A 144,179-nucleotide genomic window follows, 5' to 3' on the forward strand; every position below is an offset into this window, starting at 1 on the left:
AGTAGCAGCACCTCTTTCAAAGCACTAAAGAGCATGCTGGGTCATATCATTTCCAACTATAGGGTTATTCTTCATGTGATCCTCCATGTTCTGAATCCATCGGTCTGTCTCCAATTGACTCATCGGTCTAGAAAATATAAGATCATCTTGATTCATCCTCTATTGGGTCCAAGGGTTTTGGGGTGAGATGAGAGAGATAGAGAGGGATGCAAACAATAGTTTTAAAAAAAGACAGATTTTTATTGTGGCTGTCGGAAAAACATCAAACAAATGACAGCTCACAATCGTCGCATCTAACGTAGGTATATAACAGGGGTTTGGTCTTCTAAAGGTCAATAAATCTTCAACTCTCCAAACTCTTCAAGCCTGGTTCATGCCTCCCATGGCTTCTTCCGATCATGCTTGTCTTTTTTTCAAGTTCTTTTGCCAGATCAACTCTGTTGACGCGAAGTCTCTCGTGACGTCCTTTAATATTCTGGAGTTGCATTCCAAACTTCTGGTTTCAACATCCTTCGCATGAACCATGGTCCTACTGTCCTTCAGTTCCTGACGAATCTCCGGTATCTAGAGGTTTTGCTCCTCCAGCTTGGCTACTTCATCTTCTGGTTCCTGAGTTCTTCACGAAATGCTTCCTTGTCTAATACGGCTTCCTGGAGCTCCATCCTAAAATTCTTGATGTACTACTCCAGATTCTGGCGATACACCAGCTGAGGTTAAAACTTCATCTTACTGTTAGGTGCTCCATCAGCCTTCTTCCATCAAATCCATTCTGAAGAAATGCATCCTTAACTCAGCACGGTGACAATAGCATCGGCGGGCGATGACATCACGGATAACCGTGTTTCTGGTCTTGTCTTTCCCATGAGCTATCATTCCATAGTTGATATCTGCTGTCTTAGGGTTTTCTTGGCAAAACTTTGGGTTCTAATGCTCCATGTTCCGGTCTTTCTCCGATACACCTTGATCTCGGGTATTGACAGCTTCCTTAGTTTGCCAAGTTCCATAAGGGTAGCCTTCCTAGGTCATACAAATCTAGGGATTCTTTAGAGCCTTCAAATTCTACTTGTCTTCGGTCTTCAACCGTTGTAGTTTCCATTATTCAGATGCACGGAAAATACTCTTCATTCCGAAGTGGTCTTAGTTGTCCGATATCTTGTACTTCTTGGAGTGGTCTCATCAGTCGAATCTTCGTGTGGTCAAAAGGGGAAAGGGGTATGGTCTCACTAAAGGGAATTTTTGAATAAGCTCAGAAGAGAAGAGAGGTAAAAGTTCTTTTTGAAAGGAAAAGTTGTAGAGAAAAATCTTTTCTATGGGCTTCCCAGTTTCTAGGGTCACGTCCTAGAGTCAACATGTGCTCTGATACCATCTTGTAGCGACCTGACCCGAATGGATCAAGTCTCTGTGCTTAAGTGTCATCCCTGGATCGGTATGCTGACACACACAGTACTCGAGGATTTATAACAGAGGTAAATCACATGTATAAAGTAACGTAAATACTATTACCTCAATCCAAAATAGCGGAAGTAACAAGGTTGTGGATTCCCATCAACACCAACGGCAAAGTTGAGTGTAGAAATCATAACCTAACGTATCACTTACTCGACGTAAGATTCCTGCAACATGAGACGTTGCAGCCAGAAAGGGTCAGTACATTGAATGTACTGGCAAATTCACACCATAGAGATTGATGAATAAAGGCTATCACTACATGCATATTTGGCTGGTGGAAAAGTTCTATGGTTATAAGATTTTTGCGAAAAGCCAATTTTTCCCTACTTCAAAGGAATAAATTTTATTTCACTACCATGGTGGTTGTTAATCACTGAGAATGGTTGACAGCATTCTCAATCCCAATTAAGTATCATCATTAAAACCCAGCAATATTCATTTAAAGTAACGTGATGAGATTCACATGATAATCCAAGTACTAGATACTCATGACGTCCATAACCGGGGACATGGCTAATCATGATTAGTTTATACACTCTGCAGAGGTTTGCGCACTTTTCCCCACAAGACTCGATCTCCTCCGTTGTTTTTCTCGCACTACATGGTGTTTGAGAAACGGATGACCGAGACATAGTCTTTCAGAAGCGTTTGCACCTTACGATGGGTAGACCGTACCACCTACAACCCCTACATCTGCTAGTCTACCACTGTAAGAGTTCACACGACTTAATCAACTATGCTAGAGCCCATAATAGCTTGTGGCTGCACACGGAAGTTTCTAGTATGAATAGTCTCATGATCCCTTTGAGCCTGGGTGGCGAACAATAGGAGGATCGCACGGTAACCCCGGGATCTCCTAGGACAACACTGGTATATCACCAGGTGTCCGGGCAAGTCCACTGGTATATCCCCAGGGTGCCCCAACCAATCCACCCAGATGTGTGTTAAAGTAGCCACCTTAAGTTAAACCTTAGTTAACAATAATCTCTCACATCTGTCATGAAATACTCTCAGAAGCCCAATCCACGTCTATGAGCATAGCATGGCAATGTAAGCATAACGTAAAAGTGACTCCCAAGGGTTTGTTAATAAGCAGGTAATAGGTTCCTACCTCATCAACTACTTCCCAACCCACAATTTATACAGATCCTAACCATGCAATGTTTGGGGATTGGAACTAATGCATAAAAACTGGGTGTTAAAGGAATATGATCAAAGTGTGAACTTTCCTGCAATGTTGATGAAGATGATTCGCACTCATAACTCTTGTTAGTTCTACTCGTCACACTCCGGTCAATCTATCGTAAGCAAGCAATAGTAACCACACATAAGCAATCACTCAAAAGATCAGAAAGAACGAAGAAGACGATCCGGAAAACATCAAAACCAAGCAAATAACTCTTGCAACATAAAACAATTTCTAACAGTACCAAAATTATATGAATTTGGCCTTATCAGAAAGTTTAGGTCAAGTGCTTCGATTTGCAAAAAGAATCAACTCAAACGGAGCTACGAAACTCAAGTTATGATCAAACGAAGTTTGAATTCAAATCTGATCTAATTCAATTTTTAAACTTTTCAAAAACATGTTTGAGTTGTTTTAATGGATAGAGGGGATCATAACGAAGACGTGGGCGTTGGTTTCGTTGAATTTGGGATAACGAGTAAAAAGATGTGGTTGTTTTAAGATTAGGCACTAATCTGTAAAAAAATCACAGACGGGTCCCTCGCAGATATAAAATAAAACGAAAAGGCTATTTAACGAACGTTCGCTAACGAACGAAAAACCGTTCGCTCCAGATCTAATCTGACGAGCGTTCTCTAAATAAGTAAACCCTAACAGAACCGGTTTTATAGGAAAAAACGTTCTAGGGTTTTTGAAAAGAAACCAGAGTGGTTTGTTACCGGTTCGGCTTTTCGACGAAAACCGACTGTGGCGGCTATGAACTCCGGCCGCGCCGTGTGTTGGGTGTGGTCGCCGGCGGTGCTCCGGTGGCGTGGGGCGGCGCAGCGTGGGCAGCGGCGTCGGGAGCGGCGAGCGGCGTGGCAGAAGCGAGCGGCGCGCCAGGTGGAGGGCGGCAGCGGCGGCAAGGTGCGGCCAGGGCGGCGGAGAGGCGAGCGCCGGCAGACGGCGAGATCTGCGGCTGCGGCGCGGCTACGAGGAGCGGCGGCGGCGAAAACGGGACCCAGGGGTCCCTGGGTGGCCTTTTAAAGGGGCAAGGGAGGGCGGTGGCGTGGGGAAGGGGGCACGGAGGCCGGGGCGGTCACGGCGGCGGCGGACTCGGGAGAAGTCCCGGTCGGGGCGGGAGCGAGGCTGGCGCGCTGGGCTGGGCCTTGGCCTGGCAGGAGCTGGGCCGGCCCACTTCGGCGGAGGGAAGTATTTTTTTCTTTTTTTTAAACATTTTCCAGATAAACATAATCATAAAAACAAAAATAAAAGAAAATATTATATAGGCATATAATATATCAAAAATTTCAGAAAAAGATTTCCAATAACATGGACATTTTTCTAGCATTAAATAAAATACAGATAAATTCTAATAATACAAACAGTGCTCCTGCTCTAATAAATCCAATAAAAATCATTTTAAAAATACCAAAATGATTTGAAATTAATTTTTCTCCAATTTTCTATTGTAGGGAATCATGTTACCCTATTTTCCATGTATTTTGTTTTTGGAGAAAAATAATTTGAATAAAACTCAAATAACTCCAAATTGAAAATAAATTCAAAAGAACTTTGAGTTTAATGCTTTGAAGCTGCCAACTCATATTTCATATAATTTGAAGAAGTCATTTTATCTTCTCTCATGAAACTCATTGAGGTGCGTGAAGTTTATGAATTGGAAATATTCTCAAATGAAATTCAAATACTTTCAACACCCCTTGTCATTTAAATAAATGGAAGAAGTCATGTCATCTTCTCTCCAGGGTTTCGTGGTGAAAAGAATTTGAATTCCCGGAGATCTTAAATGCAAAAAGAAAGTTTGGGAAAGTCCTTTTATTCCCTCTCATTTAACTTTCAAAAGTTTCGAATTCACTCACTTTCAGACAATCAATCAAATCTATCTATTTATTATAACATTCCAAAATTTAGAATTTTGGGATGTTACAAGTGTAATAAGTCTTTAGATCACACAGACAGGAAGACTTAAGTGATGCCTAACACTCTTTGGCTCTGGGTGGTTAGGCTTTATCCTCGCAAGGAATTCTCTCTCAAAGGCTTCGAGGTGGGTTGCTCTCAAACGACAAAAGCCATACTATAACTTTGAGCAGCCAACCGTTTATGGTTGTAGGGGGTGGGCTATTTATAGCCACTAGGCAACCCGACCTAATTTGTCCGAAATGACCCTGGGTCACTAAGGAACTGACACGTGTTCCAACGGTCAGATTTCAAACACACACGGAAACTTTACTTGGGCTACAAGCAAAGCTGACTTGTCCGACTCTGGACAAGATTCGCTCTCATAGTCTTCACTCGAAGACATAGGTTTTGGTTAAGCATCACTTCAGTCATTCTGACTGGTTCTCTTGGACCCCACTTAACAGTGCGGTGGTTCCTATGACTCAATAAAGAAGAAAAAGAACTACGAAAGATCTGAGTCTTCGAGCTCCATAGGCTTCATGCGATGTCTTCTCTTGTCATAGTCTTCAATGTGAATATCTTCATATACCACCTTTGACATCAATGTCTTCATACATTTTTAGGGGTCATCTCTGGTAGGAAAACCGAATCAATGAGGGACTTCTACCTGTGTTATCCTGCAATTCTCACAAACACATTAGTCCCTCAACTAGGTTTGTCGTCAATACTCCAAAACCAACTAGGGGTGGCACTAGATGCACTTACAATCTCCCCCTTTTTGGTGATTGATGACAAACTAGTTGAAGTTTTCAACGGGGAATATAATATGTGAAATTGTAAAGGATAAGGAATTGTCTTCATAAGTTGCAAGGGCTCCCCCTGAAGATGTGCATATAAGTAATTTGCTTTTGGAATGCAAATGCACATGGCAGGTTGTACTCGTGGAGATCCTCTTCAACTTATGATGACAATTCATTATGCATGTGAAGGTATGTGAAGATAATGACATGCATAATGGAAAATGGACGTCTGTAAAATGATCTAAGTGCAGAATTTATCACCGCACATGCGGAATTTATCATCGCATCACAAAGTAGCAAATAAGTAGCAGACGCCCATCCAGTTTAGGTGTTACAACTCAAAGAACCAAATGTATCAAAACGAGAGTTGTAAACACTAGGAAAAATATAAAGCAACCGCCCATGTGGACCCGCTTGAAGACTATCAAACTCATATGCTTCTCCCCCTTTTGTCAGTAAGGACCAAAAAGGTTTGAAGACATAGAGCATCTACTCGTTCCCATGATGAGTAGGTGAAGCAGCAGGGTCGTCGGTGGTGTTCGGCAGTGCAGATGAACTTGGAGCAGTGTCGAAGCGCGCTGAAGGAGGGGGCGGTGAAGTAGCATCGTCTTCGTCCTCGATTACTCGGGCAGTCATAGTTGCCGCAGAGGAAGAGAACTCAGAGTCTTCAAGGGATGGAGTTCGTCGCAGCACTGCCCTTCGGGGAGGTGTGGAGTCAAACTTGAAGCGTTCAGAGAAGCCATCCTCTTGAAGATCATCTTCAGAGCACATAAGCGTCAGCCCTTTCCATGTGCGTCGAGAGGTTTCATGGGCAACAAAGGCATTCTTGGTGGCAAGATTGCGAATGCGGTTAACATCCACCAAGAGGCTTTGCATTTGGCGCTTCAGCCAGTCATGATGCCTATCCTGTTTCTGATGAAGAGCCACCAGAAGCTCTCGGTCATTGAGAACACGAGATCGCTACTTGGGTCATTGGGCAATAGTGCTTTCGGTGGCTTCAGTAAGGGCACGATGAGGTGCACGTGTAGTTCCAGCCAGAGGATAAACACGAGTGACTGCTTCAACTCCTTCAATGTTCTAAGAGAAACTTTGATGCTCCGCATTCTGAAGACTAAGAGGCTCCTTGGCAGGCTCGGGATAAATGGCTTCAACAGACATATCCACATCAGGCAGAAAGATCCGATGATTGCGAGCAGACGGCTGATATGAGATAGCGGAGTGGAGTTTAATAAGCCGCATTATCCATGGAGTGTAGAACTTCAAGCCAAAAAGATCAGAGCCTGATGCAGCAAGTTGGCGGATGAAGAAGTCTTGTGCATTGAAGCATTTGCCATGAAGAATATAGAATACCAAAGTCTTCATTGCACCTTCCAGCTTGGCATGTGGAGAATGTCCTTTGATGGGCAAGAGAGTTTGCCTTATGATGTGATAGATAGTCCTTGGCAAATACTCAAGGTCTTCAACAAAGAACTCCTTAGGATATGCAGCATCTTGTGGCAAGGGCTTCATCATACTGAGCATCTGACTCATGTTCGGTTCAGGCTTCTGAAAGATGTTCTCCATAGCTTCACTGTGAAGCTGACAGCCAGGTTCATAGAGATCGCCAGGAGTGGGCAGACCAGTGAGCTCAATGATATCAAAGGCTTTGGCTTCGTGATGAACATTCCCTATCATCCACTCCAGGACCCAAGTCTTTGGATCTCTGTTGTACCCACGGATGTGAAGTGTGGCATAGAATTGGAGCAGCAACTCTTCATTCCAGTGCTCTTGGTCAGTGACAAATGTCAACAATCCAACCTCTTTGAAGCAATCCAGAGCTTCTTCCAGACAGGGAAGACCAGCTATTGCTTCGGTGTCAAGACGCTTATGTGGGAAGATGCGACCTTGATTGTACAGTATGCAGGAGTAATAGCTTCGCTTCGGGTAGCTCTAGAACCAATCAGAAGATATTCTTTCCCTTGAGTAGGGGTTCTTGGAGCTATTGAAGAAAGTGTTGTCTGCTTTGAAGCCGTTGACATTGAAGGATCCAGGTGCTGATGCAGGACCTGGAAACCTGGGCAACCTTGGAATTGGCTTCTGTACCTAAGGCCTATGCCCAACATGATAGTCAAACTGAGGACCAGCAGCAGGCGCAGGAACAGGAGCAGTAGCATCATTTGCTTCACTGACTTCTGGTTCTTGGGTTGGTGGAGGCTCCACATTTGCTTCAGCCATGACAGCGTCACTGGCTTCATTGGTGTTGGTGGTGGCAGCCTCAAGATTTTCTACCTCCACTTGATGAGCTGGAGGGTCGGGCACAGACACGTTCTCCGCGAGAACAGCTTCGTCAGTAGTTGGGGGAGTGGGGACATGTTCTTCTTCTTGGGTGTCATCGGCTGAAGAATGTCTTTAGCAGCTTTAGCTTCAGACTAGGAGACTGGAGGCCTTGGTCCTTTGTGAAGCCTGCGTAACGCTGGCAACGCCTGTGGAGATGGAGTTGGCTGGGCCTCAAAGTCATCTTCTTCTTGTGCTTGTGGGTGATCAGCCCATGTTGTATCCTGAGCAATTGGCGTCAAGGGACGACCAATGCTGATGAGTTCGATGTGCGTAAGCACAGGCGATGATACCTGTTGGTGCTCGATCTGAGGAAGGACTACATTATCTTCAACATTGTCATGGTGACAAATGTCTTCAGCAGCGGTAGGATCAGCTGCTGGAAAGTCTTCAGTTGTGTGAGCCTCTGTGAAAGCAGGCTCATGGACAGTCAGTTGGCGCTCTTGAAGTTCAGTGGCAGGGCGAACCATGGAGATGGGTTAAACAATTAAGGGCTCTGTGGGAGCAGCCCGTTCCTTCTTGGTCTTCCGCTTCTTCTTGGAGGGAGCAGCAGCAGAGGCTTCAGGATGTTTCCTCTTTCTGGCTTCAGCCTCAGCAGTCCTCGTATTCTTCAGCTCTGAAGTGGTAGATCTGGCTTTTGGCCTTGAGCCAGTCATGCTGGTTGGGAAGACAATGGGATCTGCTTCCTGCCTTGGTGCATCGGGTTCGGCCATAGCGGGCTTCTTCTTCTGCTGCTGCTTTGCAGCCATCCTGGGGTCGATGCCCGGACGCCCAAGGGCCTTGCGCTTCTCAGCCTCGTTGTAGCCTTGCACACACTTGTCAGCCAGGCTCTTCATGCGCTCACGAGAACCCTGAGCTTCTGCATGTTTCTTGAGAAAGGCTTCTTTGAGCTCGTGCAGCATAATATTGAAGTTTTTCACCTCTTGCACGCTGAGCTTGGCCATATGCTTCTTGAACTGAGCTTTCTCAAAGTCAATCTTTTGCTTCAGTTCGACGATGCGCTGAGCTAGAGCTAGCTCTGAAGCAATGGCGCCATGGAAGGCGACACTGAGGCCAATTGGAAGTTGCAGATCTTCGAAGCTGAGGTTGGGCGTGTCAAACCACTCATCAATGAAGTTGTGGATAATTGCCACGTCAAAGAGAGGCAGATCACTGAAGATTTCTGCTTCTTCTTTGCTCTTGATCAGTTGCTCAAGAGCGTCATCTGCAAGATCTTCATCACTGGACAGATCGATGGCATCGTTGCGCAGAATAGCAGCAGTTGTTAGTTCTTGGCCGGTGTGTGGCAGAGGCATCTTGACTTTCTGGGGCTTGTAGATGCATGACAAATCTTCAGACTACACACTGTCTTCAGGAGGTGCAGTAGCCAGTGGCTTCGCCCGTGAGATTTTTGGTGCAGAGGCAGGCTTTGAAGCTTTAGGCTGCTTCAACTTCTTTGGCTTCGGCGCTGCAGGCGCTTCATCTGATTCAGCGTCATCTACAGGCACATTCACGGCTGTCCCTTGAACCACGATATGAGTGATGAGACCTTCCAAGTTGTAGAAGGGCCTAAGAAGATTGGGTTCAGCTTCGCGAGTTCCATCGGCACGGGGAGCAGAGGGACCAGGGTTGAAGTCTAATCCCAAAGAATTCTTATTCTGCTTCACTGAGTTCTTGGCAAACTGGAAGTTGCGCTTGAACAGATTGTCGTCACGACACCATAGTAGTGACGATGGGTGTGCATCTATAGGTTGTGGCCCACGGACCATGCAGGGATAGAAGCCTTGTTCAATGGCTTCTTCTCTGGACCTGGGTTGAAGATTCTTGTATAGGATGTCTCCCCACGGTCGCTTGATGGCATTTTTCTCAGCATATTCCTGGGTCACAAACCGGTATTTGAACCATTTTCTGCCCAATATCTTCGAATCCATTGGATTCGGGTCTTGCGCTGATTGTAATCCCCTTCAGGATCTGTCTTGTAAAGCTCTGAGAGGTCATCAGGCAAATCTCTTGATGTCCCCCCACGACGTTGTCTGCCACCCTTCCTTACTGATTTCTCTACATCCATGAACTTCAAACTGAATGGCTTCAACACGTTCAAAGGCTTCAAAGGCTTTCGCTTGCTAGACAAACAGGAACTGGCTTCAGGAGAATTTATGTGATGCTGTAAGAATTCTGCAAATGAATGCAGACTATGAGAACCAAGGGATTCTCCCACGGACATGTACCTGTGACAGCATTAAGGTGCGAGGGAAGGGGAAGAGGTCATATGCATTCTCAGAAGATTTTGAAGATAAATCAGTTTAGAAGACATTGACCTCATCGTGCGAAGACATTCACTCATAGATAAGGAGTTGGTTCCAAATTTGTACGAATCCACGGATCAGTACAAGTGAGGAATCTAACTACTAAGTGAAGCATAAGTGAATATACTAGGCATATTATGAGATGAAGTATGAACTAGATCCAACTTGTGTGAACAGAAACTGCTTGTGGTAGAAAGTGACGAATCTATAGGATCAAAGGGGCCGTAAAAAGGAAGTTTTATTTACCACACGTAGAACTGCTAGACGGAGTGGAAGAGGAGGCCGAGCAGTTCGATCGTCCGTGCCCTAACTTGGCGACGGAGGACACCTACGGCGACGGCGGAGAAGACGATGTCCGCGGTCGGCGTGAAGACAGCGTCGGAGAGGTTGCGGCAGCTAAGCGCTTCGTCGCCGGCGTCGTCGAGGGCTAGCGGTGGCGCTAGGGTTCGTGCGAGAGTGAAAGAAGAGATAATGACTGTGGTGAGGCGTGTATTTATAGGGATAGGGGCGGCTCAGTGTTATTACATAGGTGCCCCTGGCGATTCACATCTGATGAACACGTGGCTATCATGCAGCATTTCGAAGGTTGTTCCACGTCCCACGCACGCCTGGACTGTCGGGTGGTCGTTCCCACTTCTCCGGGTTTCAGGTGAAGGAACTAGCATTGAAAGCGGACTTAATGTTTGTCTCTGTATCTTCTGCTGACAAGGACACAGAGAAGACATTTGACAGTTTCAAGAGAATGCATATGATTTGGAGAGATAGAGTTTGAGATAGAAAGGATAGAGAGGTTAGGGTCCGATCACATTCACTTAGTTCAAAAGATTCAACAAGAAGACATAGCTATAAGTGAATGCTGTAGAGGACAGAGTATATATATAATCAACATAGTGAAGATAATCATGAAGACATGTTGAGATTGAAGCCAAACCAAATGTGACGACATAGAAAATGTAACACCATGAGTGAAACACTTCAAGCAGAACATTTGGTGGTGGCGTTACCCACCGTATAGGAAGTATTAGACCCAGACATGGCGCATAATTATCGTGGCGCTCCGAAGTCAAATTCCTCATTAATGTATTCACACTTAGAATGCATGTCTTCATTGATTGAAGATATACTTTACTTCATGTGTTGCACATCTAAGTCATCAATATGCATAAGTGTTAGGATGTGTGCCTGATCACAGGACATTTGAGGATTCCAAGATATTTAGCTCACACCGTAACTTGCAAAATCTATTCTCATCCAAGGGCTTGGTGAAGATATCTACCAATTGCTCTTCAGTGTTGACGTGTATGATATCAATATCTTCCTTCACAACATGATCTCTGAGAAAGTGATGACGAATCTCAATGTGCTTTGTCTTCGAGTGCTGAACTGGGTTGTTGGCAATCTTGATGGCGCTTTCGTTGTCGCAGTAGAGTGGCACTTGCTTCAGATGAATGCCATAGTCTTTGAGTGTTTGCTTCATCCACAGAAGCTGAGCGCAGCAAGATCCAGCAGCAATGTATTCAGATTCAGCAGTGGAGAGAGATACACAGTTCTGCTTTTTTGAAGACCAACATACAAGTGATCGTCCCAGAAAATGACATGTGCCTGATGTAGACTTGCGATCAACCTTGTCACCAGCATAATCAGCATCCGAGAATCCAACTAGATCAAACTCTGAGCCCTTTGGATACCATAATCCTAGAGTTGGGGTGTAAGCCAAATATCGAAGAATTCGCTTCACAGTTAAGTGATGCGATTCCTTTGGTGCCGCTTGGAATCGAGCACACATGCAAACACTAAGCATAATATCTGGCCTAGATGCACATAGATAAAGTAAAGAACCAATCATGGAGCGGTATACCTTTTGATCGAACTCTTTACCATTGTCGTCGGGACCCAGATGATTTTTGGCTAGCATTGGCATCGTGAAACCTTTGCAGTCTTGCATACCGAACTTCTTCAGGAAATCTTTGAGATACTTCTCTTGAGATATAAAGATGTTGTTGCGTTGCTGTCGTATTTGAAGACCAAGGAAGAACTTCAGCTCTCCCATCATGGACATCTGGTATTGCTCTTGCATCATATATCCAAACTCTTCACTGTATTTCTGATTGGTGCAGCCGAAAATAATGTCATCCACATATATTTGGCACACAAATAGTTCACCATCATATGTCTTCATGAAGAGAGTGGGTTCGAGGGAACCAGGTGTGAAGCCTTTGCTTTTTAGGAAGTATTTGAGTGTGTCATACCAAGCCCGAGGGGCTTGTTTGAGGCCATACAGTGCCTTGTTGAGCTTGTATACCATGTCAGGATGCTTTGGATTTTCAAAGCCAGGCGGTTGTGCAACATACACTTCTTCTTCAATCTTTCCATTGAGAAAAGCGCTCTTCACATCCATTTGATATAGAAGTATGTTATGATGATTTGCATAGGCCAGCAGTATGCGTATGGCTTCAAGTCGAGCCACAGGAGCAAATGTTTCATCGAAGTCAATCCCTTCCACTTGAGCATATCCTTGAGCAACGAGACGAGCTTTCTTTCTGACAACTTGACCATGCTCATCTTGATTGTTGCGGTATATCCATTTGGTGCCTATTATATTGTGCTTCCGAGGATCAGGACGCTTAACCAGTTCCCATACATTATTCAGCTCAAACTGTTGAAGCTCTTCTTGCATAGCTTGAATCCATTCAGGTTCCATGAAGGCTTCTTCAACTTTCTTTGGTTCTGTTATTGAGAAGAATGCGAAGTGCCCATAGAAATTTGCTAGCTGTGTTGCCCTTGAATGAGTGAGCGGACCGGGTGCATTGATGCTATCAATTATTCTCTCAATCTGCACTTCATTGGCAACACGAGGATGTACAGGGCGAAGATTTTGCTCTTGCTGATCATTGTCATTGTTAGAGGGATTGTCTTCAGGCTGAGCATTGTCTTCAGGTTGATCAGGTGCGAAGATGATAAGTTCCTCTTCAGGTTGAGCTTCAGAGGGTATGATTTCTCCAGTTCCCATAAGTTTGATTGATTCGCTGGATGGAACTTCATCTAGCACATTTGGCAGGTGCTCTCTTTGTGAACCGTTAGTCTCATCGAACCGCACATCCACTGTTTCAACCACTTTATAATGAAAGAGACTGAAGACTCTGTAGGCGTGCGAATCCTTTCCATATCCAAGCATAAAACCCTCATGTGCTTTTGGTGCAATTTTGAAGTGTGATGTGGATCCTTGATCCAGCACCTGGCGCCAAATACTCTGAAGTAACTGACATTTGGCTTCTTGCCAGTAAGGAGCTCATAAGATGTCTTGTTCAGAAGTTTGTGAAGATAAACACGGTTGATTGTATGGCATGCAGTATCAATGGCTTCAGGCCAGAATTTTCTTGGAGTCTTGTATTCATCAAGAATCGTTCGGGCCATCTCAATGAGTGTTCTATTCTTGCGTTCGACAACGCCATTCTGCTGTGGCGTGTACGGAGTTGAGAATTCATGTGTGATGCCCAAAGTATCAAGATATGTATCAAGGCCAGTGTTCTTGAATTCAGTGCCATTGTCACTTCTGATGTGCTTTATCTTGGCGCCATAGTTGTTCATTGCTCGATTGGCGAAGCGTCTGAAGACATCCTGCACTTCAGTCTTGTAGATGATTATATGCACCCAAGTATATCTAGAATAATCATCAACAATGACAAAGCCATAGAGACAAGCAGTAGTAGTAAGAGTTGAGTAATGAGTGGGACCGAAAAGATCCATGTGGAGCAGTTCGAAGGGTCGAATCGTTGTCATGATCGTCTTCGAGGGATGCTTGGCCCTCGTCATCTTTCCTGCTTCACAGGCACCGCATAAGTGATCTTTCTTGAACTTGACGCCCTCGATGCCTATGACATGCTTCTTCTTTGCAAGGGTGTGGAGATTCCTCATGCCAGCATGCCCTAGCCTCCGATGCCAGAGCCAGCATTCTGAAGCTTTTGCTAGAAGACATACAGCAAGCTGTGGTCCTGCTGAGAAATCTACCACGTACAAATCATCTTTCCGATACCCTTCAAACACTAGAGACTTGTCAGATTCCATTAGAACAAGGCAACGATATTTTCCAAATATCACAATCATGTTTAAATCGCAAAGCATTGAGACAGAAATTAAGTTGAAGCCAAGGGATTCAACAAGCATGATGTTATCCATGTGTTGATCCTTTGAGATTGAAACTCTACCTAGACCCAATACCTTACTTTTACCAGTGTCAGCAAATGTGATGTGACTCTTGTCGGATGGACGTAAGGTTGAGTCCATAAGAAGGCTTCTTTTCCAGTCATGTGATTGGTACACCCACTATCAATAATCCATTCTGAAGCTGCTGGTGTCGTACCCTACAGTGCAGTTAGGGGGATAGGCTTCACGAAGAGAATTGTGAAGCAAAAAAATTTGACGAACCAGTGGGTTATGAAATCTTAGATCGAGATTTGGACTGATAGGGCGAGTAGCAAGCGGTTCAGGAACGAAGTACATAATAAGACCATTTGGGCATTTGATCTTGCGCCCTACAAGATGTTTAAGGTCCCCAGCAATAGCGGCAGACGATTTTGGTTTTCTGCTGGAGACCCTTCCCTGCAAAAGAGAGTTAAGCTTTCTTAGCCACCCACATCTTCAAGGGTGGCTTAGAAGCAATAAGTCTAAGTGCAGCATCTGAGAACTTTGGCTTTGGAGCCCTAGCAAAGAGTCTTGCAGGTGGACAATAGTACTCATAAGAATAAGCAGAATAGTTCTTGGTTTTATGAACATGGCGGTTTGATGAACCGCGCTCATATTCATGGGCCTGAGTATGGCTTCCCTGCAAAACATTTGCGTTAGTGTGACTCAGGTGAGTCCTCTGTTTGTATGAAGCCTTTGGACCGTATGAAGCCTGTGGTCTGGGGTTTGTCTTCTTCACCTGTGGTGTCATGATGACATTCACAGGAAGATTCTCCAAACACCTTTTCGGCACCCAGATCTTCTTCATAGGCGGTCCATTCCTGCAGTTAGTACCAATATACCTGGCAAACACTTCACCATTCTGATTCTTAAACAGTTTATAGTTTGCATCAAAGGATTCATCAATGACAATGGGGTTAGCACAAGAGAATCCAGATAGAGTGGATGGATCTGCTGAAGGTTCCTTTGCAGCAACCCATGTGGTTTTGGGGTACTGCTCAGGTTTCCAGTAAGAGCCATCAGCATTCATTTTCCTTACGAACCCAACACCCTCTTTCATAGGGTTTCGGTTCAGGATCTGCCTTTTGAGGACATCACATAGTGTCTGATGCCCTTTGAGACTTTTGTACATCCCCGTTTCAAGCAATGTCTTCAACCTAGCATTCTCATCAGCAATAGCAGTGGTATCCTCAGCAGAGGGGTTAGTTCCCACATCAACAGTTGAAGATATTGCAACAGTAGCAGCAGTAGAACATTCAGCAACAGAAGTAGCATTATCACGCTCAATGCATTTAAGACATGGTGGTTCAAATCCTTCCTGAGCTGAACTGATCTGTTCGGCTTCATGAGCCGCTCTCAATTTCTCAAGATCTTGCTTCCTTTGAAGATAATCATAGGAAAGCCTTTCATGAGCTGTTGAGAGCGTTTCATGACGACTTTCAAGTTCCTCATACTTAACGTGAAGATTTTTTATGTCTTCAATTAAGGACTGGGATCGAGTCATTTCAGCATATAAAAGATCATCGCTTTTGTCTAACAGTTTTTGAATGTGTTCCATGGTTTTCTGTTGTTCAGTTGCAATTTTAGCGAGTGTTTTGTAGCTGGGTTTGGAACCACAATCAGAGTCATCGTCACTAGATGTTTGATAGTGGGTAGTGCGTGTGTTTACCTTGGCACCGCGTGCCATGAAGCAGTAGTTAGGAGCGGAGCAGTCCTTGTCATTTGCATCGGTATCGGTGATGGAGTCATTGTCTTCAGTGTTGAAGATGGACTTGGCAACGTATGCTATAGCCAGACTCGCAATGCCAGAATCGGACTCCTCCTCAGACTCCACCTCCGCCTCCTCAGAAGCAGACTCCTCTGAATCCATTTCCTTGCCAACAAACGCATGTGCCTTGCCCGATGAGCTCTTCTTGTGTGATGAAGACTTTGAGGAGGACTTGGAAGAAGACTTTGAGTATTTCTTCTTCTTCTTGTCATCAGAATCATACTCCTTGCTCTTCTTTTTCTTCTTGTTCTCAATGTCCCACTGCGGACACTCAGAGATGTTGTAACGCCCTCGATGCGGCTATAGCTCCCACGTGTCGAGGCACAACTTAGAGACATAACCGCATTGAAAGCAATGTCGCAAGTCAGGCAATCATTACAACATCCCATGTAATTCATAATAAAAGGGGGAGATAACATAGTTGGCTTACACTCGCCACGTCACATCAGAGTACATAAATAACATCCATCATACAAATCACTCATGGCTCGACTACGGTGCCAAAATAGAAAAGACCCCCAACATGCGACAAGGCCCTGAATCGATAACCCCAACTAGGAACCACTACTGATCATCCGGAAAAGACACGTAGTATCGCTGAGAGTCCTCGTCGAACTCCCACTTGAGCTCATAATCGTCAACCGGAGCGGAATCACCTGGACCTGCATCTGGAGTTGTAGTATCGGTGAGCCACAGGGACTCAGCAATCTCACACCCACGCGATCAAGACTATTTAAGCTTATAGGACAGGACAAGGCAAGTATACGTGGAGCTGCAGCAAGCGACTAGCATATATGGTGGCTAACTTATTCGCAAAGGAGAGCGAGAAGAGGAGGCAAAGCGCGAGCGAGAAACTAGAAGGAACAACCTGCGCAAGCATTACTCCAACACCGTGTCCACTTCCCGGACTTCGCCGAGAAGAGGCCATCACGGCAACACACTCAGTTGATTCATTTTAATTAATTAAGGTTCAAGTTATCTACAACCGGACATTAACAAATTCCCATCTGCCCATAACCGCGGGCACGGCTTTCGAAAGTTCAATCCCTGCAGGGGGGTCCCAACTTAGCCCATGACAAGCTCTCACGGTCAACGAAGGAATAGACCTCCACCCGAGACACACCGATCAGACTCGGTAACCCGGTACAACAAGACAGTTCGACAGGTTAAAACAAGACCAGCAACACCGCCCGAATGTGCCGACAAATCCCGATAGGAGCTGCACATATCTCTTTCTCAGGGCACACTCAGATTGTCTTAGGTACGGGTAGGCCAGCCCAGAGTTTCCCCTGGTGGCCACCGGTAGCTGACAGGTGGACCAACACTCAGAGGAGCACTGGCCCGGGGGGTTTAAAATAAGATGACCCTTGAGTCTGCAGAACCCAAGGGAAAGAAAAGGCTAGGTGGCAAATGGTAAAAGCAAGGTTGGGCATTGCTGGAAAAGCTTTAATCAAGGCGAATTATCAAGGGGTTCCCAATATAACCCAACCGCGTAAGGAACGCAAAATCCGGGAACATAACACCGATATGACGGAAACTAGGGCGGCAAGAGTGGAACAAAACACTAGGCGAGAGGCCGAGCCTTCCACCCTTTACCAAGTATATAGATGAGTTAAGATAACATAGCAATATAGTGATATCCCAACAAGTAAATAAATGTTCCAACAAGGAACGGCTCCAATCTTCACCTGCAACTAGCAACGCTATAAGAAGGGGCTGAGCGAAGCGGTAACATAGCCAATCAAAGGTTTGCTAGGACAAGGTGGGTTAGAGGTTCAACATGGAAATTGGGAGGCTGACAAGCAAAAGGTAGGCATCGTAGCATTGGCAAAGCAAAAGAGCGAGCGAACTAGCATAGCAAAGATAGTAGTGATTTCGAGGGTATGATCATCTTGCCTGCACAGTTGTCAGAGTTGACTGGATCCTCACAAGCAAACTCAACGGGCTCCTCGGTAGCGAACTCGTCTCCCGGCTCTACCCAACAAGACAAACAAGCAACAAGGATACAATCAACCACGTGCAAGATCAAGCAATATGATGAAATGATGATATGCTATGCGGGATGCGATGCGGGATGCAAAATGCAAGATATGACAGGAAATGCATGAACCTGGCCTAAACTTGGAATTCCAAGGGTGCCACTGGATAGAGGGGATGAAATCGCTTGAAAACGATATAAAGATCATTGGAATCGGAGTTACGGTTTGGAAATGGCAAGCGTTTTAAGATATGACACCGGTCTGCGATTTACAGCAAGTAGGCATCTAAATGCAATGAAATGAACATGCTACAGCCACCAAACATGAAAACAAAATACATGGCAGTGATGTACACAAGATTATTAACAAAACACTGGCACTGAGACACAGGCAAATTCATCCATTAAGAGGTTCAAACAAGCATGGCAAAAATGAATATGCAAAACAGATTCCAGACTTAGTGAAATTAACACTAGCCTGAAATTTCAGATCACGATGCTCTCTTCGGAGCAGCAAAACAACAAGATAAATGACGTGAGCATGACAAGTAAGAATATGGCATGGAGCTACTCAACAAGCTTAACAAAATACCCAAAGTGACCTGGGGCCAAAAGGGTTCACGAAATATATTAACGGGCACACGAACATAGCATAAAACACAATCAGTTTTCAGACTTAGTGAAAACTGAGACATGCTGAAATAAAACCCACGAAGGCATGTAAACGAGCTCGATGCACTCACCATGGTGCAAGTCATAGCAAGGCAAGCATATAACCAGCAAGAAGGAACAATATGCTAGCTACACATGGCAAGAACAAAGGCATAGCATGCATGGAACACTAACGGTAGCATCGGCAAAATCGCAAACAAGTTAACGATCTGCCCAGATTAACAACGAAGCAAAAGTTGAGCTCGATTGAGTCAACATAGAGCACTCCATATATGCAAACAAAGACATGGATGGATAGAGCATAACATGAATAACAAAAGTCCCTTACTGATCATCCTCAAAAGAGGCACGGATCACTAGGAAACAAGCATAACATATGGCATCATGAACTAAAATATCCCAGACTTAGTGAAAATCACTAAGTCCCTGAAATCAGCAATCTCAGGTACCTCTCTTCGCAAGCTTGCACAAGACAACACACACATCCTAAAAATGCACAGGTGGCACCTCTGGAAAGTAGACAAAATGCTTAACAATTCATCCCAAAGGGGCACAGGCATATCATGCACGAATTAAACATGACAAAAATGACAAAAGTGCATGATGAACTAACGGATCTGCAATTTAACTCACGAAGCCTCCTTCTAAAAGCATTTTGGGCAACAAGATGACCTCAAATGCAAATGATGCAATGGAATGAAATGATGTACATGTCGAGGCGAAGATTTTGATATATCATACGCCCAAAACGGAGCTACGGTTGCGGAGATACAAGCAGTCAAACATCGCATAAAAATTAGGGTTTCGGGAGTGAAAAGTCAACCGAGGAGGAGATATTTCCAGATCCGATCTGCACGCGGTTCGAGGAATCGCCGGGGAGCACTGTAGCTGGCCGGACTTGGCGCCGGAGTTGAAGAAGAAGAAGCCGGGGCGGAGGCGGGCGGCGGCGCCGGCGGCGGGGGCGGCGTCCCACGGCGGCGCGGAGTGGAGGCGGCGGGGCCCGGCGCGGTGGCGCCGGCCGGCGACGGCGGCACGTGGCGGCGGCGATGGCGGCGGGGCTGGAGGCGGAGAGGCGCGCGGGGGCGCTCCGGCCCGGGAGGCGGCGCGCGGGGGCCGGGCGCAGGCCAGGCGGGCCCGGCGGCGACGATGTGGGCGCGGCCCACGTGGCGCGCGCGGACTGGACGGGAGGCGGCGGCGGACGTTGTCCGGTCCGATCCGGACACGTCCGTCGGTGGCGGGGTTGATCTGTTTTTTTTTCAGGAGGAGGACGGTGAGGAAGACGAGATCCGAAATGGGGGTGTTTAAATATGCATAAGTGGAGCTAGGAGAGTCCAAATGAGGTGCGGTTTTCGCCCACTTGATCGTGATCGAACGCTCTAGGACATGGAGCAGAGTTTGGTGGGATTTGGGCCAAATTGGAGGGGTGTTGGGCTGCAACACACAAGAGGCCTTTTCGGTCCCTTGGTTAACCGTTGGAGTATCAAACGAAGTCCAAATGACCCGAAACTTGACAGGCGGTCTACCGGTAGTAAACCAAGGCCGCATGGCAAGTCTCGGTCCAGTCCGGAAATGTTTGAACCCCACACACAAAAGAAAGCTAGAATTGATCACCGGAGGAGAACGAGGCGCCGGAATGCAAAACGGACAACGGGGAAAAAGCTCGGATGCATGAGATGAACATGTATGCAAATGCAATGCACGAGGTGACATGATATGAGATGCACGAAAAAGAAAAACAACACACGGAGACAAAGACCCGAACCCGAGAAATAAATATAACTTAACGCCGGAAACGACAAGAGTTGGAGTACAAATTGGGAAAGTTACATCCGGGGTGTTACAACACTCCACCACTACAAAAAGATCTCGTCCCGAGATCTAGGACTGAAAGAACTCCAGGTACTCAGAACGGAGGTGATCCTCGCGTTCCCAGGTAGCTTCACGGTCGGAATGGTGAGACCACTTGACTTTGAGAAATTTGATTGACTTGTTGCGAGTCTTGCGTTTAGTCTCTTCAAGAATAGCAACTGGGTGCTCACGATAAGAGAGATCTTCTTGGAGCTCAATGTCCTCGAAGTTGATGGTGCGGTCAGGAGTCTTGAAGCACTTTCGAAGCTGAGAGACATGGAACACATCATGAACATTGGCAAAGTTTGAAGGAAGCTCGAGTTGATAGGCGAGGTCGCCTCTCTTGCTGACAATCTTGAAAGGTCCCACGTATCTAGGGGCAAGCTTCCCTTTGATACCGAAGCGACGAGTACCTTTCATAGGAGAGACACGGAGGTAAACATGATCTCCGATCTCGAAAGCCAAATCACAGTGCTTACTATCATAGTAGCTCTTCTGGCGGGATTGGGCTGCTTTGAGGTTATCACGAATGACCTTGCACATTTCTTCTGCTTCTGTGATTAAGTCATTACCAAGCAGCTGACGTTCACCGGTTTCAGACCAGTTGAGAGGGGTACGGCACTTCCTGCCATACAGAATTTCCAATGGGGCCTTGCCTGAACTTGCTTGAAAACTGTTGTTATAGGAGAATTCAGCATAAGGAAGACAGTCCTCCCACTTCATGCCGAAAGAAATCACACAAGCCCTGAGCATGTCTTCGAGAATCTGGTTGACACGCTCGACTTGACCGCTCGTTTGAGGATGGAAAGCAGTGCTGAAGCGGATGTTGGTTCCCATGGCCTTCTGAAAAGAATCCCAAAACTTAGAGGTAAAGATGCTGCCACGGTCTGAAGAGATCACTTGAGGAATACCGTGCAGAGAGACAATGCGAGAGGTATAGAGTTCCGCCAATTGAGCTGCAGTGATCGACTCTTTGATAGGCAGAAAGTGAGCCACTTTGGTGAGCTTGTCGATGACGACGAATATAGCATCATTGCCACGCTTGGACTTTGGAAACCCAGTCACGAAGTCCATTTCAATGTGGTCAAACTTCCATTCTGGAATGGCAAGAGGTTGGAGGAGACCAGCTGGCCTTTGGTGTTCTGCCTTCACTCTTCTGCAGACATCACATTCATTCACGAATTGAGCGATCTCGCGCTTCATTCGAGTCCACCAATAAGCTTGCTTGAGGTCCTGATACATCTTCGTGCTCCCAGGGTGGATGGAGAGGAGAGAATTATGAGCCTCGTTCATGATCACTTTACGAAGTTCACCTTTGGGCACAACAATTCGATCCTCGAAGAAGAGAGTGTCCTTGTCATCAAGGCGGTAGCACTTATACTTGGACTGACTCTTGGCAATCCCAATCTTCACCTTTTTCACCATCGCATCAAGAAGTTGGGCTTGGCGAATCTGGTCTTCTAAGGTAGGAGAGACTTGCAGGTTGGCGAGGAAACCTTGAGGAACAACTTGCAGATTAAGCTTGCGGAACGCTTCACAGAGCTCGGGTTGATAAGGCTTGAGAATCAGACTGTTGCAGTAGGCCTTTCTGCTCAAAGCGTCAGCAATCACATTGGCCTTGCCTGGAGTATACTCAATACTCGGATTATACTCTTGAATCATTTCGACCCATCGAGTTTGCCTTAGGTTGAGATTAGGCTGAGTGAAGATGTACTTGAGACTCTTGTGATCGGTGAAAATGTCCACTTTCCTTCCCAATAGAAGATGTCTCCAAGTCAACAAAGCGTGCACAACTGCCGCCAACTCGAGATCATGAGTGGGGTAGTTCTTCTCATTGGGCTTCAACTGGCGAGAGGTATAAGCAACAACTTTCTTCTCTTGCATCAGTACAGCACCGAGACCTTGGAGAGAGGCATCACAAAAGACCTCGTACGGCTTGGTTTCATCAGGCGGAGTCAGAACTGGAGCAATGATCAATTTCTCTTTCAAAGTGTTGAAAGCAATACCACACTCCGGAGACCAAACGTACTTGACGTGCTTCTGAAGAAGATTTGAGAGAGGCTTCGCGATCTTAGAAAAGTTTTCAACGAATTTTCTGCAATAGCTTGCGAGACCGAGGAAACTGCGGAGTTGCTTCACGTTCTGAGGAGGTTCCCAATTCACAATTGCGGATACCTTCTCGGGATTCACGGAAATGCCCTTGGCAGAGATGATATGGCCAAGATAAAGAACCTCATCGAGCCAAAATTCACACTTGGAGAACTTGGCGTAGAACTGATGTTCCCTGAGCTTGTCAAGAACCAAACGCAAGTGCTTGGCATGATCTTCCTTGTTCTTCGAGAAAACCAGAATGTCATCGAGATAGACCAAAACGAAGTCATTGGTGTAGGCATTGAAGATGAAGTTCATCATGCGAGAGAACGTCGGAGGAGCGTTGGCGAGGCCAAAAGACATGACAGTGTATTCATATGAACCAAAGCTTGTTCTGAATGCTGTCTTGGGAATATCTTCTTCACGAATGCGAATCTGGTGATAACCCATACGGAGATCAAGCTTGGAGAATACTTAAGCACCCTTGAGTTGTTCGAACAGCTCATTGATGTTGGGAAGTGGGTATTTGTTCTTGATGGTCTTCTTATTCACTGGACAGTAATCAACACAAAGTCGACTCGATCCATCCTTCTTCTTCACAAAAAGAACACCACAACCCCACGGAGAAGTACTAGGCCGGATGAGACCCAATCTTTCTTGCTCATCGAGTTGCTTCTTCAGCTCCTTCAACTCTTCGGGGCCGAGCTTGTAGGGACGTTTGCACACAGGTTCCGTGCCAGGCTCAAGTTCAATAACGAATTCAACTGGCCGGTGCGGAGGCATTCCTGGGAGCTCTTCTGGAGAGACGTCTGGATATTCACAAACAACCGGAATCTGCGAAATAGCATCCAATTCACCCTTCTCATTGAGAGAAAACAGACGGATAGTATTATCCCGAGCGGCAAAGATAATTACGTCCTCAGACGAATGAGTCAATTGGATCTGCCTGGCTGCACAATCAAGATGTGCCTTGTGCTTAGAAAGCCAATCCATCCCGAGAATAAGATCAATATCTGAGTCACCAAGAACCGTTGGAGAAGATAGAAACTTGTAATCACCCAAAGTGATAGAAACATCCGGAGCAATGGAGTTAGCCTGCATGCGCTTACCGGGAGAGACAACTGCTAAAGGACTAGGCAAAATTTGCAAAGGCAACCCATGCTTAGATGAAAATGGTCTCGATATGAAACAATGCGATGCACCCGTGTCAAAAAGAACATTTGCAGGAATATCATTAATAGGAAGGCTACCCATGATCACATCTGACGAGTCCTCTGCCTGAGCTGCATTCATCAAATTGACCTTGGCGTGCTTGGGGTTATGATTGACCATAGCTGTACTTGCCGATCTCACAGGAGGAGGAGGATGAAGACGCCTCTGGTTGGTACACTTGTTGGCATAGTGACCCTTCTGTTGGCACTTGTTGCACGTGACCTCTGAGAGCGGACGGTGATACGGAGCACTCGATCTTGGAGGTTGAGACGAAGCCTTGTTCTGAAAGCCTGGGTTGGGTGGGTGGGAAGAACCACTACCACCTTTGCTCTTCTGCTGATACGGCTGACAGAACGGAGGAGGAGGAAGCCAAAACTTCTGCTGCTTGGCCACTTGAGTAGAGGAAGAAGGAGTAACATCTCTGACACGCTTCCTGGAAGCATCACACCTCAACTGAGCAGCCTCTTGCTTCAGTGCCATGTTGTAGAACTCATCGTATCTCAAAGGCTCAAAGAGAACAAGAGCGAGCTGAATATCTTCCCTGAGACCACCCCTGAACTGATATATCATGCTCTTCTCATCAGGAACATCCTTCTTGGCAAAACGGGCGAGCTTCTGGAACAACTTGTTGTAGTCATAGACAGACAAAGAGCCTTGCTTCAGATTGCGGAATTCCTCACGCTTGCTTTCAACCACGCTCTGCGGAATGTGATGAGCTCAGAAATCTCGACGGAAATCATCCCAAGTGATAACACGTTCACCTCTGAAATCCTTGTACTGCTGGAACCACTCTGCAGCCTGATCTTTGAGTTGGAAGGAAGCGAACTTGACAAAGTCCTCAGGCCTGACGTTACTGCACTCGAAATGCTTACACAGATCCACAAGCCAATCGTCAGCATCGGTTGCCTCAACACAATTGCTGAAAGTCTTTGGCCCGTTAGCAAGGAACTAGTTGAGTGTAGCAAAGTGACTCTGATTGCTGCCTTGATTCCCTTGACTGCCTTGATTGCGCTCTTGGATAATTTGCTTGATCAGCTGAGTATTTGCATTGGTTGCGGCCATCACAGCTTGCCATGCCTCTGGAGGAGGTGGAGGCGGTGGCGGATCTTGATTCTGGTTCTGACTGGTGCTCTTAGCGGGAGCCATCCTGAAGAGGTTGACCACCGTTAGCACATAGACAGATAAATATTGAAGCTGAATCCAACGGAATGAAAATTGCAACATAAAGTCTTCACATCCGAACAAAATGAACGAATGCATTTCTCTTGAAGTGGTCACATATTTCTAAATTGCGAAGCCACGAAGAATCAGGTAGAAGGGGTACAACAACGAGGGATGGAATCAACATATGACGTCGAAGCAAAACGAATGCCACAACTCGAAATAAAACCAAGGGTTGGCTTGCGGAATAAGCCGGAACAAATACATGATAGAAATTTCGTCCGAAGTTTTCGTGGTGGGACCTACACGGGCTCGATCGTACGGCACCATCATGTACAAGGCAGTGCACATGACATACGAAGCGTCCCCGAGTCAGCATAGCCAAGGACTCTTTAAGACACAACGAGACCACTGTAAAATCGACCGTGAATAGGCGAACCACTAGACGTCCCAATTTCATATCATACATCTGTGGGAAAGATATCCTAAGAGCTACTTGAATTCCCACCTATGAAATTCCCGAACCTTTCCGGTTATGCAATCAGGTGTTTGGGATACAGGGGAAGCATAATATCTCACCCAAGCTAGCAAATCCTACATCCAGCTATATCCATCCTTCAACACATAACCAAGAAACCTTCGGAAACCATCTATCTCAACCTTCGAAAAGCATCCGTTATACAAGTTATGGCGATACTCCCGAACTCCCGCCCCAGTACTGGGTGGCGTCGAGGTTATCTCACCAATGAACTGCATAAAGGAGATTTTCGATGTCGCGCACAAATCTCAAGTATACCAGAATTGCAACGATAAAATTGTGTCGACAACACCTCGGAGCTCAACTCCCCGGGACACTGCCACAACCCCTAAAGACAGGAGGCACCAAGAACAATGTTCTCATCACAAAACCATCGGAACAAAACCAAGATACTCGCGTGATCCTAAAAAAATTTTTAGTGAAATTTGAGAAGAGAAGAGTCAAAACTCTACGTCAGGATGCCTTACCAGAGCGATGAGGAGACTGGGAAGTAAAAAGAATTCCTAAACTCTCCGATATATAATTCCTAAGTGACTCAAAACATTTTTCTAGACACAACTCGGCTGCTAAAAACAATCAAGCAATGGGGGCTCCTAAGGTCGGGGAAGGCTCTGATTACCAACTTGTAACGCCCTCGATGCGGCTATAGCTCCCACGTGTCGAGGCACGACTTAGAGACATAACCGCATTGAAAGCAATGTCGCAAGTCAGGCAATCATTACAACATCCCATGTAATTCATAATAAAAGGGGGAGATAACATAGTTGGCTTACACTCGCCACGTCACATCAGAGTACATAAATAACATCCATCATACAAATCACTCATGGCCCGACTACGGTGCCAAAATAGAAAAGACCCCCAACATGCGACAAGGCCCTGAATCGATAACCCCAACTAGGCACCACTACTGATCATCCGGAAAAGACACGTAGTATCGCTGAGAGTCCTCGTCGAACTCCCACTTGAGCTCGTAATCGTCAACCGGAGCGGAATCACCTGGACCTGCATCTGGAGTTGTAGTATCGGTGAGCCACAGGGACTCAGCAATCTCACACCCACGCGATCAAGACTATTTAAGCTTATAGGACAGGACAAGGCAAGTATACGTGGAGCTGCAACAAGCGACTAGCATATATGGTGGCTAACTTATTCACAAAGGAGAGCGAGAAGAGGAGGCAAAGCGCGAGCGAGAAACTAGAAGGAACAACCTGCGCAAGCATTACTCCAACACCGTGTCCACTTCCCGGACTTCGCCGAGAAGAGGCCATCACGGCAACACACTCAGTTGATTCATTTTAATTAATTAAGGTTCAAGTTATCTACAACCGGACATTAACAAATTCCCATCTGCCCATAACCGCGGGCACGGCTTTCGAAAGTTCAATCCCTGCAGGGGGGTCCCAACTTAGCCCATGACAAGCTCTCACGGTCAACGAAGGAATAGACCTCCACCCGAGACACACCGATCAGACTCGGTAACCCGGTACAACAAGACAGTTCGACAGGTTAAAACAAGACCAGCAACACCGCCCGAATGTGCCGACAAATCCCGATAGGAGCTGCACATATCTCTTTCTCAGGGCACACTCAGATTGTCTTAGGTACGGGTAGGCCAGCCCAGAGTTTCCCCTGGTGGCCACCGGTAGCTGACAGGTGGACCAACACTCAGAGGAGCACTGGCCCGGGGGGTTTAAAATAAGATGACCCTTGAGTCTGCAGAACCCAAGGGAAAGAAAAGGCTAGGTGGCAAATGGTAAAAGCAAGGTTGGGCATTGCTGGAAAAGCTTTAATCAAGGCGAATTATCAAGGGGTTCCCAATATAACCCAACCGCGTAAGGAACGCAAAATCCGGGAACATAACACCGATATGACGGAAACTAGGGCGGCAAGAGTGGAACAAAACACTAGGCGAGAGGCCGAGCCTTCCACCCTTTACCAAGTATATAGATGAGTTAAGATAACATAGCAATATAGTGATATCCCAACAAGTAAATAAATGTTCCAACAAGGAACGGCTCCAATCTTCACCTGCAACTAGCAACGCTATAAGAAGGGGCTGAGCGAAGCGGTAACATAGCCAATCAAAGGTTTGCTAGGACAAGGTGGGTTAGAGGTTCAACATGGAAATTGGGAGGCTGACAAGCAAAAGGTAGGCATCGTAGCATTGGCAAAGCAAAAGAGCGAGCGAACTAGCATAGCAAAGATAGTAGTGATTTCGAGGGTATGATCATCTTGCCTGCACTGTTGTCAGAGTTGACTGGATCCTCACAAGCAAACTCAACGGGCTCCTCGGTAGCGAACTCGTCTCCCGGCTCCACCCAACAAGACAAACAAGCAACAAGGATACAATCAACCACGTGCAAGATCAAGCAATATGATGAAATGATGATATGCTATGCGGGATGCGATGCGGGATGCAAAATGCAAGATATGACAGGAAATGCATGAACCTGGCCTCAACTTGGAATTCCAAGGGTGCCACTGGATAGAGGGGATGAAATCGCTTGAAAACGATATAAAGATCATTGGAATCGGAGTTACGGTTTGGAAATGGCAAGCGTTTTAAGATATGACACCGGTCTGCGATTTACAGCAAGTAGGCATCTAAATGCAATGAAATGAACATGCTACAGCCACCAAACATGAAAACAAAATACATGGCAGTGATGTACACAAGATTATTAACAAAACACTGGCACTGAGACACAGGCAAATTCATCCATTAAGAGGTTCAAACAAGCATGGCAAAAATGAATATGCAAAACAGATTCCAGACTTAGTGAAATTAACACTAGCCTGAAATTTCAGATCACGATGCTCTCTTCGGAGCAGCAAAACAACAAGATAAATGACGTGAACATGACAAGTAAGAATATGGCATGGAGCTACTCAACAAGCTTAACAAAATACCCAAAGTGACCTGGGGCCAAAAGGTTTCACGAAATATATTAATGGGCACACGAACATAGCATAAAACACAATCAGTTTTCAGACTTAGTGAAAACTGAGACATGCTGAAATAAAACCCACGAAGGCATGTAAACGAGCTCGATGCACTCACCATGGTGCAAGTCATAGCAAGGCAAGCATATAACCAGCAAGAATGCACAATATGCTAGCTACACATGGCAAGAACAAAGGCATAGCATGCATGGAACACTAACGGTAGCATCGGCAAAATCGCAAACAAGTTAACGATCTGCCCAGATTAACAACGAAGCAAAAGTTGAGCTCGATTGAGTCAACATAGAGCACTCCATATATGCAAACAAAGACATGGATGGATAGAGCATAACATGAATAACAAAAGTCCCTTACTGATCATCCTCAAAAGAGGCACGGATCACTAGGAAACAAGCATAACATATGGCATCATGAACTAAAATATCCCAGACTTAGTGAAAATCACTAAGTCCCTGAAATCAGCAATCTCAGGTACCTCTCTTCGCAAGCTTGCACAAGACAACACACACATCCTAAAAATGCACAGGTGGCACCTCTGGAAAGTAGACAAAATTCTTAACAATTCATCCCAAAGGGGCACAGGCATATCATGCACGAATTAAACATGACAAAAATGACAAAAGTGCATGATGAACTAACGGATCTGCAATTTAACTCACGAAGCCTCCTTCTAAAAGCATTTTGGGCAACAAGATGACCTCAAATGCAAATGATGCAATGGAATGAAATGATGTACATGTCGAGGCGAAGATTTTGATATATCATACGCCCAAAACGGAGCTACGGTTGCGGAGATACAAGCAGTCAAACATCGCATAAAAATTAGGGTTTCGGGAGTGAAAAGTCAACCGAGGAGGAGATATTTCCAGATCCGATCTGCACGCGGTTCGAGGAATCGCCGGGGAGCACTGTAGCTGGCCGGACTTGGCGCCGGAGTTGAAGAAGAAGAAGCTGGGGCGGAGGCGGGCGGCGGCGCCGGCGGCGGGGGCGGCGTCCCACGGCGGCGCGGAGTGGAGGCGGCGGGGCCCGGCGCGGTGGCGCCGGCCGGCGACGGCGGCACGTGGCGGCGGCGATGGCGGCGGGGCTGGAGGCGGAGAGGCGCGCGGGGGCGCTCCGGCCCGGGAGGCGGCGCGCGGGGGCCGGGCGCAGGCCAGGCGGGCCCGGCGGCGACGATGTGGGCGCGGCCCACGTGGCGCGCGCGGACTGGACGGGAGGCGGCGGCGGACGTTGTCCGGTCCGATCCGGACACGTCCGTCGGTGGCGGGGTTGATCTGTTTTTTTTTTCAGGAGGAGGACGGTGAGGAAGACGAGATCCGAAATGGGGGTGTTTAAATATGCATAAGTGGAGCTAGGAGAGTCCAAATGAGGTGCGGTTTTCGCCCACTTGATCGTGATCGAACGCTCTAGGACATGGAGCAGAGTTTGGTGGGATTTGGGCCAAATTGGAGGGGTGTTGGGCTGCAACACACAAGAGGCCTTTTCGGTCCCTCGGTTAACCGTTGGAGTATCAAACGAAGTCCAAATGACCCGAAACTTGACAGGCGGTCTACCGGTAGTAAACCAAGGCCGCATGGCAAGTCTCGGTCCAGTCCGGAAATGTTTGAACCCCACACACAAAAGAAAGCTAGAATTGATCACCGGAGGAGAACGAGGCGCCGGAATGCAAAACGGACAACGGGGAAAAAGCTCGGATGCATGAGATGAACATGTATGCAAATGCAATGCACGAGGTGACATGATATGAGATGCACGAAAAAGAAAAACAACACACGGAGACAAAGACCCGAACCCGAGAAATAAATATAACTTAACGCCAGAAACGGCAAGAGTTGGAGTACAAATTGGGAAAGTTACATCCGGGGTGTTACAGATGTAGTGGCCAGGTTTCTTGCACTTGTGGCATGTTTTCTTCTTGTAGTCATGAGCAGAAGCTTCATCATTCCTTGAGCTTGATCGTGAAGACTTTCTGAAGCCTTTCTTCTTGGTGAATTTTTGGAACTTCTTCACAAGCATAGCAAGCTCCTTTCCAATGTCTTCAGGATCATCAGAACTGCTGTCAGATTCTTTTTCAGATGAGGAGACAGCTTTTGCCTTCAAGGCACGAGTTCGCCCATAATTGGGACCGTAGATATCTCTTTTCTCAGAAAGCTGAAACTCGTGTGTGTTGAGCCTCTCAAGTATGTCAGACGGATCGAGTGTCTTGAAATCAGGACGTTCTTGAATCATCAGGGCTAGGGTGTCAAACGAACTGTCAAGTGATCTCAGGAGTGTCTTGACGACTTCATGCTTGGTGATCTCAGTAGCGCCGAGGGCTTGAAGCTCATTTGTGATGTCAGTGAGTCGATCAAACGTGAGCTGGACATTCTCATTGTCATTTCTCTTGAAGCGGTTGAAGAGGTTGCGAAGGACACTGATTCTCTGATCTCTCTGGGTTGAGACGCCTTCGTTGACCTTGGAGAGCCAGTCCCAGACTAACTTAGACGTTTCCAAAGCACTCACGCAGCCATACTATCCTTTGGTCAGATGACCATAGATGATATTCTTGGCAGTAGAGTCCGGTTGAACGAACTTCTTGACATCAGCAGTAGTGACACCTTCTCTAGCCTTGGGAACGCCGTTCTTGACGACATACCATAGGTCGACGTCAATGGCTTCAAGATGCATGGGCATCTTATTCTTCCAGTAGGGATATTCAGTTTCATCGAAGACGGGGCACGCAGTGGAGACTTTAATTATCCCTGCAGTCGACATAGCTAAAACTCCAGGTGGTTAAACCGAATCACACAGAACAAGGGAGTACCTTGCTCTGATACCAATTGAAAGTGCGTTATATCGACTAGAGGGGGTGAATAGGCGATTTTTATGAAAGTCTTCAAAACATAGAAGTTTCGAAGACAAACGATAGAAATAACCCTATTACCATGCAGCGGAAGGTAGACTACACTAGGCAAACCATAGTCAAGTATTTAATGAAGTGAAAGCACAATGACCTATAGCAGCTAGGTAGTATGGATCAGGTAGGAAGATATTATGAAGCCAATCAGAACAAGCAGTCACTCAGTGAAGACAAAAGATAATGCAATCATACAATGACTTCACAAGGACCATCAGTAAGTAAAGGGAAGGGAAGGATGAAACCAGTGACTCGTTGAAGACAATGATTTGTTAGACCAGTTCCAGTTGCTGTGACAACTTTACGTCTGGTTAGGGCGGCTAGGTATTTAAACCTGAGGACACACAGTCCCGGACACCCAGTCCTGAACACACAGCTCAGGACTCCCAGTCCTCATCGTATTCCCCTTGAGCTAAGGTCACACAGACCTCGCCCAATCACTCTGGTAAGTCTTCAAGGTAGACTCCCAAACCTTCACAGACTTCGTTCACCGGCGATCCACAATGACTCTTGGATGCTCAGAATGCGACGCCTAACCGGCTGGAGGATTCACAGTCCTCAAGTGTAATAAGTCTTCAGATCACACAGACAGGAAGACTTAAGTGATGCCTAACACTCTTTGGCTCTGGGTGGTTAGGGCTTTATCCTCGCAAGGAATTCTCTCTCAAAGGCTTCGAGGTGGGTTGCTCTCAAACGACAAAAGCCGTACTATAACTCTGAGCAGCCAACCGTTTATGGTTGTAGGGGTGGGCTATTTATAGCCACTAGGCAACCCGACCTGATTTGTCCGAAATGACCCTGGGTCACTAAGGAACTGACACGTGTTCCAACGGTCAGATTTCAAACACACACGGCAACTTTACTTGGGCTACAAGCAAAGCTGACTTGTCCGACTCTGGACAAGATTCACTCTCATAGTCTTCACTCAAAGACATAGGTTTTGGTTAAGCATCACTTCAGTCATTCTGACTGGTTCTCTTGGACCCCACTTAACAGTGCGGTGGTTCCTATGACTCAATAAAGAAGAAAAAGAACTACGAAAGACCTGAGTCTTCGAGCTCCATAGGCTTCATGTGATGTCTTCTCTTGTCATAGTCTTCAACGTGAATATCTTCATATACCACCTTTGACATCAATGTCTTCATACATTTTTAGGGGTCATCTCTGGTAGGAAAACCGAATCAATGAGGGACTTCTACCTGTGTTATCCTGCAATTCTCACAAACACATTAGTCCCTCAACTAGGTTTGTCGTCAATACTCCAAAACCAACTAGGGGTGGCACTAGATGCACTTACACATAAGTAAAGAGCTCGGGTAAGAGATAACCGAGGCACGCGGAGACGATGATGTATCCCGAAGTTCGCACCCTTGCGGATGCTAAACTCCGTTTAGAGTGGTGTGGAGGCACAATGCTCCCCAAGAAGCCACTAGGGCCACCATAATCTCCTCATGCCCTCGCACAATGCAAGATGCCATGATTCCACTAAGGGACCCTTGTGGGCGGTCACCGAACCCGTACAAATGGCAACCCTTGGGGGAGGTCACCGAACCCGTACACTTTGGCAACCCTTGGGGGCGGTCACCGGTACCCGTCAAATTGCTCGGGGTGATTTCCACAACCTAATTGGAGACCCCGACGCTTGCCCGGAGCTTTACACCACAATGATTGAGCTCCGAACACCACCAACCGTCTAGGGCGCCCAAGCACCCAAGAGGAACAAGCTCAAGTGTACCAAGCACCCACGAGTAATAAGCTTCTCAACTTGTAACTTCCATGTATCACCGTGGAGAACTCAAACCGATGCACCAAATGAAATGGCAAGGGCACACGGAGTGCCCAAGTCCTTCTCTCTCAAATCCCACCAAAGCAACTAATGCTAGGGAGGAAAATGAGAGGAAGAACAAGAAGGAGAACACCAAGAACTCCAAGAACTAGATCCAAGGGGTTCCCCTCACATAGAGGAGAAAGTGATTGGTGGAAATGTGGATCTAGATCTCCTCTCTCTCTTTTCCCTCAAAAAATAGCAAGAATCCATGGAGGGATTGAGAATTAGCAAGCTCGAAGAAGGTCAACAATGGGGTAAGAACACGAGCTCAAAGGATAAGATTTATTGGGGAAGAAGCCCCCCTTTTATAGGTGGGAAAAAATCCAACCGTTATGCTCACAGCCCGCACAGAGCGGTACTACCGCTCCAAGGAGCGGTACTACCGCTAGGGCGGTAGTACCCCTTTGAAAAACAACAGCGAGGAGGCAAAAGGCCAGTAGAACCGCCGGAGCGGTACTATCGCTCGTCCTGACGGTACTGCCGCTCGACCTCACGGTACTACCGCTAGGGATAGCGGTACTAAAAAATACTTCTGTGCCTACCTCCGCTGAGCAAAACACGAGATTTTGGTCCGAAGCGGTACTACCGCTCAGGAGCCGCGGTAGTACGGCTCTGGAGCGGTAGTACAGCTTTGGAGCGGTACTACCGCTCAGGAGCCGCGGTAGTACCGCTCTGGAGCGGTAGTAAAAATTTACATCCGCTCTAGCAGCGGTAGTACTGCTGCAGCCTTTACCAAAACAGCCACAACTTCTGCAAACAGACTCCGAATTCAACGAAACCAAGTTTTTTGGAAAGCTAATGACATGGGCTAACACAATCTTGATAGAAATATCAATAAGAAGCAAATGACAAAATGACCATAATAAAATGGTGAGAATCCTTCCTCGGATAGGACCGGTAAAAACTCTAACACCGAAAACATCATAGAAGATGCATGCGAACTCCGTTTTCGATGAACTCAAGCTTGTCATCAAGATGACCATAAGCTCTAAGACTCACAGAGAGAACCAAACAAGAACCAAGAAAGATGAAGCAAGGATGCAATGGTTTGAGCTCTCTATGAATGATACGATCAAGCTACTCATCGAGAGACCCCCTTGATAGTACAACAATCGATCATATAACCCGGTCTCCCAACTACCATCATGAGACTGGTAAAATAGAAAACCTATCAAGGGCAAACCTTTGCCTTGCACATGGTCCACTTGAAATAGATGATGACGATCTTGACTCCCTCAAGTTGGACCATCTTTCTTGATTGTGTTGGCTCAATGAAGACTAGTTGATTGCTCCCCCATACTCCACTATGGGTGAGCCACTCTTCCGCACATCTTCACAAGTCCATTGTCGCCACAATGGACGGCAAGCTTCAAGCATTTGATCTCTTCATATGCTTCACTTGAATTTTCACACCGCAACCTAACCCCACAAAGAACTCTCACGAAGATCATGGGTTAGTACACAAAGCGTAGTTGACAATGCTTACCATACCATGGGATCGCTTGATCCCTCTCGGTACATCTTCTACGCTTTTTGTGTTGATCAACTTGATTCACTCTTTTACTTAGTCTTGATCAACCTCTCACAAGACCAATCTTTAGGTAATTCCTTGAATAGCACTTTGGTCATCACAAACTCTCCTTGAAACCAACAAATGTACTCCAAGAAAAGCCTATGGACAAAACCTTCAAATATAACTCAAGGAAACCATTAGTCCACAGAGATTGTCATCAATTACCAAAACCAAACATGGGGGCACCGCATGTTCTTTCAGAATACAACCGGAACCAGAATCAACTGGCCCTCCCTGCAGCTGGCCGTGGAAGCAACCAGCCTCGCAACAACAATGCTAGGTCTTATGGTCGTGTTCATGCCAACCACGTTGATCAGACTGAAGTTCTAGACCAGCCTGCTACTGTGATGGGTACACTCCTCGTAAATTCTGTACCAGCATCCATTTTATTTGATACAGAAGCATCGCATTCATTCTTATATACTAAGTTTGCATTCATGCATGGTCTTAAATACGAAGAGATGAACACTATGATAGTGGTACACACTCCTGCGGGACAATGTCAAACCTCTATGGTTAGTCACAACGTTCCCGTTGAAATTGAAGGATTGGAATTCCTTGTCTCTCCCATCATACTGAAGTCCTGTAGCATTGACCTCATTCTGGGAATGGATTGGTTGAAAGCGCATACTGCTTTCATAGTCTGCGCCATTAAGACCGTCCATCTGCTACACCCTTCTGATGAAATAATTACTTACCAAGCTCATCTAGTTCAGAATGCTGAGGCACGACTTTATGCCTTGAATGCATTGAATGTTGCACCACTCGAGGGCATTGAAAACATTCCTGTCATTCATGAATTCCAAGACATCATTTGATACGTCTCCAATGTATCTATAATTTTTGATTGCTCCATGCTATATTATCTACTATTTTGGACATTATTGGGCTTTATTATCCACTTCTATATTATTGTTGGGACTAACCTATTAACCGGAGGCCCAGCCCAGAATTGTTGTTTTTGCCTATTTCAGAGTTTCGCAGAAAAGGAATATCAAACGGAGTCCAAACAGAATGAAACCTTCAGGAACGTGATTTTCAGAACGAACATGATCCAGGAGACTTGGACCCTACGTCAAGAAATAAAGGAGGAAGCCACGACGTAGGGGGCGCGCCTACCCCCCCCCCCCCCCGGCGCGCCCTCCACCCTCGTGGGCCCCCTGTTGCTCCACCGACGTACTCCTTCCTCCTATATATACCTACGTACCGCCAAACGGTCAAGGACGGAGCCAAAAACCTAATTCCACCGCCGCAACCTTATGTATCCACCAGATCCCATCTTGGGGCCTGTTCCGAAGCTCCGCCGGAGGGGGCATCCATCACGGAGGGCTTCTACATCAACACCATAGCCTCTCCGATGAAGTGTGAGTAGTTTACCTCAGACCTTCGGGTCCATAGTTATTAGCTAGATGGCTTCTTCTCTCTTTTTGGATCTCAATACAATGTTCTCCCCCTCTCTTGTGGAGATCTATTCGATGAAATCTTTTTGCGGTGCGTTTGTTGAGACCGATGAATTGTGGGTTTATGATCAAGATTATCTATGAACAATATTTGAATCTTCTCTGAATTCTTTTATGTATGATTGGTTATCTTTGCAAGTCTCTTCGAATTATCAGTTTGGTTTGGCCTACTAGATTGATCTTTCTTGCAATGGGAGAAGTGCTTAGATTTGGGTTCAATCTTGCGGTGTCCTTTCCCAGTGACAGTAGGGGCAGCAAGGCACGTATTGTATTGTTGCATCGAGGATAACAAGATGGGGTTTTTATCATATTGCATGAATTTATCCCTCTACATCATGTCATCTTGCTTAAGGCGTTACTCTGTTTTCATGAACTTAATACTCTAGATGCATGCTGGATAGCGGTCGATGAGTGGACTAATAGTAGTAGATGCAGGCAGGAGTCGGTCTACTTGTCTCGGACGTGATGCCTATATACATGATCATACCTAGATATTCTCATAACTATGCTCATTCTGTCAATTGCTCAACAGTAATTCATTCACCCACCATAAAATACTTATGCTCTTGAAGGAAGCCACTAGTGAAACCTATGGCCCCCGGGTCTATCTTCATCATATTAATCTTCCAATACTTAGTTATTTCCTTTGCTTTTTACTTTGCTTTTATTTTACTTTGCATCTTCTTCACAAAAATACCAAAAATATTATTTTTTCATATCTATCAGATCTCACTCTCGTAAGTGACCGTGAAGGGATTGACAACCCCTTATCGCGTTGGTTGCGAGGAGTTATTTGTTTTGTGCAGGTACGAGGGACTCGCGCATAGCATCCTATTGGATTGATACCTTGGTTCTCAAAAAATGAGGGAAATACTTACGTTACTTTGCTGCATCATCCTTTCCTCTTCAAGGAAATCCAGCGCAATGCTCAAGAGGTAGCATCTTTCTGGAAGAACTTCCAGGGATTCCCCTGCTAGAGCTGTCGAATTCATCATCGACTTGAAACCAGGCACAACCCCTATAGCCAAACGACCCTACAAGATGCCGCCGTATGAACTCATAGAGCTTAAGGAGGGAATCAAAAAATCTCTTAGCAAAGGTTTCATTCGCCCCAGTTGCTCTCCTTGAGGAGCACCTTCTCTCTTTGTTAAGAAGAAGGATGGGATGAACCGATTAGTCCAAGACTATCATCCTATTAACCAAGCCACTATTCAGAACAAATATCCCCTCCCTCAGATCAATGATCTTTATGATCAACTGGATAGTTCATCAGTGTTCTCCAAACTCGATTTGAGGTTGGGTTACCACCAAATCCGTGTTCGTGAAGAGGATATCCCAAAGACCGCCTTCATGACTCGGTATGGATCATACGAGTACACCGTCATGTCATTCGGCTTAATGAATGCTCCCGCCACCTTCTCTTGTCTGATGAACTATATATTCATGGATTACCTCGACAAGTTCGTCGTGGTTTATCTAGATGATATCCTTGTATTTTCCAAGAACAAGGAGGAGCATGTTGAACATCTTCGTCTTGTTCTGGAAAAGCTACGGGAGCATCAACTGTATGCTAAGTATTCCAAGTGTGAATTCTGGCTCCCCGAAGTAACCTATCTTGGGCATGTCATCTCCAAGGATGGTATTGCCGTCAACCCTGAATGAGTCCAGGCTATTCTCGATTGGACTCCTCCAAAGAATGTCAAGCAAGTGAGAAGTTTTCTCGGTCTTGCTAGCTATTGCCGTCGATTCGTCGAGAAATTCTCCAAGATCGCTAGGCCCTAACTAATCTGTTGCATAAGGGTGTCAAGTTCCAATGGACAGACAAGTGTCAGGAAAGTTTCCAGATGCTCAAAGACAAGTTGACTTCTGCCCCAGTGCTTGCTCCACCTGATACTAAGAAGGACTTCGTCATTTACTGCGATGCTTCCCGTCAAGGATTAGGTTGTGTCCTAATGCAAGAGCGCAGAGTGATTGCTTATGACTCTCGTCAACTGCGCCCTCACGAAGAAAACTACCCAGTTCACGACCTCGAGCTTGCTGTTGTCATTCATGCTCTGAAGTAGTGGCGACATTACCTTCTCGGTAATAGTTGCGAGATCTTCACCGACCACCAAAGTCTGAAGTATCTGTTTACTTAGCCAGATCTGAACCTCCATCAGCAGAGATGGATGGAGACTATTGCAGACTTTGACGTGGGTATATCCTATACCCCAAGAAAGGCTAATGTAATGGCTGATGCCTTGAGCTGCAAGTCTTACTGCAACCACCTCCAGGTTCACAAAGTTCAGCCCTCGCTTGTCGAAGAGTTTAGAAAGCTGAACCTTCATATTGTCCCTCTTGGTGCACTCGCTCCCCCTCCCCCAGAGTTCCAAAAGATGAATCTTCGTGTTATTACTAAGGGTTCTCTAAATACCCTGGCTGTCGTACCAGATCTCGTAGATGGTATAAAGACTATTCAAGGTTATGACTCTGAAGTCCAGAAGATTAAACGCCATCTCACAGAAGGAAAGCCCTCATTCTTCCCTATCGCGGATGATGGCGCCTTGTACTTCAAAGGCCGCCTAGTGGTACCATGTTCGAGGAAAAACCTGGATCATACTAAAATGGTTATGAAAGAAGCTCATGATACGCCTCTGTCCATCCATCCTGGTAGTACAAAGATGTATCAGGATATTCGTCAGAGATTCTGGTGGTCTAGTATGAAGCAGGACATTCCTTGTTATGTTGCTGAGTGTGACGTTTGTCGTCGTATCAAAGCTGAACATCAAAGGCCTGCTGGAACTCTGCAACCTATCTCTATTCCTGAATGGAAATGGGACCATGTTGAAATGTATTTCATCACTGGATTTCCCAAATCGCAGAAAGGTAATGATGCTATTCTTGTCATCATTGACCGGCTTTCTAAAGTTGCACATTTTCTGACGGTCAAAGAAACAATCACTGCTAGTCAGCTTGCAACTCTCTACATGTCTAGAATTGTTTCACTTCACGGTATTCCACTTGTTATCAGTTCAGACCGTGGCAGCTTGTTCACTTCAAGATTCTGGGCAAGTTTCCAAGAAGCTATGGAAACTCATTTGTCGTTCAGTACTGCGTTTTATCCTTAGTCGCAAGGACAAGTTGAACGTGTCAACCAAGTTCTCGAGGATATGCTTCGAGCTTGTGTAATTTCCTTCGGCAAGAAATGGGAGAAATCTCTTCCGTATGCTGAGTTCTCTTATAATAATAGCTATCAAGCTAGTCTGAAGATGTCCCCCTTCGAAGTGTTATATGGACGAAAGTGTCAGACCCCTCTGAACTGTTCAGAAACTGGGGAACGTCCACTCTTCAGTCCGGATATTATCCAACAGGCCGAAGAACAAGTCCACATTATTCGCGAGAATCTCAAGACTGCTCAGTCACGTCAGAAAAGTCAGTATGACTGTCATCACAAAGACATGGTCTATAAACCTGGCGAAAAGGCTTATCTTCGAGCTACACCAATGAAGGGTGCTCACTGCTTCGGGATCAAGGGCAAGCTAGCTCCTCTCTATATTGGCCCATTCACTATTCTCGAGAAGCGTGGGAAAGTGGCATATCAACTGGAGCTTCCGCCCAACCTTTCTCGGGTTCACGATGTGTTCCATGTGTCACAGCTCCGCCGTTGCTTCAAGGATCCAATCCGAGCAGTGGATCATGAAGTGCTCGAATTGCAACAGGACCTCTCCTATAAGGAGCACCCGGTCCGCATTCTCGACCAAGCTGAACGCCGTACACGTCAGAAAGCGATCAAATTCCTCAAGGTCCAGTGGTCGCATCACTCTGAAGATGAAGCCACTTGAGAGCGCGAGGACAGCCTGCGTGATGAAACCCCGCACTGTTTCCTTCTACCTCCTAAATCTCGGGATGAGATTTCTTGTAGTGGAGGAGTTTTCTAACGCCCGGATAATCATGCTAGAGTGATACTCTGCTAATGATGCCACGTTACCTCCGTTATTGTTGCTAATCTATCGTTAGATCAAAACCGGTCCAAAATCCAAATTCAAAATTTGGTAAATAATAAAAGTTTTCAAACATTAAAATAAAAATGTTCGGTCTACACTAAATATTACATAAATAATTATGGTGTAGAAGACACGGTTTTATAAAATTCATAAATATTTTAAATTGAATTAAAACAGAATAGGAAAACATTAAAAGAAAAGACTAGACAAGAGAATAAAAACAAAACAAGCCAACTGGGCCAGTCGGCCCAGCTGGCCGACCTACCTAGACCAGGCGGCCAGCCCATCCATCGGCCGGCCCACCACGTCTCCCCCATAACCCTCACCCCACTCCACCGACACCCACTCTCCCCCTCACTCCCCCCTGCAAAATATCCCCCCCCTCTTCCCCCGATCGGGATCGAGGAGGGGAACCATTCGCCGCCTCCGCCCGGAACCTCCACCACCCGACGCGCCCCCGCTGCTCAACGCCGTCGCCGGATCGCCACGTCATTGGAGCTACCTCGCCGGACTGCTCCTCTCCGCCACGCACGTTGTCCCCAACCCCTCCTCGACCACCCGCTGCCCGAACCCCTACCGGCCCCGTGAGCGCGTGCCCCTCCCTCCTCTCTCTTCCTTGCCCCGACGTGCTCCTCCGCGTGCACCCGTGCGTCGCCCCGGCCGCCACCGCACGCGCGCCGCGCGCCGGCCTCGCTGGCCTCGCCCGCTACAACGCTCGCCGTCGCCCATGGCTGCGACCGCGCCGCTCTGGCTACTCGTTGCTTGCCCATGCATGCGCGCTGCCCCGCCTCGTCGGCACTGTTGCGGCCTCGCCGACCCGCGCAGCCGCATCGCCCCGCTCCCGCCCCTCGCGCGCGCGTCCCGCGCTGTTGCCGTGCGGCCTCTGTCGTGGTTTTAACTCTGACAGTGATGTAGGGGGGTATGTATGGAGAGGCTAGATCTTAGCTATTGAGGAGTTGTAAGCACACGAGGATTACGAGTTCAGGCCCTTCTCGGAGGAAGTAACAGCCCTACGTCTCAGTGCCCGGAGGCGGTCGACTGAATTATGTGTGTCTGAATAACAGGGGTGCCAACCCTTGATACTGAGGAGGGGGGTGGCTTATATAGATTTCGCCAGGCCCCTCCAGCCCTTAGTAATGCAAGGTTTAAAGTACATTAAGACTGGGGATTACTGGTAACGCCCCTAATAAAGTGCTATGATGACCATAAAAGCTACTTAATGACCGACCGTTTGCGTGCAGGGTGACTTTAGATCTCCTGGCAGTCGAGTGGTTGGATCTTGGTCGAGTGATTGCTTCGTGGTCGAGTGTCTTGAATCCATCGAGTGGGATACCTCCAAGTCGATTGAAAGGTGACTTCTTCTAGGGATGTCCTTGGGTAGGGTACTTAGGACAGGTCCATGCCCCTACCCTAGGTACATAGCTTCATCATTAGCCCCCGAATGGATCGAGGTTCGAGCGGGGAAGGAGTTGGGGATCTTTCCGACTGGTTCTTCATGTTATATGAACGTCTTGTTTTGATCAATTGTCACGGATGACGTCGTCAACTTCTTTAGGTCGCCTTGATCCATTCTTGGCCTCTTGTCGAGTGAATTTCTTTACTTGTGAAGTTCCGAGTGACGGTGTGAAAGGGATCTTCTATTTGACGAGTTGTTCTGCGGCCCGCGGATTTTGCGGGATTTGAATTTTGGGAAGCGCGCGGGACGGGGGCGGCCGCAGTAATCGGATGGGATAGGAAAGAAGCTCCTCGATCCCCGCGCCACCTTTTTCGCCACGTACCGCGCGCGCGCCCGTTGCGGGATTTGACGGGATTGCCTGGGCCTACCAGTCAGCCACTCGGAAGCGACCTCTTATAAGCTGCCGGCTCGGGACCCCCGAACAGTGCGCCTTCACTTTTCCCCCTTCCTTCACAAGATCCTCCGCCACCTCCGCTCCCACCTTGGTGCCGTAGGTCTGTTCGAGCTTCGCCGGCGACGATGGTGAAGGAGAAGACGTCGGCTCTGGAGCGCGCGAAGAAGGCGGCGGTGCAGCAGAAGGGGAAGTAGTCCGCTCGGGGCGGATCTTCCTCGAGGACTGCTCTTCCCAAGGATTGGATCCAGGGCGACTGGATGCCGTCGGTGATTCGGCAGGATGATCTCGATGATCTGGTCGAGGGGGGATTCATTCCCCATGAATCTGCGCGCCTCCCGGGGAAAGAAGTCGAACCCCAGCCTCTTGATGGTGAGTGCGTCCTCCTTGCCACCCATATCGATCGTGGATTCTCTCTGCCTCCTCATCCTTTTTTCCGGAGCTTCTTGAACTTCTTCGGAGCACAGCTCCATCACTTTACTCCAAATTCTATTGTGTATCTTGCTGCTTTCGTTTTCTTGTGTGAAAACTTCTTGGGTTGCCGTCCCCATTGGGGACTCTTCAAGCACATCTTCACTTGCCGCTCTCAGTCGGTCAAGAAGGCCAAGTCGAGTGACGAACGAACGCAGGTGATCCAGCTGTGCCGGGGTCTGGCGATCCAGATGAGGGGAAAAAGTTCCTTTCCGTCTATCACTTTTCCCGAGTCAGTCCGTGGGTGGCAGTCGACTTGGTTTTACTGTAAAGACCAGGTGACCCCAGGACAGTCAACTGGGCTTCGCCCTTTTTCTCTGAATCGAGCACAAAAACCTGCCTCTCTGAAAGTGACGCCAGAGGAAAAGGCGCAAGTCAAGGTGCTGGTCGGTCGAGTGGTTCAGCTTGTCCGCGAGGGTGTGACTGGCATGGACTTGTTGGAAGTCTTCCTTCGGAGGCGCATCCAACCGCTTCAGGCTCGTGACCACCCGATGTGGATGTACTCGGGTCTCGAAGACACCACTCGGATTCACCCAGAGGAGGTCACTGACAAGATGCTGGAAGGGTGGCTGTCGAGTATCACAGGGAACAAGGACAACCCCCGAGGAGCCAGGAGGATTCCTCCACTCGACCAAACATACGAAGTGGACAAGATCTGACCTTGCGTTTCCGACTGTGATCTTTGCTTTCTTTATTTTTTCTTTTTGGATCAGTCGATTGACTTTTGTCTCGTTTGTTGTCCTCTAGGCCACTACTGAGATGTACTCAACACCCAATGGAGCACAGGAGCAGGCCGAGGAAGGAGAGGAGAGTGGAGGCGAAAGTGGAGACGGGGGAGAAGAGTGGGAATCTGACGGCGAAGGAGAGGGGGATGACGACGACGACTCCAGTGAAGAGGAGGAGGAAGAAGTCGAACCTCCCCGCTCGGAACAGCGATCCAAGCTTACACATGACCCTGCGCGGGAACGTGGTAAGGCGACTGTCCCTGTTGGGCAGTCGTCGAAGCGCCCTCGGACCTCATCTCCAGCGTCGACAGAAAAAGCTCCCAAGCACCCACGCGCGACGCTTTCCAAGCCGCCCAAGGCTCTGCCCAAGATGAGGATGACTGTCCCCACCATTTCTGGGTAATAGTAGAATTTGTTTTCCTTTGTCGAACGTGACGGACTCTTGGTTGACTCATTGAATAAGCTGACTGACTTTCGAAATTTGCAGTGCTGCCACCTCGGAGATCTCCGCCAAGGACGATGATCAAGAGATGGAAGACGCTGTTACATCCAACCCCGGTATGATTACTGATGCTCTGCTTTTAGTCGACTGACGATTTCTTATAATTCCGGTCGATTGGATTTTTCTTGTAGCTCCTCCTCAAGTCATTGACCTCCCTGATGATGACGACGAAGCGCCGCTGATGGCGCAAAGGAACAGGAGGGCGCCGGCAGGCAAGACCCCACAAACTACTCCGGCGCCTGAGGCCACAGTCCGGGAGGGTGGTGATACCACTCGGGTTTCTGTGACCTTCGCTGAACCTCTGACGAGTGTCCGGCCTTCGACGTCGACTGCAAATCCACCTTTGCTTTTTGCCACACACCACGTCCCTGAGGACCAAGTGGGTTCCGCTAAAGAGGCTATACGCCAGGCGGGGATCATGATGGAGCAAGTGAAGGTGGTTCGGGAAGCCAGCCAAGCAGCTTATGACGCGAGCTCAGCTCTTCAGAGCAACGTCCAGGTCAGTCGATTCACCGCTTGTTCTGTTAGGATATGCTATCTGAAGAATCTCTTTTCCGAAGATCTTTATATCTGTACACCCACTAGGTGTGTCTATTAATCTTTTTGACGAGTGGGGGCACGCTAAGTGCACCCACTGGGTGTAGTCCCCGAGACTACGGTGGACTGCTGGCAGTCGACTGTAGTCTTTATATTGTGTTGCTTTAGTTGAACTTCTTCACTCGGTCTGGTCAGGCCACGTCGAATGGAACTGTACACGGTCGACTGCGGGCAGTCGATTTTTTTTTGGTTGAACCAGTGGGGGCACGCTGAGTGCACCCACTGGGTGCAGTCCCCGAGACTACTGTCGAATGTTTTTGATTCGGCTGTAGTCTTAGAAACGCCATCATTGTCTCTTGGTTACTCGGAAGCAACTTATCTTGGATGTCTGTCAACCGATTTTTTGCAGAAATCCTGCGAACTTGTGGCTCGCTACACTGAGTTGGAGAACAAACAGATCCAGCTGAACCTTGACTTGAAGCTTGCTCAGGAGAACTTGTAGAAGGCGAGGGACGAAGCAAAAGGTATGGCTGGTGAGCTTTTGTCGACTGTCTTTTCTTTCTGGCCGTCCTCGATGTTGATCTCACTTGCTATTTCACCGACAAAATGGAGGAGGCTCTGAAGAAGAAGGATCAAGACCTTGCCGAAGCGCAGAAGGAGGCCCTGAACAGAACGAAGCTTGCTGAAGAAAAATTGGCTTCAATCGGTACTCTTGAAAAGGAAAACTCCAGGCTGAAAACTGCTCTCGACGTGGCTAATCAAGAGGTCAGCCGTCTGAAGAATGGCAATATAGCTCTGAATGACAAGGCAAGTGAACTAGCGGAGAAGAGGAACGATTTGGAGGCTTATCTCGATGGACTCGCCAAGAAGTTGTTCGTCATGCTCGAGGCTAATTACTCCGGCCCGACTGACTTGTAGTTACCAAACTTGCGTAGAGCCACTGACTTATCCTTGAATTGTGTTTACGGAATTCTGCTAGAACTTCGAAGAGGAGACCAGTCGAGTGGAGACAGACTTGGACCCCACCAATTCTCCAGTGAAGGACGAGGCTGCCATGAACGTGCTCCGACTGGAATCTCGTGTTGCCGGTGTTGTTTACTATCTTGCTCGGTTGAAGGTTCTGATGTCGCGGATCGACACGTCGCTCTGGCCTAGGACGACGCTTCAGAATGACCTCGAGTCCCTGATGACTCGACTGAATGAAGTCCCAGATCGAGTGGCGGAATGGAAGAAATCTTCTGCTAGATGTGGCGCCGACGTCGCTCTGTCTCTGGTCCGCGTCCACTGCAAGGAGGCGCGAGAAGAAAAGTTGGCCGCCATCCAAGTTGCCAATACCAGGAAGCACAACTTTCAAGACTTCATGGAGACTTTCATTGCTGCTGCCACTCGCATTGCAGACGGGATCGACTTGGACGAGTTCGTCGCCCCTTCCAGTCCTCCGCCTGAGGAATAAAAACTTTTATGCTTCACTTTAAATTTGCCTCGGAATGCTGAGTGGATTTTGTAACCGTTAAACTCTGTCGAGCTGGAGGCTCGAGTACTTTGATCTGCGGTCTAGGACCTTTGGATCTTATCTGAACTTGATTTATCGTTGAATATCTTCATGAATTATCTGTCGAGTGGAACTTGTTCTTCACTCGAAATAACTTTGTATTTGTGGTGCAGCTCCGAAGGAGAAGGTAGCAGTCGATTTGCACCTCGTCGTCCTTGCGGATTGGGATGTGTTCCGTACTTAGGCAAGCACTGGGCTGCAGCTAAGCCCCCGAGTGGAAGGTCTGCTCTCCACTCGGTAGGATTTTAAAAACTTAGGCGAGTACTGAACTGCAGCTAAGCCCCCGAGTGGGAGGTCTGCTCTCCACTCGGTAGGATTTTTTTCAAACTTAGGCAAGTACTGGACTGCAGCTAAGCCCCCGAGTGGGAGGTCTGCTATCCACTCGGTAGGATTTTTTTCAAACTTAGGCGAGTACTGGACTGCAGCTAAGACCCCGAGTGGGAGGTCTGCTCTCCACTCGGTAGGGTTTTTTCAAACTTAGGCGAGTACTGGACTGCAACTAAGCCCCCGAGTGGGAGGTCTGCTCTCCACTCGGTAGGGTTTTTTCAAACTTAGGCGAGTACTGGACTGCAGCTAAGCCCCCCGAGTGGGAGGTCTGCTCACCACTCGGTAGGATTTTTAAATACTTAGGCGAGCACTGGGCTGCAGCTAAGCCTCCAACTGGGAGGTTTGCTCACCGCTCGGTAGGATTTTTAAACACTTAGGCGAGCACTGGGCTGCAGCTAAGCCTCCGAGTGGGAGGTTTGCTCTCCACTCGGTAGGATTTTTAAACACTTAGGCGAGCACTGGGCTGCAGCTAAGCCTCCGAGTGGGAGGTTTGCTCACCACTCGGTAGGATTTTTAAACACTTAGGTGAGCACTGGGCTGCAGCTAAGCCTTCGAGTGGGAGTCTGGCTCACCACTCGATAGGATTTTTAAACACTTAGGCGAGCACTGGGCTGCCGCTAAGCCTCCGAGTGGGAGGTTTTCTCTCCACTCGGTAGGATTTTTAAACACTTAGGCGAGCACTGGGCTGCAGCTAAGCCTCCGAGTGGGAGGTTTGCTCACCACTCGGTAGGATTTTTAAACACTTAGGCGAGCACTGGGCTGCAGCTAAGCCTCCGAGTGGGAGGTTTGCTCTCTACTCGGTAGGATTTTTAAACACTTAGGCGAGCACTGGGCTGCAGCTAAGCCTCCGAGTGGGAGTCTGGCTCACCACTCGGTAGGATTTTTAAACACTTAGGCGAGCACTGGGCTGCAGCTAAGCCTCCGAGTGGGAGTCTGGCTCACCACTCGGTAGGATTTTTAAACACTTAGGCGAGCTCTGAGCTGCAGCTAAGCCTCCGAGTGGGAGTTTGGCTCGCCACTCGGTAGGATTTTTTTTACAAACTTAGGCGAAACGGATTCGCAGCTAAGCCACCCACTAGGGGATTTCACACGCAAACAAAAGCAACAACAATTATTGGAAAATTTGTAACACTCTTGTCTTTGATAAATAGACTACAGAAGTTTTTCTTATTACATCTCATCCGAGTGAGAATTCAAGTGTGAAAGGGGCGGAGCAGTTCTGCATTCCAAGCTCGTGGCTCATCGATCTGGCGATCGACATTGTAAAGGTGATACGCTCCATTGTGGAGGACTCTGGTGACGATGAAGGGATCTTCCCAAGTAGGAGCGAGCTTGTGCGGTTTCTGTTGATCTACTCGGAGGACCAAATCTCCTTCTTGGAAGGCTCGACTCTTCACATTTCTGGCATGGAATCAACGCAAGTCTTGCTGATAAATGGTCGATCGGATCATAGCCATTTCTCTTTCATCTTCCAGGAGGTCGACTGCGTCTTGCCAGGCTTGTTCTGCTTCATCTTCGGTATAAAGCTCGACTCGGGGTGCATTGTGAAGTAGATCACTCGGCAGGACTGCTTCCGCTCCGTAAACCAGAAAGAACGGAGTTCTTCCAGTCGACCGATTCGGGGTAGTCCTCAATCCCCACAGAACCGACGGAAGCTCGTCGACCCAAGCGCCTGCTGCGTGCTTGAGATCACGCATCAGCCGAGGCTTTAGTCCTTTGAGAATCAGACCATTTTCCCTTTCTGCTTGTCCATTCGACTGGGGGTGGGCGACCGATGCGTAGTCGACTCGTGTGCCTTGAGAGGCGCAAAAAGCTCTGAACTTGTCTGAATCAAAGTTTGACCCATTGTCGGTGAAGATGCTATGCGGGACTCCATATCTGAATGTTAACTCTCTGACGAAACTGATAGCAGTGCAAGCATCAAGATTCTTGATAGGCTTAGCTTCAATCCATTTGGTAAACTTGTCGACTGCCACAAGCACATGTGTGAAACCGCTCCTGCCTGTTCTCAATGGGCCAACCATGTCTAGTCCCCAAACAGCGAAGGGCCAGACGAGTGGAACGGTCTTCAGGGCTGACGCAGGCTTGTGCGACATGTTGGAGTAGAACTGGCACCCTTCACACTTGTCGACTATCTCTTTTGCCATTTCATTCGCTTTTGGCCAGTAAAATCCCGCTCGGTATGCTTTAGCCACAATGGTCCGAGAGGACGCATGATGACCACAGGTCCCCGAGTGGATATCATCAAGGATTATCTGACCTTCTTCTGGTGTTATACACTTCTGACCGACTCCGGTCGCGCTTTCTCTATACAACTGTCCCTTTATGACTGTAAAGGCCTTGGATCGATGGACGATCTGTCGAGCCTCTTCTTCGTCCTCCAGGAGTTCCTTTCTTAGGATATACGCGATGTACGGTATCGTCCAGTCAGGGGTGATTGCCAAAACTTCCATGATTAGGTCGACCACTGCCGGAATTTCAACTTCAGTCGGATCTGTGGCACTCTTTGGCTGCGGGGCTTCATTTGTAAAAGGATCTTCTTGGACTGATGGCGAGTGGATGTGTTCCAAAAACACATTGCTGGGGATGGCTTCTCTCTTGGAGCCTATCTTTGCCAAATCATCAGCCGCTTGATTTTTCAGTCGGGAGATGTGATGAAGCTCTAACCCCTCGAATTTCTTCTCTAACTTTCTCACTGCATTGCAATAACCAGTCATAGCTGGACTTCTGACGTCCCATTCTTTCATCACCTGATTAACCACCAAATCTGAGTCGCCATAGACCATGAGGCGACGGACGCCGAGTGAAATGGCCATGCGCAACCCATACAAAAGTGCTTCATATTCTGCTTCGTTATTGGAGGAATCGAAGTGAATCTGGAGAACATATCTGAGCTTATCTCCTCGGGGGGAAACCAATACTACCCCAGCACCGGAACCATTCAGCATCTTAGATCCATCGAAGAACATGGTCTAGTGCTCCGAGTGAACTTGAGTCGGAAGTTGCTGTTCGATCCACTCGGCGACGAAATCTGCAATTGCTTGGGACTTGATAGCTTTCTTTGCCTCAAACTTGATATCTAGGGGAAGAAGTTCAATCGCCCATTTGGCCACTCGACCAGTTGCATCTCTGTTGTGCAAAATCTCTGATAGTGGAGCATCGCTGACGACTGTAATGGAATGATCAGAGAAGTAATGTGCAACCTTCTTCGTGGTCATATAAATCCCATATACAAGCTTCTGGTAATGAGGATATCTTTGCTTTGAAGGAGTCAAAACTTCAGAAACATAATATATTGGGCGCTGAACTTTGAAGGCCTTTCCTTCTTCTTCCTGCTCGACTGTAAGTACTGTACTGACAACTTGTCCTGTGGCTGCAATGTAAATCAGCAAAGGCTCCTTGCTGATTGGGGCAGCAAGCACCGGCTGGGTGGAGAGCAGAGCTTTGAGCTCTGTAAACGCTGCATCAGCTTCTGGAGTCCACTCGAACTTGTCGGACTTCTTCATCAGTCGGTAAAGAGGCAATGCCTTTTCACCGAGGCAAGAGATGAATCGACTTAAAGCGACCAAGCATCCTGTAAGCTTCTGGACGTCATGCACACGCACAGGACATTTCATCCAGAGTATAGTACCAATTTTTTCAGGATTGGCGTCGATTCCCCGTTCGAAAACGAGAAAACCGAGTAACTTCCCACCTGGAACTCCGAACGTGCACTTTGACGGATTGAGCTTGATATCATACCTCCTGAGGTTGGCAAAGGTTTCAGCAAGGTCAGTCAGCAGGTCGGAACCCTTCCGTGACTTGACCACAATATCATCCATGTATGCCTCCACATTCTGACTGATTTGAGTGAGCAAACACTTCTGAATCATCCTCATGAACGTGGCTCCGGCATTCTTGAGGCCGAACGGCATGGTGACATAACAGAAGCACCCGAATGGAGTGATGAAAGCTGTTTTGATCTCGTCGGGCCCGTACAGACGGATCTGATGGTACCCGGAATAGGCGTCTAGGAAAGACAAACGCTCACATCCCACAGTCGAGTCGACTATCTGGTCGATGCGGGGGACAGGAAAATGATCTTTCGGGCAGGCCCGATTGACATGCTTGAAATCAATGCACATGCGAAGTGACTTGTCCTTCTTGGGGACCATGACAACATTGGCGAGCCACTCAGAGTGGTAGATTTCTCGGATGAACTCCGCTGCTAAGAGCCGAGCCACCTCCTCGCCAATGTCCTTCCTCTTCTGGACGGCAGACCGTCGAAGATGTTCTTTCACAGGTTTAAATTTTGGGTCGACTCGTAGACGGTGCTCAGCCAGCCCCCTGGGAACTCCAGGCATGTCAGCAGGCTTCCATGCGAAGATATCCCAGTTCTCACGGAGGAACTGGATGAGCGCTTCTTCCTATTTGGAGTCGAACGTCGTTGAGATGTGAGTCGGTGCAGCATTTGGATCGGTCGGGTGAATGTGAACTGCCTTCGTTTCACCGGACGACTGAAGAGCTGATTCTGAAGCAGGCTTCTTAGCTCGTAGCAACTCACTCGGATCTGCAGTCTTCTGATACTCTTGTAGCTCGACCACCGCCATCTGAGCGTCAGCAATCTTTGAGCCTTTCTGAAAACACTCTTCTGCTTTCTTCCGATTGCCTGTAACAGTGATCACACCTTTTGGGACCAGGCATCTTCAATTTGAGATACACATAACATGGTCGAGCCATGAAGCATGCATAAGCTGGCCTGCCCAAAATAGCGTGATAAGCACTTTGGAAATCCACAACTTCGAATGTCAACTTTTCCTTGCGGTAATTCTTGGAATCACCGAAAACCACATCAAGAGCAATTTGGCCGAGTGACTCGGCTTTCTTCCCAGGAATGACTCCATGGAAACTCATGTTACTGGTGCTGAGCCTGGACATCGGAATGCCCATCCCTTTCAATGTTTCTGCATACAGTATGTTCAAACCGCTGCCTCCATCCATCAGGACTTTGGTCAATCGAGTGCCTTCGACAACTGGGTCGACCACCAGAGCTTGCCTCCCAGGGGTGGCAATGTGTGTAGGGTGATCAGACTGGTCGAATGTGATGGCAGTCTGGGACCACTTCAGATAATTGGGTGTTGCCGGAGCAACCATATTTACCTCACGGTTAATAACCTTCAGTCGACTTTTGCTCTCAACATCAGCAAAAATCATCAGGGTGGAATTGACCTGGGGGTACCCATCGTCACTATCTTCCTTGTCCTCAACTTTTTCCGACTCCTTTTCCTTATCTTTGGACTGCTTTCCCTGAAACTGCTGGATCAGAAGCCGACACTGTCGAGTGGTATGCTTTGGATAAATGAGTTTACCCTCTTCATCTTTCTTGGTGTGGATGTGACATGGTAGATCCAAAACATCATTTCCATCTTGGTCTTTAACTTTCTTGGGGTTCCAAGGTCCTTTGGGTTCTCCCTTAAATTTTCCCTGGGTTACGGCCAGGGCCTCCCCAGGAGCGGCTGGCTCGGCTTTCCGCTTCTGTTTCCGACTGGAATTTCCTCCGGTTTCCTGGGTGACTGCTTTATGCTTGCCACTCCGGAGTCGATCCTCATCTTCACCATTAGCGTATTTGGTGGCAATCTCCATCATCTGATTCAGAGACATCTCTCCGGTTCGACTGAACTTCAGATTCAATTCTCTGTACTTAACGCCTTCTTTAAAGGCACAAACTGCTTGATGATCTGGTACATTTTCAACTGTGTGATGCAATGTGATCCACCTCTGGATGTAATCCCTTAGAGTTTCATTCGGTTTCTGCACGCAAGACTGCAATTCTGTAAGGCCTGCAGGTCGCTTGCATGTTCCTTCAAATGTGGTGACAAACACTCGGGAGAGATCCTCCCAAGTGTAAATGCTGCTAGGTGCTAACTGATTCAGCCACGCTCTGGCCGAGCCTTCTAACATGAGAGGCAGGTGCTTCATGGCTACCTCATCGTTCCCACCGCCAATCTGGACAGCCACTCGGTAATCTTCGAGCCAAGTATCGGGCTTGGACTCACCGGTGAACTTACTAACTCCAGTCGCCAACCTGAAGTTGGGAGGAATTACAGCGGCTCTGATGGCTCGACTGAAACACTCCGGCCCTAAAACATGTACTCTGCTACTGGTAGGCGCATCTCTGTCGTGGCCTTCTCGGTGAGCTCTATTCCTGTCGACCAAACCTTGAACGAGAATGGATCTCGCATCAAAGCCTGGTTCCCTGGGGTCGACTGAAATTCTCCGCCCAACACTATGATGGCGTCTGTCCACCTGCTGTCGAGGCACATATGATCCACTCCTCGAGGGAGGGGTTGGCACTCGACGTCGATCATCATGATCGAATCGGTGATCATACTGCTCATTCCTTCTGTACTGATCACGCCGGTCTCCATGTCCCTCACGCCTCGGAGGCAATCTTGGGCTGTGAGCTGACTGGACTGTATCCGCTGCAACGGATCGACTGTGGATCCTGTTCCGCGACTGAGAAACAGCGGAATTCTGGTCTCCCGCTGCCCGGAGCAACACTCTGATTTGCAACAAGCCTCTGCCAGCCTCTGACTAGGAGGGCTGAATCGACTCTGCTATACGGGACGCAGCCGCCAAATTCTGAATCGGAGTACGATATACCTGCGGGGGCGGAAAGAGTTGACTTCGACTGGATTCTGGAGCCCGTTGATGCGCTCGCTCGTCGAGTATTCGCTGGAGATTCTCTAGTCGAGTGCGCTCGGCCAAGTTAGCCAAGCGCGCGTCCTCCAAGGCTCTGGCCTCGGGGGTTTCTCCAATGATAGGAGTGTGGAGTGCATCCATGTTCCGGCGGCGAAGTTCCTCCCGCTGCAACAACGTGAGAGGCTCGGGGAGATACTCCTTGTGAGGACGCGACGGGTCGCCCCCATCCGCGCCTCCATCGGTGCGGGGGAAACCGGGAGGACTGTGTGGCCCATCGATCACCAGAACCTCTGCAGCTGGGTCACTGCTGTCGCATTCGGATGCGGTCTCTGCGGAGCTAGTCGAACAGGTTATAGAGGGATTCGTCGGGCTCGATTGCCGCGACTTGTGGGGTGGCCGACTGGAGGGCCACCGCATGCCTCACCCACCTCTGAAGCCTCGACCGACCGGAGCATTTGCGCCGGCGAGAAACAGGGCGGGGAGATGCCACGGGAGCCGACCGATACTGGGTCGACGGCTGCCGCGGGAGGACACCACGGACGCATGCGCGAAAGTGCGTCGCCCCGCGGACGGGGAGCACGTCGATGTTGAGTGGAGCCTCCTAAAGCCAAGCGGAGTCATCGGCGATGAACGTGAGCGCGCCGAGACGGATTTCGCGGCCCTCCACCAAAGCTCCGCCTGAAACCATGATTAAGGAGATCAGAAAAAATCGCAACTTCTCAAACTAGGCGCTAAGACTCCTGGCCCCACGGTGGGCGCCAACTGTCGTGGTTCTAACTCTGACAGTGATGTAGGGGGGTATGTATGGAGAGGCTAGATCTTAGCTATTGAGGAGTTGTAAGCACACGAGGATTACGAGTTCAGGCCCTTCTCGGAGGAAGTAACAGCCCTACGTCTCGGTGCCCGGAGGCGGTCGACTGAATTATGTGTGTCTGAATAACAGGGGTACCAACCCTTGATACTGAGGAGGGGGTGGCTTATATAGAGTTCGCCAGGCCCCTCCAGCCCTCAGTAATGCAAGGTTTAAAGTACATTAAGACTGGGGGTTACTGGTAACGCCCCTAATAAAGTGCTATGATGACCATAAAAGCTACTTAATGACCGACCGTTTGCGTGCAGGGTGACTTTAGATCTCCTGGCAGTCGAGTGGTTGGATCTTGGTCGAGTGATTGCTTCGTGGTCGAGTGTCTTGAATCCTCGAGTGGGATACCTCCAAGTCGATTGAAAGGTGACTTCTTCTAGGGATGTCCTTGGGTAGGGTACTTAGGACAGGTCCATAGCTTCATCAGCCTTCGCCTCTCGCGCACACGCGTCCTCGCCGCTGCTCGCCCGCGACCGCCGTCGCCCGCCACCACGACCGCGACCCCTCCCCGCGCCCGTGCCGCCGCGCCCCCGCACCCCCTGTTGTTGCTCCTCTGCCGCCCGCAGTCCTACTCACCGTCGGCCCCGCACTCCGTCCCCTGCGCCATCGACGCCGCCGCGCCATTAGCCATCGCGGCCGCCCTGAACTCTGGCCTCGCCCCGCCGCTCCCTGTGGGCGTGCGCCCACACAAGCGCCCGTAGCGCCCGCTAACTGCATCGGCCCCTCTGGGCCAATGACAAACGGGGCCCACGCCCCTAAGGACGATTTAAATAAATAAATAAATAACCTAATTAATTTTGATTAATTAAACTAATTAATCATAATTAGATTAATCTAATAACTAATTAAACTAACTACTGTTAGTTAATTAATCAATCAATGACAGTGGGGCCCACCCCTAATTAATCCTGGTTAGGTTAATTAATATGGTTTATTAAAATGTGTCACTCACTAGTGAGACCCACTGGTCAGGTTGACCAGTCAACCTCTGCTGACTACTGACATCATGCTGACATCAACATGCACTACTCTGGATAATGTTGGATTAAAATAATTAAATAAATCCTAAAAATGATTTAATTTTTTAAAATTAATATAAAATAAACCGTAGATCGGATGGAAAAACTTTGTACATGAAAGTTGCTCAGAACGACGAGACGAATCCGAATATGCAGCCCGTTCGTCCTCCACGCATCCCTAGCATAGCGAACACGCAACTTTTCCCCTCCGATTCATCTATCCGAAAACGCGAAACACTGGGGATATTTTCCCGGATGTTTCCCCCTTTCACCGGTATCACCTCATACCGCGTTAGGGCACACCTAGCACCGCTACTTGTCATGTCATGCATCGTTATGCATCTGTTTGCATTATATTCATTGTTTATTCCCCCTCTTCTCTCTGGTAGACTACGAGGCTGACGCCGCTGCTGGTGCCCCGTCCGACTACGATGTTGACGACCCCTACTTGCCAGAGCAACCAGGCAAGCCCCCCCCCCTTGATCACCAGATATCGCTTACTCTTCTCTCTACTGCTTGCATTAGAGTAGTGTAGCATGTTGCTGCTTTCCGTTAATCCTATCCTGATGCATAGCATGTCATTGTTGCTATAGTTATTGATACCTTACCTGCAATCCTAAATGCTTAGAATAGGATGCTAGCTTATCATCAGTGGCCCTACATTCTTGTCCGTCTGCCATGCTATACTATCGGGCCGTGATCACTTGGGAGGTGATCACGAGTATATACTTATATACATAGTATAAGATACTTGTGGTGACTAAAGTCGGGTCAGCTCGTTGAGTACCCGAAAGTGATTCCGATGTTGGGGGCTGAAGGGGCAGGTGGTTCCACCCAGGTAGTGGCGGGCGTGGGTTCCCGATGGCCCCCAACTGATACTTTGTGGTGGAGTGGCAGGGCAGGTTGAGACCACCTAGGAGAGAGGTGGGCCTGGCCCTGGTCGGCGTCCGCTGTTACTTTAAAATAACACACTTAATGAGATCTGGGTATTTGATCTGAGTCTGGCCACTGGCCTATACGCACTAACCAACTACGCGGGAACAGTTATGGGCACTCGACATCGTGGTATCATCTGAAGCCTTCGTGACGTCAGTGACTGGGCGGCGTGCGCCGGGTTGGACTGGAACGCCTGCTCTTGTATAAGGGAGGCTATACTAGGTCTGCTCGCCGGCCGCGTTCGCAACGTGCATGTGTGCAATGGGCGATGGGCCCAGACCCCTGCGCCATAGGATTTAGACCGGCGTGCTGACCTTTCTTTTGTGCCTAGGTAAGGCTGCGACGTGTTGATCTTCCGAGGCCGAGCATGACCCAGAAAAGTGTGTCCGGACAAAGGGGATCGAGCGTGTTGGGAAATGTGGTGCACCCCTGCAGGGAAGTTAATCTATTCAAATAGTCGTGATCTTCGGTAACATGATGACTTGGAGTTGTACCTTGACCTTATGACAACTAGAACCGGATACTTAATAAAAAAACACCCTTCCAACTGCCAGATACAACCGGCGATCGCTCTCTAATAAGGCGACGAGGGGAGGATCACCGGGTAGGATTATGCTATGCGATGATACTTGGTGAACTTACCATCTACTCTCTTCTACATGCTACAAGATGGAGGCGGCCAGAGGCGTAGTCTTCGATAGGACTAGTTATCCCCCTCTTATTCCAGCATTCTGCAGTTCAGTCCACATATGCTACCCCTTTTCCATTTGATACCAATGCATACATATGTAGAGTAGCTCCTTGCTTGCGAGTACTTTGGATGAGTACTCACGGTTGCTTTGCTCCCCCTTTTTCCCCTTTCTATACCCGATTGCTGCGACCAGACGATGGAGCCCAGGAGCCAGACGCCACCGTCGACGACGATTCCTACTACACTGGAGGTGCCTACTACTACGTGCAGGTCGCAGACGACGACCAGGAGTAGTTTAGGAGGATCCCAGGTAGGAGGCATGCGCCTCCTTCGATATGTATCCCTATTTGTGCTAGCCTTCTTAAGGCAGACTTGTTTAACTTATGTCTGTACTCAGATATTGTTGCTTCCGCTGACTCGTCTATGATCGAGCTCTTGTATTCGAGCCCTCGAGGCCCCTGGCTTGTAATATGATGCTTGTATGACTTATTTTAATTGTAGATTTGTGTTGTGATATCTTCCCGTGAGTCCCTGATCTTAATCGTACATGTTTGTGTGTATAATTAGTGTATGATTGAATCGGGGGCGTCACAGACGCTCTGGCAATGTTGTTGATATGACAAAGTCTCGAAAAGCATAGTGCATGTATACAACATGCATAAAAGAGAAGTGCATGGATGAACCCACTTTGAAAAACTTATTTCTAAATACAAAAAATATGAAAAAAGTCTCACGCATACATCTTCACATTCTATGTAGACGCAAAATGCCTGTGCAAAAAAGACAAAAAAAGTTCTCAAATGCTATTTAGAAGCACTGGAATTTGTCTTTTTGCAAAGGCAAACAAAAAAAAGATTTTTCTCATAAAACTTTGTGCCGTCCACACATGTTGCGAAGATGTATGCGTGATTTTTTTTATTTTTAACATTTTAAAACGTGTTTAAAATGCCAATTTTGAAAAGTGGGTTCATATGCCCATGCGGAACGTGCCCTTTCTACATAAAACCACTAAGAGCATCTCCAACAGGCGCGGCAAAACATGCGCCCGCGCGGTAAAAGCAGTTTTTCGCGCGCGTCAGTTGGTTCCGCACGCGCCAGTGGTGGCGGGAAGTTACCGCGCGCGAGAAGCGTTTGCGCGCGCGGGGGAGAAAGCGGCACGCGGCGCGGTAGATTTGGCGCGCCGCTTCACGCGCGCCTATAAAGTCCGCGCTTCGCCACGCGCACAGAATAGCCACGCGCCCTCCTCCTTGCAACCTCGCCGCTTCGCCGCTTTCGGCGCCACCACCGCGCCACCATGCCGCCGCGCCGCTGGGGTGCTTCGGGCTTTCGCGGCGTCCGCGAGCGCCCCAACGGCTGGTACTCCGCTGAGATACGGGCCGGCGACGTCCGGCTCGGCCTCGGGACGTTCCGGAGCGTGCGCGAGGCGGCCCGCGCGTACGACGCGGCGGCGTGGCGCTTGAAGAGGCCCCGGTCGCAGATGAATTTCCGGGACGTCTTCACGCGCGAGGAGGCGCAGCGCGTCGCCCCTCCGCCGCATCTCATCACGGACATGGACCGTGCCGACCACTCTCGGCGGCAGCGCCGTCTCCTCGTCGCCGAGGAGGACGAGCGAGCCATGGCGGAGTGGCGCCGTCGCCACCCAGAGGACGTCGATGCCGAGCGTGCCTACTGGGCAGAGAGGACGGCAAGGCGCCGCTCGGAGCGGGCGGACCGGCGTCAGCGGAAGGCAGTGGCAAACGAGCAGTGCGACATCGTCTCCGCAGGTGGGAGGTCGTTCTTCACCTCGGACGATGAACATTGGGACGACATATGGCTCTCAACCTCGGACGACACCGACGAGAATGATGATGGTGATTGTAGCGACTTGGAGTAGTTTTCTATCTATGTATGCCATAGTAGTTTCTATCTATCTATCTATGCCGTAGTAGTATCTATCTATCTATGTATGTCGAACTATCTATCTATGCCATAGTAGTTGCACCGATGTAAAATATCTTTGTATCGTTTTTTTTTATCTATGTAATTTTAATTTAAAAAATATTGTAGAATGAGCGCGCGCTGCATTTTACCGCGCCTGCTGGAGCTGCACGCGCGCGGGGCTTTTCAGCGCGGCTGCTGGAGCAAACGCTGCGCGCCGCGCCAAACCAGGCGATGGGCGCGCGCCAAATCCGTTTTTACCGCGCGGCGCGTTGGGCGCCTGTTGGAGATGCTCTAATAAGTTAGTTCACTGCGAACCAACCTGCGATTGGATGGTTAGGAGGACAGTGGTATCCCCAGCCCACCAGGTTCAAGTTCATTGCTCGCATTATTCCTAGATTTGTTTTAGAATTTTTGGTGATGCACGCTCAGTGGGAGGAGACATTCACGTCAACTACGAGGTGTCTGTGATCGCTTCGTCAATCTTAAGATGATATGTCGGCTCAGTCTCTCGGAGATACTCGTGTTCATAAGAACGAGTGTATGCGTGTATATATGAGCACCTGTGTATGTACTATATTCTAAAAAAAATTAGTTTGCACGATGGCAAGCCCTCCCAAAGTCGCACCGTCGTGTACTCGCCTTAATCACATATATATTCACATTTTATGAATGAACTATCTTCGTCTGATCAATCAAATCATATGTCACGCTGTTTTCGTATTTATGTAGTTTAGGTTGCACCCTTCGCAAATCGCAATCGCCTAACTAGCTTTACGTAAGCTGTCTGAATGGGATTGTGCGAGCAGTTGCATGCGCACGTAGACACATTGCAAAAGATAATAATTCAAAATGGCTTCGGCTAGCTTCTGGTGCCTTTGATTTGATCAAATATATTGAAGAAAGGTAGACATATAGCAACCACTGGTACTGTACGTGCGTATAGATTGAGCTCCGCCACCAGTATGTGATCTGCTTAATTAGTTGAAACCGTTGGTTACTGTACACAGAAGATAGAGTGGTCTGGAAAAGCGACTCTTCTGGATGAGAATCCATCAGTCCTGTAGAACGTTACAGCTAGCAAATGGTTGGGTGCCGATCACACGCTAAGATTGGTGGCATGAATGCCCTAATTTCACTGGGATCCAATCTAAGTACAAGTGGTTCACAAGGACTAGGACCCAACCTGAGTTAGAGTGGTGGCACCTGGCTTCATTCCATGTTTCAGCCTCGTAAGCGCGACCCTATATTATCTTCAATTCTTCATGTGCAAAAGGACATGATCCGAGTCAATAGTTGATAGGACTACCACCGTTCGGGTTTCTTAACTGACCGCAAAACGGACACCGTATCTGTCCGCGGACGGGGGCACCATATGCATTCTCTAGCCATCGACGTCCCTTGGAGGTCTCAGCCTCCCAGGCATCTCCAATGTGGATCATCAAATAGATGTTTTAAATGTTTGTCAGCACGTTCAAACGTGTCTATAAACATTTAGACGAATGCCGGTCATCCAACATTATCCCTAAAAAAACTGTGAAACCCGGACCCACACAAGGCATGTAACGTTGGTAGAAGGTTGTCACATTTTTAAAATGTAAACTAACTTCATATTTGATGATTTGGTGTCTCATAAAGATGGAATATTCTTTCAATGAGTGGCGACATTTTCATCGATAGGGAGACGTCTATGCTGACTTCTTCAATCTCAAGACTCGCCGGCTCGGTCTCTCATAGATGCCGGCATGCGTGACTATGTTCATAAGAATGGGTGCATGCACGAAAGTCTGCGTCTGTATTGTGTTTTTCCAAAAAAAAAATAGCACACATTTTCTTCATTTAAATTCACACAATGCTCATAGAAGAAGCTAGCAAGTCAGGGTTTACAAAGTCACATATGTTCACCTGAAGTGTGTTTTTGCAGACTTGAATGCATGTGCATCTCTCTTTCTCTCTCCCTCTCAAAGAATGTCTGCGTTCCTTCTCTCGCCGTACCGCCCCTCAGCTGCCCGCAATCTGTTGACGACGCCACGAACTCCGCTGTTCAGCTACAATGCAGCTATTGTACAGCCGTTGTTCAGCTACAATGCAGCTATTGTACAGCCGTTGTTCAGCCGCACAAATTAAAATAAAACATCCAATTGCAACATTTCAATTTGACCCCATAAGTATAATCCCTAAAATATTTACGTTTCAATTGATCCCATAAGTATAAAACATCTGATTGCAACATTTCAATTGAAATAGTGACCCTCCAGGTGTCGAGCCTTCATCCTAGAGCAACAAGTATAATCATATCTCAAGCATAAATTTTAAGCATACCATTGCAACATTTCAATTTGATCCCATAAGAGTTTTCCTTTTTGAGTCAAGCGGTAATCCCTAAAGTATTCACGTTGATCCAACGTGTCTTCCATTATCAAGTTGAATGGGGTTTTTTCAGGATTATCAAAGTAGTGTTTAATATTTTTCACATAACGAGCATTGAGGGTTTTAGCCCTCGAGTGTCCAATACCCATCTTTCATCCAACGACTATCTGTCTAAACCTCATTTTTTGACTTTTTCTTTTTTATTTTACCACCTAAAGCATCACAACTCAATTTCAAATATGAGTTTCTTACCACACATACCATATGTGTCTACAGACATTTGATATATCCATTTTGATGAATCATATTGGAGTTGCCTTTACGGGAAGTAGGAGCTGACGGAATCTCTAGCATGTAGAGTAGTTCTGCACAGAGATTACACGTGCTCCACATCCTCTCACGTGTAGATGCATCAACACAAACAGAGCCAGGACACACATTTCTTTTGAGAACCAACTATAGATGGATGGTTAGGAGGACATTGGTGATGCATCAACACAACAAAGTCAGAACACACAATTTTTTTGACAACCAATTGTAGTTGGATGGTTAGGAGGGCATTGGTGCCGAAGCCAATCAGGGATCAAACTTTATGTTTGACGATTTGGTGTCTCATAAAGATGAAATATTCTTTCAGTGAGAGGCTACGTTTTCAGCGATACCAAGACATCTATAGTGACTTTTTCACGGATCGGTCTCTCAAAGGTGCCCGTGTGTGTGCATGCGTTTATACGGATGGATGTATGCACATGTTTGTGAGCATCCGAGTCCATGTTGTGCTTTTCCAAATAAAAATAGCACACATTTATTTTCATTTAAATTGAAACCCCAGTTATACAAGAAGCTAGCAAGTCAGGGTTTACAAAGTTACATATGTTCATCTAAGTGTGTTTTTGCATATGTGAATGCATGTGCATCTCTCTTTCTCTCTCTCAAAGAATGACGGCCTCCCATCATAGCACCCCTCTAGCCGCCCGCAATCCACGTTGACGATGCCACGAAGTCCACCTCGACCCCTGCATTTGTTCCCTCAGTTTGAAGGTGGACCCGTGACTTCGCCGCCTGGTATGCCTCATGCTCCTCTGCCTACCCTGACGGCAACCTGCCACCGCCCAGGCCAGCACCTCGTCCATCTTGACCTTGTTTGGATTCATGGATTAGAGTTAGTTTGAACTTAACTAACCCAAAAGTATCCAAACAGGAGGGTTAGTTTGGGTTAGATGCATCTAACCTACCCCAAAAAATTAACCCACCCAAGATGTGCTTATTTGGGCTAGTTCTTCTCGGGACCACTAAAAAACATATTTTTTCGCTCGCTCTTCCTGCAGTAGATCCCTCCCCACTTCATCGAAGCTTTTCGTCCTCTCCCTCCCTCCCTCTCGCACCGCCCGTGAAGGCGCCTCGCCGTATCCGCGCTTCATCTAACTCTGCCATCCAAACACCTCTTTGATTAGAGTTAATTCAGGATTAGAATCTAACTCTAACCCTCTAACTAAGTTAGAATATCCAAACAGGGCCCTTGTTATCGACGAGTCTGCCAAAGATGTGACAAATGCTATGTCGCCACTGGTGTCGTCAACTCCGTGCATTGGCCTCCGCCACGGGCTCCATCGACCTTGATGTGCCCAAAATCACTCTTTCTTGGCCTGAATCAGACGATGTGCTGCCGGATTCAACGCCACACCAAATCGAGGGAATTGCTGAAGAAGCTATGACCCAATGACAGATGAGTCCCACTTTAAGGTATTTTATGCAGGTTGATTTCCGTTGGATGGACATCAAAATCCTACGTGCATGCAAAAAGACACATTAAAAAGAATATCAACAATGACCTGCTCTGGCCGTCGCGTGAGTCCAGAAAAGACGCATCAAGAAGAATGCATCCCAACATCTACGTTGAAAGGGACGAGGATGTATATGCATGAGGCAATATCCATGGCGGATTTGATTCTACCATGTTTATATGTGCTCTAAGAGCATCTTCAACGGCCGCGTTAAACTAGCGCCGCGTCGCAAATTAGGCCGTTTTAGCGCGCGCGCAACGCGGCGGGTCGCTCCAGCGGGCGCGCAAAAACGGCGCGCGCGCTATAACGGGTTGAGCGCGCGGTTGAAAACACTTACCCGCGCGGCGTATTTCGGGCGCCAGCTACAGCGCGCGGCACACTTGAGCGCTCGCACCGCACTCTCTCCTCTCCTCGTCCTACGCGCCGGCGCCGGCGCCCTGCCACCCACCCATGAACGCGCACACCGGCGCCCCGCTCACCCCGCTGTACAGCCGCGACCCCCCCCCCCCCCCCCGCCGCCGCCGCCGCCGGAAACCCTAGCGCGGGAAGCGCTGGCGTCGGCACCGCCGGAGCTCGGCCGAGCGTCGGCCTCGCGCGCAGCCTCTTCTTGGCGCCGGGTGGCGTCGCGCCGGCGCCGTCCCGTGCCGCCGCCGCACCGTCGAAAAAGGTCCCCAATGCGGCGCGGACGAAGAAGGGCAAAACATCCGCGAAGAAAAACAAGGCGGTGGACGGCTCCGGCACCACGAAGGCGAGGGGAAAGAAGCTTGCAGGGCGTTCGACGGCCGCGGCGGCTACCGAAGCGCCGGCGAGCTCACTCGTTGAGCCGACCGCCGACGCGCACCACGTGTTCGACGAAATGCCCCCAAGGTGAAAAAATTTCCAACTTTTCTTTTCTTCTTATTTTTTCAATGCATCATCATCACATATAGATAGCTTATTTGCATTGTTCAAAAAACTTTGTAGTCTCAACGATGATGCATACATGTCCACTATGGGTGTTGGGTCCAACAATTCGCATTGGTCTCAAACCAATGACATCCATTTCGAAGACCATGAGTTTGAGGTGGACGAGGAGGGTGAGGGAATTGTCGAGGCGCCGAAAGGAAGAGCGGGCAATTACTCAACCAACGATGACAAGTTACTATGCCATACTTGTTTGCAAGTGTCGAGGGATCCATCCATTGGAGATGATCAAAGTAGAGACGCGTATTGGGGGCGAATGAAAGAACACTTTGATGCTCACAACTTGAGTGGAATTGACCGCTCCGAGAGATCACTTCGGTCCCGATGGTCGACAATCAACTCGGATTGTCAAAAGTGGGCGGCCGTACAAAAGGCAGTTGACAAGATTAACCCAAGTGGCACAAATGAGGATGATCGAGTAAGTGGCATCTCATATATGTTCATCATACTTGTTTTTGGTGACCGAAGTGCTAACTTGTTTTGTTTTTCTTATAGTACAACATTGCACAAAACTTGTTCAAAGAAGAGACAAGGACAACCAAGAAGGGGAAGATCAAGAAAGGTAGGGTCTTTACCTTGCCTCATTGCTATGAAGTGTTAAAGGATGATGAGAAATGGAAGAAGCGTGATGGTTTGGAGGATTTGCATTTGAGCAACAAACGGAAGCGAGCAATTAAGATGAATGATGATGAGAAGGAGGAGGATGCATCAAGTAATGACGGCAAGAGAAGCCCCACTCCCAACTCGGTTTCATACTCGAAGCCAAAACGACCGGATGGGTGCAAGAAAGACAAAACCGAAAAGAAGAAGAGGAAAGGAGATGATGAGCTCAAAATGCTATGGAAGCTATTGTGAAGGCAAGGGTCAAAGCCAATGAGGTGAGGAAAATGGCAAGGAACCAAGATGCCGTGGCCGAGGAGAGGAGGTTGGCGGCCGAGGAGAGAAGGGTGGCGGCCGAGGAGAGAAAGGTGGCTTTGGAGGAGAGGAAAGTGAGCAACGAGGAGCGAGCTAAGTTGTTGGAATGGGAGAAGCACTTATTCTTCTTGGACCCATCTAACCTCAATGCGGCGCAAAAAGAGTATGTCAATCTTGCCCAACAAGAAGTCTTGATCCAAAAAAGAGCCTTGATTCGTGCAATGGGTGGCGGTGGCCTCGGCGCCATGGGTGGCGGTGGCTTCGGCGCCATGGGTGGCGGTGGCCTCGGCGCCATGGAAGGCATGGGTGGCTTCGGAGCCATGGGAGGCATGGGTGCATATCCGGCCGCCATGGGAGGCATGGGTGCACCTCCGGCCGCCATGGGAGGCATGGGTGCACCTCCGGCCGCCATGGGAGGCATGGGTGGCTTTGGAGCACCCTCCGACGCTATGGCCGCCATGGGAGGCATGAGTTTTGCTTCTCTCATGGGAGGCATGGGTGCACCTTCGGCCGCCATGGGTGCAATGTCTTTCGATGTGCCTTCTCACACACATTCCTATAAAGATGCCGTTGAAGATCTTGCCAACACCGTCAGAGCTTCACATGATGCGGTGCGTGATGCGGTGCATGATGAGGAGAGGGAGGAAGATTCATCTTCGGAGGCGGAAGAGTCGTCTTCGGAAGATGAGGACGAAGACGAAGACGAGGAAGATGAAGATTGATGTGTCTTTCATATCTTGAACTTTAGTTTGCATTTGAACTTGGTTGGATGAACTTGTGGGCATGATTTTGAACTTGTGGGCATGAACTTTTATTCATCAACTTGTTTGTGTCAAATTTCACATGTTCATTTTTTTCCAAAATATCATATATGCAAAATGCCTGGCGAGTCGCGCGCTGTATTTTTGCGCTCTACTGGAGCGGCGCGCGCGCTGCATTATAGCGCGGCTGCTGGAGCCAGCGCAGGAGGGCGCGCAAAACCAGCCGCAGCGCACGCGGTAAACAGGTTTTTTGCGCGCGGCGCTTAGCGCGGCTGTTAGAGATGCTCTAACAATAAACTATTTCAAGACCATAAAAAAGAATTTAAGCATCAAGAGAGGAGGATGGGTTAAACCGACGAAGGGCTGGGTGAAATTAAATGTTGATGCAACATTCCAGTCTGAAGAACTCCAAGGAGCGGTTGGGGCTATTCTCTGAGACGATAAGGGAGGATACATCGCAACATCGAATGGTAAACTGGATCATGTGTCAGACGCACCTACTGCAGAAGCTTATGCATTGCACCATGGACTTTTACTAGCACAACAACTTGGGATTAGTAACTTCGTTGTGGAATCTGATTGCATGAAGGTGATAGACACAATGGATGTTGGAGGGTACACATCATCTGGAGCGGCTGCAATTTATGCTAATTGTAATATTTTATCTTTTGGTTATACTTCGATATCTTTTGTCCACTGTCCTAGGAAAACGAATATTGTCTCTCACGAATTAGCTAGGCTAGCGACCTTGACTCCACCTTCTATATGGATAAAGGAACCACCGGCATCAATTGTTAGGTGGCTGGAGGATGATGTAACAATATTTTGATTTAATAAAGATTGTGGAGTTTCAAAAAAGAAGAATGCATCCCAGCATCTACGTTGAAAGAGACAAGGCTGGAGTATATGCATGAGGCGATATCCATGGTGGGCCTTTGATGACGTCGACTGGTCGACCCGAGAGGAAGAGATGACGAGAGATTCGGAGGGCAGTCCATTTAATTGCACCTTTGAAGTAGACTAGTGATTCAATATGGTCTCTGGGGTAGAATAGAAACAAGAGTACTTCACCGGCGCCAAATGTCTACACCTAAACCCAAACCCCTCACCTCACATTCCACTATATAATAAGCCAAGCTAGCTCTGTCTAGCTCACTTGTACAAGAACACTTCACCGGCTATAGCGTAAACAAACGCAAAAGAAATGGAGGCGGTGTCATGGTGGTGGGTTAGAGGCTTCCTCGGCAAGTACCCGGAGATCATGGCGTCGTTCGCCTGCTTCCTGTTCCTGCTGTTCTTCAGGTATCGCCGGCGGGACGGGCTGCCGACGAACTGGCCGCTGGTCGGCTCGGTGCCGGCGATCACCGTCAACGCCGGGCGCGTGCACGAATGGCTCACGGAGTTCCTGCGCGTGGCGCCGGGGATGTCGCACGTCGCCAGGGGCCCGTGGGGCTCGCCCGTGGACATCCTTATCACGGCCAACCCGGCGGACGTGGCGCATGTCTTCACGACCAACTTCGGCAACTACCCCAAGGGCGAGGAGTTCGCGGCCCTGTTCGACGTGCTCGGCAACGGCATCTTCAACGCCGACGGGGACTCGTGGGCGTTCCAGCGGCGCAAGGCGCACGCGGTGCTCTCGGACGCGAGGTTCCGCGCCGCCGTCGCCGTGAGCACCGCGCGCAAGCTCGACGAGGGGCTCGTGCCGCTTCTCGACGGCGTCGCTGCCGGCGGTACGGTCGTCGACCTGCAGGACGTGTTCATGCGCCTGACGTTCGACCTCACGGCGATGTTCATATTCGGTACGGACCCCGGCTGCCTGGCCGCCGACTTCCCGCAAGTGCCATTCGCCGCGGCCATGGATGAGGCCGAGGCGGTGCTGTTCTACAGGCACGTGACGCCCATTGCCTGGCTGAGGCTCCAGACCTACCTAAACATCGGCCATCACAAGAAGATGACCAGGGCTCAGCAGGTGCTGGATGCGTCTATCGCCGAGTACGTCTCGCTACGGCGAGAGCGCGCGGCCAGTGCCGCCGACACCAACGCCGACGGAAGCGACGCCGCTGATCTTCTCACGTTGTACATGGCATGCCAAGACGAGATAGGCAAGGGCGGAAGCGAGTTCGATCGGTTCTTGCGCGACACGACGCTGAACCTCATGGTCGCCGGCCGCGACACGACGAGCTCCGCCCTGACATGGTTCTTCTGGCTGCTCACCAACCACCCCGACGTGGAGGCCAAGATCCTCGCCGAGCTCCGCGAGAACCTGTCGTCTGGCGGCCACCCCAGCGCCGCCGATCTGAAGCGGCTGGTGTACCTGCACGCGGCGCTGTCGGAGTCGCTCCGGCTGTACCCGCCGGTGCCGTTCGAGCACAAGGCGGGAGCGCAGCCAGACACGCTGCCGAGCGGGCCGGCCGTGCGGCCGTCGAGGAGGGTGATCGTGTCGTTCTACTCGATGGGACGCATGGAGTCGGTGTGGGGCAAGGACTGCCTGGAGTTCCGGCCGGAGCGGTGGCTGACGGAGGCGGGGCGGCTCCGGCACGAGCCGTCGTACAAGTTCGTGGCGTTCAACGTGGGGCCCCGGACGTGCCTGGGCAAGGACCTGGCGTTCACGCAGATGAAGGGCGTGGTCGCCGCCGTCCTGCCGCGGTTCCGGGTGGAGGTCGCCGCCGGTGCCGTGGTGAGGCCCAAGCTGTCCATCATACTCCACATGAAGGACGGGCTCAAGGTGAGGGTTTACAAGAGGCAAGACGATGCCTGCTAGGGCTATACATACGCACTTACGTCGATGCTCGCAAGTCCTGTGTCCATGTGCATTGCATGGCAATCCATATACGTGTAATCTCTCTATCCCACAATATAAGATGTTTTTGCAAGCCATTTTGGCTTGTAAAAACGTCTTATATCGTGGGACGGGGATATTATTGTGTGTAAACGTGTGAGGTTATTGTTTGTGTGTGTATCAATATGTACTGTATACAAAGGAATAAGTAAATAAATGTGTATACCAACGGAACATATGGAAATAAGAAGGAAACGGAAAATTACGAAAAATGGTTGGAACAGAATGGCGTACGTGGAATAATGATCCAGCATGCATGCAGTCTGATCTGGTGCCCAGATTGATCAACTGGGATATGAATGCATGCATGAGCAGTGCAACTTTTTTTTTTTTGAGGGTGCATGAGCAGTGCAACTGAAAGCTCGACTTGTAGCACTACTGTAGTACCTCCTAATGTGGTGGAACGTCTGCCTGCGTGTGCTTCCCAACGGCCCTGTACTCCGCAATGTCTTTTTGCGTGGTTCCCACAGGTGCTGGCAACCATCTCACCACTGAGAGCATCTCCTACAGCTGCGGAACCCGCGACTCGTTAAAAAATACTTTGCAGCGCCTCCATCGTCTGAAAAAAAGCAGCAAGCAACGCTGGCTCCAGCAGACGCGCTAAAATTTAACATGCGCGTAGCTCCAGTAGGCGCGCTAAAATGCAGCGTGCGCTATCGCACGAAACATTGCATACATATTTTTTTAATAAAAATGATATATATTTCATAGATAATAAAAACGATACATAGATATTTTACATAGTTCATAGCATAGATCGATAATATAGATAGATAAAACTACAGTGCAACTACATACTACGGCGCAACTAGATGAACTATGGTGCAACTACATCCTACTCCGAGTCGTCCTCGTCCTCATCTGGATTGGTGTTGTCCGAGGTATCGATCCACATGTCCTCCCAATGAGGATCATTATCCACAAAGATCGACACCCCACCTGCCTCAACGATATCGCACTGCGATATCGCCAGGGCCTTCCGCCGACACCTCTCCAACCGCTCCGCGCGGCGCTTTGCCGTCCTTTTCGCCCAGAAGGCGTGCTCTGCCGCGACGTCCTTCGGGTGGCGCCGGCGCCACTCCGCCATGGCTCGCTCGTCCTCCTCGGTGACGAGGAGGCGGCGCTGCCGCCGACGGTGCTCCGCACGGTCCTGGTCCGTGATAAGACGAGGCGGAGGGGCGACGTTCTGCGCCTGCTCGCGCGTGAAGACGTCGTGGAAGTTCATCTGCGCCGGCGGCCTCTCTAGGCGCCACGCCGCCGCGTCGTACGCACGGACAGCCTCGTGCGCGGTCCCGAACGTGTCGAGGCCGAGCCGGACGTCACCGGACCGGACCTCGGTGTAGTAGGTGCCGCCGGGGCGCTCGCGGACGCCGCGGTAGCCAGATGATCCACGACGGCACGGCGGCATGGTGGCGCAGTGGTGGCGGGGGCGACGAAGCGGCGAGCAAGCGGCGACAGAGTAGCGAAGAGAGCGCGTGTGGTAGTGTGGAGGCCGTGTGGCGAGCGCGGCAATTTATAGGCACGCTCGAAGCGGTGCGTCAAATCTAGCGTGCGCTGCCGCCTTTTCTCGCGCGCTAGTTTCCCGCCGCCGCTTGAGTGCGCCAAAACGTCCCGCGTGCGTTAAAGTGAAAGTTTACTACGCGTGTCTTTTGGGGCCGTTGTTGGAGATGCTCTGAAGTGAAGAGTTGTTTTACCTCACATGCATGGATGTAACATTTCACTCTCTCTTTCTTCACACGTATGCATCTGTGTCTCTTCTCTCTCCGATGCAAATAAATTCATGGATTTTTTTTCACCTTGACCAATTTAAAATATTTATATCTTTTAAGACATAAATTTGAAGAGGTTTAAATTTAACGTTTCACATTTCGTATGTGAAACAAATCTATTTGACTTGAAAAATGTGTTTTTTGTGAAACAAGACAGTGGAACTGAAATATTGGTTTTGAAAGTAAAAAAAATGAAACTGAAATGTCAACTTGTGAAACCGATTATTTAAAAATGTGTAATAGTTTAATTTGAAAAGATTGAAATATGTTATTTAAAAAATGAACAACTGAAATAGATGTGCTTTTTGTGAAACAAGCCAGTGAAAAGAAACATATAGCTTCTGAATTGTGAAGTAGCAACCACAGAAAGTGAATTATAATGGATCATTTGTGAAACTGATTATTCTAAAATGTGAACCGCGCAATACGAGGTGTCACTGTCACAGCGGGGTTGCCGGTACCTACCGGAACCGCGCAATTCCGTTTCGCCCTGCACTCCGATTGAGGAGGAGGCGTCCGAGGTGGGTACCAAATGCCATCGGGACCGAGCCACGCGCGGGGCGTACGTAGTTATGTGCAAAGAGAGAGAGAGAAGCCAAACAGCACTAAGACTCACATGAGCCATGCATCTCTCCTGTGAGTAGATGGATGTCCAAGGGATGTCGACGGCTAGAGAATGCGCTTGCACCCTGGTGCACCTGGTGCACTTCGACCTATATTGGCTCACTTAGAAATTTTGGAAAGAAAACATCTAACAAGCATAGCATGGATATGTGAGAGGATTTTTGGCACCCATGTGCGGGGTCACCGAGCCCCTCGCGCGTGCTTTTTATTTTGGCATCTGATTTTCAATCTTCCATATTTTTCTGTTTTGATCAAACTTTATGAAGTTTGACTTTAGATAAATCTTATATGCGAACTAAAAAGGACAACATGAAATACTATACTACCGTACTACACATGCAACACAAATAGAATAGATACCAAGCAGGTACTGCTAGTATTTCTATTCTCCATTTATTACACACTAATCCATCACGTAGACGCATAATATGCATGCATGCATGCATGAATATGCAGGAAAAAGAATAATTGACGATAATACGAAGGGCCGACGCCACATCAACCGTGATACCCTAACCCCTAATGCATGTATCTACAGGATGACACCAATGCATCCCCCGCAATGTCGAAGAGATCATGCATTGGAGGAGGGAAGAACCGGAGAGCATGAAAATAATAATTGACTAATGCGAAGGTTCTCACCTCGGATGGGGTGGAGTGGAGGAAAATGTCTTCTTTTTTTCTTTCCGGACCGTGTCTTCCGGACCGTGTCTATATATCATATATTACTGGTTTACTAGGAAAAGGCGAAGCACACCGTTCATCAAGCCTAACACTCGTAACCACATGACATACACTATTAAGAGATTGTTTGGATGAAGTGTTTGCAGAGAATCAGCTCTCTAAAAACGTGATTTCTGTTACAACCACCTAAAAACTTGTTTGGGATATCTAACTAATCCGTGGATAAGTAATACTGAGTTTTATAAAATCTCAAAAAGCCAATTTATAGAAAAACGACTATTAGTCGTTTTTCTACAAACGCGTTCTCTACCGTCGTGTTGACTAGTATCCCGCACAGTCTATTTGGCTATTTGGATGCGTCGGCGGGTTCAGCTTCATCGTCTACGTATTCATTAATTCTTTGCTGTCTACTTTTGCGTCCAAATGTCATCCTTGCTGGTAGCTCCGGCGATCGTCGCCGCCGCCGTCCAACACCGGCACCGTAACACCGGCGGTGTCGAACTCCGCGATGTTCGTCCTCTGCCGAGACAACGTCGGCCGGCAACGGCTTGTCCGGCTCGCCATGTTATCTCCGCCATTCTCAGCTCGGGCGCGGCCGGCAGCACCGTTGACAGCGTCCTGCTTCATACCGGCGTGCACCCGCCCATGGACAGGCATCGCTGCCACTGCTACGTCGACCTGCCGCGTGCACATCATAAGCTAGCTAGCAGGAGAGCCATACATGTGTGCCATGCAGCATGCAAGGAAGAGGACGAGAGAAACATGCATAGGAAGGCTGTGAGCGAAGAGCCATGGCCTCTGGGATGAGCGGACGGCAACTGCGTGATCGTGTTTTGCCCTTTTTCCACCCAAACAAGGAATTGTATAGACTCGTTGTAACAGAAAAACTAATAAAAACTGGTTTTCCTAAAAATCCTCTAAAAACCAGTTTTCCAAAATCCCACGTCTAATTCTCTGTATCCAAACAACCACTAAGCGGGGCTCGGACAAAGAGAAGACCTCAGATTGATATGTCCCGAAAGGCGTTAATTCTTGCACCTGCCTCTTAGTGAATTTCATGTTGGTGACTTCTTCATTTTTGTGTCTTCCCAATAGCATATAAAAATACTATAGTACTATGCCACGTCATCAACCGAGATCGGCTCCTCCTCCGTTGGCTGGTACTCCTCCTCCTAGACCGCCGAGAGCACCATGGGGTCGTCCTCATCCTCGCTCGTCTTCAGAGAACTTGAAAGTTGGCCTGCTGTAGTGCAAGTCATGTGTCAGACGTCCGCGGTGAGGACCCCTCAGCGCAACGCTTCGGCAGAAGCATCATCTTCTAGGTGATTTTCTCCTAGACCATGGCGACGGCGGACAACGGGGAGATCGGCTACGAGTAGCGGTGGTAACGGAAGTGTGGGAAAGAGAAAAAATGGGACGCTTACGATTTGGAGCGGGGGGAGGAGGGACCGGCTTTAAAGCCGGAGTAGGTTCCTCGGACAAAGCAGCAGCCAGCGGGGTATGAATGTGTAGGTGGGGAGCCAATGATCCTCCATGAATGTGGAGAGTAGTGCGAAACCTTAAGCGCCGGGAAGGGTTTGGGGTGGAACCGGGGCGTCAGAATCCGACATGGTGGATGTCTGGGCTCCCCTAGACCACCCCTGGTTTGAGGTCGGACTGGGGTAGGTCGAATGTTCGAACTGGTCCAACCCAAATGAACGGCCGTGTTGGAGGCCTAAAAGTGTCCGAACATATAGAAAAAGGAATGGTTGCAGATGCCCTTAGTAGCACAACTCTGATCTTCATTTCTAAAGATTCGTCAATGTTAATAACCATTCAATCTTAACATCTAGAGTCATACATATACAAAAAGGATAAAAGGTCTTGGTCAGATGGTTGTAAAACCGATTATTTAGTATTGCGATCAATACTCGTAATCTTATTTGTCCCACCTGCTTTATATTCTAGCATTTGTTGAGCTCACAAATTTCTTCTATTTTATGGCTATTACTACTTTTCGCATCACATTATAAAATAATCACAACACACTCCAATACAGCAACCGCAAAATGGGCCATAGAAAGAGTTATTTCTAATTTGAATACTATTATTTTTGTACCAACTTGCACATAATCAACAATTAGCATAGTTCTGCACACATTTTATAACAACTCTCTGAACAGTACTGATGGATTCTCATCTATAAGAGTCGCTTCTCCAAACCACTCTATCTTCTGTACAGTAACCAACGGTATCAACCAAATTAAGCAGTTCACACATTGGTGGCAGCTCAATCTATACACACGTACAGTACCAGTGGTTGCTATATGTCTGTCTTTCTTCAATATATTTGATCAAATCAAAGGCACCAGACGCTAGCTGAGGCCATTTTGAATTATTATCTTCTGCAATGTGTCTACGTGCTACCCGCAAAAAAAAAAAAGCAATGTGTCTACGTGCGCATGCAACTGCTCGCACAATCCCATTCAGATAGCTTACGTAAAGCTAGCTAGGCGACTGCGATTTGCGAAGGGTACAATCGTAAGCTACATAAATACGAAAACAGCCTGCATATGATTTGATTGATCAGACGTAGATGGCTCATTCATAAAATGTGAATATATATGTGATTCAGGCGAGTACACGACGCTGGGACTTTGGGAGGGCTTGGCCACCGAGCGAACTGGTTTTATGCATGAGAGGGCACGTCCTCCACGCATGGGCATAATAACGCACTTCTAAAAAATCTCATTTTAAAGACGTTTTAAAATGTCAAAAAAAATCAAAAGAAAATTCACGCATACATCTTCGTAATATGTGGGCGTGGCACAAAGTTGTGAGAAAAATCTCCTTTTGTTTTGCTCCACAAAGAAGATAAATTTCAGTGCTTCTAAATAGCGTTTTACGACACAATTTTTTGTGTCTTTTTTGCACAGGCCAAATAAAAAGTTGTTTTTTCACGAAACTTTTTGCGTGCACAAGAATGTGAAGATGTATGTTTGAGACTTTTTTCACAGTTTTTTGGCATTTAGAAATAAGTTTTTGAAAATGGGCTCATATGCCTATGTGTCCATTCATGCCCTTCTCTTTTATGCATGTTGTATACATGCACTATGCTTTCTAGACTTTGTCATATCAATGGCATCGTCAGCGTCCCCTGTTGCTTCTTAGAGTAGTGGCAACTTTTGTTCCTCCGAACCTACGTGCTCTGTCCGGGCTGAGAGCCTTGTAATAAACTGGACCTTTACCTGTTTTTATTTCTCGTTTTCTATGGATCATATGTGTTCTGCCTATGTAAGGACTTTGTTAATTTAAAATTGGACGCCTCTGACGTCTTTGTTCTAAAGAAAAATGAGCCAATTTAAAGTGTATCCCTGTGCACCACGGCACCACTCGCATTCTCTAGCCGCCGACGTCCCTTGGAGGTCTCAGCCTCTCAGGCATCTCCAATGTGGAGCATCAAGTATACACTTTTAAATGTTCATGAAGATGTTCAAACATGTCTAGAAACATTCAGACGGATGTCGGTCATCCAACATTATCCCCTAAAAATCTAGGCGAAACCCGGACCATGCAAGCCATGCAACATTGGTAGATATGTTTTGTTTTCTTAAAATGCACACCACATCTAAACAATACTTCTAAATCCTAACCCTCATTGTCGAAGATCGGGACGATAACCTCAACGCTCATTGGTGGCGGGCTGAATCCATGGCATCCCGACATACCCGGAGGCTACAGATGAGCGGTGGCCTCATAGTCCCCATCGCCAGTTGTGTCATCCGCAAAGACTATAGCTCGCCGCATGTCCTCGATGTAGATCCAACGCTCGTGCTCGATTGTGTGGGCACTCTACACGGACGCGTAGACCGCCCGGTTCTCGACGATGAGGTCCAGATCTGTGAGGAGCGCCACCACAGCTAAGGCATCCGCGTGCTCCGCCTCGAATTGTGCCTCGCCATGGAGAAGGGGGCATCTTCCCCTTCAGCCACGACATCAGCCACCTTGCCTCTGTCGGCCACGTCGTCAACTAAGATCAACTCCTCCTTCATTGGCTGTTGCTCTTCCTCCTCCTCCTCCTGGACCGCCAAAAGCACCTTGGGGTCATCCTTCTCCTCCTACCGCTCGTCTTCAGAGAACTTGAAAGTTGGCCTCCTGAAATGCAGGTTATGTGTCAGACATCCGCGGTGAGGACCCCTCGGCGTGATGCTTCGACCGGACCATCATGTTGTAGGTGATTTGCTTCCAGACCATGCGACGGCGGACAACGGGGAGATCGACTATGAGTAGCGGTGGTTACAAAAGTGTGGGAAAAAATGGGATGTGTATGATTGGGGTGGGGCAGCCGGCTTTAAAGCAGGAGTAGGTTCCTCAGACAGAGCAGCAGCAGGCGGGGCATGAATGCGGATAGATGGGGAGCCAATGAGCCCCAGATTTTCTATTAATATAACTAATAATTCAATAATTACAAACATAATGAAGGGCTAGCAAAAATTTCAAAACTAGTAAGGACAACAACGTCCCAACACGGACAACTGACGCAAATAGCGTCCCAGCCTGGGCGCTATTTTTGCTAGCATCCACTAGGTGGTTAGGTCTAGCCCCGACTCCCTGAACCAGATAGTGATGGTTGATGCCGCATCCGTCTCGTCCCCGTCGCCCACCTTCATCTCCCCGCCAAGCATGCCGGCCCTGGCCTCCGGCTCATCCCGGCCACCCACCTTCCCACGGACTGCCTTGGCCTTCGCGTCATCGCCCACATCCTCATGACCACCCCGACCTCCGCTGCATCCCCGACGCCCACATCCTCACGGCCAAAGGGGTTGCAGTAGAGGACGCCACTGCGGCAGCATCAACAAGTCAGATGGAGGTGGTCATCCCTCTCTCTTCTCTCCACTGCTTCTCTATACGTCGTCCCAACCATTGATAGCAGTGTGCATTGTCACAGGGTGCTACACTATAATTTTTCCCTAGCTGATGTACATAGAGGATCAAATGGGATACCAACACGGTGACACCGTACATTCAAGCAAATGTTAGACTGCATCGATACACACTACAACTAGTCTAGTTAACCACTAAGTATAACAGTAGACATGCGGATTTAAAGGATACTCACATTTTTCCAAGTTTTGGATATTTTGTGCTCGTTGTGAGGCATCCATAACAAATCACTAAAACATCCATCTATATCCATTTCAAGACCCTGTTACAACATAAAAGGAATGAGTAAGATGTTGAAGTGAAATATCAAAGCAGTCATTTCAATTTATTCTTCACATTACTACACTCATAAATAAAGCTCAAACAATTCAATGTTTTCAGCTATGCCTAGGTAGTCAGTGAAATCAGTAAAGCTACAACAATATAACATATGAATCAATTATGCTCAACTACTCCAGTACTAGGTTATTTCATAACAGTTCTAAAATTTATATTAGTTTGGTTCGATGAACAATACCTTTTATGAAAGCTATCGAACTAATTTATATCATTTCATAGATGTTACTGTCATATGAATCTATTAACCAGAATATGAGACAAATAGTAAATCATTAATAAGGAGTAATTTGAAACCATCTACTCCCTGTACTATTTCTGAAAGCATATACACTGAAATCATCAATTGGAGACTAGCAGAATGCGTGGCTGGAGTACTGTTTAATTGGGGACTAACAGAATGCGTGGCCGGAGTACCTTCTATGAGGAAAATGTTGGGGAATGCAGTATTTTAAAAAAATTCCTACGATCACGCAATATCTATCTAGGAGATGCATAGCAACGAGAGGGGAGAGTGTGTCTACGTACCCTCGTAGACCGGAAGCGAAATCGTTTAGTAACGCAGTTGATGTAGTCGAACATCTTCGTGATCCAACCGATCAAGTACCAAACACACGTCACCTCCGCGATTTGCACACGTTCAGCTCGGTGACGTCCCTCGTACTCTTGATCCAGTTGAGGCCGAGGGTGAGTTGCGTCAGCACGACGGCGTGTTGACGGTGATGATGAAGTTATCGACGCATGGCTTCTCCTAACCACTACGACAATATGCCCGAGATGAAAAACTGTGGAGGGGGGCACTGCACATGGTTAAAGATCAACTTGTGTGTCTATGGGGTGCCCCCCTCCCCCGTATGTAAAGGAGGGGAGGAGGAGGCTGGCCGGCCACAAGGGGCGTGTAACGCCCTCGATGCGGCTATATCTCCCACATGTCGAAGCACGACTTAGAGGCATAGCCATATTGAAAGCAATGTCGCAAGTGAGGTAATCTTCACACAACCCATGTAATACATAAGGGAAAGAGATACATAGTTGGCTTACAATCGCCACTTCACACAATTACATGAATAAAGCATTACATCATCCAGATACAAACAAGGTCCGACTACGGAACCCAAAATAAAAGAAGACTACCCCAAATGCTACACAGATCCCCGATCGACCCCAACTGGGCTCCACTACTGATCAACTAGAACGAAACAACACAAAGGACAAGATCTTCATCGAGCTCCTCCTTGAGCTTGGTTGCGTCATCTGCACGGTATCATCGGCACCTGCAAACTGGTTTTGGAAGTATCTGTGAGTCACGGGGACTCAGCAATCTCACACCCTCGCGATCAAGACTATTTAAGCTTATAGGTGAGTTAAAGGTATGATGTGGAGCTGCAGCAAGCGACTAGCATATATGGTGGCTACCATACGCAAATGAGAGCGAGAAGAGAAGGCAAAGCACGGTCGAACAACTATGATCAAGAAGTGATCCTAGAACAACCTACGTCAAACATAACTCCAACACCGTGTTCACTTCCCGGACTCCGCCGAGAAGAGACCGTCACGGTTACACACGCGGTTGATGCATTTTAATTAAGATCAACTTCAGGTTTTCTACAACCGGACATTAACAAATTCCCATTTGCCCATAACCGCGGGCACGGCTTTCGAAAGTTCAAATCCCTGCAGGGGTGTCCCAACTTAGCCCATCACAAGCTCTCACGGTCAACGAAGGATATTCCTTCTCCCAAGACAATCCGATCAGACTCGGCATCCAGGTTACAAGACATCCTCGACAATGGTAAAACAAGTCCAGCAACACCGCCCGAATGTGCCGACAAATCCCGATAGGAGCTGCACATATCTCGTTCTCAGGGCACACTCAGATCGTCCAAACTTCCGGTAGGCCAGCCCAGAGTTGCCCCTGGTGGCCACCGGCGGCTGACAGTTTGGACCAACACTCAGAGGAGCACTGGCCCGTGGGGGTTAAAATAATGATGACCCTTGAGTCTGCAGAACCCAAGGGAAATAAAAGGCTAGGTGGCAAATGGTAAAACCAAGGTTGGGCATTGCTGGAGGAGTTTTATTCAAGGCGAACTGTCAAGGGGTTCCCATTATAACCCAACCGCGTAAGGAACGCAAAATCCGGGAACATAACACCGATATGACGGAAACTAGGGCGGCAAGAGTGGAACAAAACACCAGGCATAAGGCCGAGCCTTCCACCCTTTACCAAGTATATAGATGCATTAGTTAAATAAGAGATATTGTGATATCCCAACAAGTAAACATGTTCCAACAAGGAACAACATCTCCATGTTCCAACAAGGAACAAACTTCATCTTCACCTGCAACTAACAACGCTATAAGAGGGGATGAGCAAAGCGGTAACATAGCCAAACAACGGTTTGCTAGGACAAGGTGGGTTAGAGGCTTGGCTTAGCAATATGGGAGGCATGATAAGCAAGTGGTAGGTATCGTAGCATAGGCATAGCAAAAGAGCGAGCAACTAGCAAGCAAAGATAGAAGTGATTTCGAGGGTATGGTCATCTTGCCTGAAATCCCGCAAGGAAGAAGAACGAGTCCACGAAGAAGACAAACGGACGTAGTCGAATGGTTCCTCAGAAACGCGACGTTATCGGAACCAACCCGAAGAAGCAACACCGGAAAGAAGCAAACAACATAGTAAACAACCACCACATAATCATGGCATGATGCACAATCAAGTATGATGCATGTCCGGTTTAAAGAGGCATGGCATGGCAAAGTGCACAAGCAATTCTACAAATTAAGTGGAGCTCAATATGCAACGAGTTGCATATTGACGGAACACCACATGACTTATTTAGTTCGATCTCGTTTATGAAATCGATAATATTAAATGTTATTTAGCATGGCAAGGGGTGAAGCAAAGTAAAACTACCTATCTAGGCAAGTTTAAATGAGGCCGGAACATTAAACAACAAATCCGGAAAATCCTCATATGCATTTATTAGGTTTGGTACTGTTCTGCCCTAAACACAATTTTAGAGTTGTTAAACATGCGAAGTAAGGTCACCATGTTAAACTAGGCATTTTTCCACCCCATTTACATATAAAGTTTATTAAATTTGGAGCTACGGTTATTTAGTTATGAATTAAATCATTTTAGCATGGCATAGGAGCAAATCTACACAAACAGCAATTTAAACATTTTAAACATGGGTGAAAGTGACATATTATGAAACTAGATAAAAAACTAAGCATATTTCATATATAAATTGTTTTAATCCGATGCACGGTTGAGAAGTTATTAAATGCATGAAGTAAGAGGGTTTTTCTGCAAAACTGTTTAACTGGATAAACGAACAAATTCGCAGACGCTGAAAAAACACACGCGGGCCGAAACTTAGGCGGCCCAACAGTGCAGGGGAGCTCGGGCTGGATCTGCTCTCACCATGGGCTCGGCCCGGTTCGGTGGGAAGAGGGAGGCCGACAGGGGGGGTGCGCAGCTGGGCCTCGCGCTAGGCCTGGGTGCGATCTGTCGCTGGCGCTCCAGACGAACAGGGAGGCGGCTCAACGTAGGGGCGCTCGGTCGTTCTCCTCGCTCGTACAGGAGGCAGAGGAAGAAGGGGAACGGCGGCGAGGGAGAGACGGAGGCGCAGGGGATGGAGGGCGCGGGACGGCGGCCTCCGACGATGGGCGTGCTTAGAGCGCCGAAATCGGGCACGGGCAACGCATCTTGAAGACGAGGGTGGCCATGGCGGGTCCCTCCGCAGGTCGACGGCGATGACGTGAGGGAAGGCCCTGGGCGGTGAAGGTCATTCCCGGCGGCGGCTTGGCGTGCTTCCTGTTGCAGCGGAACATAGAGAAAGAGAGACGCATGAGAGAGAGAAGAGAAAGAGGGGAACGGGCATGGCGGTGCTCATCTTCAGTGGCGAGCTCCTGCGGGCGCCGGCGGCAGCGGTCGGCGACGGCTTGCAGGGGGCTTGGCGGGGCTGTGCTCGAGGTCGTCGGCGCTGCACGAAGATGGAGGAGCTCAGGTTCCTCCCGATCTGGACCTCAAGCGAGGTTGCGGGCGCTAAGACCTGACGAGGCCAGCGCGAGCGAAACAGGGGCGAACAGGGGCCCGGCGGCATGCTTTGGCGGGTGATGGCGTGAGACTCGGGGTGGATTCGCCGGGGACTGGCCGGAACGGAGCAGGTCAGAGGGGGTAGTCGCGGATCCGGTGAGAAGCGGCAGCGCTTTGAGCTCCTAAGGGCCGGGAGACAGTGCACGGGCGCGAGGAAGAGCTTGGTGGTGTGGGAGGATTTGGATCGAGGCAAGGTGGAAGCTGCCGATTGGGGTGGTGCTGAAAACAAGGGAGAGTGGCCGCGGCCGAAAGGGAATGATGGGACAAGCCTCCTCGAATTTAGGGTTGGTCAAATATATATCTCAGGAAGATTAGGTTAGGGGCTATCTCGTCCCTCCGATCAAGATCGGACGGTCGGGAGAATAAACTAGGGAGTCCAAATGAGAAAACGGTGATGTTCTGTAGACGTTTGGGGATGATTTGGATCCAACGGTGACGACTCCCCGGGTCGGGTTCGGGACAACTTCCGGACGCGCACGAGGGGTTCGATGCACTGCGCAGAGAGGGTTTCGGGGCCTGGCGGTGATAGCGGACTATGCAGATGGACTAGAGAGGAAAGAGAGGGAAAACCCGGCAACAGTTTTCGGAGACCGAAAATGTCCGACGTTAGACCGGCTATACTGCTGCTATAGTTATCCGTTGGGGCATCAAACGATCCCCGAATGTGATGAAACTTGATAGGCGGTCTATCTACACTATAATAAGACCACACGTCAACTCTAATCCCATTCCGAGAACATTTTCCGGCCACTTATAAAATAATATTTCGGACATGCCACGGGCGGGTGCAAGTGTGTCTGGGCTCAGAACGGACAACAGAGAGAACTCGGAGACCCGGACGGATGCAAGTTTTCGAAAACATGCAGATGCAAAGCGGATGATGACATGGCAAGATGCAACACGCAAGCGAATGACAAGGCAACAACATCGAATAACTGAAGACACCTAGCACATCGGTCTCGGGGCGTTACAGGGCGCGCCAAGGGGGGGGGGAATACTACTCCTAGTAGGAGTAGGTTTCCCCCTTTCCTAGTCCAAGAAGGAGAAGAAGGGAAAGAGGAGAGAAGAGAAGGAAGGAGGGGGGCGCCCCCCTTCCCCTTATCTAATTTGGACTGGGCAAGGGGGGAGGGGCGCCATCTCTGGCCGGCCCTTTATCTTCTCCACTAAGGCCCATTGTGGCCCATTAATCCCCTGGGGGTTCCGGTAACCTCCCGGTACTCCGGAAAATACCCGATACACTTCGGAACCATTCCGGTGTCCGGAATAACCTTCCAATATATCAATCTTTATGTCTGGACCATTTCGAGACTCCTCGTCATGTCCGTGATCTCATCCGGGACTTCGAACAACCTTTGATACATCAAATCACATAACTCATAATACATATCGTCATCGAACGTTAAGCGTGCGGACCCTACGGGTTCGAGAACTATGTAGACATGACCGAGACACATTTTCGGTCAATAACAAATAACGGAACCTGGATGCTCATATTGGTTCCTACATATTCTACGAAGATCTTTATCGGTCAAACCGCATGACAACATACGTTGTTCCCTTTGTCATCGGTATGTTACTTGTCCGAGATTCGATCGTCGGTATCATCATACCTAGTTCATTCTCGTCACCGACAAGTCTCTCATTCCGTAATGCATCATCCCATGACTAACTCATTAGTCACATTGCTTGCAAGGCTCATAGTGATGTGCATTACCGAGAGGGCCCAGAGATACCTCTTCGATACACGGAGTGACAAATGCTAATCTCGATCTATGTCAACTCAACAAACACCATTGGAGACACTTGTAGAGCATCTTTATAATCACCCAGTTATGTTGTGACGTTTGATAGCACACAAGGTGTTCCTCCGGTATTCGGAAGTTGCATAATCTCATAGTCAGAGGAACATGTACAAGTCATGAGGAAAGCAATAGCAATAAAACTAAACGATCATTATGCTAAGCTAATGGATGGGTCTTGTCCATCACATCATTCTCTAATGATGTGATCCCGTTCATCAAATGACAACACATGTCTATGGCTAAGAAACTTAACCATCTTTGATTAACGAGCTAGTCAAGTAGAGGCATACTAGGGACACTCTATTTTGTCTATGTATTCACACATGTACTAAGTTTTCGGTTAATACAATTCTAGCATGAATAATAAACATTTATCATGATATAAGGAAATATAAATAAGAACTTTATTATTGCCTCTAGGGCATATTTCCTTCAGAAAAACTACAGTGTACCACCCCGCGACAATCCACGCTGCTATCAATGGTTGGGACGATGTACAGAGAAGCAGTGGAGAGAAGAGAGAGGGACGACCACCTCCATCCAACTTGTTGATGCTGCCGTAACGGTGCCCTCTGCCCAACCCCTTTGGCCATGAGGATGTCGAGGGTAGCCGTGAGGATGTGCGCGCCGGGGATGCGCCGGAGGTCGGGAGGGTCGTGAGGATGTGGGCGATGACACGGAGGCCGAGGCGGTCCATGGAAGGTGGGTGGCCGGGATGAGCCGGAGGCCAGTGTCGGCGTGGTAGGCGGGAAGATGAAGGTGGGGGACGGGGATGAGATGGATGCGGCAGCCGCCAGCACTATCTGGTTCAAGGAGTCGGGGCTAGACCTAACCACCTTGTGGATGCTAGTTTTGAAATTTTCGCTAGCCCTTTATTACTTTCTTAATTATTGAATTATTAGTTATTATTAATAAAAAGATTGGTCATTTTCGCATTTTTTTGAACATCAGTACAGACACAAACGCTCATATACATACGCATACACTCATCCCTATGAACACACACACGCACGCCCTACCCATATGAGCACCTCCAAAAGACTAAGCCGTCATATCATCTTGAATGTGCATCGCCGGAAATCCTGAAATAAATCCAGGAATAAATGTGAGCATCAGGATTTGACCCCTGGTGGGTTGGAGATACCACAGTCCCTCTAACCATCCAACCACATATTGGTTCGCGGCCATTTTCGCATTCAACATTTGTGTAATGTACGCTGTACAATTTTAGAATACAGATTGAGCTGTACCCCAGGCCCTCAGGCCCAGGCCCAGGCCCAGGGCGTGGAATGTTTTTCTTCTACCTACCTATAGGCTTTGTACTGGGCCGGGATGCAGCAGCCCAACACGGCCTAGGCCCCAGGCACAGAGGGCCCAGTCAACATGTCGACCTAGGCACGCACGGACGCACCGTCTCGCAGGCTTGCAGCAGTCTGGTTGCGCCGCCCTCTGCGACCTAGCTGCCTAGTTGTGGACGTCCGCCGTCCGTTCCCCTCCCGGCCTCCCTTGCCCGCCGGCGTTTCGCCTCGCGCCGGTCGCCGCGCTGCTCCGGCCGGGTGCCGCCGCGCCGGCCCTACCTTCTCCGGGCTCTCCCCCGCCCAGGGGGCCAGGACTGCCCCCGCCCCTGCCTCTGCCTACTACTACTTGCTTGCTAGAGCCAGTGCCAGCCGGCCAGGTTGCTGGGTAATTTTCTCACGCAATTTCAGTTTTAGCATGTGTATGATTAGATATGTGGAAAACTGCCACAACCAGTAACCACACTGGAAGAACCAGTTATGTCATTATGTGTCTATGTGTATCAGTGTATGCAGAAGAAAATTGAGTTGAAAATAAAACTGAAGATGAGAGATCTTTTTCGCCGGTTTTGTGTAGTTATGGGAGGCACAGCTAAAGCAACAGTTGATTTGGTACTTTTTTGTATCCAACGTACTATTATCTGTACTTTGACATTTTTTTACCTATTCCTAGGTCGTTAAGCTTCGAGTTAAAATTCATGATTTATTGGGCAATTAGGCTTTATTTCGTATGTTTTCGCATGGGGCATATTTTTTGAAATGTTATGTGATGTATTTCTTGGATGGGTTTGCTTTTGGCTCCGCCACTGCACAGTAGCGCGGACACTTCCTGATTTTTTCTCTGAAACCTAAACGCGAGAGGTCATAGCAGTTACTAATTTCTTTCCAGGAATGCTGTGCTCCGATCGTTCAATAGGTTGAAAATCCACTAGCTTATAGACTATGAAGCTGCGATCTGTAACCAAAAATACTTCAATAGGTTGAAAATTTAATTGCTTCAATCTTGATCTTCAGTAGAGGACAGTGTGATATTTTTGCGTTACAAGGGTATCAGTTGAGATGTTTTTAGCTAAATGAGTAATGTTTAGATTTGTATTAGATTATTAGAAAAGTAGCAAGAAAATGTTTTCAGTAGACCTGAGATGCTCAGCTAGTTTGCTTGCTGAAACATTGACTCTTTAAATAAGACTTGCTGGTGCCTTGTGCCCAGCTGATGGGTTACAGGGTTAGTTGCCTCTTGTATATTAAGAAAAGTGTTCTATTTTACATAAAAAAAAGTGTTCTATTTTGTAAGTCATGCTTGCAGCAGTACTTTTTTATATTTCCCTAATTACACAATTTCAGGGCATGCCATTGCACTAGTATTTTGTAGAGTGAAAAGGATTTTGCCGTGATATCCAATTAGGCTATTAAATGACCAGGACATCAGAGAACAGAGCCACATATATACTCATATCACATTACCATTGTACTATTGTACCAAATACGTGTGCCTGAAGCAGGTTGAGGTTCTTTCATATCCTGATGCTTATCGATCTATTCCATTGTGATTGCCATATGTTAATTTTAGCTACTTTTGTTCCGTTGTTAACAGTTAACACTAACTATCGTATCTATTACTCCCTCTGACCTTAGTTCAGAACTGCGACACTTATTTTGGATCGGAGGGAGTATATGTTTTCTAGTTATTATTTTAAATATTCCCTCCTTCCATCTATATAGGGCCTAATGCGTTTTTTGAGGCTAACTTTGACCAAATGTTAGAGCAATAATATATAACATGCAACTTACACAAAGCACATCATCAAATTCGTACGTGAAAGGACCTTTCAATGATATAATTTTCACATTATGCATGTCATGTACTATTAATCTTGTCAATAGTCAAAGGCGGTCTTGAAAAACGCATTAGGCCCTATATAAATGGAAGGAGGGAGTAGGACATTCAGCTTGGGGTATTTTGAGATATGTTTTATTAGAGACAAGATCTGATACTTCACAACACATTTTGTTTGTGTGTTTTCAGCACTTTGTTGCTTCTATGATGCAACATGCTAGAAACCGGAACCTTTAAATTATGTGTGTTATTTTGCTTATGAATGTATGGTATGTAGATGATTGTATTCTGAAGTGATTTACTTATATTTGGAAAATGAATTGGCATTGTTTTGCAGTTTTGTCATGGACTCTAACATGAAGCAGCTTCAAGAGGCTCTGGTTGACATTGAAACTGATGCAGAGCAACTTCTTCTGGCTAGGCATGAGGTGTGTATGGGTTGCAATTTATTCTGTTATTTTTATCATATATCAATGCTGATATCTTATAGTTTGTTCTTGTGTGAGCATCAGCTTGTGCAAAATGACAAGATGAGGAATGCTAACAGGGAGGCGTTGACAGCCCTCCGGAAAAGAGCCAGGACAACCAAAAGTAGTGTTCCATCTCCCTTTGATGTCGTAATGAAAGAAATGGAAGGAACCTCAGGCAAGCAGCTGGTAAAGGAGATATGCTCGACATGTGGAAACCACGACCCCAAGGAACATACCTGGCTAATGTTTCCAGGATCAGATATTTTTGCCCGTGTTCCATTTCATGCAACACACACTATTCTGGAAGAAGGTACCTTTTTTTCATATGGATCTATGAATTCGGTGCATTTTGTTCCTGTTAAAGTAGGTTTGATGCATGCAAAGCCTCAAAATCCAGGAGGGTTTATTTCAAGTTTACCCAAAAGTCTGTTGAATTGCTCCTGTTCACCGCATGAATTCCTTATACCTGGTGAAAAGTAGTGATCTGATTCCGTAATTGTGTCATAGTTGCGACATTTTCTTTGCATGCAAACTTTTAAAGTAACTGTTACAGAAGGTCAGGGTTAGCAAGCTTAGACCGTTACTAATGATTATGCAATTCCTTATCGCATTTCTTCATAATGTTGCAGATCAAGAACGCCTGGACTTCGACACCAAGAAGCTGCAAAGCTTTGTGAAGGAGAAGTCATTTCTGATATCCGAGAAAGGCGCCCTTGCTGACAAGATCAGCCCTGGAATCGTGAAATCCCTCGTGAGCCTCACAGATAAACCCAAGTAGCTAGGCACATTACAGGAGGCAAAGGCAGCTCGCCTAACTGCCGAGTAGTCCCTATGAAAATTCACACCTCAACTGTTCGATGCGTTCAGCAACTGAAATGTTGTTTCTGGAAACATGTGATATTACTCAGTGATATTGATTCTACTGCAGTACAACTGAAATGTCCCGTTCACTTTGCTCACAAGTGCAGTGCAGCACAGGACAGGACGACAGCATCATTGGTAAGGCAAACGAATTACATGACTCCGAAGAACTCCGGCGCGAGGCAGAGTCACAGGAGAAAGGGCTTCCGGTAGATGTCGAACATCTCTGAAGAGCAGAGCTGAGGCTCCTGCACGGCGCTGGAAGTGATCATCTTGCGGACGAAGGAGCCGATCCTCCCGGGGAGGCGGCGGCCGGTCCCCTGGCTGTCGCGGATCGTCGCCCTCATCGCGCTCAGCAGCCGCCCGTAGGTCGTCCCTGGCTCGGACTCCACGGCCCTGATGAAGCTGTCCGTCATGGCGCCGATGGCAGCGGTATCGGAGAACCCCTGGACGCTCGACTCCGACGACTTCTGGTCGTCGTTGCAGCCGCTGATGGAGATGGCGAGGCCTCCGTTGGTGCCTTTCGGCTTCCCCGGACGGACGTGGTTCTCCCACTGCCAGTACCCGGTCCTTGGATGGATCACAGCAAAGATTCACTCACTCGTCGTCAAGATCAGTAGATCAGTCACAGCACGGTCTGGAAGAAACGTTGCGGGTGCACGTAGTAGGCACGTAGTACGTACCTGGAGAGGCGGCAGAGGTAGCGGAGGTCGAGGATGGTGCCGCTGTGGCAGGTGTCGATGATGGCGTGGAGCTTCACGCCGGGGCCCAGCGGCCGGACGATGGTCTCGTTGATCTCGTCGTCCAGGATCTTGCCCTTGTCCTCGAAGTCCAGCGGGCACAGCGCCTCGTTGTACCCGTCCACCTCGTCCCCGGCCGTGTCCAGCTTCTGCACGCCGTGCCCGGAGAAGTGGAACACCAGTGAGTCGCCGGCGTCGCATCCTGCGACGAGCCACCGCATCGCCCGTAGCAGGTTCTCCCTCGTCGGCACTCTGCTCGCGTCGTCACTCTCCTCTGCCACAAGCACAAACACATCGATCATATATAAGATGATCAGTTACACTTCTCGCTTCTTGATCATCACTACCGGTGAGGACGAGGATGGAGTCGCCGGGGAAGCCAAACTTGTCGCAGAGGAGGTTCCTCATCAGCTCGACGTCCTTGACCGTGCCCTTGAGCTCGTAGGAGGTGCCCGTGTAGCTGACGCCGACGAGGACGGCACGCTTCTTGCCGCGGGACGCCGGGTAGCCGGCCGGCAGCTCGAGCCTGGCCGAGCTCACCGCCGACGGGGGCGCGAGCGCGCTCGATGCGCTGCCCACGCTGCGGTGCCGCTCCACGCGCGTCACGCGGCGGCAGAACGCGCACCGGACGCCGGAGCTCGGCCCCGCCGGCGGCGCCGCGATGCCCGCGCCGCAGTGCCTGCACCACGACGCCATCCTCGGCGGCCCGGTGTTGCCCATCCCGCGGATGAAAGCTGAGCTCGCCGTCGCCGAACTATCACATGGAGATTGGGATGCTGCATGGGGCCATTCTGCCTTGAGAGTGGCGATATGCCAACGTCGGAGGCAACGCAACGCTACCTTTATTCCAAGAGAACACTAGTTAGTGGCAGGCCCTGTCAGCTGCTCTGCTTTCGACGTGTGGTTTGGCATGAAAGTACGATTCTTGCCATCTGAGGGTGGCTCAGGGAGAATACGATTCTTGTCTCACACCAAGCCAATCTTGTTGTCAAGACTGTCTTTCGGCCCAGTTGTGTTCACGATGTTAGGTATGTTAGGCATACGAACACATAAAAAAGTTTTTGGAATCGTGTTATTTTCTGCTCCCTCCTCTGAGATCAAACCGTGCATAGTTTGGTCAAGTTTGTAAGAGGCATCATCGACAACTACAACACTAAATAGATCTTTATCTTTACCTACTAATAAAGCAGATACTGCTTCTGGTCGTACGTCGTTGGCATTTTGCAAAAAAACCTGCTGATTTAGGTATTCAACCCGCAATCCTATACTATCCAAGAAAACGTTTCGTTTATGCAAGAAACACCCTACGTTTTTTAGTATTCAACCCATGGTCACGCCCCAACGATCACGCACGCACGCAAACGGGATCTACGGGGCGATTCAACGAATTATAATCGGGAACTAAGGAACAAATCCTGACCACGATTTATAGAGAATTCGCACCAGGCATGAGAATTAGACTCAAAAAAGAATAACACAACATGATGGAAAGGCAAAGAAGAGGTCAAATCCACACATATTCGAATGATAATGAAATACGACAGCACTGACGGCGCGAGCACTGCAGTGTTGGAGACGGGCAAGGGCACGGCGCAGTCCCGGTTCTTGCCATGGATCGTTGAGGAGGAGCCGAGGAGGGTTCCGCAGCGGTCGTTGACGCGGGCGTGATGGGGACGAGATCCGGCGGCGGCGCTCCAGATCTGGTGGTCTGGAACGGGGTGCCAGCAACTTGGTGGTCGTTGACGCGGGCGTGATGGGTACAGGAACTGTCAGCGGCACTTCGGATCTGGTGGTCTAGAACGGGGTGCCAGCGACTTGGCTTCACATCGGCCTGCATGCATATGCACTCCATAGAATTAGAACGAGACGAGGAAATGAGAGAGAGAGCAGGACGGGATCCGGCGGCCGCGCTCACTCATGTGGAACGGGGGCCACCAGCGACTTCGGAGGCTTCACATCTGGGCCTGCATGCAGTCACCCGATTGAACACGCCGGCAACCTGGGAACGAACTTCGCCGAGCAGCCGACTCATAGCGCTAAATCCCGTTGGCTGCGCATTTCGGTGGAAGCACGGGATGAGAAAGAGAGATGGAGCTAGAAGGGGCAAGTCGCGAACCGCTGCGAGGAAGGCGAAGAGGAGAGGGGCCGGCTCGGCTGGCTTGGCTCCCACTTCGCTCCGCCCACACGGAGTCCACCGGTCAGAGAGATTTGAGAGAGGATGAGAGATGAAGCGAGAGAATAGGAGAGATGGATGGGAGCCGGATCCTCTAACATTACAGAGCAAAGTCAGGGCTAGACATCCCTTCAGGAAACGGATGCGGGGTCGCTAAAAAAAAGAAAAAAGAAAAGAAATTCTCCCGACTCCTCTGCCACCGCTGGGCGCTGGCACCGCCCAGTCCTCGCCAGCGCCACCGCGATTCGCCGAACTCGCCCGTCCGCGCAGCCCGCCAGCGCCGCTCCTCCGTCCGCGCCGGCCGTCCGCTCGCGTGCCCTCCGTCTGCGCCGCCCGTCCGCGTCCTCCAGTCGTCGGCGGCACCTCCGTCCGCGCCGCCAGCGCCGTACCTCCGTCCACGCCGTCTGCCCGTGCCGCCCCTCCGTCTGCGCCGCCCGTCCGCGTCCTCCAATCGTCGGCGGCACCTCCATCCGCGCCGCCTGCGCCTCTAACTTCCTTCATCGCAGGTCAGTACTGCGTGGATCAACTGAATTGCTTATATCTTCTGAATACTTGGTGCGTGGGAAGTGCTTAGTAGCCACTGCATCTTTGAACCAATTGGCACTGATTTGTCTTGTGATTGGTGATATGAAAGGATACAAATTGCGAATCATAAAACCCACCAGGTAGCAACATAAGAGAACTTAGTAAATCCTTACATTGCCAAAATAATTCCTGCCTTACTAGCTACCAATAGAGTACAAAGTGCAGCAGCCAAAATAATTCCTACCTTACTAGCTACCAGGACACCACCATTCAGAATGTGTTAACATCTATGTCATTAACAATAGGAGCTGTCAGCAGATTGGTGAAACTTTCCATGAACTCATATTTTGCAGTGCTTGCTTCCTTCGGTTTTGGTATTGGTTTGGTCTTTTTTGCAGATTTTTTTGAGACAACCTTCTTTACTGAACTAGTCTGTGATGGTATGTTCTCCTTTTCTCCCTGCTGGCTGATGGGACAATCTTCTCTTTCTTTTTTTGCTGTGGTCGCAGATGGTGTTTTCCTCCTCCTCTTGTGTTGCCTCTCAAGGAAACCTAATTTTCTTTTAGAGCCTTTCTTCTCAACCTCTTTTTTCTTCATACGTGCAACACTCAACAATTCATTTGATGTTTGAGTCACTTGTGTACCACTCAACGATTCATTTGATGATTGAGCCACCTGGACATGGCATCTGTCTTCAACATTAGTTGTGCGTGCACCCAATAGTTCCTTCACTTGCTTAGTAGCACTAATAAGTGCATTCTCGATGACAATACAACATTCTTCAGAGTTGGCTGCTAGAGTTGCCAACTCACAACACATGTGTATAAGAAAATTGTATCGGGTGATGGCATCCAACTTTGGATTTTCAACTACAGTCCGTCCACAACAATCTTCGATGGATCATGACCGTGCTTCTCTTGTCCATCGCTTCAAAATGTAGTGTGCCGGCAACAACTTGATATTCATTAAATCAAGAACTTTCAAAGCATGAGCACACAAAATTCCTACTCTCAAACTTCCCACAACTACATGAAGCCGTTTGTTGGTGATTGTCTCCAACAATTTTGTATTCTTCTTCAAATGTTGCATATTGCCCATCAATAAGCCTTCCAATCTTAACCATGTATTCATTGTCTCCAGGTAGCATATGAGCACTTGCTGCCATTGACCTCCCATATTCGGTTTGAAAAGCTTCAAATATAGCAGGAGTATAAAGACTACTGACTTGTTGCAACATTGGTGTGGGGATTTTGATTCTAGGTAGACTCTTCCTAGACTCGTACTCTGAATTTATCTCAGTGTCTCTTTTCACTTTCACGGCTCTTTCAAAATGATGAAAAAAGCGGTTGATATCTAAATCTGACTTGAGATGATTCTTGAGGTCATTGTTCAAACTTTCACTCAGTTGTGTGCTTCGCATTCCCAAAGTGAAAGCATCTCTCATAAAACATTCTGCCCACTTCTCCTTTACCTTATAAATACTATCCATCCAAGTTTGCTTTTTCACCTTGGTTCTCATAACATTAAAAGCATCTTCAAATGTTTCTCGGTCTTCGTATTCAAACATACAAGCACTGAAATCTTTGAGAAGAGATGATTCATTTTCCTCATTATCTCCCTCATCCACATCGTCTTTGTTGTCTTCACTATTCTCTTTGCTGGGTAGGTGCTTGATAGCATTTTGCATAATGTGGAAAGTGCACAGCCCATGTATTGACTCTGAAAAAATATGCCCAACTGCCTTCCCCATAGCACTATCTTGGTCAGTAAATATGGTGCGTGGCTGCTTCTGGTTATGTACCGACAAGAAGGCATGAAATAGCCATTTGAAAGATTCGAATGTCTCGTCATAGAGAAGTGAAGCACCAAATACTACTGTTTCTCTGAATTGATTGAATCCAACAAACACACCAAATGGCCTGTACTCTTTATTTGTCCCAAAAGTAGTGTCAAAGGTCATAACATCACCAAAATGAGCATAATCTATAATCATTTTGGCATCAGCCCAGAATATATTTGTTATTTGTTCCTCACTGTCCAACTGTATAACAAATTGAAAGGAAGGATTCTCAATGGCTTTGTCTTGAAAATACTTCAACATACTTCTAGCCTCACCATACTTCAATTCGCTTTGGCGCTTTGTTCGCAAGTGGTTCTTGTGATCTACGCGTGTGTAAGTTAAACCAGCTGATCCACCAACACGTCGACTAGCAAATTCATGAGCATTTTTTGGTGCAATACCAGAGTCATCAGCTATTTCAATTTCAAAAGCTTGCACTTTAGAGATCCTTCTTTGTGATGGCAACAAGTGGCATGCTTCTGGCAGCTGAAGCATGTGATTATGTTCAAGACAAAGATCATATATTTCATAATTTCCGACTTCACGGTCTATTGTAAGAGACATACGAACCTCACAATCAGTTCTAATTTCAGCTCGGCCTGTCTTAGTTAGGTTGTCTCTTTTATCTGCAGACTTCTTCCCCTCTTTGAAACATACATATCTGCATGAAGTCACTACACCATCAAATTTACTCCGATTTGTAAACCTCTTTCTAACACTGAATCCCATTCTTCCTCCATAGTACCTCCAAAAGTCCCATGCCTCATCCAAATTATCGAATTTCATGCCAAGTTGAGGTTTCCAGCGAGGTGTGACATTTGCCCTATAAAATAAACAAGTAAATATTATTCTAACTAATCCATACAAAAGAAAGAGGAGAGGTGCAGATTTGTTTCATGATATAATTGCTACATAGTGACACCAACAAGAACTGGTTTAACATGTGCAACTCCTACTGAAAAGATCCATAAAAAGCAAAACTTACTTGTCTGGATCTTGATTCTCCATTGATCAGCCTCTAAATTCTGATTTTGATGTTGTATTTGATCAGGCCAGGTGCTTGTTGTGCTGATGCTCCAAAAGAGAAAAGGAAAAGAGCATTTTGGATGTGCTGATGCTCCAAAAGAGAAGAGGAGAAAAGCAGTATTGCTGTGCTGGGAGTGGCAGATGCTCCAAAAGAGAAGAGGAAAAGAGAAAAAGTGAGGTGCAGTACAAACAGTGGAGGGAAAAGTGGAGAAGAAGTGGAGGGAAGCAACTCACGGGTGTGGTTTTGGCGCCAAGCTGGGTGACTTTTCCCTCCAAAAGAGAAGAAAGAGAAAGAGCAGGTCACGTGCATGAGAAGGGAGAGGTGTTGTGTGTCCGTTTTCTGAAGGGATGTCTAGCCCTGACTTCGCTCTGTAATGTTAGAGGATCCGGCTCCCACCCCTTGTAGCACCCGCCACATTCGTCCCCCACCCCGATTCGGTCGAGTTCTTGCCACCGGCGACTATAAATCAGCGAATCTACGACCGCCGCCGGATTCGACGCACCTAGTGTCTATTATTCTTTCAATACACATTGTATACTCGTCTTATACACATGTATCATTTTTTATACACGTTGAACACTTCTAAATTACATGATGTACACTTTTTAAAATATATATTTTTGAACATTTTTTGTATACATGTTAAACATTTTTCAAATACATGTTGAATATTTTGAATGGCATGAGTTTTTTTCATAAACTACGCAAATATTTTTTATATTGTATACACATTTTTTAAAACATCACAAATAAAATTTTGAAACATGTTACATTTTTCATAAAATATAACATACATTTTTTCTGATCGGCATGCAACACTTTTTTTGAATTACATGAACAGTTCTTAAGATGTCACGACATTTTTTTGAAACGCATGAACTTTTTTTAAATGTCATGTTCATTTTTTCAATTATGTCAATTTTTTTATATTGTGCAAATATTTTTTTAAAATGCCACAAATATTTTTTTGGATGATATCAACACTATTTTTTGAATCATGTGATGGATGTTTTTAAAAATTTATAAGAAAATATTTTTCTGTTTTAGAAACATAAGTAAAAGTAATGAAAGAATAGAAGAAGAAAAACACACACGGGAGAGCCAGCCCCCCCCCCCCCCCTCCCTCGTGTGTTGGGCCGCCTCATTTAGGGGGCGCCTAAGCGAGTGCATCATTTAGCTCACAACAGTCGAGAAATAGCAGCACCTCTTCTTGCTGCTCTCCCAAGAGGCCATCTCAACTTCTTTTTCAACTCCTTGTTCATGGTGGGGTTCCTTCTCAATGCTTCCCCAACAGTACCTAGGCACACATAGAGCTCCGAATTGAAATAGCAATCATGCGTCATTCAAATGCATAGGAAGCTCACAGAGGAGTGAATTCAGCTCGGTTTGAATGGCACGTGCATGTGCTCAAGTCATGAGCCCACGTGAGCCCATGGTGATATCTATGGGATGCTCCGCGTCATCAATATCCTATCACAAGACCGTAACCTAACTTGTACTCACTACATCTCTGAAAAGAAGACTTATAACTTTTGGCTGAAGTCAAACAGTGCAAAGTTTGACAAAATTTATATAGAAAAACATATCAAGAAGTGCAACACCAAATGAATATTATTATTTTTATATTATACTAGCAAAAAAGGCCCGTGCGTTGCAACGGGTGATCACAATGAACCCAATTGTGATCAATCCCAAGATGATGCACTGATCCACCACCTAACGCACTATCTATGTAGGCTAGCATTAACTGGCAAACTCATGTGGAATCAGTTATCATAGATGGATATCATAATAGATAACGACCAACAGATGAAGAGGTTAAAAATATCACTCTAAGGCCGGCTCCAACACGAGAGCATTTAGAATCCTGAGCAAATTAAGATGCACAATCATACGGCCCTTGCAGCTACATTGCGTATATTTTTTTTTAGTCTGACTCTAAGTTATGTGTTGATACCAGGAAAGTAGTCGGGACGATGCAAAATCTACGAGGATTTTATTCCTAGTGCCTGCATTGTACGTGCCCTAACCACGTTTCAAGTGGCAACAATTTTAATTTTCTAAAAAAAAAGACTTGACTTTTCTGAACTCTTCTTGATCATCTACACCCATATGGCAGGGAGCCTCCCAAAGCTCGGAAGAAAAGAGCAATCGCGGTGAGGCAACATATGTTTGTTCCGTCGTGGACATCTTCGAGTGTTTAATAATTCATTTAAAGTATTTTACAAAATTACCAAAATATTTGAATTCTAATGATTTTGATTATGTAGTTTTTTTTCTAATGGTAGGTTTGCTCTATTTGGAGGACGCGGCTAATCTGCACCCGAGCTCATATGCTCCCACATGAACAGTAAAATCGAAAAAAATTCAAAAAAATTCAAAAAATTCCAAATCTTTTTTGAGAGAAACATTACAAAAGTTCTAAGTGCCTGCAAAAATTCGTCATGAAATCACATTCCTAGAAGGCGTGGCAAAAAAAAACAAAAATAGTACTCTGAAAAAGCTACTTTCAAATGCATTTTGAATCACTGAATTTGTTTTTTTTGCCACACCTTACAGGAATGTAATTTCATGATGAATTTTTGCAGGCACTTACAACTTTTGTCAATGTTTCTCTTAAAAAAAATTTGGAATTTTTTGAATTTTTTTCGATTTTTTTTTCAATTTTACTGTTCTTGCGGGAGCATATGAGCTCGGGTGCAGAATGGACTTTTTGCTATTTGGAAGATTATATTTCATTCTCAATATTTTCTTTTTGCACTATTAAGTTTTGGTCCAAACACAAGAAAATATTATAACTCCCGTGCGGCTGAGCGGCCTACACGTACCTACACGTACACCCATCAGGCCCATCACTTATACCTCCACGGCTCCACCGCTGGTTTAACCATTCGTCTCCATCGCTGGCTTATCCATTCGCCCCCACCAAGATGCATCTGCATCCATCTGGAGCCGGATCCTCTAACATTACAGAGCGAAGTCAGGGCTAGACATCCCTTCAGGAAACAGACACACAACACCTCTCCCTTCTCATGCACGTAACCTGCTCTTTCTCTTTCTTCTCTTTTGGAGGGAAAAGTCACCCAACTTGGCGCCAAAACCACACCCATGAGTTGCTTCCCTCCACTTCTTCTCCACTTTCCCCTCCACTGTTTGTACTGCACCTCACTTTTTCTCTTTTCCTCTTCTCTTTTGGAGCATCTGCCACTCCCAGCACAGCAATACTGCTTTTCTCCTCTTCTCTTTTGGAGCATCAGCACATCCAAAATGCTCTTTTCCTTTTCTCTTTTGGAGCATCAGCACAACAAGCACCTGGCCTGATCAAATACAACATCAAAATCAGAATTTAGAGGCTGATCAATGGAGAATCAAGATCCAGACAAGTAAGTTTTGCTTTTTATGGATCTTTTCAGTAGGAGTTGCACATGTTAAACCAGTTCTTGTTGGTGTCACTATGTAGCAATTATATCATGAAACAAATCTGCACCTCTCCTCTTTCTTTTGTATGGATTAGTTAGAATAATATTTACTTGTTTATTTTATAGGGCAAATGTCACACCTCGCTGGAAACCTCAACTTGGCATGAAATTCGATAATTTGGATGAGGCATGGGACTTTTGGAGGTACTATGGAGGAAGAATGGGATTCAGTGTTAGAAAGAGGTTTACAAATCGGAGTAAATTTGATGGTGTAGTGACTTCATGCAGATATGTATGTTTCAAAGAGGGGAAGAAGTCTGCAGATAAAAGAGACAACCTAACTAAGACAGGCCGAGCTGAAATTAGAACTGATTGTGAGGTTCGTATGTCTCTTACAATAGACCGTGAAGTCGGAAATTATGAAATATATGATCTTTGTCTTGAACATAATCACATGCTTCAGCTGCCAGAAGCATGCCACTTGTTGCCATCACAAAGAAGGATCTCTAAAGTGCAAGCTTTTGAAATTGAAATAGCTGATGACTCTGGTATTGCACCAAAAAATGCTCATGAATTTGCTAGTCGACGTGTTGGTGGATCAGCTGGTTTAACTTACACACGCGTAGATCACAAGAACCATTTGCGAACAAAGCGCCAAAGCGAATTGAAGTATGGTGAGGCTAGAAGTATGTTGAAGTATTTTCAAGACAAAGCCATTGAGAATCCTTCCTTTCAATTTGTTATACAGTTGGACAGTGAGGAACAAATAACAAATATATTCTGGGCTGATGCCAAAATGATTATAGATTATGCTCATTTTGGTGATGTTATGACCTTTGACACTACTTTTGGGACAAATAAAGAGTACAGGCCATTTGGTGTGTTTGTTGGATTCAATCAATTCAGAGAAACAGTAGTATTTGGTGCTTCACTTCTCTATGACGAGACATTCGAATCTTTCAAATGGCTATTTCATGCCTTCTTGTCGGTACATAACCAGAAGCAGCCACGCACCATATTTACTGACCAAGATAGTGCTATGGGGAAGGCAGTTGGGCATATTTTTTCAGAGTCAATACATGGGCTGTGCACTTTCCACATTATGCAAAATGCTATCAAGCACCTACCCAGCAAAGAGAATAGTGAAGACAACAAAGACGATGTGGATGAGGGAGATAATGAGGAAAATGAATCATCTCTTCTCAAAGATTTCAGTGCTTGTATGTTTGAATACGAAGACCGAGAAACATTTGAAGATGCTTTTAATGTTATGAGAACCAAGGTGAAAAAGCAAACTTGGATGGATAGTATTTATAAGGTAAAGGAGAAGTGGGCAGAATGTTTTATGAGAGATGCTTTCACTTTGGGAATGCGAAGCACACAACTGAGTGAAAGTTTGAACAATGACCTCAAGAATCATCTCAAGTCAGATTTAGATATCAACCGCTTTTTTCATCATTTTGAAAGAGCCGTGAAAGTGAAAAGAGACACTGAGATAAATTCAGAGTACGAGTCTAGGAAGAGTCTACCTAGAATCAAAATCCCCACACCAATGTTGCAACAAGTCAGTAGTCTTTATACTCCTGCTATATTTGAAGCTTTTCAAACCGAATATGGGAGGTCAATGGCAGCAAGTGCTCATATGCTACCTGGAGACAATGAATACATGGTTAAGATTGGAAGGCTTATTGATGGGCAATATGCAACATTTGAAGAAGAATACAAAATTGTTGGAGACAATCACCAACAAACGGCTTCATGTAGTTGTGGGAAGTTTGAGAGAGTAGGAATTTTGTGTGCTCATGCTTTGAAAGTTCTTGATTTAATGAATATCAAGTTGTTGTCGGCACACTACATTTTGAAGCGATGGACAAGAGAAGCACGGTCAGGATCCATCAAAGATTGTTGTGGACGGACTGTAGTTGAAAATCCAAAGTTGGATGCCATCACCCGATACAATTTTCTTATACACATGTGTTGTGAGTTGGCAACTCTAGCAGCCAACTCTGAAGAATGTTGTATTGTCATCGAGAATGCACTTATTAGTGCTACTAAGCAAGTGAAGGAACTATTGGGTGCACGCACAACTAATGTTGAAGACAGATGCCATGTCCAGGTGGCTCAATCATCAAATGAATCGTTGAGTGGTACACAAGTGACTCAAACATCAAATGAATTGTTGAGTGCTGCACGTCTGAAGAAAAAAGAGGTTGAGAAGAAAGGCTCTAAAAGAAAATTAGGTTTCCTTGAGAGGCAACACAAGAGGAGGAGGAAAACACCATCTGCGACCACAGCAAAAAAAGAAAGAGAAGATTGTCCCATCAGCCAGCAGGGAGAAAAGGAGAACATACCATCACAGATTAGTTCAGTAAAGAAGGTTGTCTCAAAAAAATCTGCAAAAAAGACCAAACCAATACCAAAACCGAAGGAAGCAAGCACTTCAAAATATGAGTTCATGGAAAGTTTCACCAATCTGTTGACAGCTCTTATTGTTAATGACATAGATGTTGACACATTCTGAATGGTGGTGTCCTGGTAGCTAGTAAGGTAGGAATTATTTTGGCTGCTGCACTTTGTACTCTATGTTCTGAATGTTCCAAATGTTCTGAATGGTGGAGTATTGGTAGCTAGTAAGGCAGGAATTATTTTGGCAATGTAAGGATTTACTAAGTTCTCTTATGTTGCTACCTGGTGGGTTTTATGATTCGCAATTTGTATCCTTTCATATCACCAATCACAAGACAAATCAGTGCCAATTGGTTCAAAGATGCAGTGGCTACTAAGCACTTCCCACGCACCAAGTATTCAGAAGATATAAGCAATTCAGTTGATCCACGCAGTACTGACCTGCGATGAAGGAATTTAGAGGCGCAGGCGGCGCGGATGGAGGTGCCGCCGACGATTGGAGGACGCGGACGGGCGGCGCAGACGGAGGGGCGGCACGGGCAGACGGCGTGGACGGAGGTACGGCGCTGGCGGCGCGGACGGAGGTGCCGCCGACGACTGGAGGATGCGGACGGGCGGCGCAGACGGAGGGCACGCGAGCGGACGGCCGGCGCGGACGGAGGAGCGGCGCTGGCGGGCTGCGCGGACGGGCGAGTTCGGCGAATCGCGGCGGCGCGGGCGAGGACTGGGCGGTGCCAGCGCCCAGCGGTGGCAGAGGAGTCGGAAGAGTTTTTTTTCTTTTTTCTTTTTTTTAGCGACTCCGCGTCCGTTTCCTGAAGGGATGTCTAGCCTTGACTTTGCTCTGTAATGTTAGAGGATCCGGCTCCCAAGGGGTGGCCCGTGGCATGTCGTGGCCAGTGGAGGCAACTAGGGCCGGAGTGCATGCGGCGCGGGGTTGGGTGGATGTGGCCGCCGGTGAAGGGGATCACTTATTATGGTGGGTGGGCAGCTGAGTATATATAAGAGTTAGGCTGGCCAAAGAGGATAACTTTTACTCCTCTAAAAGTTTGAGGGGATCGGCTAAGTGCAGTTACCCCTACACAACCGCACACCTTACTGGCAACAACGCTCTATCTCACCGCTGTGACATCTGTGCACCTCCACCGTCGCGAGCTGCACTACCACCTGGGACCGTGGCACGGCGATAGGGGGCGAGTGGTCGCAGGCTGCTTGGGCCCGGCGGGTGTGACAGTGCCGGACAAGGCAGCAGACCACGCTAGCGATGACCGTCGCCACCGCCACGACCACTCCCAAGGCCACCGCCACGCCATGCAGGCGGCTTAGGAAGGGCTATTAAGTTGTGACCCAAATTCATATAATGTATAAAGGCTACGCCCCGTGCCAGGGACGCATCGAACCTTTTTGGCGCTCCTATTCCTTGCTGCAGCCATGACCCCTTTCTCTCACGTTTGTGCACAATCTTTATCTTTCTCTCCATCCCTTTATACAAGTTCTGCTCACAAACTGTTAGTGGATTTAGCTGGTAGAATGGGACTAAAGTTAGGATGTAATAGTAATGAGATAAATACCACAGTAGATGTGGTTCGGAAATTGGAGCAATCTAGAATTGATCTATTTATGTCCAGTAAAGTAGTAGAGATGTAGAAGAATCTAATTCTAGTACTCTTTTGCATGATATACCTGAAGACAGTGAACATGAATATGATTGCAAAGATAGCGACGGCGACAATTTGATTAGAATTATTTTTTGTTTGGGAGGGAATAGCGCTGGTAGATTCAGTAGAGTAGAAGTAAGGGTTCATAGAATTCCTGTAGAGAGTAAGAAAGGTACGGGTAGAGGAAGTAGAAGGATATAATTGTGTTGTGCTCTTTTTTTTTGTTTATCGCTTTTTCATCTGGTTTTTCATATGGTCTTAATGACCCTGGAAAAAAAAAGAATTTTGTTATCAATTGTGTTCATGAATATAAGTTGCGCTTTTGGGATTCATGGAGACTAAGAAACATAATTATGATGCGCGCGGGGGGGGGGGGGGGGGGGGGGGGAAGGGGGTTTGCGGGGTTTATGGTGTGCGGGGGGAGGGGGGCGGTAGCCTCCCGGTATGGATCTGTATCGAACCTTTTTGGTGCTCCTATTCTTTGTTGTGGACATGACCCCTTCCTCTTGCGTTTGTGCACACTTTTTATCTTTCTATCCATCTCTTTAAGTTCTGCACCAATTTATAAATAACAACATCACTACTCAACAAGTTCTGAATTTTAGAACTGCAAGGTGAACACAAATTGCAACGAATCGATTTTGTCTACCAGAACTGCAATAACTGCAGGGTTGTCCTAGACATATATCTCAAATTACGAGGAAGATGACAGAGAAAAATGAAGGGGTTCTAGATAAATTGGACTTTGGGAATGAAGATAAAGAGAATCATGAAGTGGAGGACAGTCTGATAGGATATGACAGAGAAGCTTGCTATGTTAGGGCATCTCCAGTGGGAACCTGCAAATTTCCTTCCGCATCCGTCTGCGAACACGGGGGATCAGTCCGCGGGCATGGATGCGGGAGGTTGACATCCAACGCTGCTGCATATATTTCAATTTTTTTTTCAACAAACTGGATGAAATTCATGCAAATACGGCCGGATTTCGTACAAACATGACGGATTTCATACAAACATGCGGATTTAACTATATTTAGAACCCAAAAAATACCTGCCCCCTGTGACGGCGGCGCCCGGTATCCAAGCCCATGTCATCCTCCTTCCGCCGTCTCTATGAGCACCGACGATAAGACCGATGAAGTGAAGATGCGGCCTCCGGCGAGGAAGAGTAGAACACGAGAGACAGATCGGCCCACATGGGACACCAGGCCCCATCGCCTCATGTGGCCTACTCATCCTCGGAGAAGTCGCGCCTTGTCCGTCACCGGTGGACATGAGGTCCACGAGGGAAATGGTGGCGCCTTGGCTGTCGTCGTCCCACCGGGCCGGCTAATGGTTCGTTGGCGGCGTGTAGCAGGCATAGCTAGCGATGTTCTCCTCCACAATCGCCTGCTGCTGCGCCTCCACGGCCGTCGCTTCCAGACGAGCGGCGCCTTGAGCGCGGACGGCATCGTAGATGGCACGGTGCTCCGCGATGAAATTTGGGTTCGCCACGGCCTCCTCGCTCGCACGCTCGTCTAGATCTGGCCCTCCTCCCGGTTTGCAGGAGACATTGCGTCCGAACCGCTCCGCAGACCGATATAGGTCGGTATTGAATTGGCTTCCGCGGTCCGGACAACGTGGTCCAGGCAGTTGTGGGAGGCTTACGCGTCCGTTTGAAGATGCGCTTAGTGAGGACATGGGATTCAGTACACAGGGGATTGTCGATATGTTTGGCGGAGAGCCATCTGCTGAGACCGGGGAAGTTGCGGTACCTGACAAGAGGCGTACTGCGGAAGCGCTTTGTTGACTTAAATATGTGTGTGTACTTACAAATAATGTAAGAGAGGCAAAAGAAAAGAGGGGGCTGTGGAAGAGAGAAGGCTAAGTGACAGAAATGTGAGGGACAAAGCAAGGTGCCATTTATCTATACACAAATATTTTTTGTTAATGCAAGATTTTTCTTAACACGTAATTTTGGTGCATGTTCAAACGAACAAAACTGTTTACCAAATTACCAGTGGCGGAGCTACGCTAAAATCCTTGGGCGGGCACAGGCCAGATTAAAGCTAACCTTAATAACTTTTCTATTAAAAGCCTCTTAATCTTCACTATTTGGTGCTATGCTGGGCGGGCCATGGCCGGGTTTTGCCCCAACGTAGCTCCGCCACTGCAAATTACCATTAGGTTTTCTTTTTTTTGAGAAGAACCAAATTACCATTAGGTTATCGGTTCAAATTATATATGTGTTTCCAAAGTTATATTAATCTTAGCCCCCGTTCTATTTCTCTTTCTTACTAATATATAGTCCAGTTTTGTTTTACATTTTGTAAGATATATGGTCCACTTTTTCTTTGTACAGCGGTGTGCATCACATGGCATTAGTGATCCACAGTGATGCGTCTGTATAACCATTTGAATATTTAGCAGTGCTTTCACTTAATCCATGTGAGCTGAATGATGCACTCACCTTAGGCGCCCCCTAAATGGGTCTGCCCAGCATGTGTTTTTTTCTTCTATTCTTTCATTACTCTTACTCGTATTTCTAAATTGATACCATTCAGAAATGAACATGAGATTTAAAAAAATCATGTGTTTCCAAAAAATGCCGTGACATTTTAAAAATTGTTCACATAATTCAAAAAAATGTTGCATACCATTTGAAAAAATGTACGTTAGATTTTATGAAAAATGTTACGTGTTTCAAAATTTTGTTTCTAATATTTTTCCAAATGTGTATACAATATAAAAATTCACATAGTTTAGAAAAAAGTTTCATGCCATTCAAAAATGTTTAACATGTATACAAAAAAATGTTCAAAAACATATACTCCGTCCTATCCTTAGTACAACTTTAGTACAAAGTTGAACTAAAGGAGCGTCAATTAATATGGATTAGAGAGACTAACTTTTTTTTAAATGTACATCATGTAATTTAAAACATGCTCAACATGTATAAAAGAATGTTACATGTGTAAGAAAAATGTACTATGTGTATTAAAAGAATAGTAGACATGTGTTAAAAAGGAAAAGGGGTGAAAAGATAAGGAAAACCCGTGAAAACCTAAGAAAGAAGAAAAAACAAATAAACCGATGAAAGGCAATGAAAAGCAATAAGAAAAACACATTTCTTTGGGGGGGGGGGGGGGGGGATAAATAGGCAAGAAATAGCCTCGACTAAAAAAAGTAGGCAAGAAATAGCTTGGCTAAAAAAAATAGCCAGGAAATAGCGTGACACTCATGAATGGATTTCATTCGGAATTACTGCACCTACGATCTTTCCAGTCTGATTTTTGTGCAATGATCAGATGGATGGCTGTGGCCTTTGATAGGTGAATACTGACTGTGATTGCATAGTACCATAATTGCACTAAAAAAATCGTTTCACTTGCTATTACGGTGTTAGATCCTTTTGTCAGATAGAACTCATCGTTTTCGACAAAACGTTCATACACTGCAATGGAATCATGGATGCAACCTTTGCATCTCGCCAAGAAAAACCCTCTTGCAGGCTGCTGCGGCGTTGCAGTGAGATTCTGGTATGCAACACTGAGCATTCTAGAAATCTTGGATATTACTGTTGGGTCATTGTTCATCGCCACTTTCATCGTCGTCGTCGCCGTATGCAGCCAGAGAGCCAAGCACGCTGCTCTTGGTGTCACCTTGTGGCTCACGGTTTGTATCATGCCCATTCGAAGGCACCAACTCCTTGGGAGCGGGCTTACATTCCAAGTCAGATTTTGCCTTCTTGGCTCGTGGCTTCACGGAAACTGTAATATTTCTCAGGAACTCAGGCTGGCTCCTCTTCGGAGGTGGCTTAGGCTTGCTTTCCTGAAGAAGAGTGGATATATATAAAAACAAAGATGAAAACCAGGACAATTTGGTTGAAGAAATGTTTCGTTTGCCTCTGCCATCATGATAGGGAATGCAAATATAGCAACTGGCTACATGTGCAATATCTAAAATGTAATTTTCGCCTGGCATGAAATTAAATATGCTTTCGTGTTGTAGCCTACCTCAGGCATAGAGACTGTAGGCATCTCACCAAGTTCATGAGCAATAGTGGACTGGGCAGCTACGGCCTCCTGAAGGGAAAAACACATTCGTTAGGTATGCCATGTGAGTGAGTCACGCTTGGGCCGCTTGGCAGACCATATACCACCAAAGTATAGTTACAACCCTAATTGTAGCAAGCAAGCCTGCCTTCCTATCCTGCCTACCCACATTCTTGTGATGTTGAAACAACTGCTGAACATTACAGGCTTATTAAGACAAAGCATAGAATCAGGTGTGGATGATAAAAGGCTCCACTATCTGCTGTTTTCAGATGATAGCTAGATACCCACATGACCAAAATTTCTCCACATTCACATCGTGTCTTTTTTATCTGTTAACGAATGAATGCTAGACGGACAATAATGCACCCATATGCAACCAGTCAAAGCGTATAAATCAGATTTCATGTTTTATTGTATTTTCTACAGAAAGACACAAACATTTGCAGTATTGAAAATAAGGGCAATACACACAACTTGTTACTCCCTCCGTACATTGTTTTTTAGACTTACCATAAGTCTAAAAAATGTCTTATATTAATGAACAGAGGAACTAGTAATATTACTCACGTGGAAACTACGGAGTTGTTCAGCTTCTTCATTGGCCACCTGCTGGTCATATTCTCTCCTTGACTGCACCATCGTAAATTGAATAGAGTAAGATGTTGCATGGCAGCACAAGATACAGACTACATTAACAGTTAACATACTTGAAATCTCATGTTTTATGTCCAAAATTCTTATTTATTCAAATATCAAATAGCCAAAGACCAGCACTAGAGTGCTACTAACTTGAAATATGATAAACAAGCTACTCAGCCATTTTACTGCAGACAATTCACTACTTTTCAGTTTTAAGAATTTCCATATGACAATTGTTAAGTCCGAAGACCAATTATTGTCATGAATTGGAAAGAAGGATCCTCTTGAGGAAAATAGCAGCACATATTTTCCATACCTCCTTCACCCAAAATCGTACCCAAGGTAAATAATGAAGTCGTGGTCTCTTGTAATATTATTCACCAAAGTTGCAAATAATAATGCTACCTTTTCTTAATAATGTTCAGCATGGTTACCCAAAGAAGGTGAATACTAAATTGGTCTTAGAAACCAAATTCATCTCTAAAGAATATGTGGTTGATTTATGTTGAAACTCAAGAAATATTTGTGGTTGCAGTAAATGATCAACAAAATACTATTTTCAATAATGTGGTTGCTAGTTTAATTCTAACCACGCAAAAAGGGTTAAATCCTAAGGTGGTTGGCTGGTATCCTGTACTTCTGTCTTAATATAGGATGTGCCTTAGGTGTTTGCTCTCTGATGTAGTGTGTGCTATCACAAACTTAGGACACCTGGTCACTAGAGAATGGATAATGACGGCACTAATGGTACCGACATGAAGCTTAATCAGTCTCACTCTAAACTAAAGCCTGTTTTCAGTTCAGTTAGGATCTAAGATGGTTATGTTTTTAGTTCTTATTAGTTTTGTTCCAGTTGGGTAGGCCTGCAGGTTTGAAAAACTGCTAGGAAGCTATTTCCCTCTTTCTATTGTAAAAGGAAGGGTGAAAGGGATGCAGATTGACAGACTAGTTTACTGTGACTTGTACAAAAAAAGACAAAATTCAAGAACTAGTATAGTAATTAGTAAATATATGTGCACAATTTTGTCCCTTTTTTCACAACCCATGATCTTATATTTACATGCAAATACATAATGTTATACTACTTTTTTTCAAGCAACCGGCAGGAGCAGTGCCTTTTCATTCAGAAGGGGGAAATATATAAAGGTCATACTATCTATTACAGTGGTATACTATAAATTACATCCATAATTTATTTCAGTTTTGAGATAGTCAAAGCATGCAACTAGTTGTGGACTCTTGTTTCCCTGGGGAAAAGACCTCTCCGAAGCAATGCAAAGGTCAAAGCAGCATTATACCCAAAAAAACTACACCAATATTATGTAAATAAATAGTCTTGATAATAGATATGTAATGGATGCAAAGATATAGACAAGCCTGCCAACCACGATGATCAGAGAATACAGTATAAACTGGATCCAGCCACACAATTCGTGTGTGCCTCAACCCTCTTAGGGCCTGTTCGGATCCCCAGGGATCAGACGGGATCGACGCCCAATCCCCATGGATCAACCAGGATCAACCCCGCCGGGTATGTATCCCTGCTCACACCTAAAAACATGTTCGGTTAATCCCTCTCAGGATCCCATCCAGCCTCTATTCCCCCGCAATTGTGTCCATCCCGGTCATGGTTGTGTTATTTGGATGCAGATGTTTATGTTTGGTACAACAGCACTGGAACACTTCATGGATCGTGTAATAGAGTGGCCACTGTACTGCAATCACATATTGCAGATTTCACATCTTCGAGCTACTCATGCTGAAATTGTCTCTCTAATCAAGGGAGCCTTTGCCAGGATTTCATCAAGACAAAACGAGCCCAATGTTAACTTGCTTTCTACAGAGTAGCATGCTTTCATCAATTGAAACCATGGAGGTAACTCGTCACAAGAAGAAAAGGGTAAATAATTTTTGGCAACCGTAAAATATCTTTGGGGCAACTGTTAAATTGGAACTGAAGGTGGGATGGCCCTGGGGAATGTATTGTTTGGCATTTTGTTAGGATAATAAGATCCTGCCACTTGCTTACTGTTTTGATATGCTTTACTGCTGCCTAATCCCTTTTCCTCATTGAGATGGTTGGATTTATTTAGACTTCTGGACCATCATGGCAGTATAATATGGAAGCCCAGGCAAAAGAATTTAATAAAGTGCTTCAGGAACAATATTATCCTTGGTTTGCACAATAGATGGTCATGAAAAGGTACCATAACCATTTGTTTCGTTTCTTTTTTGCACCAGTTTTTCGAACCTTGAAGCACTAGTTGCATGTTTATCTTTGCATGGCAAGAATCGAGCCAATTTTTCATGATTTGTAGCTGAAAGTCTTTGACAAACTTAATTCAAGATCCTTGAGTAAGGAGATGCTGAGAAGCTACATATGAGAACAGCAAGGGTATGGTCACCCTAATTTGTCTACTTTCTCTGCCTTGAGAGTAAAACAAGTTTGTTGAACCTTAAGATTTTCTTATCCCGGTTTCACTAAGATCAGATCTTATCAAATCTAGTTCTGAGGAACACTCCTTACTAAAAATGTGCGGGCAGTTGGTTAGGAAAACTTACCATTGGAAGGAAGCATGCATAGCTAAGGTCTTGGGTGACAAAATGGTTGTACAAACTGTTTCACTTGTTGTACAAGTTAACTCAAACCCTGGCACCTCTGCGGTGTATGTTGCTTTTGGCTATATAGTTGCTTTTCATCTTGCTGACACTTGTTGAACATAATTCAGTAGTTTCTCGTGCAGAAAAAATGTCAGCACAACGGTAATCTGGCACTAAAATTAGCTCAATAGATGTGGACAGAGATATTTATTTTGTTCTTACTAGAGAAGCTAGATTCCCTTCTCTGGTTAACTTACGTATTTTTCAGACCAAATTATGTGTATGGAGTTGTGTAGAATTGTGACTTGTATCAACGTGAAGGTTATTCTTATTTTTATCTTTCCTGGAGGTGTCAACGTGTCATGGATGATTTGGACTGGTGTCACTTTCAAATTGCTAGCCATGGATGATTACTGTTTAGCATTGCCACTGTCAAATCCACTTTGACCTCCGGTAACCGAACAAATTTTGAATGGGAGGATTACACACGGATTAGAAACTGAAACCCCAGGGGGGGAAGAGCTCATGGGTCGTCAGTGTGTAGCTTCGTCTCTTCCTAGTGGCTTGCTCACAGTTGAGAGCTCCTTCGACTTCATAGTGAGGCTTAGTGTTTATCTGTGGTGTACTTGGAGTTGTATGGGGCATTGTGGCTGCTCCTTAGCACCTCTGTATCTTGCCTCAGGTGTCTGTGTGGTGTTGGCGTGTTGTACTGTTGGCTGTATGTTGGTCGTTGCTTTATATATAAAGCGGGCGGAGAGCCGAGGGGGTCAACTGAAACCTCGTAGGTGTTGATTCCACCCGGGGAATCAAACCCAAGAACCTAACAATCCCTAAGGTGGTATCAAGGCCAAGGGCAAAAAGGCTTTCGGCAGCTATATGAATGCACTGAGAATGTAGCAAAGAAAACCCTATATTGGTTCAATATTTCAATCTAGAGAGGAAACTGATAGATATACCGTCAGCACTGGTGTGCTGTCCCCTTTAGTGTGACAAGAAGAGTGTCATCAGCAAAGCTTCTGGGTTAATCTTGAATCATTTGCCATTCATGTAACTGTTTTACTCCTACACACTGCTCATCTGAGTGATTAATGTAACCGCACCATATATGTAGATTCGGCTGTGAATGAGAAGTAAGAATTGAGATGCTAAACTAGTCTAGTTAGCTGTAGCGTGTCTCTTTCTTCCCTATACACATTTGCCGGAAACCCTCGAGAACCCTAGCAAAAAAACCACAAAATTCCCCAAATCCCCTTCCGGGAGTGCCATACAAATCGCCAACGATATGTACCTATAGCTCCTACTTTCTAGCTTGAATAATCATTTTTAGTGCTAGCAATATGTTAAATGCTTACCAAAGCCAATTTGTCAAGAAACTCTGTCTCGTCCTCATCCAAAGCCTTTGGGGGTCCTGGATAGAACAATAAAATGATCAGAAAACAAGAAAAAAATTAACTAAACCCTAAATCTTGTGCTTTAGCCCTTTCAATGGAGTTACGGCAACTAGCCGAGAGCAGGTTAGAGAAGGTTGTCCAACAAGACCAAAAGATGTTTACAGTTTATCCCAGGTTCAGGCCAGAACAAGGATATACTCCTCTTTGTTTCAGAAAAGGTACAGGTAAGCCCAACTGTAGATTAACACTAGCATAGACATGCTTTGCTTATCAATAAACACTTTGGGCCGAAGGCTTAGTGTTTGTATTGCAACTCACTTCTTACTTGCTCTAACTGACTGCATCCTTTTAATGGGCATTAAACTTCACATTGCTCGTAGTCTTTCGCAAGATGGGAAGTGGTGCAGTGGGTGGATAACTTACTGTGCTTGAAGCGCTCATTGAACTCGGCATCCTTCTTATCCTTGTTCTCCTGCAGGATCTGCACAGCGTGAACATAAGCACTAGCCATCAGTACGGTCACCGGTAGAGGATTATTGACACAAGCAAATGGGAGCGAAGGCGAGAAAGGAAAAAAAATTAAAAACCTGGAAGAGGGGCTTGTCGCGCTGGGCGGTGCCGTCTTCCACCCGCTCCCCTCTCGACCGCTTCGCCTCGTCGAGCTGCGAAAATTTTCCCCACCCCGCCAAAATCTCAGCAATTTTTTCTAGGTTTTCCGCATCCGACTCTACGCGCTAGGGTAGTGGGCAGGCGGGCAATCGAAAGAGAGGCGGATATTAGGGTACTGTAGCCTTGCCTGCTCCTCGGAGACGAAGCTGACGAGGCGGATGGCCGGCGGAGCAGCCGCCTTGGAGCTCGACGACGTCTCCTCCCAACTCATTCGGACGGCGACGACTCCTCTTCTCCTCCGCCGCGCGGGCTGACGAGGCCTCTGCGAGCCTGCGAGATCCCTAAAACCAGACGAATCACGAGTCTCACTCACAGCCGTTGGATTACGATCTCGTCGATCTCAGGGCTTCTTTGATTTGCATTTTTAACTAGTGGCATTTGATTTTTTTTGCCACTCTTTACTTGGGACTTTGACAATTTGCCACTGCTTACTTTCTAGTATTTGATTTTCTTATATATACGGAAAAGGTAATTGACGAACGGTGTGCATTTAGGAATAGATCCAAAACTTCACGCCTGCATGCCCCGCTTTTTTGCACGGCGTGCCGTTTGCCCTTTTTTTTGCGTCAGTTCACGTTTGGTTTTTCCTACCAGGTACTCAACGGCGGAGCTATGTAGAGAGCTGAGGGGGCTATGGGCCCCGGCCCAGATGAATATTTTTCACCAGGTAGTAGTATTGTAGGCCCATCAAACCATGCACGCACACTTCAGGCACAGAGGGCAACCTGTTTCCGCCTCCACTGTTCGCATCTACTCCCCAGCCACGCTCGCTTCCATGCATGAACCAGCCAACCTACCGTCATGCCGCTGCACTCGCTCGATGCGCCGAAGCCCACTAGCAGCTTGCCCTGACCCGTGCGCTCCGCCAGCGAACACTCCCGGCGTTAAGGAGGGAGGAACAAGGTGCGCCTCAGCCCTTTGACCGTCGTCTCCTGCTCTTTGCCACTGGCCTCCCCGGTCTGGTGCTCGTCCACGCCGGCCGGTCGACCGGCCAGCCGGCCACCCGTCGTCACCGTCCACCCCTCTCAATACGAATTTGTTAACGCTCTATGCGGCTGCGCCCACCCATAAATTGTGTTGCGTATGTACGAGTAGGACAGTGAAATTAGGAAAACATGGGCATCACTAAAATTTTGAATTTCTTGTTGTTTCCTGTATGAGTTTGATTGGTAATTTAGCAATCAGTATGCATGTTCATCTGATCTAATTGGGGATTTCTTGTTTCTTGGGTCACAAATTTGCATGTGTTCTCCCGAGTAGACAGATCAAGTGACCATGGTTAAGGGTAGCAACGGCAAACCAGATTCGATCATTAAAAGACCTGGGGACACTAGGTGGAGTTCTCACACGTTGGTTGTATTCAGTCTTATGAAGTTGGTTAATGCGGTAAATTTTGTTATGTAAAATATGGCTGCTGATAGATAAGTGCTGCCATCAATATGGATAAGTATAAATTTGCTTGAAGTCTACAAGTTCTAGCTTGTTGCGGTTGGTTAATTTTTGTCTTGTCATTGCCCCCCCATATATTCTTGCCAAGATCCGCCACTGCAGGTACTCGTACATGAATTAATTCTGAGTGAAAAATTGCATGCTTTATTTGGGATTGGAACTTAGGTCTCTAGAGTCCCACTGGTCATCTCAACCCAAGGTGAGTGTTGTCCAATTATTCAAAACTAACGCCTTTTGGCATTTTCTACTTTTCTTCTTAGTATAAGAAAGTCTTTTCCTTTTCTTCCCCTAGGTTTGTTTCATGCATCTGTGTCGCACATTACATGGTGAAGGTAGATTGATGTTTGATGGTGTTACGGTCAGGGGTGCCTTATCATATCGAAAGTTGGTCTTAGTAGGACGGCCTAAGGCCCCTAAGTACATTTATGCCCTAAGTCGTCAGCCCGACCTATGGGCCCAACAAGAGAAGGACCCGGAGGACTTGGAGTACACAATAAGGCGACCTTTGTTCAGGAGGATGTCGGGAATCGTTGCATGGAAAATATTTTTTTCTACACACACGCAATGATCTATCCATGGAGATGCATAGAAACAAGAGGGAGAGTGTGTCTACGTACCCTCGTAGACCGTAAGCGGAAGCGTTTTCACAACGCGGGTGGTGTAGTCGAACTTTCTTCGCGCTCCACCGATCAAGTACCGAACGTACGACACCTCCGAGTTCTGCACACGTTCAGCTCGGTGATGTCCCTCGCCTTCTTGATCCAGCAAGGTGTCGAGGTAGTAGATGAGTTCCATCAGCATGACAGTGTGGTGACGGTGATGGTGAAGTGATCTGCACAGGGTTTCGCGTAAGCACCGCGAGAATATAATCGGGGGTGTAAACTGTGGAGGGGGGTGCCGCACACGGCTAACAATTAATGTTGTGTGTTATAGCCCCCCCTCCCCACATATATATAGGTGGGAGGGAGAGGGAAGAGGCCAAGGGGCCCCCCAAGTGGGGCCGAATCCCACTTGGGCTCCTGCCCTGGTTCGCCCCCCCTTCCTTGTATAGGCGCCAGGGGAAGGAAGGGGGAGGTGCCCCCCTTTCCTTTCTCCCTTGAGAAGGGGAAGGAAGGAGGGACTTGCCCTCCCCCTTTCCTTTCCCTAGGGCTGACCGGCCTGGTGGAGGGGCGCACCAGCCCCTTGTGGGCTAGTCTATCCCTCCCTTGGCCCATTAAGCCCATATCTTTGCCGGGGGGTGCCCCGAACCCCTTTCGGTGACCCTATATGTACTCGGTACCCTCTGGAACATTTTCGGTGTCCGAATGCCATCGTCCTATATATCAATCTTTACCTCTCGACCATTTCGAGACTCCTCATCATGTCCGTGATCTCATCCAGGACTCCAAACAACATTCGGTCACCAAATCACATAACTCATATAATACTATATCATCATCGAACGTTAAGCGTGCGGACCCTATGGGTTCGAGAACTATGTAGACATGACCGAGACACCTCTCTGGTTGATAACCAATAGCGGAACCTAGATGCTCATATTGGCTCCTACATATTCTACGAAGATCTTTATCGGTCGAACCGTTATGACAACATACACAATTCCTTTTGTCCATCGGTATGTTACTTGCCCGAGATTCGATCGTCGGTATCTTCATACCTAGTTCAATCTCATTACCGGCAAGTCTCTTTACTCGTTCCGTAATACATCATCCTGCAACTAACTCATTAGTCACTTTGCTTGCAAGGCTTCTTATGATGTGCATTACCAAGAGGGCCCAGAGATACCTCTCTGATACTCGGAGTGATAAATCCTAATCTCGATCTATGCCAACCCAACAAACACCTTCGGAGATACCTCTAGAGAATCTTTATAATCACCCAGTTACGTTGTGACGTTTGATAGCACACAAGGTATTCCTTCGGTGTCCGGGAGTTGCAAAATCTCATAGTCGAAGGAATATGTATTTGACATGAAGAAAGCAATAGCAATAAAACTGAACGATCATTATGCTAAGCTAACGGATGGGTCTTGTCCATCACATCATTCTCCTAATGATGTTATCCCGTTATGAAATGACAACTCATGTCCATGGTTAGGAAACCTTAACCATCTTTGATCAACGAGCTAGTTAAGTAGAGGCTCACTAGGGACATAGTGTTTGTCTATGTATTCACACATGTATTTGGGTTTCCGATCAATACAATTCTAGCATGAATAATAAACATTTATCATGAATAAGGAAATATAAAATAACAACTTTACTATTGCCTCTAGGACATATTTCCTTCAATCTCCCACTACACTAGAGTCAATAATCTAGATTACATAGTAATGATTCTAACACCCATGGAGTCTTGGTGTTGATCATGTTTTGCTCGTGGAAGAGGCTTAGTCAACGGGTCTACTACATTCAAATCCGTATGTATTTTGCAAATCTCTATGTCTCCCTCCTTGACTTGATCACGGATGAAGTTGAAGTGTCTCTTGATGTGTTTGGTTCTTTTGTGAAATCTGGATTTCTTTGCTAAGGCTATTGCTCCAGTATTGTCAAAAAATATTTTCGTTGGACCCGATGCACTAGGTATTACACCTAGATCGGATATGAACTCCTTCATCCAGACTCCTTCATTTGCTGCTTCCGAAGCAGCTATGTACTTCGCTTCGCACGTAGATCCCGCCACGACGCTCTACTTGGAACTGCAACAACTGACAGCACCACCATTCAATATAAATACATATCCGGTTTGTGACTTGGAGTCATCCGGATCATTGTCAAAACTAGCATCGACGTAACCATTTACGACGAGATCTTTGTCACCTCCATAAATGAGAAACATATCCTTAGTCCTTTTCAGGTACTTCATGATGTTCTTGATCGTTGTCCAATGATCCAGTCCTGGATTACTTTGGTACCTCTCTGCTAAACTTATAGCAAGGCACACATCAGGTCCGGTACACAACATAGCATACATGATAGAACCTATGGCTGAGGCATAGGGAATGAATTTCATTTTCTCTCTATCTTCCGCAATGGTCGGGCATTGAGTCTGACTCAACTTCACACCTTGTAACACAAACAAGAACCCTTTCTTTGACTGGTCCATTTTGAACTTCTTCAAAATTTTATCAAGGTATGGCTTTGTGAAAGTCCTATTAAGCATATTGATCTATCTCTATAGATCTTGATGCCCAATATATAAGCAGCTTCACTGAGATCTTTGATACGTCTCCGTCGTATCTACTTTTCCTAACGCTTTTCCTCTTGTTTTGGACTCTAATTTGTATGATTTGAATGAAACTAGCCCGGACTGACGTTGTTTTCAGCAGAACTACCATGGTATTGTTTTTTGTGCAGAAATAGAAGTTCTAGGAATGGAACGAAACTTTGCGAGGATTTTTAATATAATAAATAAGAATTTCTGGAGCTAGGAACCACCGGAGGGGGGCACCTGAGTGGGCACAACTCACCAGGGCGCCCCCTCCAGACGCTATAAAATCCTATTTTTTCAGAAAAAATTAGGAAGAAAGAATTATCGTGTTCCACGAGACGAAGCTGCCGTCACCTCCTGTTCTTCATCGGGAGGCCGGATCTGGAATCTGTTTGGGGCTCCGGAGAGGGGGATCTTTGATCTTCGTCATCACCAACCCTTCTCCATCGTCAATTCCATGATGCTCCCCGCCGGGAGTGAGTAATTCATTCGTAGGCTCGCTGGTTGGTGAGGAGTTGGATGAGATTCATCATGTAATCTAGTTAGTTTTGTTAGGGCTTGATCCCTAGTATCCACTATGTTCTGAGATTGATGTTGACATGACTTTGCCATGCTTAATGCTTGTCACTTTGGGCTCGGGTGCCATGATTTCAGATCTGAACCGTTTATGTTATCACCATTATATCTATGTTCTAGATCCGATCTTGCAAGTTATAGTCACCTACTACGTGTTATGATCCGGCAACCCCAGAGTGACATTAGTCGGGACCACTCTTGGTGATGACCGTAGTTTGTGAAGTTCATGTTGAAGGAAATATGCCCTAGAGGCAATAATAAAGTTGTTATTTATTTTTCCTTATATCATGATAAATGTTTATTATTCGTGCTAGAATTGTATTAACCGAAAACTTAGTACATGTGTGAATACATAGACAAAACAAGGTGTCCCTAGTATGCCTTTACTAGACTAGCTCATTGATCAAAGATGGTGAAGTTTCCTGACCATAGACATTTGTTGTCATTTGATGAACGGGATCACATCATTAGAGAATGATGTGATGGACAAGACCCATCCGTTAGCTTAGCATAATGATCGTTAAGTTTTATTGTTATTGCTTTCTTCATGACTTATACATATTACTCTGACTATGAGATTATGCAACTTCCGAATATCGGAGGAACACCTTGTGTGCTATCAAACGTCACAATGTAACTGGGTGATTATAAAGGTGCTCTACAGGTGTCTTCGAAGGTGTTTGTTGGGTTGGCATAGATCAAGATTAGGATTTGTCACTCCGAGTATCGGAAAGGTATCTCTGGGCCCTCTCGGTAATGCACATCACTATAAGCCTTGCAACCAATGTGACTAATGAGTTAGTTGCGGGATGATGCATTATGGAACGAGTAAAGAGACTTGCTGGTAACGAGATTGAACTAGGTATGATGATACCGACGATCGAATCTCGGGCAAGTAACATACCGATGACAAAGGGAATAACGTATGTTGTTATGCGGTTTGACCAATAAATATCTTCGTAGAATATGTAGGAGCCAATATCAGCATCCAAGTCCTGCTATTGGTTATTGACCTGAAATGTGTCTTGGTCATGTCTACATAGTTCTCGAACCCGTAGGGTCCGCACGCTTAACGTTCGATGATGATTTGTATTATGAGTTATGTGTTTTGGTGACCGAAGTTTGTTCGGAGTCCCGGATGAGATCGCGGACATGACGAGGAGTCTCGAAATGGTCGAGAGGTAAAGATTCATGTATTGGAAGGTAGTATTCGGACATCGGAATGGTTTCGAGTGATTCGGGTATTTTACCGGAGTACGGGGAGGTTACCGGAACCCCCCGGGGAAGTATTGGGCCTAGATGGGCCTTAGTGGAGAGAGAGAGAAGGGCCGCAAGGGGTGGCTGCCCGCCATGGCAGTCTGAATTGGACTAGGGGAGGGGCAGCTCCCCCTTTCCCTTTCCATGTCCCTCTCTTTTCCCCTTTCCCACTCTAGAATAGGAAGGGGGAATCCTACTAGGACTAGGAGTCCTAGTAGGACTCCCCCCTTGGCGCACCCCCTCCTGGCCGGCCTCCTCCTCCTCCCCTCCTTTATATACGGGGGCGGGGGGCACCCCAAAGGCACATCAATTGTTCTCTTAGCCGTGTGCGGTGCCCCCTCCACAGTTTACTCCTCCGGTCATAGCGTCATAGTGCTTAGGCGAAGCCCTGCGCGGATCACATCACCATCACCGTCACCACGCCGTCGTGCTGACGGAACTCTCCCTCGACCCTCTGCTGGATCAAGAGTTCGAGGGACGTCATCGAGCTGAACGTGTGCTGAACACGAAGGTGCCGTACGTTCGGTACTAAGATCGATTGGATCGTGAAGACGTTCGACTACATCAACCGTGTTAACCTAAGGCTTGCGCTTTTGGCCTATGAGGATAAGTGGACACACTCTCCCCCTCTCGTTGCTATGCATCTCCTAGATTGATCTTGCGTGATCGTAGGAATGTTTTTGAAATTGCTTGCTACATTCCCCAACAGTGGCATCCGAGTCAGGTCTATGCTTAGATGATATGCACGAGTAGAACACAATGAGTTGTGGGTGATAATAGTCATACTGCTTACCACCAACGTCTTATTTTGATTCGGTGGTATTGTTGGATGAAGCGGCCCGGACCAACATTACATGACCATGTTCATGAGTCCGGTTCTACTGATGTGCTTTGCACATAAGTGGCTGGCAGGTGTCTGTCTCTCCAGCTTTAGTTGAATTGAGTTTGACTACGCCTGGTCCTTTTTGAAGGTTAAAACAACACACTTGACGAAAAATCATTGTGGTTTTGATGCCTAGGTAAGAACAGTTCTTGCTAGAAGCTCGTAGCAGCCACGTAAAACTTGCAACAACAAAGTAGAGGATGTCTAACTTGTTTTTGCAGGGCATGTTGTGATGTGATATGGTCAGGTGATGAGACATAAATTGTTGTATGAGATGATCATGTTTTGTAAAAGTTATCGGCAACTGGCAGGAGCCTTATGGTTGTCTCTTTATTGTATGAAATGCAATCGCCATGTAATTGCTTTACTTTATCACTAAGCGGTAGCGATAGTCATAGAAGCAATAGTTGGCGAGACGACAACGACGCTATGATGGAGACCAAGGTGTCAAGCCGATGACGATGGAGATCATGACGGTGCTTTGGAGATGGAGATCAAAAGCACACGATGATGATGGCCATATCATGTCACATATTTTGATTGCATGTGATGTTTATCTTTTATGCATCTTATTTTGCTTAGTATGACGGTAGCATTATGATATGTCTCCAACGTATCTATAATTTTTGATTGTTCCATGCTATTATATTATCTGTTTTGGATGTTTATGGGCTTTATTATACACTTTTATATTATTTTTGAGAGTAACTTATTAACCGAAAGCCGAGTGCAAATTGCTGTTTTTTTGCCTATTTCAGTGTTTCGCAGAAAAGGAATATCAAACGGAATCCAAACGGAATGAAACCTTCGCGAGGATCTTTTTTGGAACAAACGCAATCCAGGAGACTTGGAGTGGATGTCAAGGAAGCAGCGAGGCGGCCACGAGGTAGGGCGGCGTGCCCCCACCCTCATGGGCCCCTCGCAGCTCCACCGACCTACTTCTTTCGCCTATATATACTCTTATACCCTGAAAACATCAAGGGGAGTCACGAAACCACTTTTCCACCGCCGCAACCTTCTGTACCCGTGAGATCCCATTTGGGGACCTTTTCCGGCAATCTGCCGGAGGGGGATTCGATCACGGAGGGCTTCTACATCAACACCATAGCCTCTCTGATGATGTGTGAGTAGTTTACCACAGACCTTCGGGTCCATATTTATTAGCTAGATGGCTTCTTCTCTCTCTTTGGATCTCAATACAAAGTTCTCCTTGATGTTCTTGCAGATCTATTCGATGTAATTCTTTTTGCGGTGTGTTTGCCGAGATCCGATGAATTGTGGGTTTATGATTAAGATTATCTATCAACAATATTTGATTCTTCTCTGAATTCTTATATGCATGATTTTATATCTTTGCAAGTCTCTTCGAATTATCAGTTTGGTTTGGCCTACTAGATTTATCTTTCTTGCAATGGGAGAAGTGCTTAGCTTTGGGTTCAATCTTGCGGTGCTCGATACTAGTGACAGAAAGGGACCCGACATGTATTGTATTGTTGCCATCGGGGATAAAAAGATGGGGTTTATATCATATTGCTTGAGTTTATCCCTCTACATCATGTCATCTTGCCTAATGCGTTACTCTATTCTTATGAACTTAATACTCTAGATGCATGCTGGATAGCGGTCGATGTGTGGAGTAATAGTAGTAGATGCAGAATCGTTCGAGTCTACTTGACACGAACGTGATGCCTATGTTCATGATCATGCCTAGATATCATCATAACTATGCGCTTTTCTATCAATTGCTCGGCAGTAATTTGTTCACCCACCATAATATATGCTATCTTGAGAGAGGCCACTAGTGAAACCTATGGCCCCCGGGTCTACTTTACATCATATAAGTTTCCAATCTACAATTTTCTAGTTTACTATTTATTTTGCAATCTTTACTTTTCAATCTATACAACAAAAATACCTAAAATATTTATCTTATTATCTCTATCATATATCACTTTCGTAAGTGACCGTGAAGGGATTGACAACCCCTTTATCGCGTTGGTTGCGAGGTTCTTGTTTGTTTGTGCAGGTACTAGGTGACTTGCGTGTAGTCTCCTACTGGATTGATACCTTGGTTCTCAAAAGCTGAGGGAAATACTTACACTACTTTGCTGCATCACCCTTTCCTCTTCAAGGGAAAACCAACGCATGCTCAAGAGGTAGCAAGAAGGATTTCTGGCGCCGTTGCCGGGGAGATTTGCACCAAGTCAAGTCAAGATTTGATCTCCCGACAACTAGCCATTTCTGGCGCCGTTGCCGGGGAGATCTACGCCAAGTCAAGACATACCAAGTACCCATCACAAACTCTTATCCCTCACATTACATTATTGTTGGGGAACGTAGTAATTTCAAAAAAATTCCTACGCACACACAAGATCATGGTGATGCATAGCAATGAGAGGGAAGAGTGTTGTCTACGTACCCTCGTAGACCGTAAGCGGAAGCGTTATGACAACGCGGTTGATGTAGTCGTACGTCTTCACGATCGACCGATCCTAGCACCGAAGGTATGGCACCTCCGCGATCTGCACACATTCGGCTCGGTGATGTCCCACGAACTCACGATCCAGTAGAGCTTCGAGAGAGAGCTTCGTCAGCACGACGGCGTGATGATGGTGATGATGATGCTACCGGAATAGGGCTTCGCCTAAGCACCGCTACGATATGACCGAGGTGGATTATGGTGGAGGGGGAACCGCACACGGCTGGAAACAATCAACTAGGGTGTTCTAGGGTGCCCCTGCCCCCGTATATAAAGGAGCAAGGGGGAGGCCGGCCGGCCTTGGGGCGCGCCAAGGAGAGGGGGAGTCCTCCTCCTAGTAGGAGTAGGACTCCCCTTTTCCTATTCCAACTAGGAAGGGGGGAGGGGGAAGGAAGGAGAGGAAGAGAGGGAGGAAACAGGGGGCGCCGCCCCCCTCATTGTCCAATTCGGACTCCCAAGGGGGGGGGCAGCCCTAGGCCCTCTCCTCTCTCTCCCACAAGGCCCATGTTGGCCCATTAGTTCCCCTGGGGTTCTTATAACCCCTCCGGCACTCCGATAAATATCCGGTGTCCGAATATAGTCATCCAATATATCAATCTTTATGTCTCGACCATTTCGAGACTCCTCGTCATGTCCGTGATCATATTCGGGACTCTGAACTATCTTCAGCACATCAAAACACATAACCTCGTAATACCGATCGTCACCGAACGTTAAGCATGCGGACCCTACGGGTTCGAGAACTATATAGACATGACCGAGACATGTCTCCGGTCAATAACCAATAGCGGAACCTGGATGCTCACATTGGCTCCTACATATTCTACGAAGATCTTTATCGGTCACACCGCATAACAACATACGTTGTTCCCTTTGTCATCGGTATGTTACTTGCCCGAGATTCGATCGTCGGTATCTCAATACCTAGTTCAATCTCGTTATCGACAAGTCTCTTTACTCATTCCGTAATGCATCATCCTGCAACTAACTCATTAGTCACAATGCTTGCAAGGCTTATAGTGATGTGTATTACCGAGAGGGCCCAGAGATACCTCTTCGACAATCAGAGTGACAAATCCTAATCTCGATCTATGCCAACTCAACAAACACCATCGGAGACACCTGTAGAGCACCTTTATAATCACCCAGTTACATTGTGACGTTTGGTAGCACAAAAAGTGTTCCTCCGGTATTTGGGAGTTGCATGATCTCATAGTCATAGGAACATGTATAAGTTATGGAGAAAGCAATAGCAACAAACTAAACGATCATCGTGCTAAGCTAACGGATGGGTCAAGTCAATCACATCATTCTCTAATGATGTGATCCCGTTTAATCAAATGACAACTCATGTCTATGGTTAGGAAACATAACCATCATTGATTTAACGAGCTAGTCAAGTAGAGGCAAACTAGTGACACTCTGTTTGTCTATGTGTTCACACATGTACTAAGTTTCCAGTTAATACAATTCTAGCATGAATAATAAACATTTATCATGATATAAGGAAATATAAATAACAACTTTATTATTGCCTCTAGGGCATATTTCCTTCAGTCTCCCACTTGCACTAGAGTCAATAATCTAGATTACATTGTAATGATTCTAACACCTATGGAGTCTTGGTGTTGATCATGTTTTGCTCGTGAGAGAGGCTTAGCCAACGGGTCTGCAACATTCAGATCCGTATGTATCTTGCAAATCTCTATGTCTCCCTCCTTGACTTGATCGCGGATGGAATTGAAGCGTCTCTTAATGTGCTTGGTTCTTTTGTGAAATCTGGATTCCTTTGGCAAGGCAATTGCACTAGTATTGTTACAAACGATTTTCATTGGACCCGATGCACTAGGTATGACACCTAGATCAGATATGAACTCCTTCATCCAAACTCCTTCATTTGCTGCTTCTGAAGCAGCTATGTATTCCGCTTCACACGTAGATTCCGCCACAACACTCTGCTTGGAACTGCACCAACTAACAGCTCCACCATTTAATAAAAACACGTATCCGGTTTGTGACTTAGAGTCATCCGGATCAGTGTCAAAGCTTGCATCGACGTAACCGTTTACAACAAGCTCTTTGTCACCTCCATATACGAGAAACATATCCTTAGTCCTTTTCAGGTATTTAAGGATATTCTTGACCGCTGTCCAGTGATCTACTCCTGGATTACTTTGGTACCTCCCTGCTAAACTGATAGCAAGGCACACATCAGGTTTGGTACACATCATTGCATACATGATAGAGCCTATGGCTGAAGCATAGGGAACACCTTTCATTTTCTCTCTATCTTCTGTAGTGGTCGGTCCTTGAGTCTGACTCAACTCACACCTTGTAATACAGGCAAGAACCCTTTCTTTGCGTGATCCATTTTGAACTTCTTCAAAACTTTATCAAGGTATGTGCTTTGTGAAACTCCAATTAAGCGTCTTGATCTATCTCTATAGATCTTGATTCCCACTATATAAGCAGCTTCACCGAGGTCTTTCATTGGAAAATTCTTATTCAAGTACCCTTTTATGCTATTCAGAAACTCGGTATCATTTTCGATTAATAATATGTCATCTACATATAATATCAGAAATGCTATGGAGCTTCCACTCACTTTCTTGTAAATACAGGCTTCTCCAAAAGTATCTATAAAACCATATGCTTTGATCACACTATCAAAGCGTATATTCCAACTCCGAGAGGCTTGCACCAGTCCATAAATGGATCGCTGGAGCTTGCATACTTTGTTAGCACCTTTTGGATCGACAAAACCTTCTGGTTGCATCATATACAACTCTTCATCAAGATATCCATTAAGGAATGCAGTTTTGACATCCATTTGCCAAATTTCATAATCATAAAATGCGGCAATTGCTAACATGATTTGGACGGACTTAAGCATCGCTATGGGTGAGAAGGTCTCATCGTAGTCAACTCCTTGAACTTGTCGAAAACCTTTTGCAACAAGTTGAGCTTTGTAGACAGTAACCTTACCGTCAGCGTCAGTCTTCTTCTTGAAGATCCATTTATTCTCTATGGCCCGCCGATCATCGGGCAAGTCAACCAAAGTCCACACTTTGTTCTCATACATGGATCCCATATCAGATTTCATGGCCTCAAGCCATTTTGCGGAATCTGGGCTCATCATCGCTTCCTCATAGTTCGTAGGTTCGTCATGGTCAAGTAACATGACTTCTAGAACAGGATTACCGTACCACTCTGGTGCAGATCTTACTGTGGTTGACCTACGAGGTTCGGTAGTAACTTGATCAGAAGTTTCATGATCATCATCATTAGCTTCCTCACTTACTGGTGTAGGAATCACTGGAACTGATTTTAGTGATGAACTATTTTCCAATAATGGAGAAGGTACAATTATCTTGTCAAGTTCTACTTTCCTCCCACTGACTTCTTTCGAGAGAAACTCCTTCTCTAGAAAGGACCATTCTTAGAAACGAATATCTTGCCTTCAGATCTGTGATAGAAGGTGTATCCAACAGTCTCCTTTGGGTATCCTATGAAGAAACATTTCTTCGATTTGGGTTCGAGCTTATCAGGTTGAAGTTTTTTCACATAAGCATCACAGCCCCAAACTTTAAGAAACGACAACTTGGGTTTCTTGCCAAACCACAGTTCATAAGGTGTCATCTCGACGGATTTAGATGGTGCCCTATTTAACGTGAATGCATCCGTCTCTAAAGCATAACCCCAAAATGATAGCGGTAAATCAGTGAGAGACATCATAGATCGCACCATATCTAATAAAGTGTGGTTACGACGTTCGGACACACCATTATGTTGTGGTGTTCCAGGTGGCGTGAGTTGCGAAACTATTCCGCATTGTTTCAAATGAAGTCCAAACTCATAACTCAAATATTCACCTCCATGACCAGATCGTAGAAACTTGATTTTCTTGTTACGATGATTTTCCACTTCACTCTAAAATTCTTTGAACTTTTCAAAAGTTTCAGACTTATGTTTCATTAAGTAGATATACCCATATATTCTCAAATCATCTGTGAAGGTGAGAAAATAACAATATCCGCCGCGAGCTTCAATGTTCATTGGACCACATACATCAGTATGTATGATTTCCAATAACTTTGTTGCTCGCTCCATTGTTCCAGAGAACGGAGTTTTAGTCATCTTGCCCATGAGGCATGGTTCGCAAGTACCAAGTGATTCATAATCAAGTGATTCCAGAAGTCCATTAGAATGGAGTTTCTTCATGCGCTTTACACCAATATGACCTAAACGGCAGTGCCACAAATAAGTTGCACTATCATTATCAACTCTGCATCTTTTGGCTTCAATACTATGAACATGTGTATCACTACTATCAAGATTTAGTAAAAATAGACCACTCATCAAGGGTGCATGACCATAAAAGATATTACTCATATAAATAGAACAACCATTATTCTCTGATTTAAAAGAATAACCGTCTCGCATCAAACAAGATCCAGATATAATGTTCATGCTCAACACTGGCACCAAATAACAATTATTTAGGTCTAAAACTAATCCAGAAGGTAGATGTAGAGGTAGTGTGCCGACGACGATCACATCGACTTTGGAACCATTTCCCATGCGCATCGTCACCTCATCCTTAGCCAATCTTCGCTCAATCCGTAGCCCCTGTTTCGAGTTGCAAATGTTAGCAACTGAACCCGTATCAAATACCTAGGCACTACTACGAGCATTAGTAAGGTACACATCAATAACATGTATATCAAATATACCTTTCACTTTGCCATCCTTCTTCTCCGCCAAATACTGGGGGCAGTTATGCTTTTAGTGACCAGTTCCTTTGAAGTAGAAGCACTCAGTCTCATGCTTAGGTCCAGACTTGGGTTTCTTCACTTGAGCAGCAACTGGCTTGCTGTTCTTCTTGAAGTTCCCTTTCTTCCCTTTACCCTTTTTCTTGAAACTGGTGGTCTTGTTGACCATCAACACTTGATGCTCCTTCTTGATTTCTACCTCCGCAGCCTTTAGCATTGCGAAGAGCTCAAGAATCGTCTTATCCATCCCTTGCATATTATAGTTCATCACGAAGCTCTTGTAGCTTGGTGGCAGTGATTGAAGAACTCTGTCAATGACACTATCATCAGGAAGATTAACTCCGAGTTGATTCAAGTGGTTGTGGTACCCAGACATTCTGAGTATATGTTCACTGACAGAACTATTCTCCTCCATCTTGCAGCTGTAGAACTTATTGGAGACTTCATATCTCTCAATTCGGGCATTTGCTTGAAATATTAACTTCAACTCCTGGAACATCTCATATGCTCCATGACGTTCAAAACGTCGTTCAAGTCCCGGTTCTAAGCCGTAAAGCATGGCACACTGAACTATCGAGTAGTCATCAGCTTTGCTCTACCAAGTGTTCACAACATCTGGTGTTGCTCCTGCAGCGGGTTTGTCACCTAGCGGTGCTTCCAGGACGTAATTCTTCTGTGCAGCAATGGGGATAATCCTCAAGTTACGGACCCAGTCCATGTAGTTGCTACCATCATCTTTCAACTTAGCTTTCTCTAGGAACACATTAAAATTCAACAAAACAACAGCACGGGCCATCTATCTACAACAACATAGACATGCAAAATACTATCAGGTACTAAGTTCATGATAAACTAAAGTTCAATTAATCAAATTACTTAAGAACTCCCACTTAGATAGATATCTCTCTAATCATCTAAGTGATCACGTGATCCATATCAACTAAACCATGTCTGATCATCACGTGAGATGGAGTAGTTTTCAACGGTGAACATCACTATGTTGATCATATCTACTATATGATTCATGCTCGACCTTTCGGTCTTAGTGTTCCGAGGCCATATCTGCATATGCTAGGCTTGTCAAGTTTAACCCGAGTATTCTGCATGTGCAAAACTGGCTTGCACCCATTGTATGTGAACATAGAGCTTATCACACCCGATCATCACGTGGTGTCTCGGCACGACGAACTGTAGCAATGGTGCATACTCAGTGTCGGTGTAAAAAAGAAAGGGCTCTCCTTTTGCACCCCTTAACTTGTGCACGGGCAGTCAGAGCCGCGCCCACGGCCACACTATGCAGGGCAGAGGAGGGATGCCGGAGCGCAAGACGACCAAAGCAACGCCAAGACGCAAAGAAAGCAAGAAGGCGAGGTGGACTCCCTCGGCAAGACTCTTGTCGGGGTGGCTTCCGCAGCTTCGGCAAGATCCTTGCCAAGGCAACTTGCCTGACGCCAGCAGAGCACGCCACCCTTGAGCCTAAGGGGTTCCTACACCATATTGGAACAAAGGCTCGGGAGGCACCTCCGTGGTGGCTGCTACCTCTTGAGCACTGCGTTGGTTTTCCCTTGAAGAGGAAAGGGTGATGCAGCAAAGTAGCGTAAGTATTTCCCTCAGTTTTTGAGAACCAAGGTATCAATCCAGTATGAGGCCAAGCACAAGTCCCTCGCACCTACACAAACAAATAAAATCCTCGCAACCAACGCAGTAAAGGGGTTGTCAATCCCTTCACGGTCACTTACGAAAGTGAGATCTGATAGATATGATAAGATAATATTTTTGGTATTTTTATGATAAAGATGCAAACTAAAGAAAGCAAAATAAACGGAAAAGGAAATAACTTGTTGACGGAAGATCAATATGATGGAAAATAGACCCGGGGCCCATAGGTTTCACTAGTGGCTCCTCTAGAGAGCATACGTATTACGGTGGGTAAACAAATTACTGTTGAGCAATTGACAGAAGTGAGCATAGTTATGAGAATATCTAGGTATGATCATGTATATAGGCATCACGTCCGAGACAAGTCGACCGACTCCTGCCTGCATCTACTACTATTACTCCACACATCGACCGCTATCCAGCATGCATCTAGAGTATTAAGTTCAAAAGAACAGAGTAACGCTTTAAGCAAGATGACATGATGTAGAGGGATAAACTCATGCAATATGATATAAACCCCATCTTGTTATCCTCGATGGCAATAATACAATACGTGCCTTGCTACCCCTACTGTCACTGGGAAAGGACACCGCAAGATTGAACCCAAAGCTAAGCACTTCTCCCATTGCAAGAAAGATCAATCTAGTAGGCCAAACCAAACTGATTATTCAAAGAGACTTGCAAAGATAACCAATCATACATAAAAGAATTCAGAGAAGATTCAAATATTGTTCATAGATAAACTTGATCATAAACCCACAATTCATCGGTCTCAACAAACACACCGCAAAAGAAGATTACATCGAATAGATCTCCACAAGAGAGGGGGAGAACATTGTATTGAGATCCAAAAAGAGAGAAGAAGCCATCTAGCTAATAACTATGGACCCGAAGGTCTGAAGTAAACTACTCACACTTCATTGGAGAGGCTATGGTGTTGATGTAGAAGCCCTCCGTGATCGATGCCCCCTCCGGCGGAGCTCCGGAAAAGGCCCCAAGATGGGATATCACGGGTATAGAAGGTTGCAGCGGTGGAATTAGGGTTTTTGCTCCGTATCTGGTAGTTTGGGGGTACATAGGTATATATAGGAGGAAGAAGTATGTCGGTGGAGCAACGTGGGCCACATGAGGGTGGAGGGCGCGCCAAGGGGGGGGAGGCGCGCCCCCTACCTCGTGCCCTCCTGGTTGCTTTCTTGACGTAGGGTCCAAGTCCTCTAGATCATGTTCGTTCTGAAAATCACGTTCCCGAAGGTTTCATTTCGTTTGGACTCCGTTTGATATTCTTTTTCTACGAAACTCTGAAATAGGCAAAAAACAACAATTCTGGGCCGGGCCTCTGGTTAATAGGTTAGTCCCAAAAATAATATAAAAGTGTATAATAAAGCCAAATAATGTCCAAAACAGGATATAATATATCACGGAACAATAAAAAATTATAGATACGTTGGAGACGTATCAATCATCCCCAAGCTTAATTCCTGCTCATCCTCGAGTAGGTAAATGATAAAAACAGAATTTTTGATGTGGAATGCTACTTGGCATAATTTCAATGTAATTCTCTTAATTGTGGTATGAATATTCAGATCCAAAAGATTCAAGACAAAAGTTCAATATTGACATAGAAATAATAATACTTCAAGCATACTAACTAAGAAATTATGTCTCTTCAAAATAACATGGCCAAAGAAAGTTATCCCTACAAAATCATATAGTCTGGCTATGCTCCATCTTCACCATACAAAGTACTTAAATCATGCATAGCCCCGATGACAAGCCAAGCAATTGTTTCATACTTTTAGTGTTCTCAAACTTTTTCAATCTTCACGAAATACATGAGCATGAGCCATGGACATAGCACTATATGTGGAATAGAATGGTGGTTGTGGAGAAGACAAAAAGGGAGAAGATAGTCTCACATCAACTAGGCGTATCAACGGGCTATGGAGATGCCCATTAATAGATATCAATGCGAGTGAGTAGGGATTGCCATGCAACGGATGCACTAGAGCTATAAGTATATGAAATCTCAACAAAAAGAAACTAAGTGGGTGTGCATCCAACTCGCTTGCTCACGAAGACCTAGGGCATTTTGAGGAAGCCCATCATTGGAATATACAAGCCAAGTTCTATAATGAAAAATTCCCACTAGCATATGAAAGTGATAACATAGGAGACTCTCTATCATGAAGATCATGGTGCTACTTTGAAGCACAAGTGTGGTAAAAGGATAGTAGCATTGTCCCTTCTCTCTTTTTCTCTCTTTTTTTATTTGGGCCCTTTCTCTTTTTTTATGGCCTCTTTTTTTAGTCCGAAGTCTCATCCCGACTTGTGGGGGAATCATAGTCTCCATCATCCTTTCCTCAATTGGGTCAATGCTCAAAAAATGATGATCATTACACTTTTTTATTTACTTACAACTCAACAATTACAACTCAATACTTAACAAAATATGACTCTATGTGAATGCCTCCGGCGGTGTACCGGGATATGCAATGAATCAAGAGTGACATGTATGAAAGAATTATGAATGGTGGCTTTGCCACAAATACAATGTCAACTACATGATCATGCAAAGCAATATGACAATGATGGAGCGTGTCATAATAAATGGAACGGTGGTAAGTTGCATGGAAATATATCTCGGAATGGCTATGGAAATGACATGATAGGTAGTTATAGTGGCTGTTTTGAGGAAGGTATATGGTGGGTGTATGATACGGCGAAAAGTGTGCGGTATTAGAGAGGCTAGCAATGGTGGAAGGAAGAAAGTGCATATGATCCATGGACTCAACATTAGTCATAAAGAACTCATATACTTATTGCAAAAATCTATTAGTTATCGAAGCAAAGTATTATGCGCATGCTCCTAGGGGGATAGATTGGTAGGAAAAGACCATCGCTCGTCCCCGACCGCCACTCATAAGGAAGACAATCAATAAATAAATCATGCTCCGACTTCATCACATAACGGTTCACCATACGTGCATGCTACGGGAATCACAAACTTCAACACAAGTATTCCTCAAATTCACAACTACTCAACTAGCATGACTCTAATATCACCATCTGCATATCTCTAAACAATTATCAAGTATCAAACTTCTCATAGTATTCAACACACTCATTAGAATTTTTTTATTAATCTTGAATGCCTAACATAATTAAATCAAATTACCACGCTGTTTTGTAGGACTCTCAAAATAATCTAATTGAAGCATGAGAGAACAATAGTTTCTATAAAAAAAATCCACCACCATGCTCTAAAAGATATAAGTGAAGCACTAGAGCAAAAACTATATAACTCAAAAGATATAAGTGAAGCACATAGAGTATTCTAACAATTTCCGAATCATGTGTGTCTCTCTAAAAAGGTGTGTACAGCAAGGATGATTGTGGCAAACTAACAAATAAAGACTCAAATAATACAAGACGCTCCAAGCAAAACACATATCATGTGGTGAATAAAAATATAGCTCCAAGTAAAGTTACCGATGGAAGTAGACGAAAGAGAGGATGCCTTCCGGGGCATCCCCAAGCTTTTGCTTTTAGGTGTCCTTAGATTATCTTGGGGTGCATGGGCATCCCCAATATTAGGCTCTTGCCACTCCTTGTTCCATAATCCATCAAATCTTTTATCCAAAACTTGAAAACTTCACAACACAAAACTTAAAGTAGAAAATCTCGTGAGCTCCGTTAGCGAAAGAAAACAAAACACCACTTCAAGGTACTATAACGAACTCATTATTTATTTATATTGGTGTTAAACCTACTGTATTACAACTTCTCTATGGTTTATAAACTATTTTACTAGCCATAGATTCATCAAAATAAGCAAACAACACACGAAAAACAGAATCTGTCAAAACAGAACAGTCTGTAGTAGTCTGTAGCTAACGCAAGTTCTGGAACCCCAAAAATTCTAAAATAAATTTCTTGACGTGAGGAATTTATCTATTAATAATATTCAAAAATAATTAACTAAATATCACTTTCCAAATAAAAATGGAAGCAATTATCGTGAGCGCTAAAGTTTCTGTTTTTTACAGCAAGATTAAAAAGACTTTCCCCAAGTCTTCCCAACGGTTCTACTTGGCACAAACACTAATTAAAAACAAAAGACACAACAAAAATAGAGGCTAGATAAATTATTTATTACTAAACAGGAGAAAAAAATCTAGGAATAAAAATAAAATTGGGTTGCCTCCCAACAAGCGCTATCGTTTAACGCCCCTAGCTAGGCATAAAAGCAAGGATAGATCTAGGTATTGCCATCTTTGGTAGACAATCCATAAGTGGCTCTCATAATAGATTCATATGGTAATTTAATTTTCTTTCTAGGGAAGTGTTCCATTCCTTTCCTTAAAGGAAATTGGAATCTAATATTCCCTTCCTTCATATCAATAATTGCACCAATCGTTCTAAGGAAAGGTCTACCAAGAATAATAGGACATGAAGGATTGCAGTCTATATCAAGAACAATAAAATCTACGGGCACATAATTCCTATTTGCAACAATAAGAACATCATTAATTCTTCCCATATGTTTCTTAATAGTTGAATCCTCAAGGTGCAAGTTTAAAGAGCAGTCATCAAAATCACGGAAACCTAGCAAATCACACAAAGTCTTTGGAATCGTGGAAACACTAGCACCCAAATCACACAAAACATAGCATTCATGATCTTTAATTTTAATTTTAATAATAGGTTCCCACTCATCACAAAGTTTTCTAGGGATAGAAACTTCCAACTCAAGTTTTTCTTCATAAGATTGCATCAAAGCATCAACGATATGTTTGGTAAAGGCTTTATTTTGACTATAAGCATGAAGAGAATTTAGCACGGATTGCAACAAGGAAATACAATCTATCAAAGAGCAATTATCATAATTAAATTCCTTGAGATCCAAAATAGTGGGTTCATTGATATTTAAGGTTTTGACTTCTTCAATCCCACTTTTAACAATTTTAGCATCAAGATCTGAAGACTCCGAATTTTTGGAACGTCTTGTAGGTAAAGGTGGATCATATTCAGTCCCATCATTATCAAGATTCATATTGAAAAATAAAGATTTAATAGGGGACACATCAATAACTTCTAGATCTTCATCTTTATTATCATGGAAACTAGAAGAACACGCTTTTATAAAGCAATCTTTCTTAGCACGCATCCTAGCGGTTCTTTCTTTGCACTCATCAATGGAAATTATAATGGATTTGAGAGACTAATTGATATCATGCTTAGGTGGAATAGATCTAAGTTTCAAAGAATCAATATCAAGAGAAATTCTATCAACGTTCCTAGCCAACTCATCAATCTTAAGCAATTTTTCTTCAATCAAAGCATTGAAATTCTTTTGTGAAGTAATAAATTCTTTAATATTAGATTAAAAATCAGAGGGTATATTATTAAAATTTCCATAAGAATTGTTGTAGGAATTACCATAATTATTAGAGGAATTACTAGGATATGGCCTAGGATTAAAGTTTCCTCTATACGCGTTGTTACCAAAATTATTCCTACCAACAAAATTCACATCCATAGATTCATTATTATTCTCAATTAAAGTAGACAAAGGCATATCATTAGGATCAGAAGAAACACTTTTATTAGCAAATAATTTCATAAGTTCATCCATCTTTCCACTCAAAACATTAATTTCTTCTATCGCATGCACTTTCTTATTAGTAGATATTTCACTGTGCCATTGAGAATAATTAACCATAATATTATCTAGGAGTTTAGTAGCTTCTCCTAAAGTGATTTCCATAAAAGTGCCTCCCACGGCCGAATATAAAAGATTTCTAGAAGCAAAATTCAATCCGACATAAAAATTTGTATAATCATCCACAAATTCAAACCATGTGTAGGGCAATTACGTATCATTAATTTCATCCTCTCCCAAGCTTGTGCAACATGTTCATGATCAAGTTGCTTAAAATTCATAATATCGTTTCTAAGAGAGATGATCTTAGCAGGAGGAAAATACTTAGAGATAAAAGCATCTTTGCACTGATTCCATGAATCAATACTATTTTTAGGCAAAGACAAAATCCAAGCTTTAGCACGATCTCTAAGCGAAAATGGAAATAGCTTCAATTTAACAATATCATTATCCACATCTTTCTTCTTTTGCATATCACACAGATCAACAAAGTTGTTTAGATGGGTAGCGGCATCTTCACTAGGAAGGCCGAAAAATGGATCTTTCATGACAAGATTCAGCAAAGCAACATTAATTTCACAAGATTCAACATCGGTAAGAGGAGCAATCGGAGTGCTAATAAAATCATTGTTGTTGGTATTGGTAAAGTCACACAATTTGGTATTATCTTGAGCCATCGTGACAAGCAAGCAATCCGACACACGAGCAAACAAGAGACGGGCAAAAAGAGGCAAATAGAGAAAGAGAAGGAGGACGGAGAGAGAGAGGGCGGATAAAACGGCAAGGGTGAAGTGGGGGAGAGGAAAACGAGAGGGAAATGGCAAATAATGTAATGCAGGAGATAAGGGTTTGTGATGGGTACTTGGTATGTTGACTTTTGCGTAGACTCCCCGGCAACAGCGCCAGAAATCCTTCTTGCTACCTCTTGAGCACTGCGTTGGTTTTCCCTTGAAGAGGAAAGGGTGATGCAGCAAAGTAGCGTAAGTATTTCCCTCAGTTTTTGAGAACCAAGGTACAATCCAGTAGGAGGCCACGCACGAGTCCCTCGCACCTACACAAACAAATAAAATCCTCGCAACCAACGCAATAAAGGGGTTGTCAATCCCTTCATGGTCACTTTGAAAGTGAGATCTGATAGATATGATAAGATAATATTTTTGGTATTTTTATGATAAAGATGCAAAGCAAAGAAAGAAAAATAAACGTAAAAGGAAATAGCTTGTTGACGGAAGATTAATATGATGGAAAATAGACTCGGGGGCCATAGGTTTCACAAGTGGCTTCTCTCGAGAGCATAAGTATTACGGTGGGTAAACAAATTACTGTTGAGCAATTGACAGAATTGAGCATAGTTATGAGAATATCTAGGTATGATCATGTATATAGGCATCACGTCTGAGACAAGTAGACCGACTCCTACCTGCATCTACTACCATTACTCCACACATCGACCACTAGCCAGCATGCATCTAGAGTATATATTAAGTTCAAAAGAACAGAGTAACGCTTTAAGCAAGATGACATGATGTAGAGGGATAAACTCATGCAATATGATATAAACCCCATCTTGTTATCCTCGATGGCAACAATACAATATGTGCCTTGCTGCCCCTACTGTCACTGGGAAAGGACACCGCAAGATTGAACCCAAAGCTAAGCACTTCTCCCATTCAAGAAAGATCAATCTAGTAGGCCAAACCAAACTGATAATTCGAAGAGACTTGCAAAGATAACCAATCATACATAAAATAATTCAGAGAAGATTCAAATATTGTTCATAGATAAACTTGATCATAAACCCACAATTCATCGGTCTCAACAAACACACCGCAAAACAAGATTACTGTGACGCCCCGAGACCGATGTGCCAGGTGTCCTCTAGTTATTCGCTAACGTTGCCCTGTCATTCGCTTGTGTGTTGCATCTTGTCTTGTCATCATGTGCATTGCATCATCATGTTTTCAAAACTTGCATTCGTCCGGGTCTCCCCGTTTTCTCCGTTGTTCGTTCTGAGCCCAGATACACTTGCACGCGCCCGCGGCATGTCTGAAATAATATTTTATAAGTGACCGAAAAATGTTCTCCGAATGGGTTGAAAGTTGACATGCGGTGTTGTTATGTTGTCAGTAGACCGCCTATCAAATCTCATCGCATTCGGAGTTCGTTCGATAGCCCAACCGTTAAACTATAGCAGCAATATTAGCCGGTCTTTTCGTCGGACGTTTTCGGTCTCCGAAAACCGTGCCGGGCTGCTTCTCTCCCCTCTTCTCTCAGACCAACCTGCTCTCCACAGTCCACCTAGGCCCATGCCTACCCCTCTTTGCATAGTGCATCGGCCCCTCGCGCGCGTCCGAAAGTTGTCCCGAACCCGACCAGGGTAGTCGTCACCGTTGGATCCAGATCATCCCCAAACGTCTATAAAACATCTCCGTTTTATTATTTGGACTCCCTAGCCTATTTTTCTTGACCGCCCGATTTCGATCGGAGGGTCCAACCTTAGTCCATTTTCATATATATAGACCAACCCCTACCAAATAAGCCAACCCTAATTTCTAGTAGGTTTGTTCCCTGTCGCCGCCGCCACTCCACCAAATCCATCTTCCTCGGGATCCACCGCGAGCCAACCACCTCTCCACCTTTCTTTCCCCACCAGCACCACCGAAGCCTGCAGCCTCCTCCCACCTTGGGATCATCAGCCGGCCAACCCGAGCCCCTCCTGCGCCCCTTCTTCTCCTTCCCTGCCGTCTCCTCCCTCCTCTGCTCTAATCCCCCTCTCTCTCTCCTTCTCCTGCTTCCGCAGGAACCAAAGGAACCCTGCGCTGACGCCATGGACATCGTGCCCTCGAGCTCGAGCAGGCTGCTCCGTGCCTCATCCCCTTCTCCTATGCCTCGATCCAGGGTGGAGCGAGAGCAACACTGTCTGGTCCCGAGCAGCACCACACCATGGTCCCGCCGTCAAGCCGCTCCGACCCGCAGGTCCTCCTCACTGCGCCTCCTCCTAGTTTCTCGCTGTTCTTCTCCTCCTGCTGCTGCTAATCGCGTGGTCGCCCTGTTTCTTCTGCAAGACTAGCACCACCGAGCCGAAGAACATTGATGGCCGCCTCAACTCTCCTCGCTGCCTCCGTCTCACCCACCGGACCCCTCGCTTCGCTTCGTTCGCTGCTGCATCGAGCCGCTGCTCGTTTCCTCTTCTAGTGCCGTCGTCGGCCACCTCCACCGCCTGGATCCGACATGGATTCGCCGTTTCCCGCTCCTCCGGCCACCTCAGCCATGTTTCTCCGTTCCCGGCGCCTACGTGGAGCCGCACCGCCTGCAGTCGCGCCATCGCCCGGATCCGCCTCACCTCCCGCCCTTGCTGCTGACGAAGGCGGCGACCGACGCCCTCCTTCGCGCATGGCACCGCGCCAGACGCCGCCCTCCGCTGCTGCCTTGCCGCCGTCCAGCCGTGCCATCGCGCCCCTGCTTCCTCTGTTTTTGAAGACGAGCGCCCCGCCCCGTGTTGACTTGTCCTCGCCCGCGCCTCTCCCAGTTTCGTGGGCTGTAGCCAGGCCAAGTTCGTCAAGGCCCACTGTGCCAGCCTGCCTCTACCTCTTCTGTAGACGGGCCAAAGCCCATGGGTGAGGCCACCCCCAGTGCCTATTTTTTTTCTCTTTCTCTGTACTGTTTGGGCCAGCCAGTTTCGGCCTGTGATGGTTTTTTTTTCAGATCTGCGATTTTAGCAATTATCCAGAGAGCGCCAGTTTTATAGTTTGGTCCCTAAACTTCATGCATTTAATAACTTCTCAACCGTGCATTGGTTTAAAATAATTTATATATGAAAAATGCTTAGTTTTTCATCTAGTTTCACAATATGCAACTTTCAACCACGTTTAAAATGTTTAAACTGTTTTTTGCATTAAATTGCTTAAATGCCATGTTAAAATTCTTTATTTCATAACTAAATAACCGTAGCTCCAATCCTAACAAACTTTATATGTAAATGGGGTAGAAAAATGCCTAGTTTAACATGGTGGCACTACTTTGCATGTTTAACAACTCTAAAATTTGGTTTAGGGCAGAACAATACCTAATCCAAAAAATAAGCATATGAGGATTTTCCAGACTTGTTGCTTGTTGTACCGGCCTCAGTTAAACTTTCCTAGATAGGTAGTTTTCATATGCTCCACCTCTTGCCATGTTTAACAACATTTAATATTGTTGGGTACCTAAACGAGAGAAACTAAATAAGTCATGTGGTGTTCCGTCAATATACAACTCGTTGCATATTGAGCTCCACTTAGCTTGTAGTTTTGCTTGTGCATTTTGCCATTCCATGCCCCTCTTTAAACCGGACATGCATCATACTTGGTTGTGCATCATGCCATGTTTTATGTGGTGGTTGTTTTACTATGTTGTTTGCTTCTTTCCGGTGTTGCTTCTTCGGGTTAGTTTCGATAACGTCGCGTTTGTGAGGATCCGTTCGACTACGTCCGTTTGTCTTCTTCATGGACTCGTTCTTCTTCCTTGCGGGATCTCAGGCAAGATGACCATACCCTCGAAATCACTTCTATCTTTGCTTGCTTAGTTGCTCGCTCTATTGCTATGCCGCGATACCTACCACTTGCTTTATCATTCCTCCCATATTGCCATGTCAAGCCGCTAACCCACCTTTTCCTAGCAAACCGTTGTTTGGCTATGTTACCGCTTTGCTCAGCCCCTCTTATAGTGTTGCTAGTTGCAGGTGAAGATTAAGTTTGTTCCTTGTTGGAACATGGATATGTTGGGATATCACAACATCTCTTATTTAATTAATGCATCTATATACTTGGTAAAGGGTGGAAGGCTCGGCCTTACGACTGGTGTTTTGTTCCACTCTTGCCGCCATAGTTTCCGTCATACCGGTGTTATGTTCCTTGATTTTGCATTCCTTACATGGTTGGGTGTTATGGGAACCCCTTGACAGTTCGCTTTGAATAAAACTCCTACAGCAAGGCCCAACCTTGGTTTTACATTTGCCTAACAACCTATTACCCTTCCCTTGGGTCGGCCAACCCAAGGTTCATCTTTATTTTAACCCCCCGGGCCAGTGCTGCTCTAAGTGTTGGTCCAAACTGGGAGATGTCCGGCGCGCCCTGGGCAACCAGGGTTTATGCCAACCGGACGTCTTGCCCATCCGGTGTGCCCTGATAACGAGATATGTGCAGCTCCTATCGGGATTTGTCGGCACATTCGGGTGGCTTTGCTGGTCTTGTTTTACCATTGTCGAAAAGTCTTGTAACCGGGTTTCCGAGTCTGATCGAGTCTTCCTGGGAGAAGGAATATCCTTCATTGACCGTGAGAGCTTGTGATGGGCTAAGTTGGGACACCCATGCAGGGTTTTCAACTTTTGAAAGCCGTGCCCGTGGTTATGAGCAGATGAGATTTTGTTAATATCCGGTTGTAGAAAACCTGACACTAAACTTAATTAAAATGAATCAACCGCGTGTGTAGCCATGATGGTCTCTTTCCGGCGGAGTCCGGGAAGTGAGCACGGTTCTTGTGTTATGCTTGAACATAAGTAGTTTCATGATCACTTCTTGATCACTTCTAGTTCACGACCGTTGCATTGCTTCTCTTCTCGCTCTTATTTGCGTATGTTAGCCACCATATATGCTTAGTGCTTGCTACAGCTCCACCTCACTACCCTTTCCTACCCATAAGCTTAAATAGTCTTGATCTCGCGGGTGTGAGATTGTTGAGTCCTCGTGGCTCACAGATACTTCCAAACAGTTGCAGGTGCCGATGATACCAGTGCAGATGATGCAACTGAGCTCAAGTGGGAGCTCGATGAAGATCTTGTTCGTTGTTTTGTTTCGTTTCCTATTGATCAGTAGTGGAGCCCAGTTGGGACGATCGGGGATCTACCATTAGGGGTTGTCTTCTTTTATTTTGGTTCCGAGTCGGACCTTTGTTTGTATTCTGGATGATGTATGTTTAACTTGTATTTGTGTGAAGTGGCGATTGTAAGCCAACTCTTTATCCCTTTCTTATTCAGTACATGGGATTGTGTGAAGATTACCCCTCTTGCGACAAACCTACCATGCAGCTATGCCTCTAAGTCATGCCCCGACATGTCGGAGATATAGCTGCATTGTGGGTGTAACAATTACATCGAATAGATCTCCACAAGAGAGGGGGAGAACATTGATTGAGATCCAAAAAGAGAGAAGAAGCCATCTAGCTAATAACTATGGACCCGAAGGTCTGAAGTAAACTACTCACACTTCATCGGAGAGGCTATGGTGTTGATGTAGAAGCCCTCCGTGATCGATGCCCCCTCCGGCGGAGCTCTGGAAAAGGCCCCAAGATGGGATCTCACGGGTACAGAAGGTTGCGGCGGTGGAATTAGGGTGTTGGCTCCGTATCTGGTAGTTTGGGGGTACATAGGTATATATGGGAGGAAGAAGTACGTCAGTGGAGCAACATGGGCCCCACGAGGGTGGAGGGCGCGCGGGGGGGGGGGGGGGGGAGGCGCGCCCCTACCTCGTGCCCTCCTGGTTGCTTTCTTGACATAGGGTCTAAGTCCTCTGGATCATGTTCGTTCCGAAAATCATGTTCCCAAAGGTTTCATTCCGTTTGGACTCCGTTTGATATTCTTTTTCTAGGAAACTCTGAAATAGGCAAAAAACAGCAATTCTGGGCTGGGCCTCTGGTTAATAGGTTAGTCGCAAAAATAATATAAAAGTGTATAATAAAGCCCAATAATGTCCAAAACAGGATATAATATAGCATGGAACAATAAAAAATTATAGATACATTGGAGACATATCAGTGGCATGCGGATCTTTGTAGAGATTATAGACATGCAAGATCAGATGGAAACCAGAAGACGATGATACTTGGCGAGATCCTTGCCATGGAAATCCACGAGACCCCCGGCAAGGTCCTTGCCGGGGATGACCACGGTGCCGTAGCAAGACCCTTGCCGGGCCCTCGGCAAGACCCTTCCCGAGGATGCCTGCGGGGCCGCAGCCAGGCCCGCGTTTGCCAAAGACTCCACTACCGCTCCCATACAGCTGCCAGCTCGACCAACTGAACAGGCATCTGCGTGGCAGCGCGCGGCCTCTACACCGACTTAGCAAGCACCTGCGTGGTGGCATGCAGATCTTCATGAAGGCTCCACCACCGCGCCAGCCCAGAAGCCAGCCAACATGGCGCAACGACGCCTCGTCAGCTTGGACGCGTGTCAAAGCCGGGCAAGGCGACGACAGCTGGGACGAGCTTCTTTGCCGTCCCCAATAAAGCGAGAGGGGCACGTTGGTAGCGCATTAAATGCGTTTGTCCGACGGTGCCAGGGGATAGACTCAGCCCCTGTGCACCTTTCCACCTCATGTGTGCCACTGTGGCAACCCCTTTTTCTATAAAAGGAGGCCCGAGGCATCCAGGAGAGGGATTCAGATTTTTTGGACTAGAGAGCCACTGCAGCTAGTTCAAGAACACAAGAACACCTCAATACACATACAAGCAGGACTAGGGTTTTACGCGTCTCCGCGGCCCGAACCTGGGTAAATGATCTTGTTGCTAACCGCCAGACCCGCTCTTCGCACAACCCTGCACCCACCAACCGTAGAAGGGATCCCAGTGACCCCATAGGTGTCGTTTCCCACTGACACCTCTGGCGTGCCAGGTAGGGGGTGCGCAGTTGTGAGAATCCGGTCTAGCAGTTAGTTTAGCGGTTCTTCATCACCATGGCTCCCAAGAAGAAGATGATCACGGTGATCGGCTCATCGGGGGCCGAATGGCCCGTACCAGTGCGGGCGAGTGGTGCGGGCGAGTGGTGTCGTTCGTGCACAAGACGACATGCCACATGCCACCAAGTCCAAAGACGGAGCCAGGCCCCCCGTAGGTGGCGCGGGGCCCTCCAGCGGCGTCATGCCACCCACGGGTGGCGTGGCGACTTCTGAGGCACCTACGCCGGCACCCCCCACGCGCTCTTCCTAGGCTGTGCGCGACGAGCAGCGTCGCCACGCTGGCGACCCTGGGCTCCGTCGTGGGAAGAGTCATGCACATCATTCACGGGACATAGAAGGCCAACACGCGCGCCGAAGTGCTGGCAGGAACGGCGTACAGCCGCTGGGCCATGATAGAGCTCCTTCTAACATGGTTAGAAGTCGAAGAGCATCACGGTCCACGCAGCTTTCGCCACCACCCATGCCAACGGAAGCTTTGGCACGCGTGCAGTTGCTCCTCGATTTTCCTCCTGCTACGGAGAAACTCGATGAGTGGAGAGCCACCATTCGAAGCCTCGTCGGCGTTGCAATAGAGATGAGCCACGACCGGCGGGGCCTTTTGGCCGGCGCTCCATCTAGCAGCCGCATGCCAGTGGTGGCAGGGTCGGGGGCGCTGCAGCCACGGTGCACTCTCCTCCTCCACGCCAGCCACCGCGGGTGTCGGTCCATCGTGACGGCGCTTGTGATAACGTTTCCGTAGCGTCGTCCGACCCACAGACCCACCGCGACCAGCACCAAGTTCTTCGAGAGCGAGCCCGTGAAGACGCTCGAACCACCATCGAACGCCGGCGCGACGCGCGCCACTAGTCAAATAGGCGGGCGGGGCCCACTTTGGACCACCCATCACCGGGGGGCTCTGGCGACCTACCCTACAAGGTGGGCTGCCCAGCCTTTACCCGTGAGCTACGCCAGTTCCAGTGGCCCTCCCACCGCATGTTCAAGCCAGACGTTGGCGAGAAGTACAATGGCAAGACCCACCTGTCAGAGTTCCTCAACATCTACACCATCGCAATGCAAGCTACTGGAGCCCGCGATGACAAGGTGCTTGCCAATTACTTCCCGCTAGCGCTCAAACCCAATGTCATGTCATGGCTGATGCACTTGCCGGCGGATTCCATTTCTTCTTGGTCAGACTTGTGCCATGAGTTCATTGGCGCCTTTACCGGAGGCCACCAAGCTCATGGACAGGCAAGCGACTTGCATATCATCCCTCAGAAGGAAGGTGAAACCCTACGCAAGTACATACAGAGGTTCAGCTGGGTGCAATACAACATCCCAGACGTTCATCCCGCTGCCGTGATCAGCGCATTCCATCAGAATGTGCGCAACCACAAGATGCGTGAAGAGCTGGTGATGAACAAGGTCAAGGATGTGGCTGAACTTTATGTTTTGGCCGATAGGTGCGCTCGAGCGGAAGAGGGGAGGAAGTACCCCGGCGAGGACGCCAGCGCGGAAACCGACTCCATAGACGAAGACGCGGCCACCCTGACAAAAAAGGGCCGGAGCCGCAACAGGAAGCGCAAGGGCAAGACCGTGCTTGCCGTCGAGGGATCCGAGGACGCCGGCGCTGCCAAGAAGGACAAGGCAGACGACCCTGGCAAGGAAATTTCCGGGTGCGCCACTTGTCGGGCCTTGGCGGCCGCCGGCAAGCCAGGAGGCTCCGACAAGCAATATTGCAAGATCCACCGCACCAAGGGCCACGACCTCTAGAACTGCCGGCAAGTCGAGCTGCTTGATGAGAAGTAGAAAGCCGAGTATGAGAGGCGGGACAAGGAAAAGGGACAGGGTGGTGCCGAGGGGTCTGGCAAGAAGCGTGGCGGCCAAGGAGGCCGCCGTGGGAAGGATAATCAGCAAGAGAGGCCCGCCCGGAGCCGCGCCAAGAAGCAAGAAGATGATGATCATGACGAGGATGACGAGTCTGGAAAGCACGAATTCCAGAAGGCTACGGAGGCCATGTGAGTTGACGGTGGCGCCTCGTTGCACACTTCTCACCGCCAACTCAAGCAGTGGGCGCGTGAGATTACAGCAAGGGAACCATCCCTCGATGCTCAGAGGCCACTGAAATGGTCCAGCACGCCTATCATTTTCGACGCCGAGGACCACCCTGACCGCATGACTGCGGTCGGGTGTTTGCCGTTGTTGGTCTCGCCAACAATACGCAACCTCAAGGTGACGAAGATGGTGGTTGACGGCGAGGCCGGTTTGAACTTGATCTCACCTGTTGTGATCAAAAGGCTGCAGATTCCTGATGGAGACCGCGAAGAGACAGGCACGTTTCAAGGGGTCAACCCGGGGAGGAGCTAGCCGAAGGGTAAGGTCACGTTGCCCGTGACGTTTGGAGGCGAGTTAAACTACATGATGGAGAGGATTGTTTTCGATGTAGCTGAGATCCCCTTGCCCTACAACAGGATTCTCGGCCGCCCGTCACTGGCCAAGTTTATGGCGGCGTCGCATTACGCCTACAACACGCTGAAGATGCCAGGGTTGATGACCATCATCACCGTCCCCTCTAACAAGAAGGATGCACTAATCTGCGCCGACCAACTCTACCGGGAAGCAGTCGCAGCGACTGCCGCCAAGGCACTCGCTCCTGCCACGAGAGCCCCGGCAGGGAAGAAGACCGGCAAGGCCTCTCGCACCCACTCCGGCAAGCGCACCTCTTCGAAGTGTTGTGCTCCCGTCGAAGACGTGCCAGAGAGCTCCACCACCAAGAGCAAGAAATCCAGAGCTACGCCACCAGAGACCAAGAGGGTGTCCATCGAGGAGGATGGCACGGGAGGGGCTTTCACCATAAGCTCCACCCTGGACAGCAAATAGGAAAGAGCGCTCGTCACCTTCCTGCGGGCGAATGTCGACGTGTTTGCGTGGCAAGCATCCGACATCCCCGGCGTTCCCAGGGAGGTGATTGAGCACCATCTTGCTGTCTGTCCTCATGCGCGACCCGTCAAGCAGAAGGTCAGGAAGCAAGCTTTGGAATGGAAGGAGTTCATCAAGGAAGAGATCAGGAAGTTGGAAGCGGCAGGTTTGGTGAGAGTGTTGGGGAACGTAGTAATTTCCAAATTTTCCTACGCACATGCAAGATAATGGTGATGCATAGCAACGAGAGGGGATAGTGTTGTCCACATACCCTCATAGACCGTTCAGCGGAAGCGTTATGACAACGCGGTTGATGTAGTTGTACGTCTTCATGATCGACCGATCCTCAGTACCGAACGTACGACACCTCCGCGTTCAACACATGTTCAGCTCGGTGACGTCCCACGAACTCACGATCCAGTAGAGCTCAGGGAAGATTTTCGTCAGCACGATGGCGTGGTGACGATGTTGATGAAGCTACCATCGTAGGGCTTCGCCTAAGCACTGCTACAGTATGACCCAGGTGGATTATGGTGGAGGGGGCACCGCACACGGCTGGGAGAGATCAATGATCAACTTGGTGTCTAGAGGTGCCCCCTGCCCCCGTATATAAAGGAAAGGGGGGGAGGCCGGCCGGCCCTAGAGGGTGCGCCAGGAGGAGGAATCCTCCTCCTAGTAGGAGTAGGATTCCCCTCTTTCCTACTCCTACTAGGAGGGGGAAAGGAAGGGGGAGAAGGAGAAGGAAAGGGGGGCGCCCCCCCCCTCTCCTAGTCCAATTCAGACCAGAGGGTGAGGGGGCGCGCGGCCTTCCCCTCTCTCTCCACTAGGGCCCAATAAGGCCCATTAACCCCCCAGGAGGTTCCGGTAACCCCTCCGGCACTCCGGTAAAATCCCAATTTCACCGGAACTATTCCGATGTCCAAATGTAGGCTTCCAATATATCAATCTTCATGTCTCGACCATTTCGAGACTCCTCGTCATGTCCGTGATCATATCCGGGACTCCGAACTACCTTCGGTACATCAAAATATATAAACTCATAATACCGATCGTCACAGAACTTTAAGCGTGCGGACCCTACGGGTTCGAGAACTATGTAGACATGACCGAGACATGTCTCCGGTCAATTACAATAGTGGAACCTGGATGCTCATATTGGTTCCTACATATTCTACGAAGATCTTTATCGGTCAAACCGCATAACAATATACGTTGTTCCCTTTGTCATTGATATGTTACTTGCCCGAGATTCGATCGTCGGTATCCCAATACCTAGCTCAATCTCATTACCGACAAGTCTCTTTACTCGTTCTGTAATGCATTGTCCCGTAACTAACTTATTAGTCACATTGCTTGCAAGCCTTATTATGATGTGCATTACCGAGAGGGCCCAGAGATACCTCTCCGACAATCGGAGTGACAAATCCTAATCTCGATCTATGCCAACTCAACAAGTACCATCGGAGACACCTGTAGAGCACCTTTATAATCACCCAGTTATGTTGTGACGTTTGGTAGCACACAAAGTGTTCCTCCAGTAATCGGGAGTTGCATAATCTCATAGTTATAGGAACATGTATAAGTCATGAAGAAAGCAATAGCAGTAAACTAAACGATCAAGTGCTAAGCTAACGGAATGGGTCAAATCAATCACATCATTCTCCTAATGATGTGATCCTGTTTATCAAATGAAAACTCATGTCTATGGCTAGGAAACATAACCATCTTTGATTAACGAGCTATTCAAGTAGAGGCATACTAGTGACACTATGTTTGTCTATGTATTCACACAAGTATTATGTTTCCGGTTAATACAATTCTAGCATGAATAATAAACATTTATCATGAAATAAGGAAATAAATAATAACTTTATTATTGCCTCTAGGGCATATTTCCTTCAGTTTCCCACTTGCACTAGAGTCAATAATCTAGATTACACAGTAATGATTCTAACACCCATGGAGTCTTGGTGCTGATCATGTTTTGCTCGTGGAAGAGGCTTAGTCAGCGGGTCTGC

The 144,179-nt window shown here is 46.8% G+C and overlaps 7 protein-coding genes and 1 pseudogene across 8 annotated transcripts; 4 read left to right on the top strand and 4 right to left on the bottom strand.

Annotated features, from left to right (window-relative positions):
- The first annotated feature begins 57,530 nt into the window (after nucleotides 1–57,530).
- On the top strand, nucleotides 57,531–58,109 carry LOC125546682 (uncharacterized). The gene has a single exon (XM_048710850.2). It carries the CDS (start codon nucleotides 57,531–57,533, stop codon nucleotides 58,107–58,109), a length of 579 nt encoding a protein of 192 aa, XP_048566807.1.
- Nucleotides 58,110–66,115: 8,006 nt separating this feature from the next.
- Nucleotides 66,116–67,823, top strand: LOC125548014 (alkane hydroxylase MAH1). Its single transcript, XM_048711725.2, has one exon. It carries the CDS (start codon nucleotides 66,151–66,153, stop codon nucleotides 67,705–67,707), a length of 1,557 nt encoding a protein of 518 aa, XP_048567682.1. The 5' UTR covers nucleotides 66,116–66,150; the 3' UTR covers nucleotides 67,708–67,823.
- A 797-nt stretch (nucleotides 67,824–68,620) lies between these two features.
- On the bottom strand, nucleotides 68,621–69,193 carry LOC125548015 (uncharacterized). Its single transcript, XM_048711727.2, has one exon. The coding sequence runs from the start codon at nucleotides 69,191–69,193 to the stop codon at nucleotides 68,621–68,623; it is 573 nt and encodes a 190-aa protein (XP_048567684.2).
- Nucleotides 69,194–83,431: 14,238 nt separating this feature from the next.
- Nucleotides 83,432–86,577, top strand: LOC125542975 (uncharacterized). 2 transcript variants are annotated; one of them, XM_048706216.2, is made up of 4 exons: nucleotides 83,432–83,700; nucleotides 85,495–85,585; nucleotides 85,670–85,937; nucleotides 86,257–86,577. In XM_048706216.2, the coding sequence occupies exons 2-4, from the start codon at nucleotides 85,502–85,504 to the stop codon at nucleotides 86,403–86,405; spliced, it is 501 nt and encodes a 166-aa protein (XP_048562173.2). In that variant the 5' UTR covers nucleotides 83,432–83,700; nucleotides 85,495–85,501; the 3' UTR covers nucleotides 86,406–86,577. The 2 variants fall into 2 exon arrangements, with proteins under 2 accessions (XP_048562173.2, XP_048562172.2); XM_048706215.2 differs by having other exon boundaries at nucleotides 83,433–83,708.
- Nucleotides 86,506–88,043, bottom strand: LOC125542974 (metacaspase-1). The gene is made up of 3 exons (XM_048706214.2): nucleotides 87,576–88,043; nucleotides 87,172–87,502; nucleotides 86,506–87,058 (listed from the first exon to the last, which is right to left on the bottom strand). The coding sequence occupies exons 1-3, from the start codon at nucleotides 87,946–87,948 to the stop codon at nucleotides 86,677–86,679; spliced, it is 1,086 nt and encodes a 361-aa protein (XP_048562171.2). The 5' UTR covers nucleotides 87,949–88,043; the 3' UTR covers nucleotides 86,506–86,676.
- Nucleotides 88,044–90,196: 2,153 nt separating this feature from the next.
- On the bottom strand, nucleotides 90,197–92,591 carry LOC147978672 (protein FAR1-RELATED SEQUENCE 5-like; annotated as a pseudogene).
- Nucleotides 92,592–96,153: 3,562 nt separating this feature from the next.
- On the top strand, nucleotides 96,154–98,733 carry LOC147978673 (protein FAR1-RELATED SEQUENCE 5-like). Its single transcript, XM_087546449.1, has 2 exons — nucleotides 96,154–96,176; nucleotides 96,339–98,733. Exons 1-2 carry the CDS (start codon nucleotides 96,154–96,156, stop codon nucleotides 98,731–98,733), a joined length of 2,418 nt encoding a protein of 805 aa, XP_087402575.1.
- A 4,884-nt stretch (nucleotides 98,734–103,617) lies between these two features.
- LOC125542976 (NEFA-interacting nuclear protein) lies at nucleotides 103,618–109,919 on the bottom strand. The gene is made up of 7 exons (XM_048706217.2): nucleotides 109,738–109,919; nucleotides 109,529–109,603; nucleotides 109,365–109,422; nucleotides 108,903–108,958; nucleotides 104,878–104,940; nucleotides 104,269–104,337; nucleotides 103,618–104,083 (listed from the first exon to the last, which is right to left on the bottom strand). Exons 1-7 carry the CDS (start codon nucleotides 109,819–109,821, stop codon nucleotides 103,838–103,840), a joined length of 651 nt encoding a protein of 216 aa, XP_048562174.1. The 5' UTR covers nucleotides 109,822–109,919; the 3' UTR covers nucleotides 103,618–103,837.
- Nucleotides 109,920–144,179: the final 34,260 nt, after the last annotated feature.

The sequence above is a fragment of the Triticum urartu genome, chromosome 3A, assembly GCF_056163025.1.
Source record: "Triticum urartu cultivar PI428250 chromosome 3A, HENAU_Tu73, whole genome shotgun sequence".
Classification (NCBI taxonomy): Eukaryota; Viridiplantae; Streptophyta; class Magnoliopsida; order Poales; family Poaceae; genus Triticum; species Triticum urartu.

Coding starts and splice junctions, on each gene's coding strand:
- LOC125542976 (XM_048706217.2), bottom strand. CDS start 109,821: ATGAGTTGGGAGGAGACGTCGTCGAGCTCCAAGGCGGCTGCTCCGCCG. Junction 109,604..109,737: donor GCTTCGTCTCCGAGGAGCAG/GCAAGGCTACAG, acceptor AAATTTTCGCAG/CTCGACGAGGCGAAGCGGTC. Junction 104,338..104,877: donor AACAACTCCGTAGTTTCCAC/GTGAGTAATATT, acceptor TTTTCCCTTCAG/GAGGCCGTAGCTGCCCAGTC.
- LOC125542974 (XM_048706214.2), bottom strand. CDS start 87,948: ATGGGCAACACCGGGCCGCCGAGGATGGCGTCGTGGTGCAGGCACTGC. Junction 87,503..87,575: donor CTCCATCCTCGTCCTCACCG/GTAGTGATGATC, acceptor TGCTTGTGGCAG/AGGAGAGTGACGACGCGAGC. Junction 87,059..87,171: donor TACCTCTGCCGCCTCTCCAG/GTACGTACTACG, acceptor GATCCATCCAAG/GACCGGGTACTGGCAGTGGG.
- LOC125548014 (XM_048711725.2), top strand. CDS start 66,151: ATGGAGGCGGTGTCATGGTGGTGGGTTAGAGGCTTCCTCGGCAAGTAC.
- LOC125542975 (XM_048706216.2), top strand. CDS start 85,502: ATGGACTCTAACATGAAGCAGCTTCAAGAGGCTCTGGTTGACATTGAA. Junction 85,586..85,669: donor TTCTTCTGGCTAGGCATGAG/GTGTGTATGGGT, acceptor TGTGAGCATCAG/CTTGTGCAAAATGACAAGAT. Junction 85,938..86,256: donor ACACACTATTCTGGAAGAAG/GTACCTTTTTTT, acceptor ATAATGTTGCAG/ATCAAGAACGCCTGGACTTC.
- LOC125548015 (XM_048711727.2), bottom strand. CDS start 69,193: ATGCCGCCGTGCCGTCGTGGATCATCTGGCTACCGCGGCGTCCGCGAG.
- LOC125546682 (XM_048710850.2), top strand. CDS start 57,531: ATGCCGCCGCGCCGCTGGGGTGCTTCGGGCTTTCGCGGCGTCCGCGAG.
- LOC147978673 (XM_087546449.1), top strand. CDS start 96,154: ATGGAGAATCAAGATCCAGACAA. Junction 96,177..96,338: donor GAGAATCAAGATCCAGACAA/GTAAGTTTTGCT, acceptor TTTATTTTATAG/GGCAAATGTCACACCTCGCT.